This window comes from Peromyscus californicus, unplaced genomic scaffold (genome assembly GCF_007827085.1).
Source record: "Peromyscus californicus insignis strain IS unplaced genomic scaffold, ASM782708v3 Scaffold_8__1_contigs__length_139910024, whole genome shotgun sequence".
Taxonomy (NCBI): domain Eukaryota; kingdom Metazoa; phylum Chordata; class Mammalia; order Rodentia; family Cricetidae; genus Peromyscus; species Peromyscus californicus.
Window position 1 is genome coordinate 72,261,335 of NW_026294606.1, and position 122,424 is coordinate 72,383,758.

Genomic DNA, 122,424 nt, shown 5'->3' on the forward strand with positions numbered 1-122,424 from the left:
TCATAATCAGTTTAATAAACTTAGTACCTGTTCATCCCGTTATCTTCCAGCTGTATTTATATTCCTAAAGAAACTGAGAGGTGGGTGAATTTTTTATGTCCAAAGACATTCATTGCAGCCTTGTCCATAATTCCAGAAAATTGGAAATGGGAGGCTAGATGAGTAATGGATTTGAAAGCATTATTTAAATGATATGCTGATCCACTGAAGATGCCAGGAAGATAAATGGAGATGGAAATGTTTTGAACTTGCCCTTTAAGGATTTCTTAAGAAAATGGTCCCAGAAAAGGAAATTGACAATAGGCAGTAGAATTCAGGAAAAATGGTAAAAATCACTATAGAAAACACACACACACACACACACACACACACACACACACACACACACACACAAAGGAACTATATCAAAATAACACAAATCCACCTGAGCTTGTCTTTGGATGAATTTTCTTTTGTTCATTGTGCTATTTTTTGTCTTCCAAATTCTCTACAGTGAAATACCTAGTCTTTATGAGAAAAAAAAATAGTGTGTGTGGCTAATTGCTCCCACCTATACCAGTGGTTTACTCCTGCCCCTCCCCCCACCAAAGAGCTATCCCAATATAGTGATAAAAATCAGTCACCTCTGACCTCATGGTGTTGTCCAGGACCCTTTCCATGATTGCAATGCTCGGTGTCTTTTATCCTCTTCACTGTTCGTTATTGTATTGTTCAAAACACCACCCTGGAATAGGAGACATTAGTATGAGGTCAACTGAGACAACTTCAAACAACTTTGTGTGTGTGTGTGTAACTTAATTGTTTCCTGAATGATCGTCAGAAGGAATTGTTATAATTCTATATATAGCAGGTCCTGCTGTGTCTTAGAATTGCTTATGAACTTATCTTGACCTATGAACTTACCCTATGATAGCTTCTCCGTGTTTCAGAATGGTTTCTATGTTCTGGATGAAACAGGCCCAAAGTCAAGGGCCTATGCACTTTTCAAGCATACATGAATATCTGAGATTTGAGAAAAATGCTAGCTCTATATATGGAAAGAAAATTGAAAACTGATATTTTAGTGTTTTATTTATCTTCCATCTCCATACATTTGAAGACAGATTTCCCAGTTTGTAAGAATTTTCAAATTTCCACACTAGTTGCTGAGTAGTTAAAAAAGCAAATCCTGATAGAAATTTGGAGGCTGGAGAGATGGCTCAGTGGTTAAGAGCATTTGTTGTTCTTCTAAAGGACCATGCTTGGGTCTCATCACCCACATTGTGGCTTACAAGTCTGTAACTCCAGTTTCAGGGGATGCAACATCCTTTTCTGGTTTCCTGGGGAACTGGCATGCACATAATGCACATACATGAAAGCAAAAATACCCCCCCATAAAATAAATAAATCTAAAATATACTTATACAAAATTGTGTTTAATGGAGAATGTGGGTATTTTTTTTAACATTTTAGTATACTTGATAAGGCATAAGGTACCCCAGGATAGGATAAGCCTGCCAAGTTCTTCATAGGCCTCACAATTCATGTCAGTCACATGGAATGGGTGTCTTTCAAAGCCTCTGAGTTACTGTGATTTTGCGGCCTTTTAATACATTCAATGCATTCTGCCCAGTGTCTCTAAGACCAGGAGCAGCTTTTGACTCCTGACAAGCAATTTGAACTAATCCTGAAGGCCCTCTCCAGGGATTTTCTACATCTGGAGACTTCTCTCAAGACTTTGGTAACTTGCTCTTCCTTTCACCAAAGCATTAGTCACAGGAAAAATAGAACTAATGACTTTCATAATACTGAATTCATATCACGTGCTAGATACCTGCAGGTACAGGACATAGTTGCATTCAAAAAAGGACACACATGCCTGTTTTGTGGGATGTCATATGGGTCTCAAAGACTTCATCTCAAGCCCAACATAGGTGGTGTGTAAATGTGCTCTTGCTCATTTAGTCAGAAGTTAGGTCACCAATGCACTCACCTTTCTAAACTGAACAAAACGCCAGTACTCAAAAATCTTATCAATAAGTTCTTTGAAAATCAGTGCTTCCAACAGGGACATATGAAACAGTTTGTGCCCTTGCAGGAATTCCTTCATGAATTGCATGCTTTAATTGGTAAACATGTGACGAAGAAACGACCCTTCTCCCAAGGGCACGGATGACTGAGAGACGGAGGATGGACAAATTTATTAGTGCAGATCACATTTTTTGCATCTTTCTTTTCTAGGATGGGTAAAAAGATAAAGAAGGAAGTCGAACCTCCCCCTAAGGATGTGGTAAGTTTCTGGTGCAAATGCCAGCAAGAGTTTAACCACCAGTTTTAAAAATAAATTGTTCCGACAGTTTGGCATGTCCCACGGTATACATGAATGCATGGTGGCAGAAGTCCAAAGTCTGACTAATGATAATATTAGTCAGAGAAACCTAACAGAATATAAACAAACATTTACAACGTTGTCATTATATAATTAGCACAATTAAACAGCGATTACTAGCTTTTCTAGTATGTAGATAGCATGTTTGCAGTCTAGTTAATGGATAAATAGTTTCATTGTGTTCTTTTAAGCACTTCAACTTTATGTTCACTAGCCTCTCATTAACATGAATTATCCAAGGGAATTTTTAAAAATAAGGAGAAGTGCTTACATACTTCTGTATGGCATCTGCTGATGGTCTTGGACATGAGATGTCCCATTTTTTTCCAGTTAGAAAGTAGTCTGGGATCATTGGCTCCTTCTCTTCTACATGTTAAGCATCAACATGGCCCCTTCAGAGAGCCCTTTTCACTCCTAAATGTATGGTTTATCTGCTTACTTTAATCAGTTACTGAAAGACGATGTTGCAGTGGAAACCACCTTTGATGACACTGACTTTGGAGTCTTTTTTCAAAACGTGTTTGATGTGTGTGTCACCAGACAGTACAAATAGCAATGAGGGTTTCCCAAGCTTGCAAAAACTGGCAAGTACCGCAAGAAAGCTGCCCTCCAAGTTAGAGCATTACAGTCAAGACTGGAAGCTTTCTCTCGGCATGGCTCCTTATAAACTGTATTAATCACTTTGACCAAGTTGCCAAATTTGGCCAAACTATTTCAGTTTTCTTCATCTTTGAAATGGGAATTGTGTTCTCCATCTCATTTGGATTGCTATATTATTAATCCAAAGTAAATTATATGACGTTCTCAGTGGTTGGCATGTAGTGCAGCAAATAATATTTGTTATCGTAGGAATCCTCAGGACTCTGCTCTGTCTCTGTCTCTCTCTGTCTCTGTCTCTGTCTCTCTGTCTCTGTCTCTGTCTCTTTATGTCTCTCTCTGTCTCTCTCTGTCTCTCTCTCTCTCTCTCTCTCTCTCTCTCTCTCTCTCTCTCTCACACACACACACACACACACACACACACACACACACACACTGATGACCACCAAGGTATATGATACTTTCTAATAGAGTTATGATGAAGCTAATCTACCACCCTCTTACACCCAGTTGTGCATTGGGTACATTTTCAGACCTCTCTATGTTACAGGGAGGATGTGACAATACCCACCTCAGAGGCATACCCACTCCCAATAATGAGCACTAGACAGCATCAAGTGCTTAGAGTAGTGTCAAGCACTAGCCTCCACTCCAAGTGCCCCAGAACTACATGGGAGCCAGGTGCAGTGGTGTGTGCTTGCCACATCAGGACTCCAGAGGCTGAGGAAGGAGGATCAGTGCTTTAAGGCCAACCTGGACTAGACAGTGAGACCCTGTCTCAAAAAGAAAGGACGAAAGCACAGCAAACAGGTGTGCCCTGTGAGCACCATATCGGAAGGGCGAAATGAGGAACATCTCTGTCTCAGAAGCTCTGTTGGACAGCGGTTTCTCATGGCTGCATTTCCTTAACTGAGCTGGGAGACTATGGTTTCTCATGGGTGCACTTCCTTAAAGGTGCTGTGAGACCATCTCTGTACTCCTCTGGCCTCTCAGCAGACTGGCCTTAAAAAGCAGAGCTCAGCCAGGTGCTTCTTCCTACTTTCATTCTTTCTGCAGTAATTTTGGCTCACCGTTCATTTTACACAGAGTGTGACATTGTAATTTCACAACAAGCTTGCTGGTGACTGACTACCTCGTGGGGAAGCAGATGGCCTATGTGATTACAGCTCAGGATTATTTATTTAGTCGAGTGGCATTCTGTTACAGCCGTCATTTCATTCTCAGCACCTTTTTAAATAAAAAATTACTATAATGCTGTGGGCCCTGCAGGAGAAACAAATACCACGCCAAGCGCCTCCGCTCTCTGCCAAGCACTGGCATTTCTACCGCAGACCTGCTCTTTAGCATGCAGCTCTTACGGCCTCCGTCTTCCTTTATGCTTCCCATAATCTATATTGCCTTGTTCCTAATGATGGCTGGAAGGCACAGTAACACATCAGAGTGTTGACGAAATCTCTCCAGGAGAGATTAAACGGTGCTTATTTATCACTCATGCTTCAATGGATTTTTATGTACTCTACCTCCTTGAAGATTGTAGTTCTCATAGCATGCTCGCCTGCAATCACTGAAAAGTTAGTCATGTGCTCATAAAACAAGCTTTAAAATATTCAACAATTAATTGAAATTTAGTGCTCTATGGTATGACTGTAGTCTTGGCTACTCTGGAGGCTAAGGCAGACAGGTTGCTTGAGTTTGGGAGTTCAAGGCCAATCTGGGCAGCAAAGGGGAAGCTAATGTCAAAAAAACAAAAGAAAAAGAAAAGAAAAGAAAGGAAGGAAAGAAGAAAGAAAGAAAGAAACATGAGTACCTGAATTCAGATCCTCAGAACCTGTAAAGGAGTTAGACATGGTGACTCTTGTCTATAACTCCAGTACTGGGTCGGGGACACGAGAGGAGGGGGACAGATAGATCCTGAAGCTCAGTGGCTAGTCAGTCTAGTACAAGGTAAGAGACCCTGTTTCCCAAAAAAGGAACAAAAAGGTGAAGACTGATTGATAAAAGACACATATGTCACACCCTGGTCTCCAGATGCACTCACACTAACATGTACACACCACACATCTCCAGATACACTCACACTTACAAGGACACACCACATATACAGAGAGATGGGGGAGGAAGAGAGAGGGAGGAGGAGAGGAGAGAGAGAAGAAAAGAGGACGAGTTATATTAGAAGATTAAAGATCTGAAGTGGGGGTTAAGTCTGTCCCAAGTGTGGGCTGGTGGGAAGAACAGGCAGCGGGAATGTTGGGGAACTGTTTGGCGTCTAGGATGTCTAGAGCTGTGACAGACAGTCAGGGAGCCTTGGGAAGGTGGGACAGAAACTCTGGACACTTCTGCCTGTGATTTCAGTAACAGAATGCACCTTTTGAAGCCAGCTGATGGTTTAGGTCTCCTGATATCAAAAGACAGTACCCTGATAAGCCAACTTAACTCCACAAACTGAACTCAGGAGGCCCAACAGGACACGGAGGCCCATAGCTTCAACTGTTATTAAGGAAAGAAATGAAATGATCTAGAAATGGTCAGTGTCAGGTGACGTGGTGGCCACTGGTGGGAGCCTTAGAAGTGGTCTCTTCGGAGTCTGATGAAAGTTCAGTTCAGCTGGGATATGTGCAGCCAGTAGAAAATGGAGAAAAGTCACATTTCATTATGTTTTTGACCATGGAAGGGAAGGAAGGGCACAGGGTGAGTAGTATCTAAAGAAAAATTGGTTTTTGTTTCAAAATAAGAGAGATTTGTTTAGAAAGTTTTGCCTGGAGTCTATAGCACAGAGAACCAACCAGGAAGGGCCAACAGCAGAGAAGTCTGGTTAATGGTCCCTGGAGATGTGAAGGTCTAAGCTGTCTAGGTGGAACTAGACATGAAAAATAACATGCATGAGCTACTAAAAAGCTATGAACCGAATGGTTTTTAGAGCTCGCATGAATCTGGGGATCAGATTTTTGATAAGAGAGTCTGACTGAATTTCTAGAGCATTGTTAGGTAGAGTCTCCAGAAGTGCCAGACCTTTACAGTATGGCCAGCCTTGCCGTATGGTAAAGGCTTTGCTGGATTTGCACAGCAAGGTTTAAAAATGAGCTTGAAGTAGACAGCGTTGACCCAGGTGTAGGATAAGTTCGCCATAGCAACATCCAATATCCTTTGAGTTCCTTTCATCCCCATTACCAAGGAAAAAGATCTATACACTCAGCTACACAGTTTTCACAATATTGGGTAGCCAATAAAAATAATTAAGGATGGAAAAAAAGGAAAATGTGAATCATACCAGGAAAACAATCAATAAACCATTAGAGGAAATAAAATAGGAAGCTAAAAATATATTCAGTTACCAAAAAAAGAAGACAGGAAAAAGAACAGATTAGAGAAAGTGGAGACAGATAACAAGATAGTTAATAGAACTCAACCATATCAATAATAATACTCTCTCTCTCTCTCTCTCTCTCTCTCTCTCTCTCTATATATATATATATATATATATATATATATATATATATGTATTTTTAAGATGAGAAATTGTCAAATTTGATGAAAAGACAACACTCAAGTAACCTTTAAGGGGAGCTCAGCAGAAGAGAAAAAAAAGAAACCTTTAAGGATACATGGATACAAGGATACATGGGTTAAGAGTGAAAACAAAGACATGCATACCATGCAAACACTAATCACAAGAAAGTGCCTGCATATCGAACAAAATATAATTGCAGAACAAACACTTTTATCAAATAAAAAGGTGGACATTTCATAGTGATAATTTTTTTAAGAAGAATATGTTCTTAACACAAATTTTAAGGAAATTTAAGAAAAGGGACTATTCCATCACACAAAGATAAAATATGTAAATACAATACTTCTACCAAAAGTCAATATCCATAACCTAGAAACCATTGCAGAGACAAAGAAGGCCCAATGAAGCAGACACACTGTGCTGGATACAGGGACATTGATGGTGGGATTGCAAAATGGTAGAACTACTTGGGGGAAACATGGCGTTTTCTTGTGACATTAACTATACATTTGCTATCAAGCCAGAAGTGTGTGTGTGTGTGTGTGTGTGTGTGTGTGTGTGTGTGTGTGTGCGTGTGTGTGTTCAGATGCATTTGCATGTTTGTTCATGTATTTGGAGGCTAGAGGTCAACATCAGATATTTTATCCAACCATTTTTCACCCTTGGTTTTTTGAGATAGGTCTGTCAATGAACCCAGAGTGCATTGATTTGGCTAAAAAGTCCTCCTGTGTGCCTCCCCAGCACTGGGATCACAGACCGTCACTACTGCACTCATCTTTTTTACATGGGTGTTTAGACACAGAAACCCTTTAGCAATGTTGAGACACTACTGTCCTACAATATGGCAGAAGGCATTTGCAGATAAAGGTGTATGCCACCAAGCCTGATGACCTGAGTTCAGTCCCCAGGATCCACATGGTAGAAGGAGAGAGCCTACCCCTCTGAGTTGTTCTTTGACCTTCCATGTATTTGCACACACACGTGTACACACACACACACACACACACACACACACACACACACACACAGAGAGAGAGAGAGAGAGAGAGAGAGAGAGAGAGAGAGAGAGAGAGAGAGAGAGAGAGAGAAACTAAGAATGTAATATTTTTTCAAAACTCCAACAGGCTTTTCTTCTCTGTATGATTTTTTTCCCATTCCAGATACATCCTTTTAAGTTGCCTCCATCATCCATCTCCCTTTCCTTTTTAGTTTCCCAGTTTCACACAATGACGTCACCTCATATTCCCAAACATACTGCGATGTTCAGATAGGAAGAGTCATCCCAAAGAACCCAGTAACACTTGGGAATCCATCTGCCTGCATCATCCACAGAACTGCCTGCATCATCCACAGAACTGCCTGCATCATCCACAGAACTGCCTGCATCATCCACAGAACTGCCTGCATCATCCACAGAACTGCCTGCATCATCCACAGAACTGCCTGCATCATCCACAGAACTCCTCCTCCCTCTGCCTGCATCATCCACAGAACTCCTCCTCCCTCCATTTGTCTCTGGAGACGGAAGGAAACAGTGTCATGATTCACTGCTCCCTGTCCACAGAAAGCACCGGTGCTATAAGTTTGGTCTTGCTTGGTTTTGCTACACAAGAATTGCCCAGACTCAGCATGACACAAATCTCAGAGTCCTACAGATTTCCTCTGTGCTGCTGTGCTCCCATTACCCCTTTCCAGAACTTACTCAAGGTTGTATCCCATTATGTACATTTGCCCCTTTTTTTCATCCTCGTTCTTGTGTCACATATGTTATTCCTGCTTTTCCACTAGGAGTCTGGTAGGTGGAATGGACACATTGACTGTTGAGACAGGGCACCAGATGTACTCAAGGATTCTTGTGTGAGGGCTTAGAATAATAGTAATACATATTTATTTTAGTGAGCATATGTGTGATGTGCCGGACAATGGGCTAAGTGCTTCATCATAACCTCCCTAGCCCTCCCTTGGTTACTCCAGACATGTGCTTTTATCCCTAGAACACAGAAGAAGGAAGCAGCATTCTAGAAGCTTCAGCAACTTGTCTGAGTCAAGCTGAGAATCCGCATCTGTAACTCTCTCTCCCCTTCCCACGGCTCTCTGGGAATCAGAGGGCTGCCAGTGGTCTTTAAGACTTTTTCTTTCATTTTATTCTATGTGTATAGGTGTTTCACTTGCACGTGTGTCTGTACACCACATACATGTGGTGCCCACAGAGGCCAGAAGAAAACATCAGACCCCCTGGAAACTGGAATTACAGAGGTTGTGAGCCACCATGTGGGTGCTGGGAATTGAACCTGGGTCCTCTGGAAGAGCAGCCAGTACTCTTAACCACTGAGCTATCTCTTCAGCTCCAGGGATTTCTTCCTGAAAGAGGAACTTTCCAGTTCACCTACTGGGCCATGACCACATCCTTTTGCAGGATTGTGGCCTCTTTCAATTTTAAGCCACTGTTCCTTTTTATGTGACATTTAGGAATTACGAATGAACCCAATTACTCTTCGTTTTGCTTTTCAGTTCGACCCACTCACAATTGAAAGCAAAAAAGCAGCCACCGTGGTGCTAATGCTCAACTCTCCAGAGGAGGAGATTTTAGCCAAAGCTTGCGAAGCCATTTATAAATTTGCTTTGAAAGGTTTGGATCTTTTCAGTTTATCTTCCTATCTCATTCCTGTTTACTACATACCAGGCATTTCTTCACTAGTCTGTAGCTTACTTCCCGTGTGAATGACATCAGTGCCCACTTGAAGGCAGTGTGCCTCCCTGGTGCTTTACTCGGGTTCCAAGGGTCGGTCACAGCACAGAACAGTCATCTAGACCAGGAGTCGGGCACAGTGGCACATGCTTGTCATCTCGGGATTTGGGAGGTGGAGGCAGGAGGGTTGTAGATGGAAAGCGAGCCTGGGTACATAGTAATACCCTTGTCTTTCCCATCTCTTATTCACTCGCTTGGTCACTCACTCATTTATTTAATCAACCAATAAGAATAAATGCCACAGGAGCAAAAAGAGCCACCGTTTGAGCAGTAAGATAAACTTGCATTGGATCATAACCTGAAGTATAAAATAAATATCCCTGTGTACAAACAGTAGTGATAAGAAGAGTTAATGTCAAGGCCGCCACCACCCCCATCTCCATGCTCCCTTCCATACAGTAGCCTTTCACCCCCAGTATGCCCCATTTCCACTCTGTTCTGTTGTCTCCCATCCCCCTCCCTTCAACCTCCATTTGTGCAGTCTCAATGGCCCTTTTCTGGTTTCCTTGTCTTTACTCACAGTTCCTCCCCCTTGGATGTGCATTTTTAACAGTTAGAAGCTACAATCCATGGAGGAGAGAGAGAGCATCTGAGCCTGGCTTACCTCACTTAAGGTTTCCTGGTTCTGTCCATTTTCATGTTAATTTTATAGTTTCATCTTCCTTTACAGGTGAATAAAATTCCGTTAAAATAAAATTTAACAACAGGGAGAGACTGTTTTATTGAATTAAAAAGCAAAAGCAAATTACATGCTGCCTTCAAGAAAGACACTTAGAATGTAAAGGCTCAAATAAAAGATGAAAAGAGATATCTCATGAAAAGACTAATCAAAATAAACCTGGAGTGGTTATAATAATATAAGAAAAGTAAACAGTAAAAGGAGCCAGAGGTCATTTCATTATGATAAAGAGGTCAAATAATCAAAGGGCTAAAGAAAATCTTCTCTAGCTATGGACCTAAAATAGGACCTTCCGAACGAATAACGCTGGTACTGTGGGGAGGGATGAGCATTCACACAGACACTCCCCAGAGAGAGGATTCAAAACCCTTTTCTCAATAAATGAAAGAATAAATAGACTGCAAGTCTAAGAATATGGAAGATTTGACCATCAATACTGATGAATTTAACCTAGTATTGACAGAGCTTAAGAACTGTGGAGTGAACATTATTTCTCAAGAGTATATTCGAGAATACTTATCTCAGTACACTGCATTGTGGGGCATAAAACAGGACGAAGCAAGCTTTAAGGGACTCTAAGCTATTCAAAATGTATCTCCATACCACAGAGGAATCACGTCAGAAATCAATAATACCAGATATTCTGGGTCATCATTCAATACTCAGAAAGTGAGCAGCATACTCCTGTGTAACTCATGAGTGAAAGAAAATGGGCGATAAAAGTGAGAATTGAAGTAATCTATAAAAATGTAGAGAGTGCTGTTAAATGGGTGTTTAGATAAAAATGTATTGTACCATGTTAGGGTCAGAGGGGGCTCGGTGAGCAAAAGTGCTGCCCTGAGTTTGGATCCCTCGTGTAGAAGCCATCCCTCAGGTAGGGGCCAGCTGTTCTTTGACTTCTATCCATGTGCGTGCCCTAACATGCTAAATACACACTCACATGCCCAAAGGTCAATTTTTAGAAGTTTCAAACAAATAGTTGCATTTCTTCTTGAAGAAAGAGCAATGGTAAAGGAGAAATTAAACTCAAAGTCATATAAATAAATGTAATAAATATAATGGGTATCTGAAAAGAAATTGATGGAACAGAAAACAATAATAAAAAGTGAACAGAAACTGTGAGCTGGCCAAAAAAAAAAAAAATGAGGCAATCTTCAGCTCAGTATGTCTCTTGAACATGGATGAGGAATTTGTAAAGAAAACACTAGCAAATTAGATCCAACAACTGAGTTTCATGTGAAGAGCCCAAGATTTGTTTAACTTGAAAGATTAGTCAAGGTATTCTATCCTATGTGAAGGGCAGAGAGAGAAGTGCATGTCCAGGGTGCTGGAACCCCAGATTTGTTCTGGGCTAACACTAGGCGGACCTCCAAGGAGACAGAAGGCATTCATGCATGGTCTTGTTTTACCTGTGGTGTCTGTCAGGTGAGGAGAATAAAGCAACTCTCCTTGAACTTGGAGCTGTGGAGCCCTTGACCAAACTGCTTACCCATGAAGACAAAATTGTAAGAAGAAATGCTACGATGATCTTTGGCATCCTGGCTTCCAACAGTAAGTAACAATGTTTGGAAAGGAACAAATTCTCCTTCTTTCAAAGTTAACTTTAAGAGATTAGCCTGAATTTTATTTAAGCCAACTTTAACAGCAGAAGAAAAAAAAGCAGTACAGTGTAACAAATGATTTCATAGTTTTAAAAGATGTGTTTAATGTGTATGTATCTGCATGTGAGTACAAATGCCCATAGAGGGCAGAAGAGGGCATTGGATCTCCTAGAACTGGAATTACAGGTAGTTGTGACCTGTCCAGTGTGGGTGCTGGGAACCAAACTTAGGTTCTCTGGAAGAGCAGCAAAGGCTCTTGAGCACTGAACCATTTATGCAGCCCAGATTTCCTATTTTAATAGATATGGACATAAAAATATAAAAATACATAAAAGTCTCACCTCAAAGTTAGTGATGCTATTTTGTCTAACAGGTTAGGAAAGAAATTATCTCTTAAGATGGTTCTCTCCCCCAACTCGAGTTAGTATAGTGTGATTTTCCTGCACACATGTCAGTTATATTTCATATAAATTCCCTAGTATATGAAGCCCACAGCGGATTTGGATAAATTCACTTTTAAAAACTGCTAACTATTGCTTGTATAAAAACTTTAGTTGTATATATTGAATTCACATTGATTAAGTTGAATACTCCTGAATCAGATCTATGATTTGGTTCAAATATTTTCGTTTATTTAGGAGTGTGGTACTATAGTATTAGCTAAAACATGCTCTTCTGGCTTTCAAAACAGAAGTTTGGCAGATCCGTGCCAACAACAGTAGTCTCTGCTTGTGCACAAGATGTCTTTGCCCAGGCATAAGTCACTTCTCTGTGTTTTAGGGTAGCTTTTGAGTCACAAATTTTGTAACTTACAAAGTTTCAAAAAGTATTTTGAGCCAATATCTTTGTAACTACAAAAAAGATTCAATGATACTCTTAATAGAGAATGAATTCAACCATGGAACAAGGGTAGCAGAAATAAACCCAAGTCTCCCAGTTACAGTATGTGGCTAAGGTCATCATTCTGTCCCTTACCATGACCTCTACAGGGTACATCATGGTTCTTATCTTTCTGTCTCCAGTTGGCAGTTTTTCTAGACAACATGTGATATGCACAGATATTTACATTTTCAATGACTTTTTCTGTTTGTTTTTGTTCTTAATTTCTATTATTTCTCTCACTTCTTCATTCATTCATCTATCATCTAATACATAAGGTATTTATTTCTTGAGAAACTGCAAATTGTCAGTGAAAACTCTCAGCTCAGGATACATATAAATTGCATTTTATGGGTTTCTAGGGGATTTTGTGACCTTAATTACTAAGAATTAGGGACTGGAGAGATGGTTCAGCAGTAAAGAGTGCATCCTGCTCTTACAGAGGACTGGAGTTTGGTTCCCAGCACCCATACTAGATGGTTCATGGTTGCCTGTAACTTCAGATTAAGGGGGAATCCATGTCCTCTGGTGCCCTCTTGCGTCTGCACCCACATACACATACCCGCACACATATCCACATGATTAAATTTTTTAAAATTTTAAAGAAATATTTTCACATGTGGGTGTTAAGTGAGGGGTTCTCTGGGAGCTCCCAGGCCCCAAACCCACCCTATCAGCTGGTTTTGGTCAGTACCTGCTCATCCAGTGGGGACAGCGCTGCTGCCCTCAGGGTCCCAGTAAGTACCTGGTTCTCTTGTCTGAAGAATGATGACAGGTCGTGAACACATGTCTGGTGTGATGAACAATTATGGTATAATGAAAGGCTTTCTTTTGATTCCATTCGATGAAAAAATTATTTGAATTGATTGATTTGTATTTGATGATGTGGCTAACACGTGGCATTCCGAGCTGCTTGGCAAGGTCTCCTTTTCTTGGAAGAATCAACATGTTCACAGCTATAGGTTCACTTGTCATGCATGTCCTAGAAAACCTGGATAAAAGTTGAGCAAGTAGCCATTGGATCCTAAGGAGAGTCATGCCTCCAGGCTGATCTGTGAATGAATGCACCTCCACACTGCTCAGTTACAGCATTGTTGACGTGTCTAACAACAACAACAACGGATGCCTCTTAGAAACATGTGCCTTCCTGTGGCTTCATACTCAGTGAACAACTGTGCTCATGGCAGATAAACTGATGTGTCAACAGGATGCTGGCACTAAAACTTCATGTGAGAGACAGTTCTCGTTTCACAATCTCCTCTACTTCTTCCTTTTCTGTTTTTCTTCCCCCTCTCCCTCCCCCTTCTCCTTCCTCTCCTCTTCTTTTTCCTCTTCCTCCTTTTCCACTTTCTCTTCCTCCTCCTTCCCTTCTGCTTACTCCTCCCCCTTCTCTTTCATATCCTTCTCTCCCCATTTTCTTCCTCCCCTTCCTCTCCTTCCTCTCCTTTTTCCCTCTTCCTCCTCTTCTGGAAGTTACTGAGCTATGTGTCTGTGCCAAGCTGCAGTGATTAAAAAAGACACTGAAATTACCTTACTGGACCTTCTATTTTGGCCAAAACCCAAGTGCCACTGTTTTCTTTCTTTTGTCAGTTTGTGTTTAATTCATTCAGAGCACACAACAGATGCAGTGATAGTAGTCAGCTACAGATGCAGTGGTGGTAGTCAGCTACAGATGCAGTGGTGGTAGTCAGCCACAGATGCAGTGGTGGTAGTCAGCTACAGATACAGTGGTGGTAGTCAGCTACAGATGCAGTGGTTGTAGTCAGCTACAGATGCAGTGGTGGTAGTCAGCCACAGATGCAGTGGTGGTAGTCAGCTACAGATGCAGTGGTGGTAGTCAGCCACAGATAAAGAGGTTTCAGTCAGCCACAGAAACAGTGGTTGTAGTCAGCCACAGAAGCAGTGGTTGCAGTCAGCTACAGATGCAGTGGTGGTAGTCAGCTACAGATGCAGTGGTGGTAGTCAGCTACAGATGTGGTGGTAGTCAGCCACAGATGCAGTGGTGGTAGTCAGCCACAGATGCAGTGGTACTGGTCAGCCACAGATGCAGTGGTGGTAGTCAGCCACAGATGCAGTGGTGGTAGTCAGCCACAGATGCAGTGGTTGTAGTCAGCCACAGATGCAGTGGTTGTAGTCAGCCACAGATGTAGCGGTTGCAGTCAGCTACAGATGCAGTGGTGGTAGTCAGCTACAGATGAAGTGGTGGTAGTCAGCCACAGATGCAGTGGTGGTAGTCAGCCACAGATGCAGTGGTGGTAGTCAGCCACAGATGAAGTGGTGGTAGTCAGCCACAGATGCAGTGGTGGTAGTCAGTCATAGATGCAGTGGTGGTAGTCAGCCACAGATGCAGTGGTGGTAGTCAGCCACAGATGCAGTGGTGGTAGTCAGCCACAGATGCAGTGGTGCTGGTCAGTCACAGATGCAGTGGTGGTAGTCAGCCACAGATGCAGTGGTGGTAGTCACCTACAGAAGCAGTGGTTGTAGTCAGCCACAGATGCAGTGGTTGTAGTCAGCCACAGATGCAGTGGTTGCAGTCAGCTACAGATGCAGTGGTATAGTCAGCTACAGATGCAGTGGTGGTAGTCAGCCACAGATGCAGTGGTGGTAGTCAGCCACAGATGCAGTGGTGGTAGTCAGCCACAGAAGCAGTGGTTGTAGTCAGCCACAGAAGCAGTGGTTGTAGTCAGCCACAGATGCAGTGGTTGCAGTCAGCTACAGATGCAGTGGTGGTAGTCAGCCACAGATGCAGTGACTGCAGTCAGCTACAGATGCAGTGGTGGTAGTCAGCCACAGATGCAGTGACTGCAGTCAGCTACAGATGCAGTGGTGGTAGTCACCTACAGAGAGTTCATCAGAATCCCAAAGCCACCAGAGAAAGATGGTTCTATAAACTGGTAGATGGTCAAGAATGAATTAGATGGTAAAATCAAGATACAGTGTTAGGGACAGTAATCAAGCCTGATATAGTGGTACCCACCTGTAATGTCAGTATGGGGAGGCTGAGGCAGAGAAATTGCAGTGAGTTTGGCCTGGCCACCATAATGAATTTTAGCTCTGCTGGGACTACATAGTGAGGTTCTGTCTAAAAAGTAAATGCAATCGAAACAGATCTGATGAAGTTAGAGCAGGCATTAAAGTTACTGGCAGATCTGCCTTGACCAGAAATTATGGGTGGCACCCTGCTCAGCCAGATGCTGTTCACCTGGCCCCAGCACAGGTCAGAATTTCCATCCAGTTGCCCTAGCTGAGGAACTTCACTGTTGAAAAAGAAGGAGCCGAGACTAATATTGTGTTTACAGTGCTTGAAAGAGCACCTTGCCTGGTATTTTTTTGCTGATTTAACATCAAGAAAAAATATTAGATTCTTTGAACCATCTAGTGTCAAAAGCAGAATAAGTCCGTCAGCTGGGTCACCGATTCACAGAGCTGCAGTGAACTAGAATTACCCATCAAGCAGGGAGGATGGCTCAGCAGACGGCGTGGACCGCCGGGGTGGTTCTTGTGCATCTCTGGTCATTTGATCTAAATTTCACAGCATGGGACTCTCTGACGGACACTTTTAGCTTGTTTTGGCAAAGCAAGGTGAGATGTCCACTTGAGGCCACAAGGGTCGTACAGCTATGGGCTTTCCATGTGACTGCCAATCACATAGAAAGGCAGTAATTGAGAGCCCCCAGGCACCAACATGGTCTGCCTTAAGGTCAGGGACACATCAAGAAATTTTGAAGTGTGGGGATGTCTTATATGTATGGGGAAAGTGTTTGGAGATCTAAAATTCCAGAAATAGTAGCGGGTTTTTTTTCAAGCATCTAAAAATAAGGGTTTTTGCTACCGTTGTCACAAAAATTATTCTCAACCATGCCGACTGGCATCAGGAGAACAGTACTTGCTGCGACAGAGTGCATGAAGTTTGGTTCCCAGAACCTTGCAAGGATCTAAGTATTATGCTAAGGCTGTTACCTGTCAATTAGTGGAGAAAATGTCTTTTAAAACCTGGTGTTGGACCATAAATGTCATCCCCTACTGTGTCCAGCACAGCTTGGGCTGGACACCTGACTGAGTTGAGACAGGAAGGAAGAAATGACAGACAGACATACGGAAAGACTGGGCTCAGGGGCGTTGTACTCACTGTGATGGAGGGCAGCAAGTTCTACCCAAAGAACCCAGAACCTCAGTGAGTTTATTATGTACAGCACAGAGAAGAGGGCTTAGCCAGTTTCAGAAGAAGGGCTTTGTAGGGAACAGTCTCTAAGAAACTGTAGCCAACATTTTCTGTAAACTCTGTCAACATTCACACATGGGCCGGAGGAAGGCTTTGCCATTTCCCTGCGCCTGACCTAGAAAAGGCTTTGTCAATCCCCTGAGCCTGACCCAGGAGTGGCTTTGTCAGTTCCCCTGGGGTCCTGAGACATTGGGGTCCTTCTCAACAACACACATTCATTCAGGGCTACCTCTGCTTCCCACGACACAGCATCATGGGACATTACAGGTCCTGGAACCTACAAAAACTACTGTCTATTTGCTCCACCTTCAGCCACTTGCAAAAGAAACAGAGAAATCAGAAGTTTTGAACATTGAAGAAAAGTCACAGCTCTGAATTCCTCAGGAAAGGGTGTTCAGTGAATGCCAAAGCTATTCAGCAATTAAGAAGGACAAATTCATCCTAGACAGTTCTCTTCAGTGACCTTTTCTCCAGTTCTAGTGGGGTTAATCTTTCCTTACAGGTAAAGAAAATGAACCAGAAGCTCCAAAACTAAAGAAATAGGTATCTTTTTTCCTCAAAAAACAAAAAACAAAAAAACAAACTGGAGTTCAGTCAGCAAGAAGTAGGGGCGTACTTGGCTAGCCTTAGCTTAACAGAACGCACAGACAAGTGAACTTCAAAACCCAGTGCATTTCTCTCTAAGCACTTTCGGTCAACACTAAAAAGGATAACAGCCGCAGTGCCAGACCCAGAACACATCAGAAAAGTTGACTTACAGTGTCCTGTACATGTTTATTATATTAAATTTTTGTTTTGAAATTCTTATACATAAGGCTAGATGGTGTCCGAGCAGAGTCAACTGACCTGAGCATGCATCCTGCTACTTCCTTGTTGCTGCTTAGATCTCAATATCCTTACCCACAAAATTATACAAGCACCTAACTCCAGAGCAAATGCTTAGCAGAAATCACCATTATTATTTTAACAAACATCCATATTTTGTTTCTTCCTTTGTAGGTGATGTTAAAAAGTTGTTGAGGGAGTTAGAGGTCATGAATTCTGTTATTGCTCAGCTTGCTCCGGAAGGTAACTTTGCATCCTACATTTATTTCCTAAATGGGACTGAGTTCTTTTTACATTTTATTAAACTGCATGTTGTAAAGAACTTATGAGCCACCCACTGTGAGTTGCCATTATAATCTTGCAAGCCACGGCTCAATTCTAACTTTTCAGGAAGTTTGGTGTGAGCAAGATTTGTGGAGCTTCAGATTCCAAAGTCTCTGTGTGTTTGTGGTGTGTGTATGTATGTATGTGTGTGTGTGTGTGTGTGTGTGTGTGTGTGTGTGTGTATGTGTGTGTGTGTGTGTGTGTGTGTGTGTGTGTTACTAAAATTGAGTCCAGGGTTTTGCATATGTTCAGAGAGTATACCACCACGTCAATATATTCCACAACCCTGGAACTCCAGACCCTCCTGCCCCAGCCTGCCAAGTAGCTAGGATCACAAGTGTGTGTCATCATCACACCCCTCCTCAGAGCCTATTGTAAAGTAGAGCTTCGGTAAATAGCTCACACATTGTCTTGTTTGTTTGTGATCTACAGAAGAAGTGATAATCCATGAATTTGCAAGTCTTTGCCTCGCAAACATGTCCATCGAGTACTCGGGGAAAGTACAGATATTTGAGCATGGTGGACTGGAGCCACTCATCAGACTGCTGAGTAGCCCAGACCCGGATGTGAAGAAGAATTCGATTGAATGCATCTACAACTTGGTACAGGTAAGGTTTGCTTTAAAACAGTGTTTTGGTGGCAGGGGATACAACTCAGAGCTAAAGTGCTTGCCTAACATGCAGGAAGCTCTGAGTTTTAACCTCAACACCATTAAAAATAATCTTTGGACAAAAGCCAATTGTGGGGGTTGGGCTAAAGAGATGGCTCAGAGGTTAAGAACACTTGCTGCTCTTCCGGTGGACTCAGGATCAGTTCCCAGCACCCACATAGTTGCTTATAACCATCTCTAACTTCAGTTCAGGGGGATCTGATACCCTCTTTTGGTCTCTGTGGGCACTATGTGCATATGCTACACAGACATGTAGGCTAAAACTAGCACAAGATAAGGTAATTAGACTCTGGACCAGCAATGTTCCAACCTGTGCATATCATTACTGAGAGAGCATCAGCCTTTGCAGACAGCTTCTTTCCAGAAATTCTCATTCATAAACACAAGCCACTGGGACAGTCCTGATGGGCTTGGAGGACCAGCTGGTCAATGACCAAAGCTTTGAACTGTTGATTAGTAAAAAAACCTGTCATCTGAGTCTGCTCAATGCAATTCATTATTCATGACAGCAAAATGCTATCTCATCAGGCTGTATAATATATATATATATATATAATATGTATATGTATAATATATATAATATGTGTATAATATATATAATATATGTATAATATATATATATACACTATATAATAGGAAATAACTGCCACTCCCCTCCTCACTGTGATGCTCCCTGTGCCCCGCTCTCACCCACAACAGTTCAGTTTGGAAAGACTTACCAGCCGTCTCTGCTGCTTTTCCTTCTCAGGTTTCTTAACAACCACCAAACATGCATGATAAGCTTTAGGTCAGCTGAAATCCTAAGACAGGCAAGAGGGGTAGGGTAGAGGGGTAATCGAGAGACAGTATCTAGGCACTGGGATGGAGAGAGACTCAGAAAACCTTCTTGGCCTCAGGTGCAACGTGACCACCTCATGCTCCTGAAACAGACATCCTCTGGAGGAAGTCCAGCCTCTTTCCGCTGTCCCTGATCCAATGGGCTTTCCCCCACCATCTCAGTTTATTTTCCTGTTGCTGGGATTAAACACCCTCACAAAAAGCAGCTTAAAGGAGAAAGAGTTGGTTCTGGTTCATAATTCAAGAGTGTGTAGTCCATCCTGGCAGGGAAGTTAAGATGGCGGGAGCTTGTAGCAGCTGGTCATGTGACATCCACAGTCCAGAAGCACAAAGCAGTGGATTCCCATGATCAGTTAACATCTTCCACTTCATATAGTCCAGGATCTGCTGCCCAGGGAATGGTCCCACAGACAAGATGGGTCTTTCCATATCAGCGAATAGAATCAAGATAATCTCAAAAGCTAGAGAACCTCTTAATCTAGAAAACCTCTCACAGGCTTGTCTCAGGATGATTTTGTATTATTCGTAGTTGTCACTCTCCATCCAACTCACTCAGCGACTTAAAACTTTCCATACATGGGTTTGTGGTTTTAATCTCAGGACTCCTCATGGGTGCATTTTTCTACTTTTTCTTTCAAGTGAAAATAAGATGTGTAACCTTTATAGTTCTTCATAACAGAAGCATTGGAGACTAAGACTATTAGGGCTGCTGTAGCTAAATACCACAAGCTGGGTGGTTCAGAGTTACCGTGTTAATATGACATCCTCCAGAGACTGGGCAGAACCATTCCTCAATTGCCCAGCTTTTGCTAGCAGACAACACTCTAGTCTCTGCCTTTGTCATCTCCATTCTCATGAGGATATCAGTTTTACCTTAGAAGGACACTGTTAAGGACTATACTCCAGGCTGACCCTGTCTTGCCTAATTACATCAGCAGTGACTCTCTTTCCAAAGGTGGTCACATTCTGAGTCCCTGGGGACATGATTTTAAAGGCCACCTGTAACTTTTATGCCTGAAAAAAGCTGAACAATTAGAGGTTAAGTAAAAGATGAAGGAAGGAAGGCTATGCTGAATGTGGGAGTTTTCCCAGTGTGTGTGTGTGTGTGTGTGTGTGTGTGTGTGTGTGTGTGTGTGTTGTACATACACATTTATGTTGGTGTGTGCACATCTGTGCATGTGAGTGTGTAGGCCAGAGATCAATGTCTAGTTTTCTTCAATTACCCTCTACCTTTTTTTTTGAGGCAGGGTCTCTCACTAACTAGAGCTCAATGATTAAGGTAGGGTGGCTGGCCACTGAGTTCCAGGAATCCACCTGCTATGTCTCCCTAGAGTTGGAATACAGGCACACTGCCACTCTGGTTTCTTTATGTGGGTTCTGGTGGCCTAGACTCATCTCCCCAGGCCAAGTGGCAAACACTCAATTGACTGAGTTACTTCCCCAGCCCTGCTTTGCACCTTCAGTGCTATTTTAATCACATTTAAGTTTGGTTTTTTTAAATCATGATTTAGTAATAAAGTTTGAGAGTTTTCTCCGCTATTCAATACAACACTCCTTGCCCTGCTGCTACTACTACCAGAACTGGTTCATCACATGCAGGAATGTAACTACACCAACTCCATGAGATCTTAAGGGTTTCACTTAAAGGTCAGGTATTTGAAAAAACCCTGCTATGAATTTGCACACACAGGGTTATCTACAGCAGTGGATGCATGCAGCTATTTCACAAACAACCCCTAAAAGATAAAGAATCCGTGCCATTATTTCATAAAATACTATTTGAAACAGTATATTCATGTGAAAAGAATTGTATTATGTATGCATTTTAATGTAATAATGTTTATAGAAGTTTGCAGCAACATAAATCCTGCAAGTGATAGATAGCATCAATAGACATTTTTTTACTGTCCTTTAAGAGGTTGTGTTTTTTTTTTTTGTTTTGTTTTGTTTTTTTGTTTTGTCTATAAGTTATTTTGGAATCTGGAGTTAAAAATGGAGAAATTATACCATAATAATGTTCTTTGCCAGAACATAGACACTCTCCATCCTTGAGATTGCATTTTGTTGTAGAAATTATTAATGCGCTCATTCGCATTTCACGGCAGGATTTTCAGTGTCGGACTACACTTCACGAACTAAACCCAATCCCGCCGATGTTAGAGCTCCTGAAGTCGGAGTACCCAATTATCCAGCAGCTGGCTCTCAAAACCTTGGGTGTTATCACATGCGATAAGGAGTCTCGGACAATGCTGAAAGACAACCAAGGACTGGACCAGCTCTCCAAGATCCTAGAAACCAAGGTATCGGCAGTATTCCCATCCATGCAGCTCTTTGAGATGTTGTCTTAAAGTCTGAATGTTTTTAATTGTAGTAGGCAGAGTTTACAGGAGTGATTCATTAACGGTTGTGAAAACTTTATTAGGCTGCTTGGAGCAGATTGGTTGTAGAGGCCATCAAGAACTAATAGAAAATCAGCCTTCTGGCTTTGAAAGTTTAAGATTTTTCTGAAACACCTAGAATTAACCTTTTAATCTCTCTGTCCATCATGATTGTTTGTGGGATGAGGCAAGAAGAACAATTTACCTTTAATACAATGAGAAACATTGGAGGTGAAGTTACACAGTTTCCACAGGTTCACAAGGAAGCTGTCTCCCACTTGAAGAGTTGATGTGTGCCTCACATCTTCCCGTCACCAACGCCGATCCAGCACTTGGCTGAAGACCGTTTAGCTGTATAGACACGGCTCAGATTTATGCTGAAAGAATCGCCAGCATTAATTCCAGAGCCAAGTACCTATATGTATATTTCAGATTCATGGCCTCCATTTCAGTGCATTATCAAATAAATTCTACTTTAGTGCCTCTTCGAAAATAAGGACAGAGGGACAATCTAGGAGGTTAAAGTCTCATTGAGTAATAATTTATTAAGTTTCAAACTAACCATTATTCATTTTTTATCCTAAAAAAAATATGGACCTTAGAGCTTGATACATAACTGAGAAAATAAAGTACAATGTTAAAAGCTGTCCTGGTACAACAAGCCTATTCCCCCACCACATCCATCTACCTCTGATTCCATGACACCCTGTGCACTAGTTCTGTGTCAGGATTTTACATTTGTGGTGTAGAACCCTAACAGTACCATAGGCTGTATAGTACTATTAGAACTACATAACTCTAACAGTACCGTAGGCTGTATAGTACTGTTAGAACTACATAACTCTAACAGTACCGTAGGCTGTATAGTACTGTTAGAACTACATAACTCTAACAGTACCGTAGGCTGTATAGTACTGTTAGAACTACATAACTCTAACAGTACCGTAGGCTGTATAGTACTGTTAGAACTACATAACTCTAACAGTACCGTAGGCTGTATAGTACTGTTAGAACTACATAACTCTAACAGTACCGTAGGCTGTATAGTACTGTTAGAACTACATAACTCTAACAGTACCGTAGGCTGTATAGTACTGTTAGAACTATGTAGAACTCTAACAGTACCATAGGCTGTATAGTACTGTTAGAACTACATAACTCTAACAGTACCGTAGGCTGTATAGTACTGTTAGAACTATGTAGAACTCTAACAGTACCATAGGCTGTATAGTACTGTTAGAACTACATAACTCTAACAGTACCGTAGGCTGTATAGTACTGTTACAGCTATGCAGAACTCCTAACAGTACTATTATTTTGTCCTGTCATTTCATCCTATTATTTCAAATGTACGGATATGTAAATCAGAGAGGTTACTTTTCCCAGTGAACCACAGGTAGGAATAGATTAATAACAGGATGAGTGTAGCTTTGTCTGATAGTGTCACAGTTCTGTCTCCTGTCTTCTTGGAATAAAAAAATAATGGCATGGAAAGATCTATTCCATCATAGGTGTGGTACAGGAATTTTGCATATGTGATTTTATTACCTTCTTATTTCTTTCAAAGTATGATAATCTATAAAACAACAATTACTATACCATTATATATGATACTATATATAATACATAATGTATCTATATATTACATATAAATATCTGTATATGTGTATACACTCTGTATAACATCATAGTTATCATACATAGCTATATAATTGTATATATCAACTATTACATATCATAAATAATTATTGCATCTTCCATCTCATTTTATAGATGAGAAAAATGAGGCTGACAGGTTAAATAACTTGTCTGTAGTCACAGAAAGTGCAAATAAGGGAAGTATTTTTCAGAGTTAATATGTGTATTTTATTTGGAAGTTTTTAAATTATACTAAAATATATAGAATAAAATATGATAGTCCCTCTCCCATCCCCACCTAGGCTGGGGCACAAAGCCCAGAGGATCATTCATTTATGTTCCCATGCACCCAAACTCCTTACCAGGGTAATGAGGCCAAGACAGAAGAAAGCTACAAAAAACTAACAGACTCGAAAGACAGAAAACCCAAAGAGAACAGGAAAGTCTACTTGTTAAGTAGATTTCTTAAGTTAGATGAAGAATAACTGTTAAGTAGATTTCTCAAGGTCACAGGGTAAAAGTCAATTCAGTAAAACTATGTTTCTCTGTGCTAGGAATGAGCCTTGGAGAAACAAAATATATATAATTCAAGTTACAATATTTTCTATGTGTATGCATGCTTACTTGTTTTGTGTGTCTTTGTATGTATGTATGTGATGTCTGAAGGCACACGTGTGTGGAGGTCAGAGGTCAACATCAGCTCTCTTCTTCAGCTGCTCTCCACCTTATTTTCTGAGATAGCATGTCTCACTGACCCTGGAGCTGGCCAATTCAGCTAGACTGGCAGGCCAGCAAGCCCCAGGGACCCTCCTGTCTCAGCACCCCCAGTGCTGGGATCACCAGCGTTCGGTGCTTGGGTCCACAGGCTTGCCTGGCAAGCACTTTACTGACTGAGTGATTTCCTTAGACCCCACCATATGTTCTTAATGCATGAACATCAAAGATTTCAACTCTTCATGGAAAAAAAATGCACAGCAGTGTTAAGGAAGACTTACGTAGAGCAGTCTACCAATTTGTCTGAGCTGCTCTTTCGACTTGGTCCCCACCCCTTGTTCCTCACTTCTGTCTTCTGGGTTTTTTTTTTTTTTTTTTTTTTTTTTTTTTTTTTTTTTTTTTTTTTTGGTTTTTCGAGACAGGGTTTCTCTGTGTAGCTTTGCGCCTTTCCTGGGACTCACTTGGTAGTCCAGGCTGGCCTCGAACTCACAGAGATCCGCCTGGCTCTGCCTCCCGAGTGCTGGGATTAAAGGCGTGAGCCACCACCGCCCGGCGTCTTCTGGGTTTTTTAAGAAAAGTCTCACTTATAATCCTGACTAGTCTGGAACTCCCTATGTAGACCAGGCTGGCCTCTAACTCAGAAATCCACATGCATCTGTCTCCTTAGAGACTATGCTGGTGTTAAATGAATGTGCTGTTGCACTGGGCTCTGTCTTCGTAATTTTTAAAGTTAAAATTAAATTGTACTCTTCAAAAAAAAAAAAGACAAAGTCATACATCCATCTAATACAAAACAACCATCCTGTGTCCATCAGAAAATTCACCATACTTACCCTAGAATGAGCACAAAGTCCATGAGTGACATTTATTCTTCTTAACTTTCAGACACTTAAATCTTACATTGTAAAGGTAATGAAAACCAAATCCTTAGTTACCATTGACCATTTCAAATTGTATGATAAGAAGACACGAGAGTGAAGAACGAAGTCATATATTTAGAATACACAAATGCGAACAGACACGTGGTCAATCAAGCATTGCTATCGAAGTGAAGAAGAAACACTGGGGCAATTACAGCTTTCATAGCTCTAACTAGTGCCATGGTCATGACTGACACCCATCACTACCTCCTTCACTGGTCTGGGTTCCTTTTGCCCTCAACAAAAGCCTCAATTGATCAGAGCTCTTAACTTGTAAGATGACTCATCTTAATTACCGAACACTAGAATGGATCAGGTCATTGTAAGTTTGTTTGCCCGCCTGTTTGGCTTTGGTGTGTGTGTGTGTGTGTGTGTGTGTGTGTGTGTGTGTGTGTGTGTGTGTGTGTGTATGTATGTATGTATGTAGACAACATCTCATTGTGTATCCCCAGCTGACCTGGAACTAGCATCGGTCATCTTGCTTCTACCTTCTATTTGCTGTGACTACGTTGTGCACTACCACATCTGGTTATTCATTATAAGTTTTGAACAGACTACCACATTGCTTTTTCTAGTGGCTTTAATCACAGTGTGGTAATACCAAAAGATACACTAAAAGATCTCATATTTTCTAGACATACCTTTCCTTTGATTGGCAACCCAACTCGCCCTTACATAGAAAATCTCTTCTTTGCTTATTGATTTGGAGGTTATAACTCAATGTTAGAGAGTGTGCCTAGCATGGACAAAGCTGGTTCCATACCCAGTACTGCCAAAAAATCTATACTTTTTTCCTTTGAGGATTTTAGATTTGTGTTTGGTGGAAGATAATATGAGCAATTTCAGTTCAGTGTAATTACTGGACATTTCCTTTATTATTTTATCCATAAACCATTTTGAAGTAAGAGAAATGGGAAAAGATGAGGCAAGTGGTGGGAGGTGAGTTGTTGATAAGAACTTCTGGTTCCTTGGGCTTCTGTCAACACAGAATTAATCACACTATGTTCTGATGAGTCCCACTTCTTCTCTTAGTAAAATCTGAAGAGTAATTTTCTTTAACACAATTGTGGTGGTTTGACTGTGAAATGTCCCCCATAGGCTCATGTGTTTAAACACTTGGTCCCTAGATGGTCATGCTGTTTGGGAAGGTCATAGAACATTTAGGAGTGGAACCTTGTAAGAGGAAGTACATCACTGAGGGCGGGCTTTGAGGGTTTGTAGCCTTGTTCCACTTCCTGTTATCGCTATTATTCCTGACTGCCCATGCAATGTAAGTGGCCAGCCAGCCTTATGTTCCTGGTGGTGATGGATTGTATCCCCTTGGAACCATAAGCTGGAATAAAGCCTTTCTCCCCTAAGTTGCCTTGGTCAAGTATTTTGTTGTAGCAACTTGTGAAGCAACCAAGAGGACAACTTTCAAGTTGTGTTTGTTTTTATTGTTAGGAATTGAATGACCTTCATGTAGAAGCACTTGCAGTGATAGCCAATTGCCTGGAGGATATGGACTCAATGGCGCTGCTGCAGCAGACAGGGGGCCTCAAAAAACTACTTTCATTCGCAGAGAACTCAACCATTCCTGACATCCAGAAGAATGCAGCCAAAGCCATTACTAAAGCGGCTTATGATCGTATGTGTCCTCTTAGCATAATCTCAACACACAGTTTCCTCTTGCATTCTTAATTCTGATGAATACTTATAAACGCTAGAGCATCAGCCTGCCTTGAATACCCCTCCGAGAAGAGCAGACTATGTAATAGTTAGAACCCAAACATCTCACAGTCAACAAGTTAAATTACAGATTGCTTTATAAACTTAATACCACTTAATCATCATCTATTTTTAAAAAGCAGTCCATTATGAGTTCATTTAAGCTTTAAGCCTTTATTTCTCCTGAAATTGGAATAACACAGAATACACATGGTATTTGTGATTCGGAAAGTGTTGTTTTGAGAGATCCACTTTCCAAGTGACATCTGAGGACTGTCAAGTTTCAGCCAGAAGCCAGCAGTGCAGTGTCACACAGCCGCAGAAAACAATATGCTGGCGCTATGTACATAATACGGTTTTTATTTCTGCGACAAGCTGTGTTCTCATAAGTCTATACAATAGGAGTGATTAATCACATCCCAAACACTGAAGATGCAATGACAGCCTTAATTTACGTATATATGGGGAATTTTGTAAATAAAAGATGGAAACTTATTTTAGCCCTTCTGCATCACTACTCTTAGAAATGATGGCAGCTTTGACTGTTTCTGTGATTTACATTCTAAACATACGTACTCACATCTGTATGTATGTCTGTGGATACATAGTGGAGAACATTTTTCAGCCCATACTGGATTTCCTAAAGTCTCAACTTTAATGCAGCAAACACAAGCTCACTGTGTGGTATACAGTCGGCATAGTGGGGCTTCATGAGTTACAGTGTCAGCACAAAATCTAAAGATAGGCTGTAAAATTAAGATTTTTTTTTTAAATATTGGAAACATATGTGAGGGGATTCAGTAAAGAAACTTCTGAAATGACCTCTCCATTATGGGAAGGTTTTTATTGGGAGTCAGAGAGAACATCAGAGGTGTCTGGAAGAGCGCGGAACAGAGGGAAAAGAAAGCGAACTGGACATGGCCAGAGTTATGTGCGAGAGAGAATAGTAGAAAGTGTACGATAGCAAGAGAGAATAGAAAGAAGAGTGAGCTTAGCTGTGGGTGGGCCAGGGTGTAAGTGAGAAGGGTCAGGATGCTATCCTGGAGGCTTTGAAGTGTATAACAAGTACTTGTGAGTAGAGACTGTAGGAGCCTGGAGACCAGCACGGGCTTTGATTTGTGACCACAGGTATGTTAGGGCCATATGTCCCTTCTGCTAGAGGTAGGGGAAATGACTCCTCTTGGGGAAGGAAAACCTGTTTGACAAGTTCCTGGGGGGTGCTGGCTTTTATCTAACTGTCAGGAATCCTGTGTAGTCTAGCTTCAGCTCATTTCTAGATATATGGACTGCCCAAGACCTAACAGGTAAATGTTGGTTTATCCCAGTTCTATCCAGGGGAGCTTAGATGTTGTCACACTGGGCCAGTTTTGTTTTCGTTCTATTCCAGGATTCTTGGTGAAGTGAGGCCCAAAGAGTGGTGTAATGGTAACACAAACACTGTCACACCCAACATGCTTTGCACGTCTTCTGTGAGGTCTGGTGTGACTGGGTCTTTCTAGATGTGTTGCCGCCCCAACTTGTGTGGTGAGTTTCATGGAGGTCATATAAAGTGAGGGCATGACTGCTTGAAGGTATGGTTGAGGGGAAGGTTCTTGTTGTAGATATGAGGGAGAGTACAGCCAGAGGCATCTGGAAGCAGTGAAAGAAAGTAGCACACTGAACATAGCCAGCGGAGTGGACTTGGCCGGGAGAGGAGAGAGAGATGGGGAGTGTGAGAGAGGAAGACAAAAGAGAGAGTGCATGGCCAAAACAGCAAGGTTGTATAGCAACGAAAAGCTGGGGGAAGGGAAGCCCATGTGTTGGAGAAGCTTAGGATAGATAGGGGGCAGGGTAAGAAGAGCTGGGAAGAGCCAGGGTGCCAGCATGGACTCTGTGACAGGTATTTGTGGTGTTGAGAGAGCCTGAAGGCCAGCGTGTGATTTGGAGGGATCAGTGGATAAACATGGTTGTTGTGCAAGCTTGAGGACCTGAGTTTGGATCCCAACACCCACACAGATTACACCTGCAATCCCAACACTGGAAGACAGGGGCAGTAGGATCCTGGAACTTGCCAGCCAGCCAGTCTAGCCAAATTGGTGAGCTCCAAGTTCAATGAGAGGCCCAGTCTCAAAAATAACTTGGAGAACAATAGAGGAAGATATCCACTGTTGACCTCTGGCTTCTAAACATATAGGTATAGGCATGTGCATTCCCTGTATGTACACACACATTCATGTACCACAAATATACTCACACAAATCTTGTGTATGATTTTAACATGATTTGAAGTGATTACAGAGAAGGTAGAATGACAGACAGACAGACATATACATACATACATACATACATACATACATACATACATACAGATACATGGTGCCATGACACAGATGAGGTAAGCACAGACTCAAGGCACTATGCAAGTAGAACCACCAGTCCCATTCTTGCCCCACAGAGAGGCTCTGTATGCATTTACAGAATGATTACATGGCTGAGGTGGGCAGGAGGTGATACTAGAGGGAGACCAGGTATCTGACTTGGACAACTGAGAATAATATGAAGCAACTCCTGAAATGGGAAGTCAGAAGAGGTGCAGGGTTGAAGAAAAAAAAAATGAGTGCCTACTGTGAGATATCCTGTATGCTGTGAAGATATGTTGCTATGATTGATTGATAAATAAAACGCTTATTGGCCAGTAGCCAGGCAGGAAGTATAGGCGGGACAAAGAGAGAAGAGAATTCTGGGAAGTGGAAGGCTGAGGCAGAGAGACACTGCTAGCTGCCACAAGGAGAAGCATGATGTAAGATACCAGTAAGCCACAACAAGCCATGTGGCAACTTATAGATTAATAGAAATGGATTAATTTAAGATGTAAGAACAGATAGCAAGAAGCCTGCCACGGCCATACAGTTTATAAATAATACAAGGCTGTCTGTGTTTACTTGGAGATTTGTCCCGACCTTTCCAGGCAGGACCAGGAAAACTTCAGCTACAAGTGCCTGCTTTAAAATTCTGGTCGTGTAAAATTCACCTCTGCATCCACTGTTAGGTGCACAGTTCAGCGGCATTAAAAACATTCCTCTTCCTGGGCCCTTTCCACACGCAGAACATCACCCGGAATGACTCACATGGCTGTCTACTCACTTCCCTCTGCCAACCACCCTTTGACTCCGTCCTTACAGATCCAACTGCTGTAGTCAGTCACTTCATGCTCTTAGGATGGTACAGAATTTGTCCCTCTGTGGCTGTGTGGCACTTGGCATGCTGTCCTCATAATGCCCATTCCTATAATAGCATGTGTCAAGATTTCCTTGTTTTTAAGGCTGAATAATACTTCTTTGTTGATGCCACATTTTGATTTCCCATTCAAGCACGGATGGACAGTTGAGCTGCTTTTTCCCTGTGAGCCATTGTGAATGCAGCTGCTATGAACATGCATAAACAAATATTCCTTTGACTCTCTGCTTTCACTTCTTGTGGTATGTACCAGGAAGGCTTGCTAACGCACATGCTAATTCTATTTTCTAATCTTTTGAGGGGCTTCAATGGTGTTTTCTCTAACAGCTGCACTTTCTTTTTCATTCCCATGGACAATGCGCAGGGTTCCAGTTTCTCCACGTGCTGGCCCAAACTTGATAGCTTTTTTTTTTTTTTTTTTTTATAGTAACTGTCCTACTAGGCACACAAAGGCATCTCATAGTTGTTTTTATTTTTATTTCCCTAATAATTAGCAATGTTAACTAACTTTTTCACCCTCTTATTAATCACATGTGTATAATTTTCAGAGAAACGTCGTAGTCGTTTGTGTGTGTGTACAGGTATGAATGCATGTATGTCAAGGCCAGGAAACAGCCTTGCGTGTTCCCTCAGGCACTGTCCACCTTTTTCTTTTGCTGTTGTTGTTGTTGCTAGGCAAGGTCTCTCACTGGCCTGGGACCTACCATGTAGCCTAGGCTGACCGACTGGCCTGCTCAGGGGATCCACATGCCTCCATTTTCCCAGGGCTGGGATTATAAGCAGGAGTCAACGCTGCCTAGTTTATTTTTAACCTGGGTTCCGGGGGATCAAACTCGGGTCCTTGTGACTGAACTGTCTTCTGAGACCCTTTTCTTACTTTTTATTTTGAGACAAGGGTCTCACTAAGCGCCCGGACTGAACTTGCACTCACCCTCTAGACCAATCAGGCCTTATACTTGTGGTCCTTTTCCTCTGACTCCCAGGACTCTGGGTTCTCAGGGCCACCTTTGCTTTGCTGTAGGGATTCTTCATGTGTCATGGGTACCAACCCTTACCTATGATTAGCCAACACTCTTTCCCATTGTGTGGCTGCCTTTTTACTCTGATGATTGTGGTTTTTGATGCATGGATGTTTTTCATTTTGATATAGCTCAGTTCATCTATTTGCAGCATCATGTCCAAGTGTGTTTTATCAAACCCATTGTCATGAAGGCCCTCTCCACTCTAAGGGTTCCATGTCTTCAGCTCTTATCATTTGGTTCCTGGCCTACTTTGAGCTATTTTTTGCATGTAATTTAAGGAAGTACCCAACTTCTCACTTCTATAGGCATATAGCCAATTTTCCTAGCATCATTTGTTGGAATCCATTTTTTTTTTTCCTTTGTAACACAAAGTAATTCAGGCATCTAGTCTCGGAGCTCTTTGTGACACTTAATGTCTTCTGATTCTACTTTCTTATGTTAGTTCTAAAATAACTACGCTTCAGCTTCAAGTCGTGTCTCCTCAGTCTTAATTTTAGGATCTAATGCCTAAATCTGTATTGACGTCGCCTCTGCCTCCGTCACTGTACCTTCCCTTTAACCAAGACTTTCTTACTCAGGAGCCCTCCTTTCAGACTCTTCTGCCTGCATCCTGTCCCCAGGCCATCCTGTGACCATTCTTCCATCTGCAGGACTTCCTTGTGATTGTGAGATGTCCCCCCTTTGAAGTGTGTATGTGAATATCATAAAGTTCATTTTTAAAAAGAGGCGCTGACACTTTCTATAATATAAAGATAGGTCTGGCTTAGGGTGATTTTAAATTTCAGTCTTAGGAAGCAAGTGTTTCAGTCAGTCTTAACCACATGGGCTCATGGGTCAGATCTGGAGGGACTGACCTTCAGTGATCCCGGAGCCCCTTTCTGAGTCAGCACAAGAGTTCAAAAATCTTTCATTTTAAACTGTAATATTTGTTTTTATTTGTAGGGTTTTTTTTTTAAAAAAAAAGTTTTGATTTGCAGTTTTTAAAATTCAAGTTTTGTTTTGAGATTAGGGTGGCATTTTCTAGAATGTACTCAATGTATACACGTGGTCTAGCCAACCCTAGACTCTGCTTGTGAGTGAACCAGCACTTGCTGGAAGCCTGCTGCATGCAAGGCACCAGTCCAGAAGACAAGTATGGGCACTGGGTTGGGGAGTGGATGAGTATCCTTGAGTAGACAGCAGATGCACTTCCTGGAGGATGTCAGATCAGGTGTTTATATTGTCACCGTCTGGATAATCTAGATGGCCCATCACAGAGGAAGTGTATGTTAGAAGCTTCTTGCTGTATTGTATCTGTTGCCTTTCTAGTGTAATGCTAAGTAACTTTGATTTACATGCACTTCTAATCACAATCATTAAAAAGTTCTCAATTATGCATTTCCACTTTAAGTTCTAAGTTGGCATCAATATCATTATCTATATTATCAAAAGTGGTTTGTGGAAACAACAAAACAAAACACTCCTTAAACATGAGACAGTTTAGATAAGGTGCAGGCGGGTAAAGGGAACGCACAGGAACCTTGAGCAGCCCACAGCGGGGCGGTGCTGGGAAGTTACCGCCATTGATAGCCACCGAGAGCGATGCGAAGATGCAGAGTTAGAGTTATTTATGAACTTCTGTATTCGGACTCATTTCTGACTTCTTTGTTTTCCATACTTTATTTTTCTATGCTTTTAAAAAATAGGTCTTTAAATTTTTAGAGTTATAGTAATATAGCTACAGGCAAGTCTCTCTCTCTCTCTCTCTCTCTCTCTGTATGTGTATGTGTGTGTGTGTGTGTGTGTGTGTGTGTGTGTGTGTGTGTGTGTGTGTGTGTGTGTATGTAAAGGAATGGTTATGTATGAGTCCCTTCACCAAATAGCTATGAATCTCTCTTTTTAGAGACTCTCTTTACTGTGACATTACATTGTATCTATGTTTCTAGTCTAGATTTCCGGGTAAACAGAGTCTGTCTCAGTATACACAATCAGTTTGCCGTGCTAATTCTGGCTTCTTTTTGTATTTTGTTTTTTATTTGTTTCTCAAATTAATCAGGGTATATTTTTCAGTTAAAAAAATTTATTTTGCAGATAACCAAGAGTGCTAATTTTTCTTTAATTTATTGCAGTATGTTTATTGGGGAGTGTGTGGATGTGTATGAGTTCGAAGGACAACTTGTTAGAGTTAGTTCTCTCCCACCGTGTGGGACCTGGGGATTGACCCGTCCAAGCGGTCTCTGCAGCCTAGTTGTGTGGTTTTGAGTCCTTACCTGTGAATGTGCTTGCTGTCTTTGAATGTGTTTGAAAATTCACCTGGGTCCAGAAATAGTGGATAACATTTCTCCTTAACTCACCTTGAGTCTTGTTTTTTGTAGAGTCGCAGTCTGAGCCTTGCCTAATTTTTCTTATTTTATGTATTTGTTTCATCTTAATTTGGGTAAAATTTTCTTTTCATTAAATTCAAAAGGTCTTGGACTAGAGAGGTGGCTCAGTAGTTAAGAGCACTTGCTGCTCTTGCAGGGGATCCAGGATCATTTCCCAGAACACACATCAGTGGCTCACAACAGTCTGTAACTCCAGTCCCAGAGATCCGGTGCCTTCTGGCCTCCAAAGGCACCAGGAATGCACATACGAATAGATATATGTGCAGTCAGAACACTTATCCACATAAAATACAAATATTTCTTTAATTAGGAAAAAGTAATAAATTTGAGGTTACTCAAAATGCGTCTTTGTCTCCCTCCCCACACTCTCCGAGTTGGTGTTTCCCCTAATGCAGTAAGTATTCTATTGAATTTTGTGTTCTTGTCTTTGCTTTGCATAACCTTTATTCCCCGAGAAGTAATTACTGCCTTTAAAGCACCTCTGTCCTTTTTCTTCCATTGCCGTTGTGCCGTGGTAGAGCTGCAATGTTCCTGTGGCCTGCAGACTGCCCTGCCTTGGCCTGGGTGTGGCTAGCAGATGAGGCTCTCACAGAGCCTTTGGCTGTGCTCCCCATCAGCTGAGATGTCAGGGGAAGCCTTTGGTCCAGGTTTGGATGGTGGCAGGGGTGTTCTTGTATAGTAGCACCACACCATCCCTGTTCTGTATTCTCCCGGTGCCCGTGCTAGCCAGGCAGAGGTGCATAATTTTGACCGGGAACTATTTATAGAAGTTTTTCTGCTCTCGCCCCGTGATCGTCTTCTCTCTTTTTTCTTAGTCAACCTCTCTGACAGACAAGCTAATTTTAAAATAACTCCACCTCCTCAGCTTCTCGCCATTGCTAAACCCACTGATCGCAAAGCAGCCTTGTAGAATTTGACATGAACCTGGCATAAAATACTAACTGTATCCTTTAAACAAATATCTTCCTTGTTTTTAAGCTCTAACTCTGTGGGACACCCACTGTTGATGGTCACCTCCTCCTTACACTTGTCTTCCTTGCCATTTCTAGAACACGTCTCTCACTTAGCTCTCCTCCCAGTTGTCAACCAAAACCCTTAGCATTTCATTCATTTCAATACTAAGCTTGTCTTCCGGTCTCCTGTCTCGTTCCTTCTAAAATCTCCCAGAGAACTCTCACTTATGACTAATGTCTACACCATTTCCTTCTCTGCTTGCAAGTCTTAAATCCGTCTCGAATTCCGACATGCCTGCTGAATCTCTGCCTGCTGCTTCTTATGGCTTCCATGCATGGCTTCCAAGCCTTATGGCTTCCAGGCACATGCAAGTACTACGCCCAAACTCAGGCTTTAGGGGAGTCTTGAATTTCTTTGAGAATCTGATCAGAGTAAGCTTGCCAACATTTAAATATGGACATTATTCTGCACGTAATCTCAAAGATATCATGGACTGTCTGTCTGAAGCAGTCTCTGTCTCCCAGATTATAGCCTCCAAATGGGGAAAGCGAGGACAAGCATGATTAAGCTGGCACACCCTCACTCAGTGTTAGTGTTCATCTGATGGAGTCACACACACTTTGGTTGGATTTGAACTTGACCTGTCTCTCTGCTGTGTTGTATTCTGCGGGTCACGATTCATGCTAGGCTATGATTTTGTATTCATTTACTCTGGTTTTGGTCCTTAGTCTTTGGATTTGGGGAAATCTCATTTCCACCCATTGCAGTCCATGTTTTGCAATGGGTGGAAATGAGATTTCCCCAAATCCAAAGACTAATGGTTAGAGTCAGAAGGAAAATCAGAATGTCTATTTCTATTCTTTTTCAAGGTGTCAATGAAATAACTGGTTTCTCTTTCTAGACCTTTAAGATTAAGTGTGTGTGTGTGTGTGTGTGTGTGTGTGTGTGTGTGTGTGTGTGTGCCTGTGTGGGTGCACATGTGCCTATGCATGTATATGTGTGCATGTGTGTGTATCTGTGTGTATGTGTGTGCGCACACATGTGTGAGAGCACATGTGTATCACAAGAGCATTGTGCAGGGAAATGCACAGCCTCAGGTGTTTGCTGCTGTGTGCACCAGGCTAGGTGGCCTGAGAGCGTCTAAAGATTCTCCTGTCTTCTCTTCCCATCTCCTCAAGGGGGGGGGGGGGGGCGTGCTGGGACTACAGAGACCTGTGTTACTGCATCCAGACTTTCTGTGTGCTCTGGGGATCTGAACTTGGGTCCTTAGATTTGTGTGGCAACCACTTTATCCTACAAACCATCATCCTAACTCTGAGACTTTTGACAAATGTGCTTTTGGGTGATTTAAGTGGGTAAAGCCCATTCTGCTTTAAACATATTTCCAGTTTCCTGCACAGGACCTCTATAGATCTCTATTATGATAAATTTTAAAACGTATGCATAAACTCAAATAATCTGATTTTGCTATAATGGGATACTAGGCAAGCATTGGAATGAGAATCAACCTCCACTGCCCACTAGAATGTTTATTTCTGAATGGGTAAGATTTCCATCTACTCTAACATCACTCAGTGGAGTACTCTTGTACATTACAACTCTGTCAGCATCTGCCTTTCCGGTCACAACTCTTTCTTGGTTTTTTTTTTTTTTTTTTTTGGTTTTTCCAGACAGGGTTTCTCTGTGTAGCTTTGCGCCTTTCCTGGAACTCGCTTTGGAGACCAGGCTGGCCTCAAACTCACAGAGATCCGCCTGGCTCTGCCTCCCGAGTGCTGGGATTAAAGGCGTGCGCCACCACCACCCGGCTCCGGTCACAACTCTTAAGACTGTTGGTCTTGAAAAAAAAATGAGCTCTCTCTCTCTCTCTTTCTCTCTGTCTCTGTCTCTGTCTCCCTCTCTCTCAGTTCTGGGGACCAAACCAGTCTCTTCAACATGCTAGGCCAGTGCTCTATAGCTGAGCTATATGCCAGCTCTAAAGTTATATATTTACAGTTCTGCTTACTTGATTTGGCTGGTAACTTTCCTTTGTCCTTTCTGGCATGTTCTCCCTGAGTCAACTCTGCCTTTAATGACAATAGGGACACTAGAAATCTTTCTCAAGTGGTTCTTCAAATCTAGTAGGCGCCTAGGTGGTTTGATTTTCTCAGACTAGGAGATGTCTGACCTGAAAACTTCACTCTTGGTTCTCAAAGCCTAGAGAAAGAGATGATTTTATAAACATTCACACTTTCTGTCTTAATAAATCCACAAACATGAACCTACTTCTGATGCAAAGCACTGGCCGTTACTTGGCCCTTTAGCCACATTTGTTACAGAACTGTTCAATCTAAGCAGTGGTGGGCCAGGGTCAACCTTCCTGGGCCTCTGCTGGAGGACTGGGTGGTGCCTTCCTCTCTTGCTGGGTTATTTACTTCTTGTTGGGGTATTAATTCTGTCTACTTGTCCACAAGCCCAAGTCACCTCTCCCTGTGTGCCTAACAATAGACCACTCTTCTTCCACACCCTACCGATATTTCTTGTCTGTGCTTCATATTAATTTGTGGATAGTCCTGACTTCCATCTGTCAGATTCATTAGACATGCATTATTATTTTGGTTACACTGGTGAACCCTCAAACATAACAAAGATTAACAAAGTTATTTCCTAGTATTTCTGTGTTGAAAGTAAATAATTTGGTAGAAGTTTACATTTTTCCCTAGCTAGAAAGTGCCATTAGTAAGTTTAGACAGATATTTGTCCTTATTCTGTTAGTAAGAACAAAGCTACTATCAGTATTAATTTAAAATGTGACTGTACTTTATCTTCTTTCATTACAATATTTTTTTTTTTAGATAAGTGTGTGTGTTTTCATTGTCAAAAACAGATGAGACATGTAAACAAGTGACACTCATTTTTAAAGGTTTGGCTCGCGTTTCCCACTGTGGGAAGCAGGGTCAGCATGCCTTTGACCTGGCTGCAGTCGGAGGGTGGGAAGGTATTAATTTCCGATGGTTTTATGGGCTGGTGCTAATATCTCAGCAGCAAGCAAAGGTAGGGAATGGCCACTCCGGAGACTGGGCAAGGACAAGCATTACAGGAGAGTTTGGTTTTGGCTCCCGCCTCACCCTGCTTTATGTCGGCACACTGAGTGTTATTTTCAAAGAGTATTACTCTATTAGTAATGTAACTGTCTAGAGTCTTTATTATCTGCATAATTAAAGCACAGATACTTTTTGGCATAGAGATTCGGTGAAAGTACTTGGTTAATATGTTAATTCATCTTTTAAATCTATTATAGCCACACTGCAGTCAGCACTTTTGAGGTTTGGTGAACACAGCTGGATTTTGAGAATATTCCCAGCAGGGTTGAGAAACTAATTGCCCACAGTGTTTATTTAAATTATTTTGTAAAAATCTAATTGCCCAAAGTATTTACTTAAATTATTTTTTTAATCTTTCCAGTTTTTACATATATACTGAATTTATGAGTGCAACAATTATGTGCTCAAAAGTTGATCTTTTCACATTAATTACTACTGTATCTTGTCAGATTTTCCTGATAGACTCCATGCTGAGTGTTCTGTTTAGGATTTGATTCAGAGCCATCAGGGAAAGCTTAATGATACGACTAAGCCATTTTTTTTTAAATGTGGTCAGTCTCTGGAAAAATTTTCTGTATTTTTTTAAACTAATAATGACTTCATGCATTTAAAAATATCATAGAAACCACATACTTTCAATGTTATTAACTGAAGCTTTTTAATGAGATACCAGCCTGAAGCCTGTCAGGATTGATGGGCTCCCAGGATGCGGCTCCTGATTGGTTACCTGCCTAAGGCCCCCTGCTTGGGATCGCCTAGGGATGGCGGAGCCAAGGCCAGAAAGTCTTTGCGGACATGACTGGATACTGCTGCAATGGAGAGAGAGCATGGGAGATCATGAGAAAGATCAGGAGAAAGCCGATCTGAACTTTCCAGTGGAGACCCCATTAGTGTTGGTTTCTGAAAATATTTCTGGGGGAAAAAAATTAAAACACGTCTAAGTAATTAATTATTGCCATGTCGTGCAGATTGTAATCTAAAGTATTATCAGTGTCTGGGGTAGCAGATCCTTCCGGTACTCAGACCTCAGAGCCCTACAGTCTTGTCTACTGGCCATGAGAACGGACTTTGTCAAGAGTACGTTCCTCAGGCTTTACAACGATGATGGAGAATCAGACCTACAGCCAAGTATCTTAAAGAAACCAAATGTAGCCTTGCAAGGAATTATTTCTCAGCTGTTTCTTCCCTCGGCAGTCTCTGGAGCCATTGACCCCAGGTTTTAACATGTTTTTCAGACTCTTAAATGGTAGTAAAATTTAGAATGAAGTAGAACATGAAATTTTGTAAATTTTAGAATGAGCAGAACACAGAAATAACCTTAGTATTCTAAATTTAATCTTCTGGTTTGATGTTCTAATTTAGATTGGCAAGATTCTTCCTTCAGTATGCTATGAGATTGGCATTTATTTAAAAAAAAAACCTAAGACAAGAGAAAAAAATGTTTAAAGGACAGAGACAAACAAAAATCACTTTGGATTTCAGGCTGGGTAAGCCTCCATGGCAGACCACTTGCTTAGTGGGTCCAGGGTCATAAGGTTCTGCCCCTGGTATCACACACAAATGTAACATGAATCTTAAAAGGTCTTATTAATAAAAACAAACCTGGAGGCAGATCTTGCGGTAAATTCTGAAAGATCAGAGAAGCAGAACAAGCCATAGCTACCTCACCTTGATAACTTCTCAGCTGATCCTGTTTCCTCAAACTGGAAGCCTCTGAGTCCTCATCTGAATGGATCTCAGCTGAACTGTTGGAAAGTTTAAAAGTCTCTAGTTCCTGGTCCTCACACCTTATGTACCTTTCTGCTTCATGCCATCATTTCCTGGGATTAAAGGCATGTGTCTTTCCCAAGCAAGTCATGAGATCTCAAGTGCTGGGATTAAAGGCATGTGTCTTTCCCAAGCAAGTCATGAGATCTCAAGTGCTGGGATTAAAGGTGTGTGTCACCGTACCTGGCTCTGTTTCAGTGTGGCCTTGAACTCACAGAGATCCGGATGGATCTCTGCCTACAGAATGCTAGGATTAAAGGCGTGTGCTACCACTGCCTAACCCTATGTTTAATATAGTGACTGTTCTGTTCTCTGACCCCCAGATAAGTTTATTGAGGTGCACAATATCTCTCTCTCTCACACACACACACACACACACACACACACACACACACACACACACACACACACACAATTGGTTTGAATTTTTTTTCCTTTTCAAGACAGGGTTTCTCTGTGTAGTTTTGGTGCCTGTCTTGGATCTCACTGTGTAGACTAGGCTGGCCTTGAACTCACAGAGATCCACCTGGCTCTGCCTCACGAGTGTTGGGATTAAAGGTATGCACCACCGCCGCCCTGCTGAAATTTAATATTCTATAAGGGGGTGGTTATGATGTGGACATAGAATCATAAGTGTTTTCAAAAGCAAAATTATTCTGACATTGTTTTGTATTATGTCTATGTGATTTCTGTAGCCTTTGCTATTTGAGCATGTACAATTATTTGGGGGGGGGGGGGAATACGTGACAGAGAAGAGAGGCAGTACCATACATTACTACTCATTTCTCCTTCCTTCTCCCCTCTACTCTTCTCTTGGAGTCTTGAGTATCCAGTTCTCTGATCTGTACACTGTAGGCAGTCTTAATAGTGCATTGTATATTTAAAATAGTATCAGGTACTTGGGCTTCTGTGATTAGTGTGTGTGTGGGGGGGGGGGGGGGGATGCGCGGCGGAGGGAGCCTGTGTGAACACTGAAAGCTGAATCAGCTCGTGACGAGTGTTAAGTGCTTACGGTTTCTGAATGTGAACATCTTACGGCACACAGTGCTCCCTGCCACAGCACTGACACACAGCAGAGGGGTGCACACGGAATGAATGTGGCACCCATCATTTCCTTTGTGTCCTGGCTGTGTTCTGAAGGTTAACTAGGTCCACATTCTGTTTAGTTCAGGCTCGAGCATTAAAGTTCGCAAATGGCCTATATTTTTCTATCAAGTGGTAAATAGCAATACAGTTTTTACCAGAAAAGTTCTGACTTGCTTTTCCTTTTGGTTTACGAAAGCTGAAAACAGAAAAGTTTTCCATGAACAAGAGGTTGAAAAATGCCTGGTGACCCTCCTGGGATCCGACAGCGATGGAACCAAGATTGCTGCTTCCCAAGCCATTTCAGCCATGAGCGAGAACTCCAGCAGCAAAGATTTTTTCAACACCCAAGGTGAGTAAACCGGAGACTGCCATTTTTGAAGTCTCTGCGCTCCGGGCTGTGGGGGAGGGTTTGAACTCAGGGTTTGCACTCGCTTCTCCGTAGGGATTCCACAGATAGTTCAGTTGCTCAAAAGTGACAACGAGGAGGTGAGGGAGGCAGCCGCCCTGGCCCTGGCAAACCTGACCACCAACAGCACCGCCAATGCCAAGTAAGTGCAGAGACGTCACTGGGCAGCACATCCTGACGGTGACATTTGGCTTTTAAGTTGATTCTTATTTTTTAGGTAATCTGACTTTCGTTATTCTCCAGGGTCTCTTATGAAAGTAGTTATCTGATTGGCCTATTTCCCCAAATACTGGATTTTGTTGAGAAACTCTGAACCATTATATACCCAGTTGGCCAGTTAAGTCTTTGTGTGTGTACTGCTCCTCCGTGGTGTGTGTGTGTGTGTGTGTGTGTGTGTGTGTGTGTGTGTGTGTGTGTTTACATGCCGTATGTACAGATGCATATAGAGTCCAGGTATTATTCTCTATCACTTTCCACTTGGTTTTATTCAATTTTTACTATGATATGTGTATCAGTATTTTTTCTGCTTGTATATCTGTGGACCATGTGCATACCCAGTGCCCACAGAGGCCAGAAGAGGGAACTGGATCCCCTAGAACTGGAATTACAGACACTTGTGAGCAGCCATATAGGTGCTGGAAATCAAGCCTGGATCCTTTGGAAGAACAGCCACTGCTCTTAACCACTGACCCATCTCTCAAGCCCAAATTCCCTGTATTTTTTTTTTTTTGAGACAGTCTCCCACTGAATCTGAAGCTTGCCAATCTAGCAAGATAAGAAAGCTAGTGAACTCCAGGGATCATCCTTGCTTTCTCTTCTCCCCCAGCACTGGGATCACAGGCGTGTGCAACCATGCCTGGCACTTCTCATAGATGCTGGGATCCACACTCAGGACCCCATGTTCATGGCTTTACCAAGGGAACCATCTCCCCAGCCCCTCCTAGAAACTCTTACACCTTTCAGTTCTTGTGCAAATGAAAGTAAGCAATGCTAGAAATATTCCTGACAACATTATTAAAAGCAATAGCTAAATGTGAAAGAGTTTAAAGACATTAGAGAAAATGAGAGCGGTTTAAAAGTGAACTAAAGGCAATGGACACGAAGGGGTGGGGGTGGGGTGGGGGGGTGTGGAGATTTCTCCCAACTGGGAAAACTGTGGAATGTGTTTTGTAATTATTTTTTAAATTAATTATCTACATAGTCCACCTCCAATGAGACCAAGACTCTGAAATCTTAGCTGACTTTCCAGGGTTTGTCTATGTGTAAATAGCTGAGCTGGAGACTTGAACCCATGTCTGTCAGACTCCAAAGGTCATGCTCCTTTCACCACAGAAGGTAACACAGCCTTGCAAGATAGGAATCTCCTGGACTCAGCTTTCATAAATAAGATAATCCTTTCCCCTCCATGCATCTTACTTAGTATGCAACTAACAGCTATTTCTTATCCTTTTATGTATGTGATGTTCTGGCTCAAATTGCCCTGTCTAACTGAAGAATATCCTCCTCTTCCCCCCACATAGTCTCTTTCTTTACTCCCGTGCAAGCATTTCCTTAGCTGTTAGTGGAGTGACTAAAATCTATGCCCCGAAAGCCTGGCAGCAGAGGCATCCAAACCAAGGGTGCTCCTCCGTCAGAGGCAGTGGGACTCGCTTCCCAAGCCACGGCTGTCTCTCTCCACCCAAGCGCTGGCCTTCAGGATGCCCCTGACACAGGAAGCAATGATCTGAAGACAGCAGCCCAACCATTTCAGGAAGTTTTATCAGCACCATTAAAATCTCTCTGTCGTCCACTTGGTTTTAAGTATCATCTAAAATACTTTTAACAGGCCTCCAGAGTGTATGCATGCCTTGATATGAGTCTGGCTTCTATGATTTCACAGCTCTGTATAAACGCGAAGGAGTTAGGAGGCAGTTAGTCCTCTCAGGGACTTGTCTGCTACAACCCACTTCATCTGTGTAATTTAATCTGAGGCCAGAGTTTCCTCACCTATCAGGAGTGCCCTCCATTCCTTCGACCTTTTCTCGATTGTATTTGGTAAGGGGTTTACTAGTGTTCTTTGAGAGAGATCTGTATAGTTTTTTTTGTTTTTTGTTTTTTTGAGCTAAAAATATTTTTGAGAGCAATTTTTTTTTAGTTGATGTGTTTATCATTATAGATGTATGAGTGTTTTGCCTGCATATATGTGTGCATAGCCACATTCATGACCAGTACCCTCAAAGGTCAAAAGAGGGCCTTGGACCCCCTGAGACTGGAGTTGTTGCTGGTTGTGAGCCAAGGTGTGGGTGCTGGGAATCACACCACTGTCCTCTGCAAGAGTAACAAGTGCTCTTAACTGCTGAGCCAACTCTCCAACCCTGAAGTAAATATTTTTTTAGAATGAGTCAGTCTTGGTATATTTGTAGCAGATGCTGAAAACTGGAGTCAGAAAAGATCTTACAGTCAACCAAAAACAGGGAAGCCAGCCAGGCCAACTTGGAGATCCTTCTAGAATGCTAATAACTCAATGATTTTAAAGTCAAATCCAACAGAAGTAAATGCGATTGGTTATTTTTAATAGAAAATGTCTTCTCCTCTGACTGTATTTAAACATCAATTAGCATAAACCTGGCTTTCCTGGGGTCCACAGAATCCCCTTTTTGGAAGCAAGCTATTTCACCAAGACTCTCCCAGCATGAGCCATTCTGCTGCTGGGGCAGCTGAGTTTGTGTTTTCCTAATCACTTTCTGTGGCTCACAGTGAAGGAGGGAGGCAATGCCAGCGCTCAATCCAGGTGCATTGAGAGCTGCTGGAACACCTACCCATTTCTAACCTAATTTGTAACGATGCTTTGTGGTGGCCTAAATACTGTGGGTGTGCCTTGAGATGTCTGGTCTCCTACAGTCACATCTTAATGTGCCTAAAATGAATTTCTAATTCAAATTTTTATGATCTAAAAATGGAATTTTATAACCTATCTATAAATTAATTTCTCATCTAATATATCTGATCTCAGGCTACCATGTGTCTTGTTTCTCACTTGAAAACACATTCACCTGTAACAATGTTGTATAGATGGGAGACTTTCTCAGAGGCATCAGCCGATACCAAGCCCATCCAGGCCCCTTTGTGGAAGGCTTTCAGGGTTAAGGTGTTTTAGTCAGCACAGGGGTGCTATCTGTTAGGTGGTCTCTGTGAATGTGGCTTCATGGACACCCAAGGTTTCTGGGCCTTTCAAACTTTATTTCTTCACAGAATAACACTTCCAATGGTTTGTAATGAGTTTGAACGAAACTGCTTGAGTTTGGTTCTAAACTGTTCCCGTTCTCCCCTTCTGACTGTTTATCCTGCTACTGAGGCCATGGTGGGGGGAGGGGGTGGGGAAGGTGAGAGCCAGGTTGAATCTGTGACTGTGAAGTTCTCAGTGGTGCTATTTCCAAGGACCCTTAGGGGGCATGGGGCCACTCAGCCCTCACTGAATACAGATTCTGGGGGAATGGCCTCCTGGGGATTCCAAGGATTCCCTGGGCCCGTTGTTGGAAGATTGCATTTGTTCATCTCCAATCTCTGCATGGACCTGTCCAGCTGACTCCGTAACTTCCTCCCTGCCAAAATTCCCTTGAAATCCCTGCCATCCTGTGAATCAGAAGCCTGGGTGCCAGGTAACTAGCCTTATCCAATTTTATATGAAAGCCATAAAGGACTTTCTCAAGTGTGTGCTTCTCAAGTACATGCTCCAATTTCTCAGAGGCCCTTTCTAGCCCACCTGCCAAGGTCTCGTAAATGAGACTGTAACTTACTGCATTACAAATTATCATTGTTGACGAAAACAACTCTTTTACAAAGAGTAAAATGGGCCGTGAAATATGTTCTAGAAGTTCTTTCCAGTTCCAGAAGTATTTTGCCTGGAGCGTTTTGAACTGACACTCCTCTTGCCTAGAATGTTTTTCTAGAAAGCCAAGTCAGTCACTGTTCAAATCACCTTGGGAAAGCAGTCTACCATTGCTAGTGTTGAAACACTGCTACACACTGCCCGCCCACAGGGCGGGCAGTGGCTCACCTGTGGGCTTGATTGCTATTTATAGTCCGTGGAGGGAGCAGCCTTTCTCTCTTTATTCATTGACACATTCCAAGCATCTAGAACATCACTGTCCCACAGATAGAGAGAGGTGGGGGTGGGAGAGGAGGCAAGAGATTTAAAAAAAAAAAAAATGAAAATGAACCCAAAGTGAAAAATGGGAAGTTTGATGTGATGGGGAAATGGCAGCTGGGAAAACTGGAGAGGAGAAGCCTGGGAGCCTCAGTAAACTGGAAATGCTGGAGGACCTGAAGAAGAGAAAACCCATGGAAAAGTATTTCTTTTGCCAAGGGAGGGGGAGTTCCAGTGGGGGTCGAGGAGCAGTCTGCCTATCTCCAGAAAATCCTACCAAGATCTCCGAGTTTGTATTTGCCATGGCAGTTCTGAAGAAGACATCTGCTGTCTCCGTCAGACCTGGATCAAGGAAGCCTAAAGAACTGTCCAAACTTGGAGCAGCAGTGGCTCTTAATGAGGACAAAGACAGTCAGCCTGGAGAAATGCTCCAGAGGATTGTCGGAGACCATTGGAAGAGGGAGCCAGCAGCAGCCAGCCCCCAGTTCCTTAACAGAAGAGCCTGGGGTTTCTATAACCAGAAGCCGTGGAAACAAAATACAAGATGTTATCTTGGAAATGTAGACCACCAAGACGAGTCAGGCACCGTCTTTGATATTGGGATGTGGGTGTATAGTTAAAAAGCACTTAAAAAAGAAAAAATAAAGAATAGTTTAAGCCTATATTTGAACTTCTTTTTGGTCTTCCTTTTTGTAAAAGATTAAGTGGAACACTACTAATAAATGGGAGTTTGAAACTAGAAGTAATCTTTGTTTTATATACCAATTTCAAGACATTTGCTTGTTTTGTAGCATTTCATGTGGTTTGCTTTCAAAGGTAACATAATAAAGAAATCATAACTTTTTTTAAATCATGTTTTTTAGACACAACTATTAGCACATTAAAAGGGAAAAGTTAAAGGGAAGAGTTACTCTCCTGACTTCATTCCCCAGTCTTTAGCCGATCTGGCTCCCAGGAATAGCCTTCTAGAGAAAGTGGGTATTGTACTGAAAGGAAAATGCTACTAGACTATTGACCAAGAGTAAATTTAAATCAAATTAAGCTACCCCCCCCCTTTTTCCTTCTGGGCGTCCTATACCTGGTATTGCATTGCCAAAAGAGAGTATGGATTTAGATATTACACACACACACACACACACACACACACACACACACACACACACACAGACAGAGATGGGGGAGGATGAGAATATAGCATTATATGAAGACACAAACTGAGAAGAGGTATTTCCTGAGGCTTTACTCAAGAAGTTGTTACTAACTTGTTAGATCCAACTTGAGCTGGACTCATGGCCAGATTTCTTATTAGCCCAATTACACAGTTTATTTTAAACTTGCAAACAATGATAGCAGTATCAGAAGTATACTTTAATTACTGAACTAGAAGGAAAGCAAGCACTTGTTTTTCTAGTCTCTCGCTGTATATATTCTATAGATTTGTGTGTTGTGAAGCTTGTTTAATAAGTTTCAGTTGTATATGGGTGATTTTTAAAAGTGTGACAGTTAAGCAAATGTTTAAAAACGTAGTCATAGGTAAAAATGATATGATGGGCATTGGAAGACGTGTTTGCCTGGCCTTTTTTTTAAAAAAAAAAATTTCAATTTGACAAAATTCGCTAGTATTTTAGTAAAGACATTTATCTCTTCCTATATTGAGTTCTGGTTAATAACTCTTTTGGATCAAGTAAAGAGACGTAATGGTTATTTTAATAAACAGTAAAATGGGCATAGTTTGCCTACGTAAATGTAAGTTGTTTGTGTATTTGAGGTAATAAAATCACGTAGAAACTAATTATGCTACCTACATTTCCGTTGTTTTACTTAAGTGTTATTACCAACTATTCACTCGTTTGTGAATGTTAGCTTTGCTGTGGATATGCCTGCTTAATTTAAAGTTGTTACCTGCTTCAAAGAGCTCTTTACCACCCAGAAAACTGAAGCCGCCTGCACACTTAACATTGTCATGTTCAGGGAAAGCATGTTTGGATCACAGAAGCCACCCTGAAGTCAATAGTGGCCTTCCTCTAAAAGCCTTCTGTTCTCACTTTGGGCCCCGTATTTTCTGCAGAATAAAGGCTAATGAGTAAGAAGCAAGGAACAGGAACCGAAGTACTTATCTGAAGGGCAGTGAAAGGCAAGCTGCCAGAGTCCCCTGTTAGAAATGAAAGGAGAAAGACATTGTCTTAAGTGCGGAAATAGAATGAGAGAGGTGGGAACTAGCCCGCGTGGAAGAGTGGGTGAAAGCGGAGAAGCAGCAGCCGTGGCGAAGGCGTGGGAATAGCAGCCCCTGGCTAACTCAGCACGGCTGTCCTTTCTTGGTATGCTGCTACTCTACTCGACAGTCCTCTGCATGTAATGATTTTTGGAAATGAGAAGCTATTAATTTTTGGATGTAGGAAATATCTTCAGTTGAGTTTCATGTTTTATTTACTCTGTACTTTGCTACCCAATTAATCATTTCAAATTTTTAAATAATTTATGCAAGTGCAGAGAGAATGATTTGCGGTTGACAGCCTTCTGAGTGGCTGGTCCTATGTGTAATGAGACTAGTTTAAACAATTTATAACGTCACTGCCATCTGTTGGATCTGATCAGAAGCAGAGTTTTCAAAGCTGCCCCCAGAATGGAAAGGATTCAGCCACCTTCATTTCCCTTTGCACTGGTAACTAAATTTACCCATTTGATAAACCACAGCAAGATTTGAAAGGAAGTATACATGTTGGTTGGGCATTTTAAAATGATACCATTTTTTAAAAAAAGGCACCATTTTAGCAAATAGCAAGCAATAACTACAACAATTTTAATACCTAAAAGACAATGAAATCTGATACTAAGGCTCGATCTTCACAGATAACGGTGTGTCCAGCCATACTGCCCTAGATTCTGCATAGCCATCCCACCTTTTCTCCTTGAAGATAGTTTTAAGGACCCCTTCCTTCCCACTCCCCTGTAAAATTTTCAGCCTTTTGTATAGCTTCTCCACTGTCCACAAGAGCAGCAACCCAAGACAGTTCTGAATTATAGCATATAGACTGGTCACTTAAAGAAAATAATTAATTGTTGGGCCACCTCAAGCCTTCCCAACAGCAGAGACAAGCTCATCTCTAGGGACTGCTCCACTTTTGTGTGACCTCTGGCCAAGACCACAAGAGCTGATGAGTAAGAGGCTGACCCAAGGGGCTAATGCGGGGACAGAGGGCCCCACGTTACTCGTATGCCCGAGTGCTTTGTTAACTTTCGAATAGCTTCGACTGTATATCCATGCCAATATGAATGATTGGTCATTTTGTATTATTGGTATCAAAATTTCTCTTGACTAATATAGAAACAAAGAAAAAAAGTCTTGCTCATTAAATAAAGCTGGAGGAAGGCAGGTAAATGCCTCTTTAATGTCCACGAAAATTATGTGTTGAGTAATCATGTCTAAGAAAACCATATCATATGTGGAGAAAAAAATTAAATGCATCCCCAGAATAGAATTTTATATACTATAGCAAAAATCAGTACCTCATATGGCACGTCTCAGGACAAGCCAGGACTCAGTGGCCATGCTAGGATAGTCCTGTCACCTAGGCAGAGATGGTCTGCGCTGAAGTGGGAATCATCTCTGGCCCGTGCAGAAAGAGTGTGTGTGTGTGTGTGTGTGTGTGTGTGTGTGTGTGTGTGTGTGTGTGTGTGTGTGTTTTGAGGTTAAAAAAATCACCACCCAATTAAATAAAGCTGGGGGTGGGGCTGGTAATACAATATGCTGTGTTTATCTTACCATTCCTTTGTATGTCTTTTAACGTGTAGATGTGGGACTGATTATCCTTAGAGTCGCCAATATTTTATTGTAGAATGATGGCTGTAACAGAGTGAGTGATGACCGGTTATTTTGAAGACGAGGATACAAGAAAACACATCTGTTAAAAGTGGCCACACGCCACGCCTTCCCTTCTCCCTCGGCGGCATCTCTTGCAGGGAGGGAGGCTGCACACCCTTCCGAGATGGCTGTAGTTGTGCGCGATCGTCCTTTGAGAATTAGCGCTAGACCCGCTTCTCGGCACCACTCAAATTCACTTAGGATAAGTGGTCTCGGGACTCAGAGCACTTGAAGAAACACTGGCCATCGAAAGGACCGGAGAAAGACGCAAACTCAGCGCATAGGTTTGATGTGCGGGTGGGACCTAAAGCCCAAGCCGCGCAGTTATTGTCTTTGTCGCGTAGGGGTTTTCTTAAGAAACAGGTTTTCTGAGCGATTCCCCTTCACCCACAGCGGCAGGAACCGCGTCTTCCCACTGCCCCCTAGTGGCGGCTCCGGAGGGGGGTTGGGGGAGGGGCTCGCTCTGTGTTTTAATGAAACACACACTAATTTAATTTGAAACACTCTGGTGAGCCTAAAATAATATTTTTGGAACATTATTAAAAGATTGTGATCTGGAAAGCATTTCACTGCGATAGTATTATACTGCTAAATACACGGCTAGCAGATGTGTGTGTCTGTCTTTGTCCCTTTCCGAGGTGCTGGCATTGCACAATGTTTTGACACCCCCTTTTTTTTTCTTCCCTAGCGGTGACTGAATATCTGCCGCTCTGTGTCATCACGGGGACAGCCACAGCACGTTTGAGCAATAGACGCTAATGAATCCCATTGCAACAGAAAAGATTATTTAAAAATTCTTGCGTAAATCTGTTGTGAAATTCTAGAACCTTGGCGGTCTCCCGATATAAGTGACCGTCGACATAGATTGAACTGGTTTAGGAGGGCTGAAGAATGATCCCTTTTTTTTTCTTAAAAAAAAAAAAAACTAGCGATGATATTTGAAAGAGCTTGGTACTTTAGAAATCCTCTAGAGCCCCTGAGATTGACAGTAGGAAAAGGCACTTGTCACTAAGCCCGATGTCCTGAGTTCGATGCCCAGGTCCTACCTAGAAGGAGAGACATGACTCCCAAGGGTTGCCCTCCGACCTGCACACCCATGCCATGGTACACACACACACACACACACACACACACACACACACACACACACACTTGCAACAAATGAAGTAACAAAAGTCCTTTGTATTTAAGTGGTAAAACAGAAAGAATCTTCACGATACACATATGAATTATTCCTGTATTCCTTTTGTTCAATTTCCTGAGTGGCTGTTTCTCGTGTCCACCCTTAGCTTCTCTATTCCTGTCCACATGGTCGAATCTTGCTATTACTTTGCTTATATTGGCTGGGGAAAAACCATACTGGGGTCAAACAGCCCCCAGAAGGAGAAACTGAGCTTTCAATAAAAGCGCTTGATTCCCTGTGCCTACTCCGTCGGCGGATACTTGCCAGACCTTGACAAACAGTTTGAATTTGATTAGCTACCAGTTTTGTGAGGCTCAGTGAATCTCATAAAATGTTCAATTAGAAAATTATCCGTGCTGCTTTTATTACCTACAGAGCAGGGCTGATATTTGCATAACATTTTAAAGTTGCTGGTACTCTCTGGTTTCTGGCATTACTGATTTCCACAGGAAATTATCAAACAGATTGGATAGCCTTAGATTATTTCTCTTTTAATTTGAAGCCTATTTAAACCTATATGTTAGTTTGTATTCACCCTTGACTTTTCATATTAATCATTCACCACGGTTCTTCTTCACTTGAGAATAAGCCCTTACTGCTGATTAATAGTACCTCCGTGGAGAGGCCTCAGATCTGATGGTGGAAAAGCCTCAATTCTAGTCCTGCAGGTTTATTTTGGCTGTCTGGCTGGAAAGTTGTCTGAAAAATGAAGGTTTCATCCTCACATGCAAACCGTGAAATATGGTCTTCTTTTCCCATGAGCCACAAAAAAATCCTCCTGCTAGTGGCTAATAGATATTAGATTCTGCTGCTGATGGTGGCTGGCAGATATTGGCAGGTGTTTAGTTAAGTACCCCAGTGGAGCTTATCTTTGGATCCAACAGCAGTCTTATGTGAGAAGGGCTGTCCTTGTCCTCGTCACGTGCATTTGTTCCTGAGCAAGTAGAGGCATGGTACTTCCCCAGGTTACCAGAGGTAGGCAGGACACTCACACTGAGATGCAGCCTGTCCCTCCTCCCTGTGGAGCCCGGCTCATCTCCCCACCCTTGCAGCTTGGCTCCCACCGTGTCCGCTGTTCAGCAAGTGTGGGAGGCTCTTGTTCTCTATGCAGAACTTAGTCTGTATCTCTAGTCCTTTCCCTTTACTTCCCCCCTCCATCTTCTCCTCAGACTCCTCTCTCTCATCTCTGTTCTCCTCCCTCCTGTCTTCTCTGCCTCCCCTCGTTCCTTGAACAACGACAAAGTGAAGCAAGCAGACTCTACGTTTGCTCTTCTTGGAGAGGGAAGGCAGTCACAGAAAATATTGTCTCAATGCTGGAAACTGTGATAATCCGGACATGATGTAATCCCAACACCGAGGAGGTGGAGACAGGGGTATCGGAAGTGTGAGGTCATCTTTGACTGTGTAGTGAGGTGGAAGCTTACCTGGGCTATAGGAAACCAGGCTTTAAGCAAGCAAACAGATAAAACAAACCCCTTCATGACAAATGTGAAGAGAGAATGGATTAAAAGTCACACGGTCAGGATTGTAGTTCTGTGCGTGTTGTTAATCCCTTTGTGAACACTTTCTGAATTGTCTCTTTCCCAGCTAGGAAATAATAGCTGGACTGTAGACTGCCCACTGGTTTGGACCTCTGAGCCGCTCGGTTTGGCAGTGATCCTGGCTCTTCTCTCCAGAAATGACTTCCATTGGGGGCCTGACGGGCCTCCCTCTCTGGGGTATCCCGTCATTTATCTAAAAATGCTTCTTTGAGCTTAGGATCCTTTTCTAATCACATCAGGGCCTCCTCCCAGTGCATTCTGGGTAGGATGCTGCTCCCGCTGCCGAAATGCAGCAAGGCTAGAGAAAAGGCCTTGGGGACCTGTGTTCCTTGAGCTTGAGTCCGGGAGATGTCAACACACAGCTGTTATATTTCAGTTTTGAGACAGTTTAGTAGCCCAGGCTATCCCAATCCTCCCATGTTAGCCTCCCAAGCACCAGGATGACAAGGGAGCATCAGCACAGCAGTCATCTTAAAAGATTAATTTCAAAAGTGACAGAAGTGTAAGTGAAACAAAGTACCACAGCATCATAAGGAGAAGTGCTGTCCTGGGGTCTTAAGAGGGGCCCCAGGGACCTGTATGGAACTAATAAAGGAAGAGGGACATAGCTCGGTGCTGGGGATTTACATTTTTTTTTTCAGTCACACCAGAGCGTTCAGTGTCCTTATGAAGAAAATAAAATGATATCTTTAATTACTGGAGGATGCTCATTTACAGATATTATAGACTGATTTCCAGGAGAAACAGCAACCTCTGGTAACTGTATTCTGAGCAGCCAAACACCTTGGCCATCATTCCTATTTTATTAGGAGACCAGGCAACCATGTAAAATGAAGAGAGTTGTTCTCTTCCCGTGGCAGGTAGTTAATTACGGGCAGAGCAGTCTGGCTTTTGAAACACAGGGTGGTGGGCATGAGGGAAGTGAAGAATTGTGATCGAATAGATAGGTCAATAAAGACCCCCTCGTCACTCTGTGTAAGAAAATTACATTTGATTCCCTTAGACTTTGATTGACTGCCTCCAAATCCGTAACAAAAACAATTTGGGCTGTCTGTGGAAGTGCTGGGCTAGCACGCTTGAGCCTATGACTGCATAGTTCTTCCCAGAACCATGTGAAGAACATGTGAACATAGTTCTTCATAGATTGCATAGAAACCATAATGCCAGAGAAGTTGTATGAAAAGAACATTCTGGAAGCCTTGGAGCAACACCTAAGGCAGATCATTATGATACAAACAGTTGGCTTCCACACACATCTCTGAGTACTTTATTGCATCGTTATTTTCCTGAGTCTTTGGCTAATGCTTACTTTCCAATAATCATCTTCTACTCTAAAACCTTTCATTTTAAGCATATGCCTGCAGTTGTGATTCCCCCCTTTACAGCCAAAGGTTCTTTAAACACTATTTAAAAGAAGAACTCTTCTTGGCTGGTCTTGTCAGCCCTGGTGTACAGTTGCAGTTCGGGGTGTGTGTGTGTGTGCCAGCGTTCTGAAGCCGAGGGCTGTGGCCAGGTGATCCCTGTTTTCAACTCTGGAATGGACAGCGAACCACACTTTTCGTCTTTTTGGTTTCGAGTCTCACCTTTACCAGCTGAGCCGTCTCTGCAGCCCAACACCTCACTTTCCGGATCACTAAAAACTGGCAGGTACAGGAAGAGCGAGTCAGGACTCCTGCTCTCTGCACTCTAGCTCCGGCTGTGGTAACCAGGAGCTGTCCCACTGCCTGCTTCTCAGTGGGTGCAGCACTGCCCCTGCGCAGGACTGCTGTCAGCTGGCGTGGCTGCAGGTGCCATCCTTCACCATGCCGAGTGTACCTCTCTCCACCACTGAAACCTGGCTGTGCCAACATGTCTTCCTTGGTGCGACAAAACTCAGAGACATATGACAAGTCACGCTGGTGGGGATGGTTGTAATCACTGTTAACAAACAAGATTCTTATCGCCAACATTACCATCTGTTCCACCCCGTTCCACATATTACCCTGTATGTGGGCTCTGTTAAACAGATTTCCGGAATGCCCAAGGTCACCCTTGATTCACGTAACCAGCCATCACAGATCTGTTGAACAGGACTCTCAAACCAGCAGAAAGATCCAGTCCCAGGACCAAACGGTGTAGCTTTGTGACACACACAGAATCATTGTTTGCAAAGACAGCGATTCCCCAGTATAAGAAACGAGCAGGTTCCTGAGATATCCTTTGTTTAAAGTGTAAAATTCCATGACTTAACCTCATCTAAAAGCTGTCTCAATGCATTGTGGTGAGGACTGGACGGACTGAACTCAACCTAGGTCAGCCTAGACATCCCATTGCGTTGGCTCTCCCTCATCGTCCCTTCTCAACCCACCCAAAACTTTTCTTCACTACCCTGAGTTAATCCAAAGCATTAAAAATATTTTGGTCCCCCCAAAACTGGAGATACAAATCAAATAAGGGGTAAACATTGGCTCCAAGAAGCCTGCAGTGGGCAGCAGCCACCACAGAGGAGGGGGTGATTAACAAGGGGGTGATGTACCAAGACAGTACAGAGCACAGAGCAGCTGAACAGCTATTGAATGAGATGTAGTTCTTCAGGAGGAAATACAGGAGGGATGGGAATGGTATTCAGGGCAAAGGGAACATCAGTGTAAACACATACATGTGAAATAGCATTGTAAGCCATCAGTTGATGCTATGAGTGTAACTGAATTTTTTGCTTAGTGAAATTTGGTATCCATTTTTGGGGGGAGGGGATTTGCTGTTTTTTTGTTTTGTTTTGTTTTGTTTTTTGTTTGTTGGTTTGTTTATTTGATTGTAGGTTTGGAGAGCTCCAGTGGAAAAACTGTTGATTTCCATGACAAATGTGAAATAAATATATTTTGTTAGGTTTGATTGTGTTTGTGCCAAAACCTTGTTTTCTGAACAAAAGGAAATGGGTGTGTTTAAGAAAGGTTCAAGTTCAGGTTTTAAAAAAGAACTGAGTTTGGGGATCTTGAAACCCTTTCTTGAGGAAAAGCCATTTGTAACAAACTACAAAGGGATTACCCAGAAGAGAAGGAGCTGGAAGTAGGAAGAGCTTGTGTAGCAAGACACAGTGAGAGCTACAGGAGAGGAGAGAGTGGGGCATGGGGGTGGGGGAGGGGGAGGCAGAGCGAGGCATGCAGAACTTTGGAAGCTGTGTGGGTGATCTGGGCTTTATCCAGACAGTGGGAAACTGTGAAAGTTTGGAGGAAGCAATATGATTAGAATGTAAAAATACTGCATTATCAGTAAGATAGAGAAAGGGCTGAAAGAGCACGAGACATATTAGGACCTACTGATTGATGATCCTTACTTCACTATGGGCTTATACTCCCACAAATCTATTGAAAACTGAAATTAAGTCCAAATGCAGTTAATGCACCTAACCCACGTGACATCACAGCCTCATGATACAGCACACTGTTGGGTACCAGGGCGAGGGCAGGTGGAAGCAGGAAGGAAAGAGGGCAGGGAATGAGAAGGAATGGATTATGGCACGTATTGATATATTGCCAACCTGGTAAAATGTCCACATTGAAAACCTGTAGTATGTTTTCTATTGAATGCCGGTCACTTTTGAAAAATCCCAACTCACACTGTAAGTCAAGGACCATTTGTGAGTGTGGACCTTCTGTACTGGTGCTAATCCATGTGAGGATCATGTTGGATTTAGTTGGAGGAGGAAGGAAAAAGAGATCGAGATGAGAAATAGTGGTAGAGGGAGGTATAGCAGGACCTGGTGAGGCTGGCTACACTGTCGTGTTAGACCACACCTCTGTTCTTCACACACACACACACACAGATGTTTTTAGTCATCTCCATATTTGTTGTTAGCTTGTGTTTTTTAAATTTATACTTAAACTCATTTGAGTAAACTCCAACTGGATGGCGACGAATGATCGTAAATATCAGAAAATATTTTCTAACTATTGTGGTGACATATGGCCCTATAATTCTGGATTTCATAATACAGCAGTTTGACTTCTGTCTCACTTGCTTGGATAATGCTGTGCTGTTAAGAAAACTGAAATATGTTTTTAAACTATGACAGCCTTCAGTTTCTGGATGTCCACATTAAAAACAGCAAAAAAGCAAAACAATATCATGGGTTTCAAAGAAGCATGATGAATGCAAATTTCTCATCTACAAATTTTGCATTATATTTCTATCACTGTAATTAGCTTATTTTTAGGCAAAAAGGGTTTGGTTTCCTGCCGCAAGTTCATTTTAGTGATTGTTTCTCAGAGTTACACAGAACATGAACTGGAGGCAGAGGATGGAGGTCCGATGTGTGCCTTTCTTCCTCGGGCTGAAAGCTTGGTTTATCTCTGGGAGGCTGGTCTGCTCAGCACAGTAAAAGTTATTTTCCCCTGTGCGCCAGAAACTTGGGCTTTTTAAGCAGCTAGGTTTTTATGTACTTCTTTTATTGTCTTCTAAAGAGCAACGAAAGGAGCAGAAGGCAGCCATTCACAGACCAAGGGAGGCACGTCTTTGCCTTAGAATGCCAACACTGAGCACAAGGCCCGGGAGCTCAGGCATTCCTTATGGAAATCCCTAGTCTCGACCCACTACTTCTTAATTTCCTCCTCCTCCTCTTCTTTTTTCCTCTTCCTCCTCCCTTTTCTTTTTCAAATATAAGCTGAGTCTTTTTATTATTTTTATTTCATTTTATTTTTGTGTATGATGTTTTGCCTGCATGTATATCTGTGTACCACTTGAATGCCTGGTTCTTGGAGACTAGAGGGGGACAGTCAGTCTCCTGGACCTGGAGTTACAGGTGGTCTGAGCCGTTGAATCATGTCCTTTCAAGAGTAGAGAGTGTTCCTGACTAAGTGCTGAGCTCTTTCTCCAGCTCCATTTCCTGGTTTCTTGTTTTCATGAGAAATTGAAAAAATAAAGTGAGGTGTGCTCTTTTAGTTTTCCAAGCATGAAAATCCCTACCACTTAACAATGGAATCATGTATCTTGGGCAAGGCATGCTTCGAGTGGTTACAGATTTGAAGCATTTGACATGAGGAGCTGGGTTATGTTGAGTGTCAAGAAAACTTACTCAAAAGAAGAGGAGTTTTGAAAAGATTCCAGTGTGTGTCAACTAGAAAAATACATTGAACTTGAACTTCCAGGAGTTGGCAGGTATTTCTGTGGGAAAGCATGTGTAATGCCCTGGGTTCTATTTCTGGCATGTGTACATGAACACACACACACACACACACACACACACACACACACACACACACACACACACACACACGCAAATATAGATGCAACAGAAAGTTTTTTAAAATTCAGTATTTGAGCTGTAAAACTACATAAGTAAAAATACGAGAAGTTCCTGATAAAACTGTAAGCTCTAAATCATTCTTTTTTTTTTTTTTTTGTTGGTTTTTTTCGAGACAGGGTTTCTCTGTAGTTTTGTGCCTTTCCTGGAACTCATTTTGTAGACCAGGCTGGCCTCGAACTCACAGAGATCCTCCTGCCTCTGCCTCCTGAGTGCTGGGATTAAAGGCATGCGCCACCATCGCCCGGCTCTAAATCATTCTTATTTGTTGTTTTTCAGTTCTTCGACTAAGGTCAAGTGTAAAATCTTCCTTATTTATAAAACCAAATGACCACGTAAGAGTATTTTATCCCAAGGAAAGGAACTAAACACTGACCCCTGTAGTAGAATATTGTTTTAAGGTGTGTCACTTTTGTTTATGTTGCATTTGTTTAACTCTGTGAAGCTGTGTTACTGTGCCTGTCTAAAATACCTGGTGGTCTAATAAAGATCTGAATATCGAGGCAGGAGGGAGAAATAGGTGGGGCTGGCAGGCAGAGAGGATAAATAGAAGGAGAAATCTGGGAAGAGAGGAAGAGAAGACGGAGCAAGAGGAGGAAGATTCCAGAGGCCAGCCACCCAGCCACCCAGCCACCCAGCTACACAGAAAGCCACGGAGTAAGAGTGAGATTTAACAGAAGTTAGAGAATGGGAAAAAACCCAGAAGCAAAAGGTAGATGATATAATTTAAGAAATATTGGCTAGAAACTAAGCCAAGCTAAGGCTGGACATTCATAATTAAGAATAAGCATCCATGTGTGATTTATGTGGGAGCTGGGTGGTGGGACGCCCAAAGAGCCCCCCCCAATCCCAACAACAGACCCCTAGCTACTATACTCAGATGGAGGGCCTTCCAGCATGTTTATACAAGTCAATTTTGGTGACATCTTCCTAAAGAAAGGAAGGTGTCGTAGGAAGGATTAAGGGGATCCTCAGAGCAGGAAAAAGCGTGGAAGTGAAACTGGGTATCACCTTCTCCTGGAAGGCAGCAAATATGTCAGAAGGACTGGCCTAGTAAGCCAAGGATACAGGCAGGCGGGCCTGTGGGTCAAACCTGCCAGCCCATCACTAACCCCGGGCTTTGTTCTCTTCCTTCTGAGCTCCTTTGTACGGTCATGATAGCCTACTCTCCCTGAGGACCACTGTCTGCTTACCTAGATTTCATTTGTCATCTGCTCTGTGCTGGACAGGACAGTTGTTACAACTTTGAGGACACAGGTCATCCCTCATAGTAAGCAGATTTAGATGATGTTACCAAATTAAATGCACTGGGACACTGATGGCTAAACCAGACAGATTTACCTTTTTTTTCCATCTGTTTTTATGATACTATCCTAAATGAAAAAGAATATATCCAATATAAGTTCAAGATGTTCAAATTTGAGATGTTTGTGTTATTGGAGCCTTAAAAATTTTTGTTGTCCTGATGACTTCTATAAACATGACTTAGGTAAATAGCGGTTGTTATTATTATTAATGTGTTTTTGTGTTACTGGGGATTGAACCTAGAGCCACATTAAGTGCTAGGTAAGTACTCTACTACAAAGCTATATTTCCTGACCCCTTTGTCTGTTTTACTTTCATTCCTTTTGAGACTGTCTCACCAAGTAGCCAAGGCTAAATTTGAACTCACTTCATAGTCTAGACAGGCCTTGAACTCCTTGCTGTCCCCATAGCTGAGATGACAGCCCTGGCAGGTCTGGCCTTTGTGGGTCCTTTAGGGCCAGTGTGTGCTTGTTATCTTATTACATAGGGTTATTTTTCAGGCGCTTAACGCAGTGCAGCCCCTCCCATCAAATGTTTTAAATCTTTAACCATCACAAGCATGCTTTAGCCAAAACACATGACTCCTCTGTCAAGTATTAGGGGTTGTAGTTCATCAACCGTGGAAAAGCCAAGGCAGCAAGAACCTAAAGCAGCTAGACATACCATACCTACAGTCAAGGGAAGACAGCTATGCTTTTAGACATGAATGTTAGTGCCCAGGTGGCTTTCCCCACTCATCTAGTGTAGAATTCCATGCCCAGGGAATGGTGCCACCCATAGTGATCAAATTTTTCCTCCTCAATTACCAGAATCAAGATAACCCCTCAAAGACATGCTCCAAAGACATGCAACCAAATCAGGTTGAGACTGAGACCCTTCCCAGGTGACTCCTGGTTGTGTCAAGTTGGCAATTAACACTCATCCTCACTGAGGAAGTCAACCAAACAACACCCAGGACTTAAGAGCTCAAGAGGTTTTGATCATGTATTTTCTGTAACCCAAGGATTACTTGATTTCACTCATTTCCCCCAGATTGCACTTAGATCACTGGCATCCCATTCTGGGTTCATTACATGACAACTCATTCTGTTTCTAAATTCCTTGTCTGTGCTTATTTGATGAACTCGGTTTCAGACTCCTCTGACACTGCCTTGAACTGAGAGAACAGCATTTCTTTCTCCCTGCTGTGCACAGTGCTGCCGCAGAAGCCGATGCCATCGACCCGCTGATCAACATCCTGTCGAGCAAGCGGGACGGAGCCATCGCCAATGCTGCCACGGTGCTCACCAACATGGCCATACAGGAGCCTCTGCGCACCGTCATCCAGAACCACGAAGTGATGAACGCGCTGCTGGGTCCGCTGCACTCCACCAACACTGTGGTGCAGAGCACCGCGGCGCTTACTGTGGCTGCCACTGCCTGCGACGTGGAGGCCCGCAACCAGGTGAGGTTGAACTGGTACATGGTTTGGAGTCATTCCATCTGCTCAGAGAGCTACCCAATCTTCTCTACCTGTCCTCATTCCTGTTGGCACGGTTCCTTCCTACCCATCTACTAGGGCGTCCAGCTAGCCACTGGGTATTTATTTACCTACTACTCTGTGCCAGGCACTGTGCTGAATGTTGGTAGCATGGTACGAAGTGACAGCCCTGTGGCCATGCTATCCTGTGCTTGCAGAGGGGTCTAGCCTGTAACACTGCAGTAGATTCTTTCATGTCTTCCCTCTCCATACTGACCCTCCTTATACCATTGCAAGGTCCCAGTGGGTAAGAGGGAAGCTGGTGGGTTTTATATACAAAAACCCTACATGACCTGCACCTGTTGCCCAACAGCCCAAGCGACTGCATTTCCTAGAACGCCACAATACAGAAATACCCGCTCTCCATAAGTCCATGTGAATGTACACTCTTCTTTTACCTCCTCCGTTTCTCTGCATGGAAAGGTGGTTTCCCCTTTTATCCACCTGGTAAATTTCTCTTCTCATTCAAAGCCAGCTCTACCACCTCCTCCACCTGCCTTTCTCCAAGCCGGCCAGCTTGGCTGATCCATTCCCCCCCCCCCCCCAATATCTTTCCTTGTTTTCCTACTCTGCATTTTATGGTTCTTGAAGGAAAAATTATAAACTCCTTCAAGCTTTGGGGAAAGGAAAGGAATTTCCTGCCCAATGTCCATGTTACACTACAACGTCCATGATACATAATGTTCATTTACGTATTATTTATCTACAGGTTTTCACTGTATATCCAGGGTTAGCCTCTGGCCTGGAGCTCACCATCCTTCTCCCTCTATTTTCCAAGAGCTGGGATTACAGATGTGGGCCTCCACGCCTGACTTTTGTAATGCCTATTTAATGAATAGCTGTTAAATAAATGAGAAAATGAGTGGATGGAGGAATTAATAAGTTAGCTCTCTGCCAAAAGAACACATGGCATTAGATTTCTATCTTGTTTTATACCCAGAAATAAATATGGTCAGAAAATTGGCTTCCTAAGTATGCCATGCTTCAAATGAATCTGTGAGTCCTGTATGATGAGGTATGGATGTGCTATAGCCCCTGTTTGGGACTTGAGAATGCTTGAAATCGAATCATTGCTCACATGGGCTCTTGACTTTAAATACTGCCTTTGACATTATTTTCTGAAATGTTATTTCCATTTTCTAGACTTAGGAAGTGTAGTATTACATCTCAGACACAAGACAAGTGCTGTTAGTTTTTTGTTTGTGTTTGCTGTTGTTCTTGCCCTTTACTCTTTGGGGGCCTGCCACCCAGTTCCCAAATAAATACATGAAGTCTTATTCTTACTTTTGAATGTCTGGCCTTAGCTTGGCTTGTTTCTAGCCAGCTTTTCTTAAATTATCCTGCCTACCTTTTGCCTTTGGGCTTTTATCTTTCTCTATTCTATACACTTTTCTTTACTTCTTACTCTGTGGCTTGCTGTGTAGCTGGGTGACTGGTCCCTAATGTCTTCTCTCCTTCTCCTTCTTTTGCTTTCTGATCTTTTTCTCCCAGATTTCTCCTCCTATTTATTCTCTCTGCCTGCCAGCCCTGCCTGTCCTTCTCCTGCCTATCTATTGGCCATTCAGCTCTTTATTAGACCAATCAGGTGTTTTAGACAGGCAAAGCAACAACACCTTCACAGAGTTAAACAACTGCAACATAAAAGAATGCAACACATCTTTGTATCATTAAAAAAATATTCCAGAGCATAAACAAATGTAACACACCTTAAAATAATATTCCACAACAAAGCACACTTTCAGATCTTTCTTTTCTCAGTTGGAATTTCATACCTAGAAAATATTTAATGGCATAAATAACATAGCTCCATCCAGCTCCTTTCTTACTCTCTTTTCCTCCTCTATTCCCCAAAAAAGCAATTTTTATATGATAAAAATAACAAAACACAAAATTCCTTTTCTACAGAACTGTTCCAGCACAGCTTTGGCTATGCTTCTGACCTAGGCTGTGGTGTGCTGTGGGTAGGTAGTATTTGCCTACTTAGAGAAACAGTGAGCTCTGGCCACAGTGTGTGTGTGTGTGTGTGTGTGTGTGTGTGTGTGTGTGTGTATCTGTGTTCATGCCTGTGTGTGTATGCCTGAGTGTTCATGTGTGTGCATGTGTATGTGTGTGTGTGCATTTGTGTGTGCATGTGTGTGTGTTACTTTCCTAGTGCTGCCAGATTGAATTACCAGTGTTTCACAGCTTAAAACAAGAAAAATCTATGACTTTACAGAAACAGAGACCAGATCCCCCAAAATGGGTCTTAGGAGCTAAAACCAAGAAGTCTCCAGTGATGCACTCTCTCTGAAGGTGTTTTTGTTTTTGTTTTGTTTTGTTTTTTGGAGGGGGAGGGGTTACTCAGTTACATTGCCATTCCAGCTTCTAGAGCAGTGGTTTTCAACCTGTGGCTTATGACCGTTTTGGGGGTTGAACGACCCTTTCGAAGGGGTCACATATCAGATAACCTGCATATCAGATACTTACATTACGGTTCATAACAGTAGCAGAATTACAGTTCTGAAGGGGCAACGAAAATGATTTTATGGTTGGGGGTCTGCACAACATGAGGAAGTGTATTAAAGGGTCGCAGCATCAGGAAGGTTGAGAACCACTGTCCTGGAGCCACCTGCATTCTTTGGCTTATGGTCCCTCTTTCCACCTTCAGAGATGATCTCAGCAGCAGTGTACCCCACTGTATCCTCCCTGCTTCCGGCACTCCTGTCTTCCTCCTGTTGGAATCTTTACAAGGACACTGAGACTGTTTGAGAGTGCAGTGTCATCTCCAGTCCCAGCATCTTTATCACATGTACAAAGGCATTTGCAGGGGTAAGGGGACACATCTGTGTCTGTCAGAACCAAATGAACCTTCAGTGTTCAGGTGCAGGGTGGATAAGCACAGAGTAACCCTCATACTGCAGAGAGAGGATGGGCTACCCCCACCGTCCCAGGGAAATTCTGAAGAACTCCGCAATGACTGACTTAGAATGGAAAAGTGGATTCTTGTAAAGACTTACTTCCCCCTGGATGTAAGAACTCTAAATTGACACATTCTAAAATTGTCTTTGCACAGTTGAAACCTTTTCGTAGTCAAATCATGAGATTTTTCTAAAGTATGAATGTTGATTTTTCTCTTCCCCATGCCCTGCCGAGGACGGAACCCATGGTTCTAGTCATGGCAGGCAGTGCTCTGCTCATGAACCATATTGACAGGACAGCCCTGGGATTTGCGGATAGGGTCTTGCTCTGTGATACAGGCTGGCCTTGAACTCAGGAGCCTCCTGCCCCAGCCTCTGAGTGCTGAGATTACAGGTGTGGACCGCCAAGCCCCTTTCTGTACTCTTAATGTGTAAATTTTGGTTTCTGATTGTAGTTGAGGATGTGTGGTGGTCTGGAGCCCCTGGTTGAGCTCCTGAACTCCAAGAATGATGAGGTACGAAGGCACGCCAGCTGGGCGGTGATGGTCTGCGCCAGCGATGAGCTGACGGCCGTCGAGTTATGCAGACTTGGGTGAGTAGACGTGCCTTTCGTCTAGCTCAGGCGCAGAACACGAAAGACAACATGAAAGGCCCTTCAGACCCAAGAACCATTGAGTCGAGCTGCACTGTCATTTAGGCTAGCACTCAGGATGTCCACTCGGGGCAGGACATCCTTCAGTGTCCTGTTCACCTGACGATGCCCCACTTTGAGTGTTCCACATTCACTTCCAATGTTTTCTTTTCCACTGCATCCTCAGAAACGGTTCTCTTTCGCCTTTGCCAAACACAATCCTGTTTATCTCCTAGACTCGAGGCCGAAGTAAAGTGGCTGGACCACTACTATTTAACCCCCCCCCCTCCCCGTCCCCGCAACACCAAACCCTTTCACCTGATAATCTGTATTTAATTAGCATCCTTCTCCCATTTCTTCCCACAAGCTGCAGGTGAGCGTAGTTCTCTTTAACATAATAGCAAAAGAGGTGTGAAGGTTTCCACACATTCCCAAGCGTTTGTTCTTGCTACATAATTTTGTTGACAAAATCTAGGGAGGGTCTCATACTCTTTCTGCATTAAATGAGCAAGGAAAGGAAAAGGCAGGGCCAGACTGGCTCACCGCTGTATTCTATCTGGAGTCTTTAGAGAACGGCTAACACCAATGCTCCTCGAACTGTTCTGTGAGACAGAAAGGAACACTACCAAATTCACTCTATGAAGCCAGCATTACCCTAGTTCAAAACTGGATAAGGACGCAACCATAAAAGAAAACAATAGACCAATCGCCTTGGTAAACAAAGGCACAAAAATTCTTCTAGCCTGACTTCAAGAGCATACAAAGAAGATTAGACACTGGGTAGGGTTATAGTGTAACTGAATGTGGTAGTTTGAATGAAAATGGCCCCATAGGCTCACAGGGAGTGGCACTATTAGAAGGTGTGGCCTTGATGGGGTAGGCTTTGTTAGAGGAAGTGTGTCACTGGGATGGGCTTTGAGGTCTCAGATGCTCAAGTCAGGCCCAGTGTGGCATTCACTTCCTGCTGCCTACAAGTACAGATATAGAACTCTCACGCTGCTACCTCTCCAGCACCACGTCTGCCTGCCTACTGCCATGCTTCCTGCCATGATGATAATGGATTAAGCCTCTGAACTGTGAGCCAGCCCCAACTAAATATTTTCCTTTATAAGAGTTGTTATGGTCATGGTGTCTCTTCATGACACTAGAGACCCTAAGACAAAGAGCAAATAAGTGGACTAAAGAGCGGAAGTCACCTGACCATTTCAATCTCTGGAGAAAAGGCATCTGGGAAGGTTCAACATCCCTTCACGGTAAAAGCCCTGAAGAGATTAGAAAATAAAAAAAGGACTAGCCGGGCGGGTGGTGGCGCACGCCTTTAATCCCAGCACTCGGGAGGCAGAGCCAGGCGGATCTCTGTGAGTTCGAGGCCAGCCTGGGCTACCAAGTGAGTCCCAGGAAAGGCGCAAAGCTGCACAGAGAAACCCTGTCTCGAAAAACCAAAAAAAAAAAAAAAAAAAAGGACTATAACTTACTTGTACCAGGCTTTTTCTTTTTCTTTTTGGCCACCAACCAGTTCCCGAATCATGCCTAGCTACTGGCCTAGCTACTGGCCGTTCAGTTCTTTATTAAACCAATCCGGTGCCTTTGGCAGGCAAGACGCGTCTCTATGTAATTAAACACGCATCGTTACATCGTTAAACAAATTCAGCACCAAGAAAAGTAACACACCTTTCCACAGTTACAGTAACGTTCTGTAGCATAAACAAATGTAACACATCCTTGTCTAGTTACAATAATATTCTAAAACAATACCTCAACAGAATTAAGGGAATGTACAACAAGCCTATAGCCAACATCGCTAAGTGGGGAAAAAACTAAAAATCATTATCTCTGAAACCAGGAATAAGACACAGGCAGCTACAGTGACTGTTGAGACTCACAGGGCACAGAGTCTTAGCTAGTACAAAAAAAGAAAGAAAGGAACAAGATCCAAACAGGAAAAGTCAAATTGTCCCTGTTTGCAGACAACTTAATCTTTTATTTAAAAGTTGTTAAATGCTTCACAGAAAAACTCTTAGAACTGACAAATACTTCCAGCAGCTAGCAGGATCTAAAATCAACATCCAGAAATCAGTAGCTTTTCTGTGTGCCAACATTAAACTTGCTCAGAAAGAAAGAGGAGTGAAATGAATCCCACTTACAAGTATATAAAAACTATATCTAGGAATGAACATAGCCAATGGAGTAAAAGTCCTCTAAAATGGAAACTTTCAGACATTGAAGAATGAAGTTGAAGAAGACACTAGAAGATGGGAAGACAACCTCTTAGATTGGCATAATCAATAATGTGAAACCATCTGTACTTCAAAAACAATCTGCATATTGAGCACAGCATCCATCAAAACTCCAATGTCATTCTTCACAGAACTAGAAAAAACAATCCTGAAATTCATGTGAAAGCATAAAAAACTCAGAAGAGCCAAAGCAGCACTAATCACAAAGAGCATTGCTGGAGGTATCGCAATAGTTGATCTTAAATTATACTGCAGAGCCATAGTAACAAAACCTATATGGCACCAAAACAGACATGTAGACCAATGGAATGCAATAGAGGTTCCAGATATTAACCTCCATAGTCACAGCCCTATGATTTTTGACAAAGATGCCCAAAATACACATTGGAGAAAATACAGCATGTTTGACAAATGACACAGGGGAAAATGGCTCTCCACATGTAGAAGGATAAATAGATTCACATCTCTTGTACTGTAGAAAGAACAATTTGAAGGAGGTAGAAGACCTTAATGTAAGACCTGAAACCTTGAAACTGAGATGAAAACAAAACTAAAATACTTCTAAGCATAGGCTCAGGCAAGGACTTTCTGAAAGGGATTCCAAGAGCACAGGAAATAATCCCAAGAATTCACAAATGAAATGGAGTTTCTCATTTGTGTACAGCAGAATGTGGTCCCCAGCATAAGCAGGCAGCCTTCATAAGAGAACAATATCTTTAATAACTACAAAAACATCATAAGGAATTAATAACTAGACCACATAAAAAGCTGCAAAGATTATACATCAGAAGAATCATCCAGTCAATAGATGGGCTAATGAACGGAATAGATAATCCTCAAAAGAAGAAATACAAATTGACTAACAGATATCTGAAAAACTGTTCAACATCCTTAGCCATCAGGGAAATGCAAATTAAAATTATTTTGATATTCAGTTTTAGCCAGTCAGAAAAGGTGACATCAAGAAAACAAAGGACAGGAAATGCTGCTGAGGACATAAGGAATGCTGAGCCCTTATACATAGCTAGAAGGCATGTAAACTCCATCTAAAGGACTGTAAGTAAACACATCACAGAGAGCACGTAAACACATCACAGAGAGCACCCAAATGCTGCTCCAAAATGGTTGAGAAAATAGGCCAGCCTAAAAGTCCATTAACAAACAGATAAAGAAAACGTGGTGATACATACAGTGAGATTTTATCCAACCATTCAGAAATCTACAGTCATGACATCTGAAGAAAAGTGGATAGAACTGGAGATTACTGCGTGGCATTCAGATCTAGACTTAGAATGACATGCATGTTTTTCTCCTCTGTAGAACCTATATTTAAATTATATGTATGTGTGTTCTTACATGTGTGTGTTTAAAGGAGACCCTGAGAGGGGAGGAAGAAACCTTAAAGGAGTGATGGAGGGGGAAAGAGAGGGTAATAGAATACTTGTGACATATAACGTGTTCTATTACAGACAGTAGGGACTCTCTAGAGGGTGGAAGAGAGGCAGCAATAGAGGGGCAAGGAGGATGAGGAAGGCTGGTGAGTGTGTAAATTGAAGTGCCATGGCACATATGTATGAAAAAGTCACAATAGAACCCATTACTTTGTATGACAACCTAAAAAATTAAAGAAATGACAAAAAAAAAAGAATTTTTCCTTAAGAAGTACCCGTCCACCTGTTTTCTGTTACTGTGACAACACCCGAGAAGGGAACTTAAGAAGAGGAAAGATTTATTTTGACTTAGAGTTCCAGATGTTTTTGCTCACGGTTCCTTGGTCTCCTTGCACAGGTCTGGACCTGTGGCAAGGCAGCATATCTCGGTAGGAGCTCACAGTGGGGGCATGGAGGCAAGCAGGGCTGCTCACCTCAGAGAGCTAGGAAGCAAAGACCGGAAGCGGGGCTCCCAAGAACCTTTTCAAGGACACACACCAATGACCTAACTCCCTCCCGCTAGACCCCACCTCACTGCTCTTCTTCCCTCCCAACAGTGCCACAGGCAGACAATCAAGCTTTTAACACAGACATTTATCCAGGCCATGTCCTACCAACTGTTTAAATATGAGTTATTGTGTGGTATTTGTGTTCGCAAAAAGCACTGATTTGTCTTCATAATTCTGTCAGTTTTACTTCGTTTAAAAAGGCAGGGGAGGCACTAACCTTTCCGTCTCAATTCTTCACTCAGGAGTGTAAAGATAGAAATGGGAACTCAATGGCAGTTGGCTTGGAGAAAACAAACAGGTTGTTTTTGTTGTTGTTGTTTTAATTTTGTTGACAGGGCTCTAGATATCCTTGAAGAAATTAATCTATCAGTAAGTCGGAAAAATAAATTCAGTGAGGCAGCCTATAACAAATTGCTCAACAACAATCTTTCCCTGAAATATAGCCAGACTGGCTACTTGTCATCAAGCAACATAATTAGTGATGGATTCTATGATTATGGCCGGGTAAGTGATAGCATTTATTTGTGCTTTACTATGATTTTCCCTTTAATCATGATACCCTTACATTGCTATTTTATAAGCTCCAAACCTCTTTTGTATTTTTATAGATAGAAAAGCGAAAATCATCACTCTAGCCTAGCCGACTTCTTCTGGCTGTAAGATTCTGTGTTCTCATAGTTTTAACTAGGTTCTGTTTTACTAGTAGTTGAAGTCAGCTTGTTAGTTCAAGTCCAGTAACACCCACGGCACACACAGACCACCGGGAAACTGCTCCACAAAAGCTCATTTTATTCAACAGTGAGTAATTTTGAAAGAACTACTATAACATCAGTACGAAGATGCTTCAGGAGAACTGAACACAGGAGCAGGAAACAGAACATGGACACATGGGGCAGTGCTGACAGAGAGAGGGGCTCGAGTCTCTGAAACATTCAATGAAACTATTCTATATAAAGAACATTCTGATTTGTTCACTCTGAAAGTACTATGCTTCTGATGTTGCAGGCTTTGACTGTGTCAACAGAACAAAAAAGATAAAAGATCTCCGCTCCCATGGGATCAAAGGGAGGACCCAGACAACAGCAAATGAGCTAGAGGTGGGTGGTAGGTGAGGGAGAGTAGAACAGAGTCAGGGTGAGGGCATCTACAAAACTATGAGGTGATAAAGCAGAGAGTTGTGCCTGGCATGTCTAAGGAATAGCAGGGTGGGGGACAGTATAGGAACAAAGCTGATAAAGTGGAACAATAGAGATTACTCCAGATGGGTAGAGGAACCCAGATCATACGATTCTTGAAGACCTCTATGAGATCAAGACTTCAGTCTGAAATGGGAAATGGGGCAGGATCCCTTGTAGAGTGATAGGATCTCTTTCAGTTTTAGAAGACTAAAACAGATTTTTTGCATTGTTTTGAAAAGATTATGAAAACTCTCTTAGATTGGAATGGAATCTATAACTTGATCAAAAAGATTTAGAAGTTTATCTAGTCTGCCCTCTTCTCTCAGGCTGAGAAAATTACCCCCGAATCCCTTCTATGCCCTCCCACTCTCAAGCTGATAGCCTCTTTTTCTTTCATTATTATTGTTACATTCATATATATGGATGTGTATGCATGGATGGATGGATGGATGGATAGATGAGTGGGGGTAGGGAGAGAGAGAGAGAGAGAATCTGCTGAGTCCATTTTTGTTGTTTGTGGGTATATGGTTTCAGGGCTGATCACTCTGCACTGGATAACCAATAAGGCGGCTCATCCCTAGGAGAGGTTAGCTCCCCTCTCTCCTAGCAGTCATTGGTTGCCTGTGGTTCTTTGTCTAGAGGTATGACCCCATGAATTTTTCCCCCATTTCTTCTGTGTTAACATGTCTGTGAGTTTTTGCCTGCACACGTATGTATGCACCATGTGTGTTGCGTGCCTGGTACCTGAGAAGGGCAGAAGAGAGCATTAGATCTCCTGAGACTGGAGTCACAGACAGTTGTAAAATGCCGTGCAGGTCCTAGGAAGCAAACCTGGGTCCTCTTCAGGAGAAACAAGTGCTCTTAGCTCCCGGGCCATCTTTCCAGCTCCAGCTTCTCTTTAAATAGGCCCACAATTTTTGAGGAATCAGTTTCAGTTTATGGGTACTTTTACAGGTAAAGTCCTCCCTGAAGTGTGCAGATAAATTTTGGACACAAATACTTCCAGGGACGGTGATAACAGCGATAGTATGGAATAGCTGAGGGTAAGACAGCAAAGAATGTGGGTGAAAGGAGGGAGTGTCTGAAAGCTTCTGGCTCCCGGCTCTAATTGTGTATAGAGATTATCATCTGTCTATCATCTATCTGCCTCTATCTATCTATCTATCTATCTATCTATCTATCTATCTATCTATCTATCTATCTATATCTATCTATCTATCAATCATCTTGTCTGTCTTTCAGTTATCTATCTGCAGTATGTGTGTACATGAATGAATCAGACTCTTCAAACTGTCAGGAACCCTTTCTATCAGCACTCATGTTTAAATCATAGCACATGCAGAGAACCCACTTTTGTGCTCACATTATCTTACAGATAAATCCTGGCACCAAACTTTTACCATTAAAGGAACTCTGCTTACAGGAGCTGAATGATCAACGTGCTATTTTATTAGTCAACAGTAAATCTGACATGTGAGTCTTTGCGGGTAGGGGTGCTTTTAGGCAAGGAAGCATGCAGTTTCTGTTTGTAAATATACAAGTATGTAAAAGTTACCAGTACGGTATCGTCCCAGCTGTATCTAAAACTAAAAATAAGGGCTGGTCCATAAACTCAGCCCGACATGGAACAACCTGTATTTTCCATTGCTTCCATGTTTAACCATTTCCAGTGGATTGGGAAAAATAACCAAAGAATGTAAAATGTAGACAATATTGACAAGTTTCCAGAAATGTGTAGTGGCATGTAATCACCACCCATCATTTTTCTTTAAAATAAATAGATGGTGGAGCTAAAAATTAAAGCCTCATAAAAAAGAAATTACAGGGTCTCACTATGAGTCCAGACTGGCCTTGAAGTCACAGATATCCACCTGCCTCCGCCTCTAAAATGCTGGGATGAAAGGTGTGCATCACCACATCTGGCTTACAAATTTTTGGCTTTTTAAACTGGATTGCTTATGGCACAAGTTGGCTTCAAACTCCTCTTGTAGCTGAGGATGGCCTTGAACTTCTGCCTCCATCCCTGAGTGGATTATAGGCATGTACCACGAGGGGTGATTTACATGGTGAAGAGGATCAACCTCAAGACTTTGTTTGTGCATGCTGGGTAAGCTCTCTGCCAGCTGAGCTACAGCCCCAGCCCCAGTTCAATATTAAAAAAAAAAAGATCCTGTGAATCTGTGTATCTGTATATCTATATACTACCAACACGATATATATATATTTCGTACAAGTATTTCCTGTTCTGGCTTGTGAAAAGTTTTGACTTTATTTTTGTCTTAACCTCTCTTTTATGCTTTTAAAACTAGTATGGTGCCATTGAGGATCTTCTGCAAATATGACTTTCCCAAGGAATCTGTTTTGTAGGACAAAGTTAGTTCTGACAAATTTTAGTTTGTACCTAACTCCAAATGTATAACCTTTTAGTTCTCCACCTCCATCTATGGAGGATAAATCATCAGATGTTGGCTATGGACGAAGCATTTCTTCTTCATCTTCCTTAAGAAGGGCAAGCAAAGAGAAATCCACGTAAGGCCATATTTTATCAACATTCAACTAACCCTCCTAGAGATGAAAGATTGAGGATTTTGTTGTTAGAGTTTTAGATTTTTGGCAACTCAATTCTTTTTCTTATGGTGATATAGCTGCATAATTGTTTTGTAAATTGCTGTGGTAAAGATCTCTGGGGAAAAATTAGGTGTGGAGGACCTGTAATTGAGGTTGACTTTCCCTGAACTGTGGAGGGAATAGGCCCTGACAGTTATAATGGTGATTGAACCCAATAATAATGGGAGAGAAAGGACCTTCTAATAATAAAATTATCTTGTAAATGTAACCTGTTGCCACTGTTAGCATAACTAGAGTAAGATGTGTTCCTTTTAAATGACAAAAAAGAAAAATAGTCTTCGTTTTAGTGCTGGATTTGGGTCTCCCACAGAAGAAAAATCAGAGCCGACATCAGGACGAAACACGGTCCTTAGCAGAGGTACCACCAAAGAGAAAGGTTCAAGGTAAGAAATGCACTGTTTTCTTCTTCCAGTTACAATCATGGCAACTTGTAATTATGCAACAAGGGTCAGAAAGGGAGATAGAGCTTTTGTTTATCCTGTGCTGGGCATGGAACCCCGGAGTCTCCATGGTAGGCAAGGGTGAGCCACAATCTGGCACCTAAAAGTTCTATTTAATAGCTGCCCCTCAGGTCTTAAGTAGCTTGGTGACAGGGAGTTTGCCTAGCAAGTGTCCTAACCCGGGTTCGGTCCCCGGCACTACAAAAGAGGTTTGACTTTTGAGACCTATGCATTGAATGAGGTAAAAACCCTGGGAAGTAACTTGTCTGTTTTTGTTCTGTGCTGTCTTTGAAATGTTTACCCAGAATTTCTCCTACCTTTGGAGAAGTCGGGCTATCTTGGTAACCACTATCAAGTACTACAGTGGCTTCCATTTAAAAAGGACAGTGGAGGCAGCTACTGATGCCCCCCATTCTGCTCCATCGGGATGGGAGGGGCTATCTTCTTCCAGCAGGCCATGTACCTGTGTCCTTTCCTGATCACACTCTCTCCATCTTTTCCTGGTTGTGTCCCTTACCCTTCAGGACAGAAGCAAAAAGAGACAGCCCTTCTGGGTGGAACGATCACAGTGCTCTTTGTGCTTCTTTGGGTTATGTATTCAAAACTCCTATTTGGGTCTGGGGAGATGGCTCCATGGGTGAGACACTTGACTAGTACAAACGAATACCTAGGTTTAAGACCCAGTAGGACATAAACACAGCATGGTGGTTCACTCCTACAATCTCAGCACTCAGGAGCTGGAAGCAGGGGGGGAATCAGAAGTTCGAACTTATCCTCGGCTTCATAGAGAGTTGGAGGCCAGCCTGGGCTACCTGTCTAAGGAAAAGTAGGGGTGGGGGAGAAAATGGTTTGAATTGAAGGAGTCTTTGATTTTTTTTTCAAAATATTCAGAAGGAAAATTCATATGACCTTCAGTTGATTAGTTCCTTTTACGTTGTGTGATTAGTAACAGGTAGAGATAAATAACTCCCACCCCTAGTTGGAAATGTAAGCCCAGCACTTGAGAATTACTTAACTTGGATACCACTCCTGCCCCAGGTTAGCCCCATATTCCTGGCTTGTTTGAATCTGGAACAAACTAAGTTCCTTGTCAATTAGGTAATGAATGTTTCAGTAAGACCTGCAGCTTAATCTTAATATCGTGAGAGTCCAGCCTCCTGAACACAAGATAAAAGATCTGTACCCGTGCATATGAGGATGTGGCATGTTTAGCTAAAGCAACAGTTTCTTTACCTTAAAAGTCGTATATGCCTGTTTACATATCACTAATGACCAAGTGACAAAATTCTGCTAGAAAAATGCAAGAGTAGAACTAAGGTCAAGCAGAAGGAGGGGGTCAGCAAGAGAAGCACTCAGAAAGCCCGACCCCTTGTAAGCTATAGCTGGTTTTGAGGCTTGTCACTACAGGGCCCACAGCTGGGCAGTGGTTGAACTGAGGGACACTAGGCAGCCCCCACTGCCCCCACTCTGACCTTCCTGGACCCTTGGGACTTGGTCTTTCCATTCTTTCTGTGAAACCCCACCCACCCTCATCCAAGCATATTTGGACAGACCTCTTGATCTGCCCCCACATGAGTATGGGTTCTTCAAAGACTGGTCTGCCTTAAGAGTCAGGAGTAGACAGGTGGAGCTCTATGAGTTCAAGGCCAGCCTGGTCTACAGAGTGAGTTCCAGCACAGCCAGGACTGTTACACAGAGAACCCCTGTCTCGAAAAAAAACAAAAACAAAAACAAAAACAAAAACAAACAAAAAAACCAACCAAACAAACAAAAAAGAATGTCCTTTACTGAACTTGCCCTTTGGCACTTATTAAGGGGGAAATTACTAAAGCTAAAAAATATGAAGAGGAACTATTGGAGTCTGGATCATCTTCAAAGTGGGAAGCCTGAGCCTTACTTGAGACTCTTGTACACTTAAGTTTCTGTGAATTCCTTGCAAAGGGGCTGTGGTGACCGTCTAGGGAGATCTTCCCGTTCCTCTTAGAGGATGCACTAGTTGGTTTTCTGTTGGCTTGAATCACCTGGGAAGAGGGAACCAACCTTAGCTGAGAAAATGCTCCAAGCAGATGGACCTGTAATCAAGTTTGTGTTCTTATCAGTGGGTGATGTTGAAGGACCCAGGCCACTGTGGGCCGTGCAATCCCTGGGCTGGTGGTTCTGGGTTCTATAAGAAAGCAGGCTGAGAAAGCCATGAGGAACAAGCCAGGAAGCAGCATTCCTCCATAGTTTATGCTTCAGTTCCTGCCTCAAGTTCCTGTCCTGACTTCTTCCCTCTGTGATGGAGTATGACCTGAGAGATGTAACCTGAAATAAACCCTTTTCTCCCCGACCAAAGGTTGCTTTTGGTCATGATTTCTATCATAGAAACAAAAATCACTAACTGGGACAGAGAGTTGCTCGCGCCTGTCAGTTCCTCTCAGTCCCTCTCAGCTAGTGTCATCCCCTGGGGTACAAATGACAGAAAAGACACTATCTAGTAGCTGGAGATACTGACAAAGCAATGATCACCTATGGGGTGGGGCCAAAGGATGGATTAGGACCAGCTGTTTGGAGGAAGGGTGCTGAACTGGAAGTGGACTCAAGGGATACACCAGGCAGTGCTGTTGTTCAAAGCTTAGACGGTCTTTTAACAAAAATCCCAGAGCCAGATATCAGGGTGAAAGCTGAAAGATCAGAGAAGCAGAACAGCCAGCCACTAGTTTTTACCTCTATGAAATCCTCAGTCTAAAGAGAGTGAGTTCCTGTTTCCTCACACCTTATATACCTTTCTCTGCCCTGCCATATTACTTCCTGGGATTAAAGGCATGTGTGCTTCCCAGGAAAGGCATGAGATCTCAAGTGCTGGGATTAAAGGTGTATGCCACCACTGCCTGGCTCTGTTTTCTCCCCTATACTGGATCAGTCTCATGTAGTCCAGTGTGGCCTTGAACTCACAGAGATCCAGACAGATCTCTACCTCCGGAGTGATAGGATTAAAGGTGTATGCCACCACTGCCTGACCTCTATGTCTAATCTAGTGGCTGGCTCTGTCCTCTGATCCTCAGGCAAGTTTATTAGGGTACATAAAATATCACCACACAGTGCCTAGTGTTAGCCACTGAAAGTGCATGAAGAGCAAGCTTTTCCATCTACCATGCTAGGAATAATTGGTGTAAAAGCGAATAATAACTTTCATGCAGATGTAAGCAGAGTACTGTGCCCAGCAAAATTAAAGCTTTTAATTAACATGCTACAAAATTGCCTTTTGCTTAAAGGCAAAAAACCCTATGGAATTTGAGAGAGGGAACTTTCATAACCGTCACCACAGTCAGACTAAAAGATAGTTCAAACATCCAGAATCTTAACCCTGACCTTGTCCATCGAGTCCCTGATACTGCAGTTCAGTCTTTGTGGTTGATTAGACTTGGTGGTGGTGTTTTTCTGTGGTCTTTGTCTTTTCAAGGTATCACTATGTAGCTCTGGTTGGCCTGGAACTCACTTATGTAGACCAGTCTGGCCTTGAACCCACAGCGATCTGCCTCTCTCTGCCTCCTAAGTTCTGGCAATAAAGGCATGTACTGCCAGGACCAGTCAAGGATGACTTTCATGGGATCATTGGGATGTTGCATCTGATACTGATGGTTTCCACCCAGCATAATGCTTTTGAGATGGTTCCGAATTATTTTGTACACTGGTAGTTTATTCCCTTTCATTCTTGATCGGTATTTCATTGTAAAGGTTTACAACTATATACCAATCTCTTATTGAAGGGCATTTGTGTTGTCCCCAGTTTTTTTTTTATTTTTAATTAACTTTTAATATAGCATACAAAATAATGAGCTTTGGCATGGCATTTTCTTAGATATGTGTCGTTGCATTTTGTTCTAATTCATTTCCCTCTCCTTACCCCTCTATGCTTTTCAGATTAATTCAGAGCATAGTTAGTATTTGGTCATTTGGTTGACTGGATGTGGGATTTTATTATTGTTTACTCCCAAAGGAAAGGGAAGGGGAAGAAAGAAGAAGAAAAAGTGAAAGAGGAAGAAGAGGTCATGGCAATGCCCAAAATGACAGAAAGCAGCCCCGACAAAGAATGGTACCCACCTCTTGACCCCGAGTTCTGTGTGTATGTGTTCGAGGTGACCAAGTCCATCCTGCCCATCGTCAACATTAAGGACCAGATTGAGACCCTGGCCAAGTGAGTCTCTCCATCCCCATCTCCCCTCCCGTCTTCTCTCTCTGTGTATATTTATTTCTGAGTCACTTTTAAAAAGCTTCAGTGGTTTGCTTTTTTAAAAGTTAATTTGGAATAAAACCAACAAAATAAACCGCAGTGGTTGATGGTGCCTGAGCTCTGACTCCACAGCAGAAGCACAATGAATTAAAGGTGTTCTTCATTTCTGTGAAGCTGCATTTCTGTGAGGAATGAGAGCTGAAGTTGCTTAGAGACAAATGGCCTGTGTTTTCTTCTAGCTAAGCTGTTAAAAAGCATCTTTGATATGATCATAGAGAAGTTGTGAGTGAATTTGTGTTAAAAGTTAAATCATTCCTTAGGTGTAGGGGGTAGTCATCCTTTAAAGGCATCCTATTGTGGATTCTCTATAAACTCACTCATTGCTCTTTTTAAAGCACAAATAAGCATCTGCTTTCCTGATGGGTGCTAGTTTGCTTGCTATTTCTCTCCAGTGGGCTGTGGGCATTCTGAGAGCTTGCTGCAGGGCAGACTAGAGAACTCTGTGTAAGCCTGGGGAAGTTGTCCTCCTCCTTCCTGTTAAAGAGGCTGAGGCTGGGGACAGGACTGTGAGGGAGCTGGAAAGACTAGAAATGGGGGATGGGCTCCACGGCTGACACAACCCAGCAGGGGGGCTTCTGGCTCCAGCAACAGCTGCAGTCTCTGTGGGAGCTCTATCCGCTCCAGGTGGGAGTCAAGCAGCAGTCCTCAAACTTGGAAGTGACAACTGTAAACCTCACAGCTGCCAGATCACCGACTTCTGTCAGCCAGGACTAGGGGAGAATGAGGGCGTGTGGCCATCGAAGGATTTCCGTGTCCTTGAGACGTGATGACTCTCGCAGAGCTCTGATTCGAGTCCTGTGAACATTTGTCCGATGCCTCCCAGCACCGTGTTCCTGGCTGAGGCTCTCCTCCTCGTTTCTGAATCACCTTATTTTCAAACATGAATGGGTGATGACAAGTCGTGGCAGAGGGCTGTTCCACTACGTGACAGGCTGTCACGTGACGGGTGGATTGACAGCTCTGCGCCACATCCCTGACTTAGGTTTTATTTAGCTTTGGGGTTTTCCTTTGTTTTGGTTTTGTTGCTCTGGTTTGTTTTGCTGTGTTTTGAGTTTTGTTAGACAGTATTCCTCATAGTACAGCCAAAGGCCAATCTTTCCTTTAAATTTTCAATTCTTCCCTTTCTCCTCCTGAATGTGTTCTTAGTTACAGGAATTTTTGGAGATGTGTTTATTGACATTACCCTAAGAGATCCTACTATTTTGGTGGGTGGGGGGGAACCTCAAAAACAAAGTACCCCAATTTCTTCATCTCCCACCCATCTGCTACCCTCCATACATTTCCTCATCTCCCACCCATCTGCTACCCTCCATACATTTCCTCACCTCCCACCCATCTGCTACCCCCCATATGTTTTTCTTCTTTCTCTTCTTCCTCTCTCCTTTGATACCAGTATTATATAATACCATATCTTTCGTCATTAAAAAGATAAATTTTAAATGAAAAAAAATTATGAAATTTACACTGCTTATAAGCCCAGTCTTTAGGAGGCAGAGGCAGGAGAAGCCTCAGAAGGGCAAGGCCAGCCTGGGCCACATGCTGAAATCTTATCTCAAGAGAATAGGTATCCCCCCCACCCCCACTTGAAAATGTCCACGAGTTTTAGTGGACAGCTTGACTAGGTTCCTCTTGCTTTTGAGTTGAAATGCCTTGCAAGAAGAAAGCCCACCAGTTATTAAATCCTTCACATCCAGACTAAAACACTTAGTGTTGTTCAAGAATAAGATAAAGATTTAAAGTTACATTATAATTAGTGTGGTAATCATTTGTCTTGTGTTCTACCCATTGGGAGGGACCTTAGCCTTCATTTTCTTCTTTGCACTGGATTAAATCAGCACAATTTTAGTTTATAAATGTATTTGTGATTGTCTCAGATGATGATTATTCCCTGAAAGTACATTTTTTTTAAAGTAAAGCAAACAAAAAACAGAGGATATGTAGTTTTTACATGCGTAATTGTATACATAAATCATACATAAACCATCCAAAGTAAGTGATTAAAATTGTTTTTCATCTCAATGTAATGGGCACAGGTATGTGGCAGATAAAATGGGCGGTAGGATTCCAAAAGAGAAGCTATCTGATTTCAGCTGGGAACTTCACATAAGTGAGCTGAAATTTCAACTGAAATCCAATGTCGTTCCAATTGGATATATCAAGAAAGGAATCTTTTATCATCGAGCTTTGCTTTTCAAGGTATTTAAAGTGTTTTTGTCTCATTTTCCATTAGATTAAAAAGTTTTGTCTTTATCTCATCAGACTGAGTCAGTTGCTAACATTTAACTGTACAATATTAATCTTTGCATTTATACTTATTTAGTTTTAAATATCTGTGATTATATATACATATATGTACACACACATGGATAAATAATATCAAATTTTCATTAGGTAAAAAAAACAACAACTTTCTAAATGATATGAACATCTACACATAGAATAACACTGCCTTGCAAATCAGTGGTCCTTTTAGGGAATGCAGAGGAGATCATCTAGATAGCAAGAGGAAGAGAGAAAGAGAGTGGGCATAAAGTTGAAGGCCTGATATAAAGTATTAGATAAGTCTGCCCTTCACCCTAAAATGTGAGTAACCACTAAAAATTGTCAGAGAGGAAGAATGTGATTTTGAAAGACCATTCAGGCTGTAGAGGGGGGCATGAATTAGAACAGACACAAACTAGAGACAGGATGACCTATTAAAAGATGTCTGGACAGTGAGTACAAGTGACTCACACTATAGACACGTTACTCCGTATGGAAGGAGAATGAAGCTGAGAAGACTTTGGATGTAGCAACCAAAAGGATGTGGTAGTTGCCTGAACGTGGTAGGGGAGATGCCTGGGAAGAGCAGACTGACCCCATGTCCAGGGAAGGGCAAGCAAAGAAGACAGCCCCCTTCACCGAGACTGAGCACTAGGGAAGTGTGAGGCTTAAGAGAGTGTGGTCTTGATCCGCTGGGTAGGAACTGAGAAAACGCTCCCAGAACATAGAGACCAAATGATTAAATTCCGTCCATCTCTATTAGTTACTTTTCTCCTTTCTGTGACCAACTACCTGGCAGGAAGCAATTTAAGGGAAGAAGGGCTTGAGAGTTCAGTCCACCGGGGCATGGGAGGTATGGCAGCAGCAGCTGGTAACACTGCACCCAGGGTCACGGAGAGAGAAAAATGTTGATGTGAAGCTCTGTTTGTTCTTTTTCTCACCTTTATGCTGTCTGGGACCCCAAGCCCATGGGATGGTGCTGCCCACATTCAGAGTGGGTCTTTCTTTGTCCTTCTTCAGTTAAAACTCTTCGAAATTTCATTACAAAATACCCTGAGGCATGTCTACTAGGTGATTCTAAAGCCACTTAAGTTGACAATGAGCTACTACCAGTCTACCACTTACCAGTTGAACAACCAAACTCATCATTTTAAGTGAAAATATTCCATATCTCATTCTGAAAGACTCATGGGCATCTCATGATGCAAACTGTACTTAGTTATGTGTAAGAAATCTTAACAGTCCTATTATTGTTCAAAAGTCCAAAGTCTCTCCTAAGGGTCAAAGCAACCTCTTAACTACGATGCCTGTAAAAACATTTTTTCAAACTGCATAATTCTAACATATAATGTCACAGAATAATCCTTGCTATTCCAAGAGGGAGGAACAGGAACACAGTAAGAAAAGACTGGGTCAAAGTATGACCAAACCTCAACAGAGAGCTGGGTATTATGGCTCTTAGCACTTGGGAGGCAGAGGCAGGCAAATCTCTGAATTCAAGGCCAGTCTGGTCTACAGACTAACAGGTAGGACTATACAGAGAAACCTTGTCTTGAAAAACTGAAACAAAAACCTCAACAGGGAACACGGCAATTCCTACACCACCATGTTCAGCATCCAGGACTTGTAATAGAACCGACTGGGCTTCTGCAGCCCCGCCCCTCCAGCTCTGTCTCCTGCAGCACATGACTGACCACTCTCTTGGACAAGTTGTGTTCTGTAGCTGCAGCTTTCCTTGGCTGAGGGCCCATGGTCTTAGCATTTCCAACACCTTGGGGCCTCTACTTGTGTTGGTTTGAATGAAAATGTCCTCCATAGGCCCAAGGGGAGTGGCTCTATTAGGAGGTGTGGTCTTGTTGGAGTAGGTGTGGCTTTGTTAGAGGAAATGTGCCACTAGGGATAGGCTTTGAGGTCTCAGATGCTCAAGCCAGGCCCCATGTCTCAATCTCTTCCTGCTGCCTGAGGATCTGGATGTAGAAGTCTTAGCTACCTCTCCAGCACTATGTCTGCCTGCATGCCACCATACTTCCCGCCTTGCCTGAGGATCCAGATGTAGAACTCTTAGCTACCTCTCCAGCACCATGTCTGCCTGAATGCCACCATACTTCCTGCCATAAAAATAATGAACTCAACCTCTGAGCTGTAAGCCAGGCCCAGTTAGTTGTGTCCTCAGAAGAGTTGCTGTGGTCATGGTGTCTCTTCACAGCAATAAAACCCAACTGAGACACCACTGTAGCTTGGGGTTTATCTTCACAGGTTCCCACGTGGCATCTCACAATAAGTCTTCCCTCCTCAATTAACCTGTTTGGAAATGCCCTCAGAGATGTATCCAAGGTGTGTCACAAGTAGACAAATACTGTTAGCCATTGTCTTGGCTAGGGTAACTATTGCTATGATGAAACACTATGACCACAAGAAAATTGGGGAGGAAAGGGTTTATTTGACTTACACTTGATTGTGGTGTAACGCAAACAGGGCAGGAACCTGGAGGCAGGAGCTGATGCAGAGATCATGGAGAAGTACTGCTTACTGACTTGTTCCTCATGGCTTGCTCAACTTGCTTTCTTATAGAACCCAGGACCACCAGCCCAGGGGTGGTTCCATCCACAGTGGGCTGGACCCTGCCCCATCAATCACTAATTAAGAAAATGCTCTCCAGACTTGCCTACAGCCTAGTCTTATGGAAGTATTTTCTCAGTGGAGGCTCCCTCTTCTCAGATGACAGTAGAATGAAACTGTCCACAACATCATCCAAGTCTCTTCTGTTTTTTCTTCAAAAACTTCCCAGGATAGGATCTTCACTTGTCCCCAAATAGTGCCTAAATGCCTAATAGTCACAGATTCCTGCATCCATACCTCAGATCTCTCAATTCCAGATCTTTCTGTCAGATCACTTTCCAGTTAGTTCCATGTGAGAACCTTATGGGCACTGTGTTAGCTTAGTTGCTATAACAAAACACCACAAGGCAGGAGATCGCATCTCTTCCTGTTTGCCTGTTTGTTTGAGACAGAGTCTCTCTTCATAGCCCTGTCTGTCTTAGAACTCATTCTGTAGACCAGGTTGGCTTCGAACTCACAGAGATCTGCCTGCCTCTGCCTCCTGAGTGCTGGGATTGAAAGTGTTCGCCATCACACCCGGCAATTCCTGTTTTTGTAAGGGCAGTAATTCCTGGGGAGGGAGGTCTGACCCTATGAGCCTCTAAGCCTAGTCACCTCCCTGAAGATTCACCTCCAAAAACATTAGAACTTAGGGCTTCAGCATACGGATTTGGGAGGCCACTCAAATATTCAGTCCCTAACTCCTTAGGCCAACCTGAATTCATTGCCTTCATATGCTACCTGTGTCATGCAATTAACTCCTCAACATTCCGCCCTGACATCCTGAGCATGGCCTTCATGAATCTTTTGCCCTTTACCCTCTCCACATGTGTTCTTCATCCCGTTTTCTCCCAGGCTGATGGCCCTTGTTGGGCGTTACTCGCCCTGCCCTTAGGTGTTCTGGATACACTGACCACTGCCTCGCTCATTTCCCTCCTCTCCTGTCTGTCTCTCACTGCTGCCATGCCGGCCAGCCTGGACCGGTTGTCAGTCCTGTCTACTCTGACGCACAGGCTGCAGAACATGACACGGGTGTCTCCATTTAGGAGTAGGTGTGTGTCCGTCCTGTTCCGGCTTGTCACGGACATTCTCCTGATCTCTCCAGCAGCTAAGCCCCACTGCTCCCCTTCCTTCTGAGAGCTGGAGACCTTTGTGTATTTCTCATTATAGGGAAAATAGATGTTCAGACACAAGCTCATGCGCTCACTCACCAGCTCCCAAGGTTGTGTTCACTCACTCACCAGCTCACAAGGTTGTGTTCATTCACTCACCAGCTCACAAGGATGTGTTTACTCACTCACCAGCTCCCAAGGTTGTGTTTACTCACTCACCAGCTCACAAGGATGTGTTCACTCACTCACCAGCTCACAAGGTTGTGTGCACTCACTCACCAGCTCACAAGGATGTGTGCACTCATTCACCAGCTCACAAGGTTGTGTTCACTCAACTCACCAGCTCACAAGGTTGTGTTCACTCAATTCACCAGCTCACAAGGTTGTGTTCACTCAACTCACCAGCTCACAAGGTTGTGTTTACTCAATTCACCAGCTCACAAGGATGTGTGCACTCACTCACCAGCTCCCAAGGTTGTGTTCACTCACTCACCAGCTCCCAAGGTTGTGTTCACTCAATTCACCAGCTCCCAAGGTTGTGTTCACTCAATTCACCAGCTCACAAGGATGTGTTCACTCACTCACCTTTTCACAAGGTTGTGTTTACTCACTCACCTTTTCACAAGGTTGTGTTCACTCAATTCACCAGCTCACAAGGATGTGTTCACTCACTTTTTCACAAGGATGTGTTCACTCACTTTTTCACAAGGTTGTGTTTACTCAGTCACCTTTTCACAAGGTTGTGTTCCCTCACTCACCAGCTCCCAAGGCTGTGTTCCCTCACTCACCAGCTCCCAAGGCTATGTTCACTCTCTCACCAGCTCACAAGGTCACTGCACATAGGAGGCAGATACTTGATTCTTCCTTTAGGTCACTATCTGCAGTGACCTTGAGAAAGTACCGGACTGTGATAATCCTTTTTCACCCTGATGGACAGCCCACAAATAACGACACGGAGACGTATTATTAATTATGAAAGTTTGTCTTATGCTTAGCTTGTCCCACTATCTCTTATAACTTAAATTAACCTGCTTCTATTAATCTACATTTTGCCACATGGCATTCTTTCATTCTGAATGTCCAGCTCCCTCTGTGTCTCGTTGGCATCTCTTGGCGTAATCCATGTGCCTAGATTCCTCCTCCTCTTCATCTCTCTCTCCAGAAATCCCACCTGTCTCTCCTACCTACCTATTTTGGCCATTCAGCTCTTTATTAAACCAATCACAGTGATTGTTTACATCGGTGTAAACAAATATTCCGAAACACTTGACATCAGCTTCACTCTGTAAAATGGGGGATAGTAATATACTGTAGTGATTTAAAGTTCTTTGACAGGAAATAAGAGACATACCACTAAATGTTACCCTGGAAAACATCACACACACACACACACACACACACACACACATACACACACACACACACACACACACACACACACACACACACACACACACACACACGGTCTTTGCATCCCATTGGGTGATACAAGGGATTTGTAGTACAGCTGAAAAGTTTTAAAATTATTTTAAAGATATTTAAAAGGAAAATAAAAGAAACCTCCAAATCAGGGGAATCAGGGTACCCCAGAGAGATTCCTGCAGTGAGGTGGTTACAGAAAGCCAGAGAGCTAGTTGTAGTCGGGGGTCTCCTTGGGACTACAAGGGTGATAGATATTGATGCCGTTTGTTCTGTGGTCACTGTTTTCTAGGCCATCTCCAGCTACAGGACAACCAATATCAACAATAAGAGTCCTGGAAATGACCACCAAGGTTCATCATTTGGGCCTATTCCGAACTATGCAGTCTGGTGCAGTCATTGCATATTTAATTAAAATATTAATTAATAATATTAATATACCCGCTATGAAAACACAATTCTGTTCCCCTGGTGCTATCTAGCCTTTGTTGAGTACTTACTCTTGGGACTTGGCGCCCATTAATTCATCACTCAACCATGAAGCTACCATGATTCTCCCCAGCTCACAAAGGAATAAATGGAAGCCTGGGCTTGCAAATCGCTTCGCTTATAGTCACTAGTTGGTAAGAATCTGGGTTAAACTGAAATGCAAACCAAGGCAGCCTAAGCCAAGCTCTTCTTTCCTTTATAGTACAGCGGAAAAGTTTTTAAATTATTTTAAAGATACTTAAAAGGGGGAAAACCCTCCAAATCAGGGGGAACCAGGGTACTCCAGAGAGATTCCTGCAGTGAGGTAGTTGCAGAAAGTCAGGTAGTTGCAGTTGGGGGATCTCCTGCCCCGTGGTACCTTCCACATCGCACGGCAGACTGGCTGGAAATGGGACTTCCTTCAGTCTCTCCGCCTATTAGAGCCAAAGAGCAGCCTAGGATGTGGACAGACTGGTGGGTCCACAGGCTGGATCCCTGGGATAGGTTCCCTCCAACCACCCTATCTATCCATCTACTCCAGGACACTGACACACACTAAGTCTACAGATGACATGCCATCAGGGACAGCCAATGCTCGGCTCCTACTGCACTGGTCTCCATTTTCCACCTTCCAGTCCAACATTTTCTTTGCATGCCTGTGTTTAACTCTCTCCAAAGGTCCGTCTCCACTAAGGGTCGCTTGCCACCTGCTTGCCTACGGCCCTGAGCCCCAGCTGTCTTGTTCCTCCCTCAGGCACTGGCTGATAAAATCGGTGTGGGCTGCTGCCTGGTGCGTGGTGAGTACAGCCGAGCATGGAACGAAGTGAAGCTGCTGAACGAGGGTCGGAAGGGCGTCACTGGGAGCCTGCCCCCACCCGAAGAGTTCATCGTGGATCTCATGTTCCACCCGGGGGCCCTGCTGAAGCTCCGCAGCAAAGAGGCAGACCTCTACCGCTTTCTCTAGTCACCAAAGGAGCTCAGAAGCGCTCAAACCGGAAACTGGCTCCACGTGCTTTCTAAGAAGGGCACTCGCTGATTCGAGAACTTCAAATAAAGGAATTGGAAATGGTTTGTGTGTCGAAATACGCTGTGGGTGCGACTGTGCGCTGGTGCTCTGGATTCCAGGCTGTGGAGTTCAGGATCGGTCAGGGCCTCCCTCACATGCTCCCCCATCCTCACACAAGGTTATTGTGGGTGAAACCGTTCAGCCCTCAGAGTTTAGAAATCATCAATGAAGGCACCGCGCAGCTGCTTCCTGTGACGGAGTGGGCTTGTCACCGTCCCTCTTGGTATCCAGATGAGTCAGATAATACCTGGTTTAAATAAACTCAGTCAATTTGTACTGTCTCAGTCACCGTGTCTGTCTTTAAGATTTGAGACTCTAGTATTTCAAAGTGCTTTCCAAGAGGTTTTCAGTAACTAGACAATAGGTTTCTCCTAAAACTGTAAACCAGATCAAGCCGAATTGGAACAGCAAAAGAACAGGTATATTTGAGCAAAGCAACTCCCAGGTGAGCCCTTCAGCCCCACAGATGGGGCTGAAGAAGTCATGTGGCGGAACTAAAGCAGGAAGCATATATACCCTGTAGGCTAGGGGGTGATGATGTGATCTCCACAAGCTGGGTTTGTGCCCAAGTATGATCAAAAACTGACGGCTTTAGGAGGGGTCTTGGGCTGCAGGCAACTTCAGGGGAGGAGCTGCTGTAGCCTCCAAGAATGCAGAACTGGGCTTTTGGCGCCTTTTCTTTGTTGGAGATTTTCTGAGAGGGTGGGGTTTGGAGGGGGGAGAGAGGGGGGGAGGGGAGGGGGAGGGGAGAGAAGAGGAGAGAGAGGAGGAGAGAAGAGGAGGAGAGAGTGGAGGAGAGAAGAGGAGGAGAGGGAGAGAGATTCTCAGTCCATGCAGGAGTGAGCTGAAGGTTCCAGCCGCGAACACTTCTAACTTCATTGTTCATGTTTATTTGTTATTTTTTGTTTATTATTTGACTTGTATTGATTCTTTGTGGATTTCACATCATGCATTCCAATCCCACCCCTCTCCCGGTCCCCTCGAATTTGTCTTCTGCCCCTGAAATCTCCCCTCCAAAACAAAAGCAAATTTAAAAGGAAAATCAAAGACTAAGCAAAAGAAAAACAAAACAAAACAAAACAAAACACACACACGCATACACATACACACACATCTTGTCTCGAAAGCTGTAGTGTGGCTGTTGAGCAACACAGTTTAGCCTTTAGTCCATTCATCTTTACTTGTATTGTACCCATTTCACGAAACCCCCAGAGACCACCAAAGAGCCTGTTTCCGATGCAAGCACATAAGGGTCCTTTTATTGTCAGGTTCAACCTGGGCCACCGCACGGCAGATGGAAGGAAATGTTGCAGGTGGCCACGAGCCCTAGTGTAGAGAGATTTTTATAGGGAAAAACCACAAGCCAAGAATTACATGCTTGGAATTGGGTAGAAGGGATATGGTGCAAGGTGGTTTTTTTTTTGCAACTATTGGTCTGGACTTTCGGCGCAAAGCCATATTTGAAATTATTGGATTGTACTTTGGGCGGGAAACCACAACCCACTGAACAGGATTATCTGGACTGCTCAGCAGGATTATCTTGATAGCTTCAAGGGCTATAAACCGCAGACAGAATGTCTACAGAAACATACTGCCCTGTATCTGTTCAAGTCGTCATGGCACATTCCTGAGGTCCTTCCTGGAACTGAGTACAGCAGGTGGTCTAAGATGGTGGCCCTACCCTAAGATGGAGTCTGCATTGCCTCCACACTTTCAAGTGTTCATTGCCATGAGTCATCAGTGTGGCTGGAGGCCTCTGGCTTCTGCCTTGCCACCAATCATAAGTCACTGGGGCTCCTCCTGGACATCCTGTTGTTGTCCTGGGTCATAGAGATGCTGCTGTTCTGGACCTGCAGGTTCATTCCCTTCATGGTGCTCCAACAATTCACAGATGAGGTGGATGTTGGGGTGGACCAACGCACAGCCCTGGTTCTGGGCCTGGGTGGTAGCTGAGCTGGTCAGACCACCAGCCCTCCCTCACCCCTACCACCCAGGCGAGCTCTCCAGCACTGCCTTGGCTAGCTCACCCAGTGCAGCCTGCAACAAGGACTGGGACCAGTTTTCCTGCTCTAGGAACCTCAGATCTGGGCCACCCACACTCACACCACCAGGGCCAGCTCCACTGCTTTGTCCAGGTAAAGTGCAGGGCCCTCTCTCTCTCTTTTGCTGTAAGGGGCATTATGGGGAGGGGAGACAGGGTCAGCTGTCCTGCTCTCAGGCCCTCAGGGCCGACTCACCAGTGTCCACAACAACAGGGTCAGCTCTAGAGTGCTGATGGGGGGGGGGGGTGCAGGGCCTGCTCTCCTGTGTGCTGCAGCTGGAGAGGGGCAGGGCTAATTCTCTCACCCTCATGACCTAGGGGCCAGCTCTCTCTCTTGCCTGCTGGTGGTAGCAAGGGGTGGGAAGGGGGAGGGCATCTTTCTCTCACCCATGCCACCACATGGCAGACAGGGGGTGGGGGTGGGTGAGTCAGCTGTCCTGCTCTCACACCCTCAGGGTCTGCTCAGCTGTATCCCTGATCACAGGGTCAGCTCTAGTGTGATACCCAGGTAAGGTGCATGCCTGTGGTAAGGGGTGGGGCCATCTTTCCCCAGTGTGTGTGTGTGTGTGGGGGGGGTGTCCAGCTCTCCCCTGAGGGGAAGGGCCAGCTCTCCTGCTGCAGTATCCAGTGAGGGCAGGGCCACCTATCCCAAGGCCAGTGAAGGGCAAGGCTGGTTCAGCCTATCATGGTTCTAGTAATTCCTGTGATAACACTGGCCAGGGACGCACCATTACAGATTCCATCTGCAGGATCACGAACTCAGACATGGCCCTCAGCAGCATTTTGGGTGTGGATGTCACCATGGCCCTGGTGGCAGCACAGGCCACCCAGATGAATATGGTCCCAGTGGCAGCATGGCCCATGGGCACCAACATGGCATCAGGTGGCTGACCGGGAACCTGGTCATCCACACTGCCCTCAGTGGTAACAGGAACCACAGACATCACCTCAGACCCTGGCTGCTGTAGGGCCATGGACCCAGACATGACTCTTAGCAGCAGCCCTGGCTCAGATGACTCCATGGCCCCAGGTGACAGTGCAGTCCACTCAGACCAGCATGGCCCTGGCAGTGGCATGGCCCTTGGACACCCTCATGGCCACAGGCTGCTGTCTAGACCCCAGACATCTGTGTGGTCTTTGGTGGCAACATGGGCCAGGAACCTCAACATACACTCCAGTTGTAGTAGGACCATGGACCCAAACATAGTCCTCTGCAGTGGCTGGGGCCAGGATGTCACCATAGCCCTAGGTGGCAGCACAGGCCACTCAGATTGGCATGACCTCACTGCAGCATGGCCCTTGGATAACATGTTCCCAGGTGGCAGCCCAGACTACAGGGCTCTGCAAGGCCCTCAGTGGCAACAGGAGCCACAGATATCAACACAGGCCCCTTTGGCTGCTTCGGGCCCTTGGACCAAGACCTGGCCCTTGGCAATAGCCCAGGCCTAGATCACAGTGGGCTCAGGTGGTGGCAAGCAGCTGTTCACATCAGCCTGTTCCTTACCCTCACCTCTTCAGATCCAGCTCTCTCCCCAGCCCACATTCTGCCTCTCTCTTTCTTCTATTTCCCGACTTGTACCTTATCGGGGACTATGGGGGTCCAGCCCCTGGATAGTCCCCTCCCAGGGTCCGGGAAGAATCTACAACCAGCTGATAATTAATCTTTGATGAGAAGAAATAAATCTATGTACACAAAACTCCTTAGTCCATACACTTCATTATTCTGTGTCAGTTACAAGCTTATATTCTGCTCTCATATTTAGCTCATTTTTAGCCTGATTTCTCTCTACACTTGTCTGCGGTCCCCTCTAGGTTCTATCTTAATTCCTTCATCTAGTTCTGCCCCTTCTAGGTTCTCATCCATCTTGTTCTTTCCCATCTCCTTCTCCTCATCTCGTTCTTCCTCAACTTGTTCTTCCCCATCTAGTACTTCCCCATCTGGCTCATCCTCATCTTCCATCTCATTCCCCTAGTACTCTCTTCTAGCCCTTCAATCTAATTCTTCCCCATCTCAGTTTGTTCCTCTCAAGTTCTTACCCATCTAGTTCTCCCATTCTCTTTTCTCTTCTCTGACCCTCTGTGCCCTGGAAGTCCTTATCTAAAGACAGGCTTCCAGGGTCAAACGGAAGGGTGATAAGAATCACATTGAGAGGCAATAACCATTAATTATCATTTGCAACCCCAAAGGGAAGTGACCAATGGGGAAATGAATTAACTAAAGGCTGAATTCAGGTAATATCTAAGAAGAGGGATCTTATGTGCACAACTATAATCTTAAACGTGATTGGTAGAAAATGTTAAGAATCTATAAGTTGCTAGGTCAATGGGAGAAAATAAAACTGTCTTCTTTTTTCCTGTGGCTCCTATCTGTCCAAGCTATCTGCCGTTTTTCTGCAGGGTGGGGGAAAGTGTGCTCAGTCGCTAGGCAACCTGTGTACAGCTAGATGCCTCTGGTGATAGTTAAGGGAGATCTGGAACTGGAGGTAAGGTTTGGGAAAGGAGGAAGTAAGGCTTAATTGGCACATCCGCCAGGCCTTCTCAAACAGGTAGCCTGGATGGTTAAGTCTGTTCTTAGAGAATACAGAGGTATCTCTGATAAAGTACTCTCCTCCATCTGGGGATGGACCTGGCCGGATGCTGCTAATGATGATAATTACAGGGAGGCTTGAACTGGGGTTCTGGCTGAGCATAGCTGTCAGCGCAGAAGGTTATCCAAATATTCCTAGAAGTGGTTAGATAAGGAGTTAGAGGTCTATAAAGTTAGTAAGGCTGTAAGAAAGGAGGATCCGAGCTAAATTGTGTAAAGCTATTACTTAACGTCCACCTGACCTAGGTGGTGTCTCCTTGTGGAATTTGTCTTAAATCAGGAGACTTGCATGTGGACTGTTATTACTGCTAGTCCTTGAAAGCGGCCAAGGGAGATATCTGATTCCAGAGAAAGCCTTTCCTGAGGCAGTTCTCCAAATACCTGGAATGTATATGTCCAGAGAGTGATCAGTCCACACTGTTAGCCCTTCTTAGGGAAAAGTCAATTGGGAAAACTATGAAGGCACACATGATTTTCATAACAGAATACAGCTGATATATGACAAGCCAAGTAACACCAAAAACTCCTTGGGATTTGGCTTCCTCTGGAGGAATTCCCTGATTCCTCCAGGTAGTGACTTTGCCATAACCAGCTGAGTTCTTATGATATATTCCTACGGCCTGCAGCAGTACCTCGCTTGGTGCCCAACCGCCCTGCACAGGGCTCTTGGTTGGGACACAGGTGGTGCTTGGTTGAGTCCTGCCGGCTTTTCTTCTCTCGCATGCCCAGGCCTAGAAACCTCAGGAGGCGCTTTGGTATGATGATGCCAGGAGCCATCTGTGTCCTCTGCCAGCTCAGGCTTGGGAAGAGTCAAGTGGCTACTGGTTGATCGTGCCCCCAACAGACCAAGAAGACAGGGTATTTGTTTACTTTTAACTTATCATTGGAACACTGGGACTAGGGCAATGACTGTGATGGTTTGAATAAGAATACTCCCTTGCTCCCCACCCCCCCTCACCCCCAGCTCATATAGTTGAATGCTTGGTCATTACAGAGTGGTGCTACTTGACAGTGATTAGGAGGTGTGGCCTTGTTGGAGGAAGTGTGTCACTAAGGGTGGGCTTTGGGGTTTCAGAAATCGAAGCCAGGCCCACTGTCTGTCTCTCCCTGCCGCCAACGGATCCAGATGTAGAACTCTCAGCTCCAGCATCATGTCTGCCTGCACGCCACCATGCTCCTGCCACACTGATAATGGACTGAACCTCTGAAACTGTAAGCCAGGCCCAATTAAATGTTTTCCTTTACAAGAGTTGCTGCAGCCGTGGCGTCTCTCACAGCAACAGAACATTGACTAAGACAGAGGCTCGGTGGGGAAGCTGCTTGCCACACAAATATGAAGACCTGAGTTCAAACCCCTGGCAAGCACCTAAAAAAGCCACCACACTACTGTAACACAAGTTGCTAAATGGTTTTATTAATAAAAAACCCAGAGCCAGATATTGGGTTGAAAGCTGAGAGATCAGAGGAATAGAACAATCCAGCCACAGCTACTAGGAAATCTTCAGACCAAGAGACCTACTTCCTGTATACTCACGCCTTATATACCTTTCTGAGCCCTGCCATCTTACTTCCTCTCTCCGCCCAGCTACATCACTTCCTCTTTCCACCCAGCTCTATCACTTCCTGTCTACAGACCTCTAGACCTCTATGGTTAACTAGTGCTAGGATTAAAGGCATGTGCTACCACTGCCTGACCTCTATGTTTAATATAGTGGCTGGCTTTGTCCTCAGATCTCCAGGCCAGCTTTATTTGTTAGAGCACAAATAAAATATCACCACACACTACTACTGAGCATGATGCATAAGATTAGAGTCTGGCCTCCACACTTATGCGTACATATACCAACACACAAGCAAACTAGCACATTTTATTTAATACTGGGTCACCCAACATTGTTTTGCATTAATATAACTTAAAAATTACAGGATCTGAAGGGAAAATACTTATATAGAGCAAATAGAGTAAATCTTAGATGATAAATTGCATGTTTAGAAGTAAGCACAAAAGGGGACATAAATACCCATTTCAAATGGTAATACAGATGAGAATTATTAATACAATGACTCTCATGAAGATTATATTTTCTGATAAATCTCTTAAGTCTGAAGTTTATCTGTGTAATCATTTTCCTTATGTATTTTAAAAGGGGATTTATTTTAGAAACTATGATTAAGAATGTTTTTCAAAAACCAGTTTGTGGGGACGAGGACATGGCTAAGTAAGTGCCCTTGCTTTGCAAGCATGAGGAGCTGAGTTTGAATCTGTAGCACTCAGGCAAGAAGCAGGGAGGCTGGAGACATGCTTAGAACTCACTGGCCGGGCAGCCTACCCAACACAGCCAGCCTCGGGTTCAGTGAGAGACCCTGTGTCAAAGCACTTAGGCTGCGAGTGACAAAGGACAACACCAGCTGTCTTGCTCTGGCCTCTGAATGGACACACATGGGCATATATGCACCTACACACTTGTGCACACACATCACATTGTGTACCCGAGTACACACACTCACACAGAGACACAAATCTGTAGTTTTAAAGCATGTAATTCTTTATCCCAGAATAAGCTTCTTTATTTTTTCCAGTGGCATGGTAAATTATATTTATCATACACTTTAATGAATTAGAGTATGGATTATAGAGCATGAACCCATCTCAGCATTTTTTTAAGCCTGTTTTGATCCAGCAAACACTTGAGATGGATTACGAAGATTTATAAAGTGTAACAAGATGAAAATGAATGAAGAACAGAAACACAGGAGAGAGAGCGCGAGGCCAGGAATGAGCTCAGCATGCAAATGCGTCCATGAAGATGGTGAGGGTGAATGTGACTCCACTCCAGGCAGCCACTGAAGAGGCAACCCTGTCTGTTAAGTGACTAGACCAGGGTCCACCAGCTACCAGCACAGAGGACCTTCTCAGAAGGAACAGAGATGGGAATTTCTCCTTCTAAAGCTTCCCTGAGATAAGCAAACGTAACAGGAAGAAACCAGTGCCTTACATCCTAGAAATAATTTCATAGGCCAGTGGCCAGACATCTACTGGCCACTGTAGCTATGTGAGTGAGCTCACAGTTTCAAGCGGAGCCATTGTGACAGGCCCAGCTGGACGTGTGCTCTTAATGCAGTGCTGATCAGAACACTCTTTGTTGGTTTGTTTCTTGCATCTTTGAGACAATTCCATTTAATATCCTCTTAGTTCTAGGTAATTATCAAACAGACATAGTTTAAATTCTGTTCTCAGGCAGGTCTTTGAAGTTCAATAACCAGGCAACTACATGAAAAAATTTGCAACGGCAACAAAGGTTATGGAGTGCCCATAAATGAACTTCAGAGGCAGCCTGGGAGAGAAATAAAATTTCCACAACTACATGGCAGGACAGAATGCATTTTTTGCTGGGAAACTCGGCAATAGGTCATCAGCACTTCCCACATCCTCACACGAGCAGTGTTATCTCCATTAGAATCCCAGTGTACCCTTTCTGAACTCAGCAGCAAACTCCATCTAGAAGAACGCAAGAATGTCTTCACTACTTTAAAATGGAGTAATACAGTGGGATTGGCTTCCCACTTCCCATCACATATTAGAACATGTATTGAAAAGCGATCAGAATCCAACTAGTATGACACAAACATAAAAAAACAGAAGAATTAAGACTCCAGATGAAAACGTCTAGGTAGCAGCTCGGATATGTTATTGCAAAAGTAGTTTGTTTGTCCAGCAGGCATGTGGCAGCCTATTCAATAAATGGTATTGTAGTCTTAGCATGGAAGATCTCTGCTGTGTGTGACACACGGAACCCCCGAGGAACATATATAAGTTCTATATGCTACACACAACTTGTAAAGAAAATACACTGTGAATAAAATTGCAGTCTGGGAAACAATGTGGCATGTGTAACAGACAAAAATGTTAATATCCTTAATAAGCAAAACTCTTCTATAAATCACTAAGGAAAAAAGTCACTTTGGAAAACAGACAAAAACAAGTGCATGTTTCTACCACAGCAACAAGTAATCCCCTAATCTCAATGACCTAAGTTAAAACTGTTTAATGAGAGTGCATGTCAAAGATGAATCAGTAGACAGAGGTTTCCAGAACAACCATGCAGGGCCCCAGGCTGACAGATGCCTACTGGATATGGCTTGACTCCCAGCTGTTCATGTGCTGGAGGCCTGCCCTCCAGTTCTCTGGTACTAAGAAGAAGTGGGCTCTTTGAGGTGCGGGGTCTAGAGGGAACTAATTGGGTTGTGAAGTCAGGAAGGGATTGATACTAACTCAGTGGGCTGGGGCTCCCAGGAGGCTCAGCGTCATTGAGACAGGGTTGCTGTAAAAGAGCCCTGTGTCCCCCACTTCCCCTCACACTCATGCCCCTGCCGTGTGATGCTGTCCACTGTGCTGTGGCACATCTGGTGACCCTCTCTTAGACTTTCCAGCCACCAAAACCACAAGCAGCAAGAATCTTCCATCATCCCACACAAACATTACCTGGCATCAGGTATTTCTGATGAGTGGACTGATCTTACACAGAAAACTTGCCAGGGTTCAAGGCCAGCTGGTACCACGGAGGGCGACCTTGTCTCAAAACGAGTAGAAAATGGGTTGGGGATGGAGAGATGGCTTGGTGGTCAAGAGCCCTTTCTGCTCTTGCAGAAGACCTAAGTTCAATTCCCAGTACCTATATAGAGCTCACAACCCTTTGTAACTTCAGTTGTAGGGAATCTGACACACTCTTCTGGTCTCTGAGGGCACTGCATGCATGTATACCATATATACATACAGGCAAAACACTCACACACATAAAATAAAAATACATACCTCTTAAAAGAAATGAAGGAAGAGTGGGAGAAGGAGGGGCAAAGAAGGAAGGAAGTTAGTTAGTTAGTTCCAGGACAACCATGTCTGTCACACAGAGAAAACTTGTCTCAAAAATCCACAAACAAAAAACAAACAAACAAACAAAAAACAGTATCTCTTGAGTGTTGTGTAGATCACCTGCAAAATCTTTTCTTAAGCTTTTACTTTTCAAAGCGGGCTATAAGGGGTTTGTCATCTTGTGAATTTTACTTTTGAGAACAACCACCAAAGTGTCAGGTGTGACTCCCTTAATAAAGTAGATTCCACTGAAGCTCTCATAGGACTCATATAGTACAGAGAGACACTGAAAGACACAGTACACAGAGACACCGTGAATCACTCTTTTAACAGTAAAAGCACCACCAGAGGAAGCAAGCATGTTCGGTTCTACTAACTTTGTTCATTAATCGAGTGAGCCTTTCCTGTTGAGAGGTAACGTGTAGCACGGCTGGCAGGCAATGGCCCTGGAGCCACAACTGATGGTTCATTCTGTTCGTCCCTTCTCCGAGCTGGGTGAGATTGGGAAAATTATTTAGTCCGTGCTTTGGCTTCTGAAAAATAACAAATGCAGTCATTATGACACAATTACAAATAACTAGCAAAACTCGAATATTGTGCACTAACATGCCAGATGCTATTATCCTATCAGGTTAAACACCCAGCTCAAGATAAAACTGACACAGAGATGTTAAGTAACTGACCCAGGATTGCTCCATTAAACAGGCAAAGCTTTGGACTTGGACCTCATTTGCCTCTAGAGGTAATGTTCTGAACCTGTACACTGTCATCATGCAACTGGGGGACAAGACACAACGGAGCATAGAAATGACATCAAGTGGAGCCTGGATGTGCAAAACACCCACATGAGTATAATTGTGTGTGTGTGTGTGTGTGTGTGTGTGTGTGTGTGTGTGTGTGTGTGTGTGTATGTGTGTGTGTGTGTGCTTAACCTGTTCATGGGGACTTTTCATTCTCTGTGTGTTTCTTTTCCTTTCGACTCCTGGATGGGGCCGGATAGTAAGTTAAGATTTCAGGCTTTGCCAGGCAAAATTAACTGCAGTGAAACCTAGCTGATGGAATATACATGGACCAGTTTAGCTTGAGCAAACATTTGAGCCTCTGGGTGTGGAATAGGCTTTCTTAACCCAGTCCTTGGGCACTGTAGCTAAGCATCAGGGACATCCTCCCTGCCACCTTTTTACTCTTAGTATCTCTGGGCTGTAAGATGGACCCACTCAGTGGAGGTGCCTGGAAACCTCTTACCTGTCAGAAAGAGTGAGGACATTTGGGACTTCTGTGTCTGCTGGTCCTGCCAGGGGCTGAGGGGCATGCTTGTAGAACTTGCAAGTCAGCTGCCACAGTCCACAGCTGCTGGCCACAGACCCAGCATACCTGAGTCTGAGACAGAGGACTCCACAATGGCAAAACTACTGAGGTAGGCTTTGGTGAGAAATCTCACACAGACCCAAGTCCTGGAGCCTGTGTCCCCAGCCACTGCCACTGTTTGGAGGGGTTGTGGAAACTTTAGGATGTGGGCCTCATGGGAGGAAGTAGTCTGCTGAGGATAGGTCTCTGAGCTTCCTTGTTCTCAGTCCCCTTTTCTCTCCCTTTCCCTGCTGTCCACCACGGGTTGACAGCCTCCTCTGCCATGATGTCCTGCCCAAACACAGGGCCAAACAATCCTGGATGGCATCTGCAGAAATGAGCCCAAAGAGAGCCTCCTCTTCAAAAGCTTCCTCTCTCTTCTCCCTCTGATGTTCGGGTCGGAGTGACTAAAAATTAAGTCCCCCATCTTGTCCCAATTCTCTTTGCTCCCTTATTGCTGTGGGGCCAACATGGAGCCCAGGTGGAGGTCTAGAAGGCAGCAGCTTGTGTTAAAAGTCAAAAGGGTTCCTAACTGACAGCAAAGGTGGCCCTGTCATCATCTTCCAAGACTAATGACTAACGACATTGGAAATTAAAGTATGCAGCTAAGAGCACTGGGCAGGATGTGCAGAAACGATGGGTCGCCCCAGAGACCTGTCTGCAGCTGTCAGTTCTGACGATGGACAAACTTCGGGGAATTTCTCATCTACACAACAGAACTGGGTGATGCATGGTTACATGAATGTGTGCTAGCCAGCATCCGTTAAATGTGTATGTTTTTATGCATGGATGCTTTGGTTTCTTCATCTTTAAAGTAGAGGTGTTTTAATTTTCTCATCAGTGTAGCCGTATACCCACCAAGAAGTAACTTAAGAGAAGCAAGGTTTCTTTGGGGTCCTGGCTTGAGAGGATAGAGTCTGTGATGCTGGAGAAGATGTGGGTGGCAGAGGCTTTGGAGGCAGGAGCGGGGTGGAGAAAAAGGAAACATGGCTGGGCTGTAATCTCTAAGATTCACTGTAGGTCAAGTGTTCAACGACTGAGGCGGTGAGGACGTTTCCCGATCAAACTGTCACAGTGGGGATGTAATAAGAGAAGTCACTCTGCAGGACATTCTTGGGAATAAATGAGACAGTGTATGTTTATGGCTAAATACAGAACCCCAAATAAAACCAGATCGACTTACAATTTTAAAAAGAGTTTATTGGGAGCTAGAGAGATGGATCAGTGATTCAGAGCACTTGCTATTCTTGCAAAGATCCAGGTTTGGCTCCCAGCACCCAGATAAAACAGCTCACAGACACCTTTAACTCAAGTTCCTGAGTTATGATGCCGTCTTCTGGCCTTGTTGAGCACCTACATGCATGTGTTGCACATAGATATACTCAAGCGCGCGCACACACACACACACACACACACACACACACACACACACACACACACACACATTAAATAATAAACAGACTCCAGCCAGGGAAGCAGATCAATGCCTTGCTCAGCCATCATCAGAGAAGCTTCCTCTTGTAGCAGATGGGAACAAATACAGAGAGCCACAGCCAGACATGCAAAGAGTGAGAGATCTTGGAACACTCAGCCCCAAACAGGAGGTAGGTGTCCATCAAATCTCTCCCCTCAAGGCTCAGGGAACCCAGATAAAGAGGAAGTAGAAAGAGCCAGAGGGGTTGGAGGACACCAGGAAAACAAGGCCCTGTAAATCAACAAGATCAACACATCATACTCAGGGAGACTGAGGCAGCACACACAGGGCCTGCATGAGTCCGCACCAGGTGGGGTCCTGGAGCTGAAAGGAGAAGTGGGCACGTGCCCCATCCCTCACCTAGAAGCTATCTCCAATTGATAAATTTAGTTTCCTCCAAGCGTATCTCACCGGGTAAACAAACCACTCTCCCAGTAGGCTGCACGTCTGGCGGTAGATGACCAACAGAGAATGAACTTAATGGTGTCTTTAATGAGTTTTTGTCTTCTAATATCATGTCACGGCTTCTCATATATATATATTTCTTCTCTTCCTCCTCCTCCTCCTCCTCCTCCTTCTCCTCCTCCTCCTCCTCCTCCTTCTCCTCCTCCTCCTCCTCCTCCTCCTCCTCCTCCTTCTCCTTCTTCTTCCTTCTTCTAACCTACAGGTCCTGTGTGTATACATTATGGCTTCTTGTTTAGTGTTTTTGGAATTCCTGAGTACGTGACTAAGTGGGTCTCTGTTTCTTGTGCCTTTTCCTGAACTCTTTCCCTTCTGTCTATTTTGTCCAATTCCAATGTGTTAGTTTTTGTTATATCTCACTCTATTTTATTTTATGATTATCCCTTAGAAGCCTGTTTGTTTTCTAATGACAGACAGAAAGGGAACGGATCTGGATGGGAGGGGAAGTGTGGGGGGAATTGTGAGGAGTAGAGGGAGGGGAAACCATAATCAGGATATAGTATGTGAGGGGAAAAAAATCTATTTTCAATGAAAAGAGGAAAATATTTAAAAAATAAATAATAGGGGCTGGAGAGATGGCTCAGTGGTTAAGAGCACTGACTGCTCTTCCAGAGGACCCTGGTTCAATTCCCAGCACCCACATGGCAGCTCAAACTGTCCATAATTCCAGTTCCGGGAGACTTGACACCCGTGGCAAAACACCAGTGCATTTGAAACAAAACGAAACAAAAATAAACACATGATTGAAGATTGTCATTCCTAAAAAAGAACAGCTCAAGGGTTAGAGGAGCAGCTCAGGGGCAGGCTGTGACTTAGCCCGCGCAAGCCTGAGTTCCAAAGGGAGAGGCCACCGTCTCAATTTCACAGCTGGCACACTGTGGCTTATAGAAGAGGAAGGATTTTTATCTTTCTCACGATTGGCTGTCTTCCATTCTTTTTATTACAAAGCAAACAGCTGTCACAAGCTGATTTACCTGGTCGCTGATTAGTTCAACTTCTTTAAACTGTGCCAGCCACGAGTGTCTGCTTGGCCCAAGTTTAGTCAGCCTTTTGAGCCCTTCTTCCAGGGTCTTCCGCGTTCTTCCTTGTAAAAATCCCATTTTAGCAAAGGATCCTTTAGTATTACATACTTGTTTTCATTGCTTTGACAAAATGCTTGATGGTAGCTCAAGGAAGAAGGGTTTGATTCAGAGTTTTAAAAGGGTACACTCCATCATGGCGAGGAAGGTGTGGTGTCAGGGGTGTGAGCTGAGGAAGGAGGTATGGTGTCAGGGCTGTGAGCTGAGGAAGGAGGTATGGTGTCAGGGCTGTGAGCTGAGGAAGGAGGTATGGTGTCAAGGGTGTGAGCTGAGGAAGGAGGTATGGTGTCAGGGGTGTGAGCTGAGGAAGGGGGTATGGTGTCAGGGGTGTGAGCTGAGGAAGGGGGTATGGTGTCAGGGGTGTGAGCTAAGGAAGGAGGTATGGTGCCTGGGGTGTGAGCTGAGGAAGGAGGTATGGTGTCAGGGGTGTGAGCTGAGGAAGGTATGGTGGCTGGAGTGTGAGCTGAGGAAGGAGGTATGGTGTCAGGGGTGTGAGCTGAGGAAGGGGGTATGGTGTCAGGGGTGTGAGCTGAGGAAGGAGGTATGGTGTCAGGGCTGTGAGCTGAGGAAGGAGGTATGGTGTCAGGGCTGTGAGCTGAGGAAGGAGGTATGGTGTCAAGGGTGTGAGCTGAGGAAGGAGGTATGGTGTCAGGGGTGTGAGCTGAGGAAGGGGGTATGGTGTCAGGGGTGTGAGCTGAGGAAGGGGGTATGGTGTCAGGGGTGTGAGCTAAGGAAGGAGGTATGGTGCCTGGGGTGTGAGCTGAGGAAGGAGGTATGGTGTCAGGGGTGTGAGCTGAGGAAGGTATGGTGGCTGGAGTGTGAGCTGAGGAAGGAGGTATGGTGTCAGGGGTGTGAGCTGAGGAAGGGGGTATGGTGTCAGGGGTGTGAGCTGAGGAAGGAGGTATGGTGGCTGGGGTGTGAGCTGAGGAAGGGGGTATGGTGGCTGGGGTGTAAGGCTGCTGGTCATATTTCAACCATAGTCAGGAAACAGAAAACAGCCAGGAAGCAGGGCCAAGCTGTGAATCTTCAAGGCTCACCCCACAGTCACCCGCTTACTAAAGTCCCAAACACTCCATGGCCTTCTAAAACAGCATCACCAGCTGGGGACCAAGTATTCAAACATGAGACTCCAGGGGACAGTTCACATTCAAACCAAGCACCTGCTAAGTCACTTTGACAAGAACCCCACCATCCTCAGTAGCCCACCATCCTCAGCAAGTGATCAGGATCCCTATCCTCCAGCCTCGTTGCAGTAATGTCCGATCATCTTGGCCTGCTATCAGCAAGAATTCTGTCCAGTCCACAGGCCAAAACTCCCTATCTCATGGGTTTCCTCCTACCAACTTCCCATCAGCTGCCCTCAACCTTCTGTTTAGCTACTTCCTGCCCTGCTGCCTCTGTATCTTCTGCTGCCAGTCTCGTTCCCTGCTGCATCCCCTTCCTAAGCAGCAACAACTCATCCCAAAGCTCCTGAGTTAAGTCTTTCTGGCTGTGCTTCAAATGAATAACCCACTGTATCAATCAATTCTCTCTAACAGGGGTACTGAGAACATTGGTGCTTGGGCTGTGTTTATGGTTAGGGTTTATGATTTCAGGATGTTGGCATGACTTCAGGTTTTGGTAACTGGCTGTGGATGGGCAGTTGGCCTCTGTGTGATTTACACTGTGGCCTCCATTTTGACTTTCTTGGTTAACAGCAGTAAGCATTTGGTGACTGTTGGGTACTATGCTTTGGTCTCCATCAATGAGATGGGAAGTGTTTCCAGTTTGTATATATCTTTGTAGCGGGACTCTGTCCTCTGTGCATGACACTGCATTGCCCTGGTGAAATCACAGCAGTAGTGATTAACCAACGTGAGAGCACCACGGGATTAGGCCTATTAACATTCCCTCCAAGAGGGCAAGAAGCGTTGACCAGGCAGTATGCAAGCAGATCCCAAGGTGGCACAGGACACAGCTCAGAAGCAGCCGTACAAGGTGGTTCACAGGGCCTCACCCCTCCCTGAGGATAAGTAGCTAAGGGTTGATGGAGGGGACTCTTCTGCGGTGTAGCTGCCTCACCCACAAACTCATCAGTTCACCAAGCTAGACTTGAGTGGAATGACTTCTTTGATGTGTCCTTGATATTCCCTCTGAGGTTGTCTATATCCCCCCAGGAAAATTCACACAGTAGCCTGCTTGTCAGTCACCAGCACAGGGAAACATGGACGATCTCTGTTGACTGTAGCTTTACACAGCTGGACCTTAAGAATTGTAAGGGGATTTTTAATTAGTTTCATTTTCCTTGGATGCCATTGGAAGTACTTGGGTGGTAAAGAAAAGCAGTTCCATCTCCACTGGGCACTGTTTTCCTTGGGCTGTTCAGTGTGGAAGGCATGCTGAGGGCAGAGCCACTTTCAGACTTGTGTTAGGGAGTGTCAGTGTGAAAATGCAGAGTCCTGGTGTTTTGGGAACTGTGTGTATTATTCTCCACTCTGCACATGCTCACTCCTACACCGTCAACATCATGCCTTCCCACATCTGACCTGTGGCTACTTTAAGATTTTGGAAGCTAGGCATGGGTGTGCACACTTACACTCCCGGTGTTAGGAGGCTGAGGCTAGAGGACTACAAGTTCAAGGCCAGCCTGGGCCACACAGTAGGCCTTGTCAAAAAAGAAAGAAGAAAGAGAGGGGAATAGAGGAGGGAGAGAGGGAAAGAAAGATTGAGGTTAGGTGTGTAGCACGGTGGTATAGTGTATGTTTAGCATGTTCAAGGCCTTGAGTTCAACCTCTAGCTAAGGAAGAAAGGACAGGAGTGAGGAAGGAAGGAAAGATGAAAAGAAGGGAGGGAGAGGGAGGAAGAGGGAGGAAGGAAGGATTATTTCAAACTGTCATAGGTTTAGTTTTGTTCCTAGGCAGACAGAGCGTGTCTTGATTTGAATGGCTCACCCTGCGCATATACCTTTTAAAGTACTGTATTGGAGCTTGAGGTAACCTGGGCTCGTGTTAACCAACAGTGCATAGGACTCTCTGTTGGTTAAGCAAGAAACAAGTTTCCTGATCCCCAGTAAGCTGCACTAAGGTAGATGTACAGCAGGGGCCAGTGTCTGGGTCTCACCTCAGAGCCATGTGCCCAGTCTCATCCACTGCTTTTCTAGCATGTGTTATTCAACCCTCTGTTGCTATGACAAAAACACCCAAGATCAACTCTCAAGGAGGAAGTGCATTTGTATTTACCATTTAGAATTCTTTTAATATTAAAAATACTGGATTTTCGAGCCGAGCGGTGGTGGCTCACACCTTTAATCCCAGCACTCGGGAGGCAGAGGCAGGTGGATCTCTGTGAGTTCGAGGCCAGTCTGGTCTACAGAGCGAGATCCAGGACAGGCACCAAAACTACACAGAGAAACTCTGTCTCGAAAAACAAAGACAAACAAACCAAAAAACCTGGGTTTTCTTTACTTTAATAAATGCTCCGAGGCTCAAATGCCAATACATGGATGATGATGATGATGATGATGATGATGATGATGATGTGTTTTTAGCTCAAAGTATAATAAATGTCCAATTAACTGCAAGATTGGAAATCTTGATCTGTAGTTAGTTGGTTCTATTGATGTTGGCCTGTGATGCAACAGGAAGCCTGTGACCGTGCAAAACTGACCAGCTCATGGTGTCCCAGAAGCAGAGAGAAAGGATGTGCGCCAATTCCCAATATCCACTTCAAAGGAACCCCATACGCAACCCCAGTGACCGGCCTTCCACTCGCCTTGAGACCCAAGGTTCCACCAGCGGACCACAGGCTGGAGATCAAGCCTCCCACACGGGTCTTTGGGGCAACTTGAGATCCACAGTATGACACAGTCCAGAAGTAGAGCCCCCCCCCCCCCATGCCCTGCAGACAGCCAGACTATGATTATCTTGAGAAAGCCTCCGTTTGTTTTTCACAAGAACAGCTGGTGCCCGAAGGGAATCAAGCACCAAGAATCACACTAATCACGCAGCGGCGAGCAGCTGAAGGGAGCAGGGCTCTCTCTCTCTCCACGCTCGTGTACCCTGCACACAGATCGAGCGACAGACCAATTAGTTTATTTATATACCCTCTCTCTGAAGACTCGGAGCCGATGTCTATCTTTCCTTTCGATTCCAGTCTTTACTGGCAAAAGAACTCCAAAGAGCGCAGGCAAATGCATTTATGTCGGCATTATCGAGCCACTCACCTGCTGGCTTACTGATAGCCATCGTCTGTGTACGTGATCTCCTAGCCGTGGGACCTCATTCATTTAGCTATCCAGAAAATGATTTTTTTTTTTTTTTGGCTAAGCCTCATTTTATTAATATAGATGAGAGAGAGAGAGAGAGAGAGAGAGAGAGAGAGAGAGAGAAACGGAGAGATAAGGAGCCTAGTCCCTTAGACTGGTGGAGAACAGAGAGCTGGGTGTGGATGCCTGGTCTGCTCCCATCAGGAAGCAGGATGGCAGGGAAAAGTTAACCGTTTAAAGGATGAGGCGGTTTGCCTCCTGTAGCCATTATTTTGCCTAGTCAAATAAAGTAACAATAAGAAAAAAAATCAAGAGGGGATTAAAAGAGCTGTGAGTTCAGTTTAGCACAAACTGAGTAAGTTTATGTACAGGGCTCTAGGCTTGATCCCAGCCACCCCTTCCTCATCCACCACCCCCCAAAAAGAAAAGACAAAAAGTGCTAGAAACAGACCTGAGAGTCTCACTCAGAAGGGACCATCTGTGGTCTGTGATGATTAGCGTTTTTTTTTTTTTCAATTACTTTTGTGTGTTTGTTTGTTTATGTGTGTCTCTGTCACCGTGTGTCTCTTTTTTCTGTGTTTTTTTTTTCAAATTTTGTTTTGTTTTTTGAGATAAGATTTCAGCATACAACCTAATTTGCCCTTGAACTCATGACAATCCTCCTGCTTCAACTTCTCAGGAGCTGGGATTATGGGTATATGGATGTGTTCCATCATATCCAGCAGTATTTTTCTTTCTTTCTTTCTTTCTTTTTTTTCTCTCTGTCTTTCTTTCTTTCTTTGTTCCTCTCTCTTTCCTTCTCTCTCTTTCCTTCTTCCTCCCTTCCTTCCTCCCTCCCTCCCTCTCTTCCTTCCTTCCTCCCTTCCTTCCTTTCTTTCTTTTTTTTGATGTATTTCTTTTCAGTTTTTTTCATTTGGTCATTAAAAAAAATTAATGGCCTACTTAATATGCACATTTTCCCCCAGAGTTTAGGGCACAGGCACCTGATTAGGAAGGGTCTGTTGACAGAAGGACTGAGGACACTTGGCTCCTCGTGTCCTGGAGTCAGGGTGCGCAGCTAACTTTCCCTGGCACATTTTCACCATCATCCTTTCTTTAAAGAAAGCTGAACAGTGAGAAGCAAGTGGCAAGAAAAGCCCTTAGAGCAGTTTGCTTTGGAGCACTCTCCTTCTGGGCTGAAGGCAGCTAGTCCTTTCTCTAATGTCGTGGCTTTGTGGGATGGCAGCCATAACCGATGACAAACAGGTGATTCATAGTATATTAATGAGCAATTGCCCAGCACCAAATGGTTTCATAAATCACTGCCAGAGGCAAGTATACAGTTCAGGGAAGTTCTGAGGAGATGTGGGCTGTGAGGAGCAGAGAAGGCTTTTTGCACACCCTGTAGAGAATGAGTTTCCTTCCTGGGGAGCAGACACCCCATTTCCATGCTGTGAAAGCCAATGTAGCCCCTGGATCCCCTGGTAGAGTTGGGGGGCTGACAGGGAGTTACTGCCCAAATAAGGATGCTCACTGGCTGGTGGACAGTATCCCTGTCTCCAGACCTCCTGTAGGATGACAAGCTTCAAGTCAATGGACGCTTTAAAATCCTAAAAGTGACTCTGCCTCATTGTAGAGAGACTGTAGACAAAGATGAAGAAGAAACCCATAATGATCACTGCTGTGGGATGTTCTGTATGGCAAATGTGTTGCTGATTAGTCAATAAATAAAATACTGATTGGCCATTGGCTAGGCAGGAAGTGTAGGCGGGACAAGGAGGAGAATAAAGCTGGGAAGTGGAAGGCTGAGTCAGAGAGACACTGCCAGCTGCCATCAGGACAAGGAAGATGTAAAGTACCGGTAAGCCACAAGCCACGTGGCAAGGTATAGATTAATAGAAATGGATTAATTTAAGCTGTAAGAACAGTTAGCAAGAAGCCTGCCACGGCCATACAGTTTGTAACCAATATAAGTCTCTGTGTTTACTTGGTTGGGTTTGAGCGGCTGTGGGGCTGGCAGGTGAGAGAGATTTATCCTGACTGTGGGCCAGGCAGGAAAACTCTAGCAACAGATCACCAAGAGCCCAGGCCAGAGGTGACTAGGGGCTGTCGGCACCAGGTTCCCTTATAGGCTTTGGGGGAAGAATCCAGGGAAACAGGGTCTGAAAGATGATGCATCCTTTGGTACCCCAAGCAACCCCCATCCTGGGAGATAAGAACCAGCCATCCTTTCAAATGTCACTGTCACAAGCACAATACGGTGGGGGGAACCACAGAGGTAGAGGGCAGCGTGAGGCTTATGTTCAGTATTCCCGGAGTCTTGTCATGAGCAAGGAAAGAATTCAGAGATGAAGGTCAAGAAGGAACTGGGAGGAGGTTTTATTCCACAGGGTAAACAGACACATACTTAAGAGTGAGTATAAGGGTCTCAAGAGAGGGACATGGAAAGGACGTTGAACAACTAGTCTCAACAGACACATCAGTGACACTGGGTGGGAGCTAGAGGCACAGCCTGAAGGGCTCTTCTATGGGACCTCTTCTCCGGAGAAGCTGGAACTCCTGACTGTGCCAGAGAAAGGAATTTCAAGATGGCAGTCAGTGTTAAGCAGAATTAGTTTTTTGTTTGTTTGTTTTGGTTTTTCAAGACAGGATTTCTCTGTGTAGTTTTGGTGCCTGTCCTGGATCTCACTCTGTAAACCAGGCTGGCCTCGTGCTCACAGAGATCCTCCTGGCTCTGCCTCCTGAGTGCTGGGACTAAAGGCGTGTGCCACTGCCACCCAGCAGAATTGGGGTTTATTAAGTGCTTTGAATGTGAGTATCCAGATGGGGTAGGGAAAGGGGGGTACAGCTTCTCAAGAGAGTACCGCCTAAGTGCCTTAGCAATAACCACAAACAAGAAGTTGGTGGCTCCTGAAGTTACATGTCAAAGGGTTGTTTGGGAATTTTTCTGTAGGTGAATGAGAAGACCATAGGGTGGGTCCTAACGGATGCTGTATGGGATTACAACTGAGAAGGTTAAACCAAAGGTCAAAAGGGGGCGCTAGGGAGCTAAGATACCCATGCTGTAATGGTTTGTGTTATTTACAAGATTCCAGAAGATTTCAGGCTTACCTATGGGAAAGGAAGAAGGTTTTATATGCTTAGGTTTATGCATAGCTCATTGCTATTTTAACATTCTTGCATGAACTATCTCTGTAGAAAGGGAATGTTGTCTTTTTGTAGACAACCTTCTCAGCAAATGTTGTTGATTAGGCTAAATTCTTGACTCTCAGCTAGCAAGAAATTTTACCCAGAGACCAGGGTGGGCTCTTTTGCCTTTGCGTATTCCCTTAATTTTCTCTGTCTTTCTGTCTTGCCTTAGTCTCCCTCTCTGAGACTTTGATTCCTTAATCTTAAAGGTTGGTGATGGCTGAAGATTCATTTTCTATTACTGGTAAACCCTATTGGAGGGTAGGATTATGGATGAGTTAGGGTGGGGACTCCAGGAGTGGGTCAGGGTTTTCCTGGGATAGGTTTGTGTGTGTCTGCATATGTTTCATGGAGCCATGTACATAATGAGAACTGCTAATTCTGTGTGTGTAATGACATGCAGATGCCACTGCTATGAAACAAGAATAGTCAGTGATCATTTGGGTCAGCCATGCTTGTCCTAACCCATCAGGGAAGGGTTGAGGGGTCCCCTGATACCCTACTGTAATACAACTGTGTGGTGGCATCAGCCTCTGGCCACCATGCACTCTGCTTCTTGCTTTCCTATAATACCTAGCCTCTGGCATCACCCAAGTAAGTCATTACTTCAGCAAAAGAGAATCAAAGGCCCTGTCTTTTCATTATTAAGAATTTGTGCTTAGAAAAAAACTACACACACACACACACACACACACACACACACACACACACACACATACACACAAATATGCTTTCACCTCCAGAGGAATAAACAATAGTGTGTTCTGGAGCCAAATGTAAGTGACTACCACAACCGTCAAACAGACTTAGGTTACTTCAAATTCCGTGTTTCAATGAGGCAACAATTTAATGAAGTTCTTATAGTAACAGAACAAAGAAAGTTATAGTCAGGACCCTCTCCGGATACACTGGTGGGAACACCAGGCAGGCAGGTTAGAACCCAGCAGGGAGACCTCTGCCCAGGAGCCCCTGAGGACATCTTTAGCTTTACAATTTGGTAGATGCTAACGATCTAATCATACATTCGAAAGGATTCACCTAACAGTCACTTGGATGTTTCGTCACTTACAAGAGGTGGGCCATAAATGCCTGTTCAAGGGGCCATGATCGACGACCTGGCTCCATCTGCAAGCATTCTAACCTCTCCATAACCACTGAAATCACTATCGGGTAATCAGCCTTTGTAGGCTGTTTCCTTCTGCTCACACAAGTGAAGTTGTGGTTGTGTGACCTGCTGTATCTTCCCAGTACTCCTCAAATACAGCTGAGGGTTTGGGTCCCGGAAGCTACTCTTAGTTCTTTAAAACAATGTTTTAGGTACAGGCAAAGCAGAATTTTCAATCCAAGTCAATATTCCTGGAGGCACCCCCGCCTTTCAGCCAGCCTCCACAGACCTGCCAAGGGCCCAGACATTTTCACTCGCTGCTAGATCTGTCTCACCTCACACACCTTCCTGACCAGCTGCTGTGAGAGAGAATTTACTCCCTGTGTTCACAGTCGTACAGGCGTGCCTAAATGAGAAAAGCATACCTTCTCACAGAATCAGTTCCTCAGCAGGAGAGTTGAAAGCTCCTGTATGATCTTGCATTGAGATGCACATTTGCATGCTAATTACCCAGAAAACTCCAGTGCACTGAGGTGTTAGGGATGTGAGGCCAGAGCTCCTAGGGCTCTGCTGCCCGAGAAAGGGACCGGGATATGCAGATGGTGTCGCTACAAGCAACTGGGGTATAGTCTATTTTTAAAGTCATTTTTCAAATCCACTTGTGCTAAATCAGTCATGTTAGATTAACCAGATAACTTGCTGTGCAGTTTGTTGTGACTGGATTTCTTTATCAAACGCTATGCTTCTTGGAGATTTTTTTTTTGGGGGGGGGGGTGTTTCTGTGTCATTTACAGCTTAGGAAGGCCAATTCACTCAGGTCCCAGAGTTCTGTGAATACACAAATACCTTTCCTTCCCATTGCTAAGTTCCTGTGATAAAGGACAAATTATCAAGAAAAAGGCACATGCATTTATTAAGACTAAATTTTGTATGACATTGGACCCTACATAAAGAAAAAGAGGGAAGTCCATGTCTTTATGATAGATGTGATAAAAACATGGATACCTGTGGAAAAGAAGAATCAAAGGTGACAGGAATGGCTTCGTGACAGTGAGCTGGGGGTAACTCCATAAGGCCTGGCCACATTCTTCCTCACGTCCCTTTAGCCAGATCCGTGCCATTTTATAAAGCTCTTCCATGTTGGATGAACTCTGACCATTTCTGAAACTACAGTAGTCTGATATGAACTAAAGTCGTTTGTATTTCTACGTTCTTGCCCTTCCCACCCCCAGATGACTGAGAGACAGCCTGACTGCAAGCATGTACTATAGATGTGGCATAGATCCTCCGACATTTCTCGGAACCTACAAGTGACCCCCAGTCTGCAATATGGAAAAGTCTCCTCAGAGACCCTGCCATTCTGCTGTCGGAGGCTTTGATAATTCTTCTGATAAATGTCTTACTCGAAACCAATATATATATATCTGAGAATACCCCTTGAACCTCAAACCTGAAATATTTCATGTCCCTATGTCATCTGAGAGAACAGGAAGGGGTGTGGTGTGGCACTCTCTCACGCAAGCATCTTATCTGAACAAAGTATGGACTCCTCCTCTTGGCCCACTAAATGCAGGGTGAAGAGCTGCTGTCCTTCTTTTGTTTTGTGTCTGGCTCCTTTCTTCTTTGGATCAGACTCCTGTTTGACTCTTGAAAAGCATTGTCCTACTTTCTCTTCCCTTGTGGTGATCACATACTCTGACAAAGCGTTTCAAGGGAGAAGGGGGTGTTACTCCAATCCATTGTTTAAGAGCACTGCCCATCATGACACGTACAACAGAATGGGAAGAGTTTGAAGCACCTGGTCACGTGGAATCTATCGTCAGAAAGCAGAGAACGATGAATACGTGTTACAGCTCACTTTCTCCATTTATACAGCTAGGGATCCCCTGTCCAAGGAATCACTTGCCCACAGTTAAGATGGGTCTTCCCATATCAATTAGCCCAATCAAGAAAGTCCTCCACAGGCATGCCCACCCTTTCCCTGGTGAGTCTGGATTCTGTCAAACCATCACAGGCATGGTGGTCACTCACAGAGTACTTATCTAACTTACCTCATCCCCCTACAAGGCTGAAACCAAAGAGATAATTCAGCAGATACTTACAACCTGGTTTTGATGAAAGCTTTGGTGCTTGATCCAAAGCAACAATCCTTTCTTTAAAATGGTGTTCCACTCTCAGTGACGTTTGCGAAAAGGAATTGACTTAGCAGAGCAGATTTTGTTTTATTTAGATAATTGTTTGTATTTTCTGCTGGTTTTGTTAGGCGTTGGAGTACTAGGGAAACTGAGTCTAACCAAGTCTGGGCTCACTGAAGTACCTGCTTATGTTACCACCTCTTAGATAAGCACTTTATGCGCACTATTATTTTAATTTTTGACATTCAAACCTTTCTGATCTGTGACTAAGCATGAACAGAACCGTGTGTCTAAACTTCATTTAAACATTGTGGAAGCATTTGCAGAGTTAAAGGCACATATGTTTAATACATACAACGTGACCAACAAATATTCTTTTTCACACAATATGTATTGATTCTGGACTTGTAACACAAAATGGCTAATAAAGTTCTTTTAACATTTCTACTATTTATTATATAACTGACACAGTTCATATAAACTTGCCATTTAGAGAAACCTCTTATTTAAACCTGTTCTACATTTATTAACCTCTTCCAAATAAGCATTTTGTTGTCATATATATGACATACACATGACCAACAGAAAACGAGTCTATTTATGTGCATTGTTCCCAAATTTTGTAGAAGGACATTACTTTACCTAGATAAGGGTTCTAAATTTTGCTTCAAAAGTAGAAGCCTCAGCCGGGGAGCTCGTTCAGTGCAAGAGTATCTGCTGCACAAGCTTGTAGACCTGAGTTCGAATCTTTCTCTGGCCTCTGCTCATGCCTGTGCACCGTGATCTTTGCCTGGTGGACTTTTATGGGTCTGGATGGAGCCTGATGTTTTGAGCATTTCATGGGCGGAGCTGGCAAGGAGTCCACATGTTCTTCCCTGGCCCAGCTGGAGAGCTACTCATCCATTCATGGGGAGGGATCACACGACTATGTGATGAATTCATGACTTCCCATGTGCTTTGCTCTCACTGCCTACGGGGAGCCATCTCCTGTCTTAGAAATAGAAGCTAAACTAGTATCCATGTGAAGGACTTCTAAGTGTGCTGAGTGTATCTATGTTCCTCAAGTGCATAAGCCTTCTAGACTACAAAGCTTAGGAGAACGTTTTGCCAACTTGGTGTCCTCTAAGCTGAGATGGTCAGCGGTACTTACCCTTCCCAGGCTTGTGATCCTGTATTCCTATTTTTGTAATGACTACCACCTTTAAGAAAAAACATTCACACATGCCCTGGACCTCACTCCAAGTGGTGGCTCTTTGATGAACAGAAGGTCTAACTTTTCAAACTATTTTTCTCTTATTTGCTTTCTTCATATGTATATGGACCAGTTTATAACACGAACCACCTTACAGGACCAGAGCTGAGGTAATACTGGATCAGTGTTAGGCAAGACCACACCTTGACTAGGACTGCTTAGATAGACATACCTCTGTGTGGTGGTTAGAATGAGAATGACCTCCATTGGCTTAGACATTTGAATGCTTGGTTGACAGTTGGTGGAACTGTTTGGGAAGTATTAGGAGGTGTGACCTCTGGGCTGGAGGAAGTGTGTCACTGGGGCTGGGCTTTAAGGTTTTAAAAGCTCACTCTCCATTCAGTTAGCAGGCTCCTACCCCCAACCCTCCACCTTGTACTTGTGGATCAGATGTAAGCTCTCAGTTACTGCTCCACTGCCATGCCTGCTTGCCTGCTGCTCCATGACCCCAACATGATGGTCATGGGCTCTAACCCTGTAGAACTCTGAACCCCGAATTAAATGTTTTCTTTCATAAGTTGCCTTGGTTATGGTGTTCTGTCCTGGCAATAGGGAAGTGACCAAGACAGAACTCTGTCTCTTTATTTAAACCTAAACTTCATGTGAGTTCCCTGAAGATGGGGTAGATGTCACTGAGCCTTCATATCTGTCCCTTTTTCCAATGTGGAATAAATGTCCTCTCTCTGCTTTTCACCATTACTTGTCTCTTTAATTGGCATACTGGGCACAGGTGGCTGAGTCTACCTAGCCCGTGGTAGCTGGGACTTTTACTGTAAAACTCTGGTGACAGTGCTATAACTTGAGCTAGTGTGATTTGCACCCCATCACCAAAAACATCAAAATTCCTAGGCTGCACCAGAGAACCACTTCATCACAGCTCCATGGGTTCATTTAATGGCTAAAAATATGTTGCTTTCAAATAGAGTTCTAACCAAAATAAATTCTTCCCTTCCTGAATCAAATGTTGCTACATCTGTTCAGCAAGGTCAGTCTGTGAATACAGTTTGAAAATAGGAAAGCCTGTGTTCACTCATACATACTAATTACTAAAGCCCTTTCATTTTCCAAATTTTCTTTTTCTGTACTGTGAGTGTGTGGACATTTTCTACACCCCTCCTACTTTAAGGATGTCATGTTTCCTATGTTTTTGTCCTTTTTCTGTTTTGAATCTGAAAGAGTTTAAAATACTAAGAGAGAGAGAGTTCATAGTGAAAATGTTCCTTCCTGCTCCCTTGGCTAGCTGGTAGTGTTTTGGAGTCTGAATTTGAACCCACCTCTCTTCTGTTCTGAACGTTCAGTGAACTTCAGGACAGTGATGTCCAAGCCTGTCCCATCCAGGCCTCAGGGGTAGAGGGAGCATGTGTAGAATGAAGGGGTGGCAGGCTTGAGTATGCCAACACTGGGTGATGCCGGGGGGAAAGGCACACACAGACTCTGTTCCAGCATGACCCTGAACGGTCCACGGAAATCTCAGGAGCTCATCTAAGAAATGGCTGTGTCATGGGCACTCTGACTTCATCAGTGGACGATCCATTCACAACTGGAGGGTATTACTAGAAAGCAACAGAGATTGGTTTGGCTGAAGAAAGTAAGTGTGGTGGTTTGAACAGGAATATACCCCATGGCTCATATATTTGAATGCTTGGTCATTAGGGAGTGGTGCTACTTGGTAGGGATTAAGAGGTGTGGCCTTGTTGGAGTAGGTGCAGCCTTGTTGGAGGAAGTGTGTCACTAGGGGTGGAATTTGGGGTTTCAGAAACCCAAGCTAGACCCAGTGTTTCTCTCTTCCTTCCTGCAGCCTGCAGATACAGATGTAGAACTCTCAGTTACCTCTCCTGTTCTACATCTGCCTGTGTGCTGCCATGTTTCTCATCATGACCATAAGGGACTATAAACCTCTGAAATGTAAGCCAGTTTCAATGAAATGTTTTCCTTTATAAGAGTTGCTGTGGCCATGGTGTCTCTTCACAGCAACAGAGACTCTAACTAAGACAGTAAGTCAATGGGAAATGTGTCTTTGACCTCCTTGCCCCATCCTGTCTCTCTGCTTCCTGCCACACACTCCAACCATCAGACCCAAAGCAATACAGCCATCCAGCAACATACTGAAATAGTAAGCTAAAATAAATATGTTCTTCCTTGTATTGATTTCCTCAGACATTTAGTGTCAGCAATGAAAATCCTAAGCAATGTAGTACCCCAAACTCAATGAAATTCAATCATGCATACATCTTCCTTCACAAGTAAGAGAGGAATAAAGAATGTAGGCTGTTTTTGAAGGTAGTAAGTGGTCACTAGAGGAAGAAATGGACCAAGACAAAAACCACTAGTTTGCCATGGAAGCAATCATCCTTCAGGACATGCTATATTAGAAAGGACTGTACCTTGTTTTTTTTTTTTTGAGGTATTGGGGATCAAATCCAGTGCCTCATGCTGGGCAAGTTGCTTCACCCCTGAACTGCATCCCAGCTTCACTAGTTTGAAATGGTTCTCTTTAGAAAGGTGGGTGGGCTAGGAGAGAAACAACAGTGGTGCGAAGTCTGTGAACTACGGTGACCTTCCTTCATCTTCCTTCTTGTGACATAAGTTTAGTACTGTCGTTCGGCTGGATGTTGACCTCAGAGCTTCTTTGTGCCATCCAAGTGTGTGACCTAGCTGCATTCTAGCTTCTGCTACGAGTTTAGTTAGTGAAACTCAGAGAGGGGACCAAAGGCAATTCCTTTGGTCAGTGTGTCTTTGGGCAGATGGTGTGATGGTTAGCGTTGATTGTCAACTTGACAGAATCTAGAGTCACATGTGAGATTGGTCAGTGTGTCTTTGGGCAGATGAGTGTGATGGTTAGTGTTAGTGGTCAACTTGACAGAACTAGAGTCACATGTGAGATGGGTCTCTGTGAATGCCCGTGAAGTATTATCTTGATTGTGTTAATGAGAAGACCCACCCACTGTGGGTGGTACTATTTCCTTGGGCTTGAATGTTGAACTATAGCAATGGAGAAAAGGAACTGAGCAGCAGTGACACATTCATCCCTCCTCCTTTCCTGATTGGGGATGTGATGTGATCAGCTCCTTCAATCTCCTGCTGCCGTGACTTCCTACCATGAAGGATGGTACCCTTGAACTGTGAGCCAGAGTAAATCCTTTCTCTTTTAACTTGCTTTTATAAAAGTGTTTTATCACAGCAGCAGGAAAAGAAACTGGAGTGATGAAGGACGATCTGAGCAAAGCATCTTCTGGAGTCCTTTGGTCACTAAAGGTCTTTCTTTGAAAATCATCAGATTACTGGGGTGCCATACTGTGGGGTGAAGTTCCAGGGTTCCTTTGTAGGTGATAACAAATACCTGATTTTTATAGTTTCAAATCTTGACTTCAGAATAGTTAAATAGGGCCTAGGGAAACTTGTTCTTTGGTCTTCTCTGGAGATAATATCATTGAGCATCAGAACAGAGGCTCCCAAGCATGTGTGAAGCTGAAGTAGCAATGGTGAGGATGGTATGTGGAGATGTGTGATGCAGACAGCGACGAGGGCATTCCTGAGTGTGTGTGGAACATAAGCAAAATCAGGGGTTTAATTTTTTTCTTATGAAAAATAACAGATCTTTGAGCAACAGAAGGAATGTTCTAGAACACATCTTACTTCTTAACTCTTAGGAAATGGCCGCTGTTTTGTACCCAATTGGGCCTAGTTAAGGTGGTTGGCTCAGATGTGATTTCACCCTGCATTATGTAAACCCAGCTTTCTGGAAAAGCTTTCCTGTAAATTTCCAGGGCTCTTCAAACTGGTGCTCTGAGAATCCTGTCTCATTAACCAAAGGGGAACTTGCCTCTCCTCGACAGATACCTCCTCTCTTTATCCATTCTTTATTTTCAAAACAACTATTAATAAACTCACCGTTTGATAAATCACACTAAAAATTCTCCTAAAAAGGATTATGCTGTCCTAGAAAACAGATTATTCTTCCTCCTGCAGATAATCTACTTAAGGCTTATTTCAAGGCCTGTATGAATTGTCCATTGATTTTTTTTCCTCAAAACTTTTTCAGGATGTATTTCTTTTCTTATTGCATATAAAGCAGTTAACTATACAGAGCCCTCAAACAAATGTCCCAAATATATAAATAGCAAAGTCTATTACCTCAATTACATTCAGTAAATACTTGTGTGGTGCTGGGAATGGACCCTAAAACCTTGTACCAGCTCAGTCCCACAAGCTGTGCTCCAGCCCAGAAAGAGAGTTGTAGAGTTTGAAGGATTCCTACAGCCCACCCTGCTCACTCATCTTATTTTCCAGGAGAAAACCTGAGGCCCAAAGAAGCAAATTACTTGCTAAAAGTTTCTGATGAGTTGCTACAGTGTGCATTCAGAACACAGTTCCAGCATTCCTGGGGGGAGCCGTCTTTCTATCCATGAAAGCATGAAGCGAGATGGCTTCGCTTCTCAATAACAGAGCAGCCGCCTTCTTGTTTTGTTGTCTCTAATCAACGAGCCTATGATGGCTCCCCAACGTCACTTTTCCAGGAACCAGCATAAAATAAATTTAACAGTTATTGCAGTTTGAATATAATTGGCCCCCATAAACTCATAGGGAGTGGCACTATTAAGAGGTGTGATTTTGTTGCAGTAGATGTGGAGGAAGTTTGTCAATATGGGGTAGGCTTTGAAGTCTCATATATGCTCAAGCCACAACCATTGTCTCAGACCACTTCCTGTTGCCTTTGGGATCAAGATGTAGCTCCTTCTACACTCTCAGCTTTCTCCAGCACCATGTCTGCCTGCATGCTGCCATGTCCCGCCATGATGATAATGGACTAAACCTCTGAAACTGTGAGCCACCTGTGTTAAGGTTTCTATTACTGTGAAGAGACACCACTGCCACGGCAACTCTTATAAAGGAAAACATTTAATTGAGGTGGTGGCAGCTTACAGTTCAGAGGTTTAGTCCATTATCACCATGACAGGGAGCATGGTGGTGTGCAGGCAGATATGGCACTGGAGAGGTAGCTGAGAGTCCTACATCTTGCAGGCAACAGGAAATGGACTGCGGCACTGAGCAGTATTCTGAGCATAGGAAAGCCCACCTCTTCAGTGATACACTTCTTCCAACAAGGCCATACCTACTCCAACAAAGCCACACCTCCTAATAGTGCCACTCCCTGTGAGTTTATGGGGGTCAATTACATTCAAACTACCACCACCCAATTAAATGTTTTCCTTCAGAGTTGCCATGGTCATGGTGTCTCTTCATAGCAATAGAAACCCTAAATAAGACAACAATAAATTTCATTTAAAACTTTTATTACATCCATTTTATTTGAGTGTGTGTGTGTGTGTGTGTGTGTGTGTGTGTGTGTGTGTGTGTTTGTACATGACACAGCGAGTATTTGGAAGTCAGAGGACAACTTGAATGAGTTGGTTCTCTCTGGAGATCAAATTCAGGTCATCAGGCTTACAGCAAGAGCATTTACCCACTAAGCCATCTCACTAGGCCTAATTGTAAGCTTATTTATTATTTATTAATTATTATTATGAGTATGTGTCTGATATGTGTATGAATGGGATATGTACATGCCACAGAGCCCATATGGAGGTCAGAAGACAACCTGGAGTCAATTCTTTCCTTCTACCTGATTGAGGTAGGCTCTCTCTTGTTTCTTCCATGCTACAGAGTCTAAACCCAAGACCTTACAGAAGCTTCCTCTGTCTCTGCCTCCCATCTTACCCTGAGAGTACTGGACTACAGATGCTTGCCATTACACCCAGCTTTATATACACATATATAAGTATATTTGTGCCCTACTCCTTCCCATAATTCCCCTAGATGGACCTCCACCTCCCTACCTGTCCTGTATTAGCTACTTTTCTGTTGCTGTGATTAAAAAAACAAAAACAAAAACAAAAAACTGTGACCAAAGACGACTTAAGAAAGAGTTTATTTGGGCTAATGGTCTCAGAGGGACGGTCCATAAGGGTGGGCTGTTCGGCACAGCAGTAGGTGGCTGCAGTAGTGGAGCAGAGAGCTGGGAGATCACATCTTCAGGTGCAAACACAAAGCAAAGAGAGGGAACCAGAAGTGAGGAGAGATGGTAAACCCCCGAAACCTACCCTCCGGGACGTACTCCCTCCAGTGAGGCCAAGTCCATTTGCGCTGTTCATGTACTCCACGTGTGGGGCCATCCACTGGAGTATGGTTGACCTTCGGGAGCCACACTTTATGAAAACCAACTCCCCCAGAAGTTATCAACTGCACAGCTCCTCAGTTAGGGGTGAAGCTCTCCTGCTCCACGCTATAATGTGGGCTGGGATGGTCCACAGATGCTGTAAGGTCAGGAGTACAGAAGTCTGGTCCTGTCCCGAAGGTGTGATTTTGCTCAGATCCTCCTTAATCTCTGACTATTGCTCTCTTTCCACCCTTCTTCATGATGGTCCTTGAGCTTTGTGGGTGGGGGTGGGGCTGTGATACAGATGTGCCAGTTTGGGCCGAGCATTCCATTTACATTTATTCTCTGCGCTTTGACCAGTTGTTTGTATGTTAACCACCATCCACTGCACAAAGACACTTCTCTGATGGGGTCTGAGAGCCGAGATAATCTATCAGTAGAGAATATGAATTTAGAGAGCAGTTTGATGCCATGTCCACTTAGGAAGAGACATGGAAAAAAGCTAGGAGAATGTCACGGTGAGATAAATACAGAGAGGATGAAGGGGGGAATGGGAGGTAAATATGATTATATTTCATTATATACATACTTGAAATTCCCAAAAATAAGAAAATTAAAAACCCTATAATAAACACTGCTCATTAGTTTAAAAATTACAAAGGAAGCCTGGTGAGATGGCTGACCGGTTAAAGATGCTTGCTGTTAACATGGATGACGGGTTTGATCCCTGGGACCCATGGAAAGGTGGAAGGAAGGAGAGAACCCATCCATGCAAGCTGTCCTTTGGTGTCCATATGTGAATGTGAAACTCACTTCCCCTCTCACACAAATAAATACATATTTTTAAAGTTTTTTTTTTCATAAAGGAAAGAGTTTTCCACCAAGAACTGAACATGTGAATTAAGAAGCTCTCTGGAGAGTGGCCAATACCATTTTGTGTTTTTTTTCCCCCTCCGGAAACCAATTCCAAAAGAAAAATGGATATCAACATGGAACATGGTGATGCTTAATAACTGCTTGTGAAGGATGCTGGATTAGCGCTGATACACTTGGGAGCTGTACAGTCATTTTACTGGACAAGGGCTAGGGCCAGAGGTCGGTAGTGGAGTGCTTGTCTAGTGTGCAGGAAACCCCAGCACTATTAAAACCAAGCAAACAAGAACCCTGTTGGGGTCTTTCTGAAGAGTCTAAGTTGCCCAGGGATTCTCCTATCCTTGGAGAGATCTGGCAGTGCTCCCCCAAACACCAGAGCCAGGCAGCAGGGGTGCTATCCCCCGAAGAATCTGGGCTTTCCCTGGCCCAAGCTAGACTGCTCTGCAGGCTGTCCCTCTCCTTCGCAGGGACAGTTAAAGGACTCTGAGAGTCTATCCAGCTGCAACCAAGACATCGGAAGGCCTCAGAAAGTGGAGAGCAAACTTTCCAAGACCTCGGCTCCCTTTTCAACTTCACAGGAAGAAGTTTATGTTTGGGATATTCGATAGCAGCTTGGACCTAGTTAACACGTCTCTCCCACCACAAATTATGACTTTGCATTCCTTACTGACACTGACCAAATAAACTCCAGGAGAGCAAGGCTGTTGTTGAAATGTAAAATAACAAAGGAGAAACCAGATATAAGACACAGGGGCACAGCAGTCCAGAACTGGTGGAGGATCCTGGGAGCCTGCTTCTGCTCCCCTTGCCACACAACCAGCATTTTGAGACAGTGGGATGTGGATAATGACATTCGGGCCTTCCTTCACAACCACTCCTGTGCAGCTAAATCAGTCTGCAGAAACTGCCAGGCAGCCAGCAGCCTGGACGGGAGACGCTTCCCCCAGGATCCGAGGGCAGGTGTTTACAGACCGAGAGCTTTAGAGGGGCTGAGCCACACCCTTTGCCAACTGTTACACTTGATTCCACACAGAGAAAACAGTGTTAGAAGAACTGAGCGTCTAGGAAAGAACAAGCCCTTCTCCTGAACTGGTTGGAATGTCTTAAGTGCCCTCGGTGTGATATACAAAGTAGCAAAGTCCATGGTATTGATCTTTATGGTGCTGGGGTCAAAGCTAGGGCCTTGTCGATGGTATGTAGGCTACCAGCAAGGGGTAGGCCAGCCTTTCAAAACAGAAAGAAACAAGAACCTTCTCCCTTGTCTTTTCTTCTCTTTGGGTGATCCAATCGCTTTCAGTAAGTGCTGGGTGCTTTGGTACTGTCATCCAATCTCTCTCTTAAAGGGCATCTGGATAACCATTGGTGAGTAGAGACATGGGGCCTTGTGAAGACAGGGGCATCTGGCTTGCTTTTTTTTTTTTCCTTTATTTTCTGTTCGAGGAAGGGACTATTATGCAGCCCTATGGACCCAGCCATTCACTTCGGACTATGCCTTCCCTGTGTCCTTTAGCATTTCTTCCAACTCCAGGTGTCTATAAATTTCATATAAATTCACTGACTGCTTTCCTGGAGCCAGCAGGCTGTTCTAGAACCCCTATGTACTCTAGAACAGCAGTGAGGACCCAGGGGCAGAGTGCTGGTTGACCCTTGCCCTTTATAATCAATACAGGGCCTCTGGCAAGTCCAGGCCATTCTGAGAAAACTGCGAAACTGCGGACTGCCAGTGTCCGGAGGTCTCACAGCTGCCCCAGCAGGGAGGTAAAGAAGATGAAAGGGTTGGCCAGGGATTCCAAGCAGGAAGCTGCTTCCTTACCTTCGTTCCTCAGCCCCACCATCTCATCCCATGTTCTCCTCCGAACCCAACGCTCAGCAGAAATATCCTGATATAAAACAGGCAGACACACCAAGAGGAAACCGAGGTACTGCTCTGCCAGCAAATTTCACACACGTGGTGTGGAATAACAAAGCCTAGCTTTGGCTCCTGACTAAACGACCCAATTCTGTGTAGATTCAGTTCTATGTTGGCTGTGGTAATTGAAGGGTTTGCAGACAGAATGAGCTCTATGCTCCCTGAAGTCAGTCAAGGGCCATCCACACCCTGTCCCGGTCTGTCACAGGCACTTGTACATTGCTGCAGTTTAGGGGTACTGTTTCAGTGTCTGGGAGACACGGTATCTGGAATTCCTAGGTTTCCTCTGCAAAGTCTATATACTGTGGTTCTCATTAAGTTTCAAAATGTCTTTCTTTTGTGCTTTTCTGTATTTTCTATAGCAAATATCAGAGCTTTGTATTTAGTAGAAAATTGGACTTTTTTTCTGAGTAATTTTGTTATTCTTTTGGAAATAAATGGTTTTCATGAGGACATTGTTTAAATGTACATGGGATGGGTTTATTGCTGTTGTTTTGATTGAATTAGTAAATATCCTTGAGCTGCGGCTCAGTCTATAGCATTTACCTAGAATGCAAAGGCCCTGGGTTTAACCCCCAGTGCTGCCGTCTGCTGCTGTTGAGATGGTATTTCTCACTCTAAAGTCCTTCGGCTAGGCTGTCTGGTCCACGAGCCGCAGTGGTCCTCTAGTCTCAGCCCTCCTAAGCCCTAGGCTGGGATTGGGGGTGTGTGTGGCTGCACTTGGTGTTTGTGAAGATGCTGGGGGATCTGAGCTCAGATCTCCGTGCTTGCAGGGCAGACACTTTCTTGACTGAGTCACCTCCCCAGGCCCGACAATATTTTAATGGAAAATTTCATTCGTAATGTAAAATATTTCAACTTCCCTGTGTTAATTTTACGGCACAGCAAATACAGACATATCACAGCTGAAGAGGCGCCGTTCTTCAGGGCTGAAGACACAGCAAGAAAACGCTGTAACAGGCAGAAGGGCCGCGGTTTGCATCTCTAGAACTCCCGTAACAAGGGTGTGGAGGAGTGTCTGTCTGCTTGAAGGCTAGGGCTTGGAGACAAGAGAGTCTCTGGAACCTTCTTGGCCAGCTGGTCAAGTCAATCTGTATGCTCCAGGTGAGAGACCCTGTCTGGAAGTATAAGGTGGAAAGCAATTGCAGACACCTGATGTAGATCTCTGCCACACACACACACACACATACACACCACCCCACACACACTTGCGCACGTGCTGTCAAGTAGAAAACACAGCCTATCTCCAAGAGAGGAGTTAGTTTATTTGGAGACAAATATGAGTAACCATGGCCTGGGAACACAGATTCAGGTTACCTCAAAATACAGGAAGAGTTTGCAAAACCTTACCCACTCTTGTTAGATGGACACATTTTTAAATGAAAAAAAAAAAGACAAAATAACAACAACAAAAAGCCACCCCCGCCAACTTACTTTCTCTTCCACTATCTCAAGGTTTAAAATTATCAGTAATAAAATCTGATTCTGAAGCAGCTGGAAGCTATTATTACCATGACCACCTTCCCTTGCCTCATGGCCTGCAGAGGCCTGGAGAGACTCTGACTTCCAAATGAGTCCTTGTTTGCCTGGAGGATGCACATGGTCAAGGCAAGGTGTGACTTTAAAGGAAAGTGTGAGTTTGCAGGCTGCCGCACCGGCTGGGAAAGTCCTGGAGAGACTCAGCCGGGCTCCCGCCATGCTTGAGACTCCATAGACCCGGGAGACATCCAGCTTCCTCTAGAGCAGCCGCAGCCTGGTCCCTTCCCCAGCCACACCATCTGGTCCACAGAAACACCAGACTTCCCTGTCTCTCGGCCCTATAAAAAGCAACATTCCTTTTCCTGTCTTCTCTCCACCCGCCCCTTCCACCCACCCCTGCCTCTTCTTTCTCCTCTGCCTAGGGTCTCTCTTCTTGTCTTACCCCCTCCTCCCCTGCCAATCGCTTTCCCTTCTTCTCAACACTCCTCCTCCATCTCTCCTCTGTGCACCTGAAGTGCTCTTCTTTGTCCAACCACGAGAACGTCCCTGAAGGGCTTCTAGAACATTCGTGTGTCTGGTGGATTAAGAGTCCTCCCAACATGGGCTGGCAGTTCCACCGCCTTAGCGGCTAGGACAGACGACGAACTATTTATTCCGAGGCTTGGGGCGCCCTCTTGTGGTTCCTCCGTCATGCCAGCTCCCGCAGACAATGGCCGCTTTGTCCCGAAGGGAAGCCGACTTAGATGACAACCTGCCCCAAACCACAGAAGCCTTCAATCCCCTCTTCTTCAAACAGCTTTTATTGTTAGAAGGGTGGCGGTGAAAAAAATGAAGTCGTTAAGCACAGAGCTACCGAGCTTCACGGCGATGTTCACCCGGCCCAGGAAGATCCCCCGACACAAAACCAGGGCAGCAAAAACAGGGTGCAGCGGATGCGGAGGGGTAGTGGCATTCGGGGTGTGTGTGGCGCGGTGGGGAGTGGGGGGCGGCGGGGAGGTAAAGCACAGGAGAGAAATGGGTCCTGCCTTAGGTGAGGCTTGGCATCTCCGGCCCCTTACACCCGCCGCTTCACACTTGAGCGCAGGTCAGAACACTCAGGAGCAGATTGCTCTACTCTGAGCACAACCGTCTTTACCCTCAAAGAGCCACACCTGGCCAGACTGCTGGGCTGTCTCAGGCTGTCCAGGAATGAGCAGAGGCAAATCCTGGCTCCTTTGATTATTGGGTAGTTCTCTCCCCGCTCCTCCCACTCCTTCCCTTTCCCCCTCCTCCCCCTCCTCCCCCTCCTCCCCCTCCTCCCCCTTCCACCTCCTTCCCCTCCTCCCCCTCCTTCTCCTTCCACCTCCTTCCCTTCCTCCTCTCCTTCCCTCTCTCTCCCTCCTTTCCTCTCTCCTTCCCTCCTTCTTTCCCCCATCTTCCTAGACAAGGTCTCACTATCCAGCCCAGGCTGGCCTCAAACTCACAATCCTCCTGCTGCTACCTTTGATTAGTGAGATCTCAACCACGTACTACAATGCCCTCCCTGCTCCATTCTCTCTAAATGGCAGGTTGTTCTGGCAGAAACCTGTTCTGTACAGTCTGCTCAGGATGAACACAGGCTTTAACTTGTGACTTTGAAAGTCAGGTGGCCGTGACCTAGAACTCTGGAAAACATCATGACGTCACAAAAACGTGTGCTGGGTTAAAGCAGCATGTCCTGGCATCAATAATTCATGCGACCCTTCGAGAGCAGGTTTAACAGATGCGAGCACATCCATGGGCTAGTAGAACA

At 43.9% G+C, this 122,424-nt stretch overlaps 1 protein-coding gene across 2 annotated transcripts; it reads left to right on the forward strand.

Annotated features, from left to right (window-relative positions):
- The first annotated feature begins 2,221 nt into the window (after positions 1–2,221).
- On the forward strand, positions 2,222–84,475 carry Armc3 (armadillo repeat containing 3). Of its 2 annotated transcripts, none has more exons than XM_052728856.1 (18): positions 2,222–2,269; positions 8,985–9,102; positions 11,327–11,452; positions 17,603–17,671; positions 18,185–18,360; positions 21,365–21,559; positions 26,353–26,536; positions 40,301–40,453; positions 40,547–40,652; positions 59,000–59,249; positions 62,677–62,813; positions 67,364–67,532; positions 69,582–69,679; positions 70,634–70,735; positions 71,110–71,217; positions 75,254–75,451; positions 77,581–77,743; positions 84,161–84,475. In XM_052728856.1, exons 1-18 carry the CDS (start codon positions 2,222–2,224, stop codon positions 84,368–84,370), a joined length of 2,610 nt encoding a protein of 869 aa, XP_052584816.1. In that variant the 3' UTR covers positions 84,371–84,475. The 2 variants fall into 2 exon arrangements, with proteins under 2 accessions (XP_052584816.1, XP_052584817.1); XM_052728857.1 differs by having other exon boundaries at positions 71,122–71,217.
- Positions 84,476–122,424: the final 37,949 nt, after the last annotated feature.

What these genes read in the sequence shown, in the direction of transcription:
- Armc3 (XM_052728856.1), top strand. Translation starts at nt 2,222, where the DNA reads ATGGGTAAAAAGATAAAGAAGGAAGTCGAACCTCCCCCTAAGGATGTG. An exon ending in GTCAACAGTAAATCTGACAT is followed by an intron (nt 69,680 to 70,633) that starts GTGAGTCTTTGC and finishes ATAACCTTTTAG; the next exon opens with TTCTCCACCTCCATCTATGG. An exon ending in ACCAAAGAGAAAGGTTCAAG is followed by an intron (nt 71,218 to 75,253) that starts GTAAGAAATGCA and finishes TTACTCCCAAAG; the next exon opens with GAAAGGGAAGGGGAAGAAAG.